General features: G+C 34.3%; 11 protein-coding genes across 30 annotated transcripts; 6 read left to right on the top strand and 5 right to left on the bottom strand.

Annotated features, from left to right (window-relative positions):
• Positions 1-22324: 22324 nt before the first annotated feature.
• On the bottom strand, positions 22325-24744 carry LOC112277549 (glyceraldehyde-3-phosphate dehydrogenase A, chloroplastic). The gene is made up of 4 exons (XM_024510019.3): positions 24647-24744; positions 23959-24072; positions 23561-23862; positions 22325-23372 (listed from the first exon to the last, which is right to left on the bottom strand). Exons 1-4 carry the CDS (start codon positions 24698-24700, stop codon positions 22622-22624), a joined length of 1221 nt encoding a protein of 406 aa, XP_024365787.1. The 5' UTR covers positions 24701-24744; the 3' UTR covers positions 22325-22621.
• An 8982-nt stretch (positions 24745-33726) lies between these two features.
• On the top strand, positions 33727-41052 carry LOC112295418 (NF-X1-type zinc finger protein NFXL2). The gene is made up of 16 exons (XM_024546985.3): positions 33727-34414; positions 34860-35130; positions 35352-35555; positions 35987-36497; positions 36707-36820; positions 37074-37129; positions 37443-37509; positions 37864-37956; positions 38129-38214; positions 38363-38525; positions 38819-39154; positions 39361-39551; positions 39696-39780; positions 40114-40320; positions 40478-40558; positions 40710-41052. Exons 1-16 carry the CDS (start codon positions 34102-34104, stop codon positions 40869-40871), a joined length of 2940 nt encoding a protein of 979 aa, XP_024402753.1. The 5' UTR covers positions 33727-34101; the 3' UTR covers positions 40872-41052.
• A 180-nt stretch (positions 41053-41232) lies between these two features.
• Positions 41233-44837, bottom strand: LOC112295424 (phosphoribosylaminoimidazole carboxylase, chloroplastic). The gene is made up of 2 exons (XM_024546999.3): positions 43606-44837; positions 41233-43196 (listed from the first exon to the last, which is right to left on the bottom strand). Exons 1-2 carry the CDS (start codon positions 44269-44271, stop codon positions 41748-41750), a joined length of 2115 nt encoding a protein of 704 aa, XP_024402767.1. The 5' UTR covers positions 44272-44837; the 3' UTR covers positions 41233-41747.
• A 22261-nt stretch (positions 44838-67098) lies between these two features.
• On the top strand, positions 67099-69706 carry LOC112293680 (uncharacterized). Of its 5 annotated transcripts, none has more exons than XM_024543406.3 (7): positions 67099-67224; positions 67508-67654; positions 67948-68097; positions 68525-68597; positions 68785-68955; positions 69109-69207; positions 69321-69706. In XM_024543406.3, the coding sequence occupies exons 2-7, from the start codon at positions 67611-67613 to the stop codon at positions 69426-69428; spliced, it is 645 nt and encodes a 214-aa protein (XP_024399174.1). In that variant the 5' UTR covers positions 67099-67224; positions 67508-67610; the 3' UTR covers positions 69429-69706. The 5 variants fall into 5 exon arrangements, with proteins under 5 accessions (XP_024399174.1, XP_090104137.1, XP_024399183.1 ...); XM_024543395.3 differs by having other exon boundaries at positions 67114-67323; XM_090248027.1 differs by having other exon boundaries at positions 67125-67323; positions 69095-69207.
• Positions 69707-73079: 3373 nt separating this feature from the next.
• LOC112278729 (glyceraldehyde-3-phosphate dehydrogenase A, chloroplastic) lies at positions 73080-75486 on the top strand. Its single transcript, XM_024512410.2, has 4 exons — positions 73080-73205; positions 73666-73770; positions 73886-74187; positions 74376-75486. Exons 1-4 carry the CDS (start codon positions 73164-73166, stop codon positions 75124-75126), a joined length of 1200 nt encoding a protein of 399 aa, XP_024368178.1. The 5' UTR covers positions 73080-73163; the 3' UTR covers positions 75127-75486.
• Positions 75487-84946: 9460 nt separating this feature from the next.
• On the bottom strand, positions 84947-89745 carry LOC112279005 (uncharacterized). Of its 2 annotated transcripts, none has more exons than XM_024513035.3 (12): positions 89024-89745; positions 88668-88787; positions 88188-88266; positions 87851-87954; positions 87550-87612; positions 87270-87402; positions 86874-86996; positions 86458-86618; positions 86207-86284; positions 85960-86016; positions 85766-85846; positions 84947-85501 (listed from the first exon to the last, which is right to left on the bottom strand). In XM_024513035.3, the coding sequence occupies exons 1-12, from the start codon at positions 89318-89320 to the stop codon at positions 85379-85381; spliced, it is 1419 nt and encodes a 472-aa protein (XP_024368803.1). In that variant the 5' UTR covers positions 89321-89745; the 3' UTR covers positions 84947-85378. The 2 variants fall into 2 exon arrangements, with proteins under 2 accessions (XP_024368803.1, XP_024368802.1); XM_024513034.3 differs by having other exon boundaries at positions 86874-86999; positions 89024-89743.
• A 201-nt stretch (positions 89746-89946) lies between these two features.
• On the top strand, positions 89947-98359 carry LOC112279003 (zinc finger CCCH domain-containing protein 8). 14 transcript variants are annotated; one of them, XM_073528939.2, is made up of 13 exons: positions 90091-90228; positions 90945-91008; positions 91222-91282; positions 91457-91539; positions 92414-92556; positions 92941-93009; positions 93454-93621; positions 94138-94175; positions 94339-94391; positions 95132-95223; positions 95484-96440; positions 96751-96894; positions 97210-98359. In XM_073528939.2, exons 5-13 carry the CDS (start codon positions 92467-92469, stop codon positions 97453-97455), a joined length of 1857 nt encoding a protein of 618 aa, XP_073385040.1. In that variant the 5' UTR covers positions 90091-90228; positions 90945-91008; positions 91222-91282; positions 91457-91539; positions 92414-92466; the 3' UTR covers positions 97456-98359. The 14 variants fall into 14 exon arrangements, with proteins under 14 accessions (XP_024368801.1, XP_024368800.1, XP_073385035.1 ...); XM_090247985.1 differs by having other exon boundaries at positions 90945-91282; XM_024513033.3 differs by lacking the exons at positions 90945-91008; positions 91222-91282; positions 91457-91539 and having other exon boundaries at positions 89947-90228; positions 92354-92556; positions 95484-95724; positions 96133-96440.
• Positions 98360-106324: 7965 nt separating this feature from the next.
• LOC112294273 (small ribosomal subunit protein uS12) lies at positions 106325-107629 on the bottom strand. Its single transcript, XM_024544569.3, has 4 exons — positions 107581-107629; positions 107242-107397; positions 106834-106960; positions 106325-106669 (listed from the first exon to the last, which is right to left on the bottom strand). Exons 1-4 carry the CDS (start codon positions 107583-107585, stop codon positions 106529-106531), a joined length of 429 nt encoding a protein of 142 aa, XP_024400337.1. The 5' UTR covers positions 107586-107629; the 3' UTR covers positions 106325-106528.
• A 1461-nt stretch (positions 107630-109090) lies between these two features.
• On the top strand, positions 109091-115332 carry LOC112279039 (coatomer subunit alpha-1). The gene is made up of 8 exons (XM_024513093.3): positions 109091-109677; positions 110326-110820; positions 111017-112152; positions 112378-112599; positions 112908-113466; positions 113632-114088; positions 114244-114586; positions 114870-115332. Exons 1-8 carry the CDS (start codon positions 109470-109472, stop codon positions 115113-115115), a joined length of 3666 nt encoding a protein of 1221 aa, XP_024368861.1. The 5' UTR covers positions 109091-109469; the 3' UTR covers positions 115116-115332.
• Positions 115333-116353: 1021 nt separating this feature from the next.
• LOC112279040 (DEAD-box ATP-dependent RNA helicase 38) lies at positions 116354-119691 on the top strand. Its single transcript, XM_024513094.3, has 8 exons — positions 116354-116637; positions 116778-117071; positions 117354-117584; positions 117825-117890; positions 118017-118418; positions 118709-118832; positions 119107-119192; positions 119464-119691. Exons 1-8 carry the CDS (start codon positions 116434-116436, stop codon positions 119521-119523), a joined length of 1467 nt encoding a protein of 488 aa, XP_024368862.1. The 5' UTR covers positions 116354-116433; the 3' UTR covers positions 119524-119691.
• Positions 119692-121612: 1921 nt separating this feature from the next.
• On the bottom strand, positions 121613-132997 carry LOC112275538 (putative phosphoinositide phosphatase SAC9). Of its 2 annotated transcripts, none has more exons than XM_024505988.3 (17): positions 132784-132997; positions 131465-131562; positions 130501-131093; positions 130098-130230; positions 128771-129781; positions 128251-128456; positions 127847-127954; positions 127356-127526; positions 126936-127160; positions 126238-126693; positions 125801-125962; positions 125249-125586; positions 124628-124859; positions 124152-124349; positions 123509-123910; positions 122589-122828; positions 121613-122236 (listed from the first exon to the last, which is right to left on the bottom strand). In XM_024505988.3, exons 2-17 carry the CDS (start codon positions 131475-131477, stop codon positions 121952-121954), a joined length of 4773 nt encoding a protein of 1590 aa, XP_024361756.1. In that variant the 5' UTR covers positions 131478-131562; positions 132784-132997; the 3' UTR covers positions 121613-121951. The 2 variants fall into 2 exon arrangements, with proteins under 2 accessions (XP_024361756.1, XP_073385020.1); XM_073528919.2 differs by lacking the exon at positions 132784-132997 and adding an exon at positions 131668-131809.
• Positions 132998-143815: the final 10818 nt, after the last annotated feature.

Here is a 143815-nt window from a genome sequence, read left to right as displayed (position 1 = left end):
TCAAAAACGTCTTAAAATTTTTGATATTAGCTAGGAATACCACTTGATGTTTTTTTCACCATTAGAAATGGGCGTAGCATATATAGCAAAAGACAATCCTTCTTTTGCAGCATGCATGAGAGCTCTTGTACCTACTAGTAAAGGTTTGGATGTATTAGACTTTTGTGCTTCTACTTCATTAACTCAATCTTGGATTATACTACTAGAAAAGTTAAGATTACAAGAAATCCAATCTATTTGAGGATTATATTTTTTTAGCTACAATAATCTTAAAATAATTAGATTAGAGGCAAATCTTATTACATTAAATACTACTATGTTGTTATAATCTTTAATTGTTATGTCTAAAAGAATACTTTCATGGATAACATTTTTAAAAGATAAAAAATGATTATCTATGACTTCTATATGTATGGATTTAGTTTTCTTGACTAAAGATATTTTTTGATTTTTGACAAAATCTTTATCTATAAAATAGGCTGAGGCTCCTAAATCTAATAAGGTAAAGACTTTGTGATTTTTAGGTCCTAAACATACATCTATTATAAAACAATGTGAGGGGTTTGAGGCAAGAATAGGACCTTCACTGGGTGTTGCACATGATTCCAACTACACGATTCTTATTGTAGTTAGAGAAACTTATTTTCTAACACATTATCTTCTTTGGTAATTATACTCCTCATTTTGTAATTATATTACTTTTTTGGATAGTGTTGAGCAATGTCGTTGGCTTCTCTACAATGTAAATACAAATCTTCTTGGTGATGTCAAGTCTTTTTCTATTCTATGAGAGATTTAAAATGAACCATATCAATTTGCATTGGTTATGACCTTGATGAATACGTTTCAGAAAACTTGAAAGGTGCCACTATTACTTGACATATATATCTTGAGCCAAGTATTTGTTCTTGAGGCCTTTCAAATAATCGATTATCACATGCAATGGCTTGAGTAATAAATTATTCTAAAGATTTTGCTTTTGGTATTATTAATAACAAATCTTTGACACTGTCCTTCAATCCATATCAAAATTGATTGATAAGTGCTTTGTCATTCTACTCTACATTGCAAGTTAGATTTTAGAATTTAGCAACATATGTGGTGGTTGATCATGATCTTTGTCGTAAAGATAAGAATTTAATCTCCCCAATTTGTTCTCGATCACTTTTCTCAAATGTAGTTGTAAACACTTCTAAGAATGAATTCAAATCATAAAGGAGTCGCAAATCTTTTTCCTATAAAGGTACAAACCAAGAGAGAGCACTTCCTAATAAAAATGTGCCTATGAATCCAACTTGAGTAAATCCATGAGGATATTGAAAAGGGTGCAACCTTAGATAGAGCTTGACTTGTTGCAAAAATCCTTGAAATTTTGATCTTATTCCATCAAAATTCTCAAGTATACCAATCCTTATTCCCGTTATACTTGCAGAAGCAAAACTTCTTGGATTTGGTTGTGAAATCGATCTACTTGCTTCTTTAAATTGTACAACTTCTTCTTGCACACTCTAAACTTCTTCTATAGGCATAGATATAGTACTTTCATGATTCATGTTAGAAATATGTGAGATTTCCACTCTAAGAGTATTGACAAGCTTATGAAGATCTACAATAGTTGAAAATCTATTCTCACTTCTACTCGGAGTAGCATCTATAATCCTTCCTTCCATAAGCAATCCAAAAAAATCTAAAAAAATTAAATTAGAGGAGCATAATCTATAACCTCTAATAAAAATTTCCACAAAGAAAAATAATTCACTTTCTTTAAAGAATGATCAATGTTAGAAAACAAGATTTTTTTTATTTAAAAGGTGGGTAGTCTGCAACCTTTAAAATACAACAATAGAAGTGGAGTAATCTACTCACTTTTAAAATAAGATAGAAACAATATATTAGCATTCTTATCAAACTATCAAGGACATGAATTTGAAAGAAAGAAAATCCTTGATATACTCTTGTGTCACTGAAAAAAACTAAAAATCACTCAAAAGGTAATATAATATTAATTAAAATAGCTATTATTAAAAAAAAAAGACTAAAAAGTCTTGAAACAAGTTTGACGACTAGAACAACGTTGATAAGAATGAAGAAGGCTTCACTCTTACCTCCATATATATTCTTAACTAGGAGCTATGTGGGGATGTCCTATAGAACCTCCAAAATATTTTGACTTTGTTAGCCACATGTCTTAACTTGCAAGGTAGGTTATCTATATATGCGCCACATGTTTAACTTGTTCCACAAGCTACCAACAGGTGATTAACTTGTTGGCCAAGTTTTCAACCTATAAATACATCTAAAGTCAGAATCACATCTATGAAGCTTCTAAGAAGCTACATTAATAAAATTTATGAAATTAATCTATATTTACCTACTTCTATCTAATCATATAAGTAATTATTGAGGTAAATGTACATATCTGTGACATCTACTCCTTTGGTTGTCTTTTCTACCACTAATGCAAGATTTTGAGCCACCATATATGCTGGTTATTCATGTTGTATTTGCTTCTTCATAAAGATTGTCTCTACAAGTAAGTCTTTGATTGGAGATTGTCTTTCCTCTTCACTCGATGTCGAGGTGCAAAGAGTCATCTTGTGTCCTTCAACTTTAAAAAATAATTATCCTTACTATTCAATCAACTTGCTTATTTCTCATTTCAAGCCATAGCATATCAAGGATAACATCATACCTTAGCTTTGTTACCTTAGATCTCTCTCTTAAGACAAATGTGTTAGTCAATCTCAAGATTTCTTCTTCACACATTTCATGCAATATATTCTTTTGATCATTTGCAAGGTATATACTTAATTTTCTAATAGCCTTTATTTTAATTCCTTTTCTAATAGCCTTAATTTTAATTCTAGGCTTGTCAACAATTTTAGTTGAGATGTAATTTTCTATAGAGCCACAATCTATAAGCACTCAATATGATTGTTGCCTTAGTAGTCCCAATAGAAGCACTAATCAAATTTTTTTATAGTTGTCTAAGGCCATGCCATTTGTCTTTGAGAGACAATAGCTATTCTCAATACTAGCCCTTGGCGCCTTCATTGAAGAGGCCTATTTTTCTACTCTATTTTATTATCGACTTGGTGAGTTTTAAGATTGTGAACCTATCTTCTCTTGCTGATGCTTGAATTTTGATATTTTAAAAAACTTCCAATCTGATGGCTTGACTCCCAACATTTGAAATACAATCTTTTTTGTACCAATATTTGTCATCTTTGTGGTATCAATGATCCTTGTAGGGTATCAATTTCCATTGGTATTGGTTATTGTGCCACAATATTAAACAACGATATAGGACTTTGTACTATAGATCGTACTCCATGATTTCTAAAATCTATAATATCGACTCTCTCTGCAATCTAAATTACCTCTTCAAATGTTTGTAGATTCTTTAGCTTTATCTTTCACTCGATTCCAAGTTTTAATCCTTATAGGAATCGAAATATCATCTCTACCTCTGAAATATTATCAATTTAGAGATATAGGAACTTGAACTGGGAGACATAATTTTACACTAATCTAGCTTGTGTAAGATTTACCAACTGATTGCATGCTATCTTTTTTACATTGATAGGTAAAAATTGATTCCTAAATTCGGTTTCAAACTCTTCTTAGTCACAAAATTCACCTTGAATTCTATAGCTTTGAACTCGATGTTGCTATCAAATGGCTGCACATCTCTCAAATAATTGGTTGTATATATAATTCTTTTAGAGATATTTTCTCCAAATAATTAGAGGTATTGTCACATATTGAAGAGCTATTGACATACATCTTTCTATCTTGAAGTCTTAAAGTATGTATTAAGCTTATTCAATTTCAATCTAGCACATGTCGACTCTCTTGTTCTCGAGGCTTCTATTTGTTCTTGCAAAGTAGCTATCTAGTCTAAGATGTGTTGTGTTTGAGCCTCCATCTAAGATTGCTTCACCATATCTTTTATATTATAATTTATCCATTAGACTCCACTATTATAATGCCTTTTTATATCTCAATTGATTTTTTAAGAGTAGCTTATGGTAGCCTCAATACAGTATCTAGTGTGACCACAACAACTAACCTTCAATTAGATGATGATTATTGACATGCTACCAAAAATAAATAATCTAACACTCACTCTCAAACCAATGAAATAAGATTAGACTATCTCAAAAATCTAAGTTCTTTCTAATCAACAATAACATAAAGCTTCATCACAGAATAGGACAAAATAGACTAGAATAAAGTTGAATAGAACTAAATAAAATAGGACATGAAAAAAAAAATTGAGCAAACTGAAACTAAACAAAATAGAACTGAACAAAAAGATGCAAAACCAAATTTTACTAAGAGAAAGGGTCCAAAGCCATACCTAACCAAAGGCCCCAAAAGGCCTTGGCTAGTCTTATTTATACCTTCTCCTAACACCTCGGACTTTTTAGAATGTTCCCAACTAGTGGACCTCACCTAAATAACGACTTTAAATTTTTTTTTAAAAAATTTTATAGTAGGCTCAACCTAAATAATTACCTTAAGTCTTTTGTAGAAGATTCTATGGTGGGCTCTATCTGAATAACCACCTTAAATTCTTTCTAGAATGTTCTACAATGGATCCTACTTAGTCCACTAATCTAACCTCAATTCTAGAAACTTCCATGGTTTTAACTATCTATACAATTATCTTATTTACACCTTATTATATTTGAAGTGATAAAAAATCTTGTATTTCATACATGAGGAATTTTTAATACATTTCTTATGTAAAGGTACCAAATTTTATGAGGTCCAAATTTGATGCAAAAGATACAAAATGTATATTTATTGGATATTATAAAGGTACTAAGGCATATAAGTTAATGTATTCAGAAACTTAAGATAATTATTAAGAATCATGATATAGAGTTTTTGGAGCATAAGAGTACTTACAAGCACTTGGAGATGTCTTGAAGTAAAAATTATAGTGTGTTGGTCAACACATCTTCAATTCTAGCAAAAAAAGAATAAAAAGATGATAAAAATGAAGATAGATGAAATACAAATTAAGATAAAGAATCAAAAAAAGGTAAATCATAGTAAATCTATAATTGTTAGAAATAATAATAAAGACAGTCAAGATGTTAAAGATGATGATGATAATGTGAAGTATCAATCTTTGAATGTGAAGACACAAATTTTAAGAGAGAAGAAGCTTGCAAGAGGCCTTAAAATGAATGATGGTAAATCTTCATTAAATAAAAAGAGATATTCTTTAAGAAATAGAAAACAACTTAGTGCTAGTAGAAGAATCACATCTTTCTTCAAGTAAGTAAAGAACATATCAATATTACAATTCTTGCTGATCTATTAAGTTAATATGATGGAATGAAGTCTAAGGATATTATGAAATAAAAGAATACTATAGAAGAAGAATATAAATTATTTATGGATAATAAAATATGGAAATTGACTTAACTTCTATTGAATCAATCTTCAATTCGTTGTAAGTGGATTTTAAGAACCAAAAAGGATGTAATAGATATATTATAAGATATAAGATAAGATTAATTACCAAAAAATATTCAGAAGTTGTTAATATTGATTTCAATGAGACATTTTTTGTCATGACCAAATTCACCAATATTAAAATCATTGTGGTGATTGAGGTGGCAATAGATTTGGAGATGTATCAAATGAATGTAAAGACGGATTTTTTGAATGGAAATTTGAAAGAAGACATCTACATATATCAAGTTCAAGGATTTGTTGAAGAAGGCAAACAACATCTTATTTGTAAGTTAATAAAATTCTTGTATAGGCTCAAGCAATCATCAAGGACATAGTATTAATGTATTGACACATTCTTTGTAAATAAAGGATTTGTAAAGAATAAAGTTTATCATTTTATATATGTAATATAAATAAATGAGTTTATATTGATTGTCATCTTCTATGTTGATGATTTGATCATCTTAATCAATACCTTAAAGATGATAGATTAGTTGAAGGCAAAGTGTCACGGACATACATATAATTACCTATATGAATAGATAAAAGTATGTAAAAGTAGGTTAATTGTGTAATATCTTTTAGAGAAGCTTCTTAGAAGCTTCATAGACGCTGCTTTGACTTTATAGGAGTCTATAGTTGACTTTTAGGTTAGAAACTTGGTCAACAAGTTAGCCATGTGCCACGCATGTTGGAAGCTTAAAGAACAAGCTAACTACGTGGTCCATCCATAGAAAACTTGCCTTGCAAGCAAAGGCATGTGGCCTAGAAAGTCAACATATATTGGAGGTCTTATAGAACATCGCCACGTGGTTTCTAGTTAGATAGTATATATAGAGGCAAGAGTGAAGCCCTCTTCACTCTTGTCAACTCCTTTCTTGCTTCTAGTCTAGTTTCAAGGGTCTCTAGTTTTCTTGTATTTTGGCAATAGCCATTCCAGTTTCTTTCTTAATATACATATTTCTATTTTGTCCTATTTCTTTTTGAGAAAAGTCTCACTTACTCTTTAGCTTTCATCGAGTTCTTATCCTTGACACAAAGTTAAAAAAAAAAAATATGAGATGAGTGATTTGAAAGAGCTTTACTATTATTTAGGAGTGGAATTTATAAGAGATTGTGTTAAGAAGACCATTACAATAAGCCAAAAAAATTCTATTAAAGAGGTATTGAAAAAATTCAACATAGAAAAATGTAAGCCTATTGGAACATCTTTGGAAGCCAATTTGAAATTGATAACGCTTATGGATGAGGATTTTACTAAAATTGAAGATTAAATATAAGGTATTTTATACAAAGATATAGTAAGCTCACTTAGGTATGTAATGATTTGTACAAGAATGGATCTTGCATCTATCATGAATATTATGAATCAACATATATCAAAAGCTAGACTAATTTATTGGACAACCATCAAAAAGAACATGAGGTACTTAAAAGGTACTTTGTACTTCAAATTATATTTTAGAGGTGATAATATTACTTTGCATGGTTATTGTAATATAGATAGAATTAGAGATGCAAATCATAAAAGATCAATAATAGGATATGTATTTTTTGTTACAATAGGAGCTATTTCATGGAATTACAAGAAACAACCACTAATTACAAGGTCAACAATGGAGGCAGAGTATATGGCAACAAGTCGTAGTACAATAGAAGGAATATTGCTAAGACAATTTTTAGAGAACATTGAAGTAGTACAAATAGAAGCAACTTGAATAAAATGTGAAAATCAAAGATGTCTTATATTTGCAAAGAATCCAAAATATCATTCAAAGACAAAGTACATTGATATTTAACACTACTTCATATGAGAGAAGATTAAAATGAGAATGATTAATATGAAATATTGTGTAACAATATCATGAAGTAACATGGCCATCAAATAAAAAAATGAAAAAAGAAAATATTATAAAATAGTCTATTTAAAAAGATATAATAAGAAATATGAATAAAAAATAGATAAGTATTAAAATCTTATAATATTAGAATTATTTTTTATAAAAATAGATTCTATTTATTTTATATAATTATAAATAAAGTAAAACAAGATAGATTAAAAAATTAAAGAAAGTAAATGCATATAAGAGGAAGTTAGGAGTTGATTTTAGCAAATCTTATCTCAAAAAATAAGCATTGAAATCCAAAGAGGACTGATTGCCAATTATCATCAAAATCATATCCTAAGATACAAAACCGAGCACATGTATTGTTTCTACAATTCTTTCATTAATTGAAGAGTGGGATTTGAGAAAAGACTTAAAAATATATTTTTTTGAATTAAATTATAATTATTTAGATTAATATTGAGGTTTTGAAGGATTTCTAAAATTAGTGATATACTTGGAGGATTTTGTCACAAACAAATAATTGAAGAAGGTTCTAAAAGGTTCTAAAAGGTTCCAAAAAGATCTAAAAGATTCTAAAAAGTACTAATAGCTTCTAAGAAGGCTCATGAAGATTCTAGGAGGTTCTAGAAGGTTTCGAAAGGTTCCAATAGATTCTAAGAAATTTCTAGAAGATCACATGAGATTTTAGAAGGTTCTAAGAGACTTTAGATAATTTAGGAAGTTATTGAAGAAGGATCTTAGGCTTACTTTGTTCTCAAGCCTTATAAAAACTTCTTAAGAAGCTTCTTAGGACCTAGTATATATAGGAGTCGAGGCTGAGAAGATTCTTAGTCTTGACAACTCACTTCTTGTAGTTTAGCTAAGACCTTTTGCCTTGTATCTATTTGTTATTTTAATGTTGAATTAATTCCATTATTTGTTCTTGAATCCTTATCTTGTGTATGGTCCCTGACAATTTGTTGAGACTATCATAAAATAATATTAAGAGCTTGGTCTTTTTTGACAGAGAATGGATTATTCCTTTTCTTAAAATTATTATAGCATTTTAGAGGTTATGAATTACCCTCCTCTACACTAATATTGTTTTTTTTTTTAATATTCTTTTGGTTTTTTTTTTTTTATATCATAGATCAAGTTTTTTTCTTTTAAAGGCGTATATTTCTTTGATTTTCTATGACAGAAGGTAAAAAAGTCAATACAATAGACTCAAAAGACATCAAGTTAGATTCTATTATTAATGCTCTTGAAGCATTGAAGATTAGGATAGAGACTTTATCAAAGTACAATGAAAAATTATATATGACCATACATAATGGTCAAAGAGCCAAAGTACTTCAACCACCACATCAAATTGTAAAAGAGATTCCAAATTCTCAAATGACTATGCCTGTTTAAAACATGGAAGGTACATCCACTCAAGGCAATGATTTGACAACAATAACAACAAAAGAACCAAAGATCAATCTTCTAAAAAAGTTTGATGGCACTTGCTCAAAATTTCATGGCTTTGTAAACTAAGTACAATTAATCATTTTGCTTCAACTTCAACAATATTCCATTGAAGCCTCTCATGTTGCTTTGCTTTGAACCTTGCTCTAAGATCAAGCTTTATTATAGTTTGCTCCATTATTTGAAAAGAATTCTCTTATATTATATAACTTTGAAGTATTTTTGGTAGTATTTACAGAAGCATTTAGTGAACATGATAAGATTCCTTGTTCAACATCTAAAATTTGAAGCCTTCAACAAAGAATCCACTTTGCATCAACATATGCCTCAAATTTTTGACAATTAAAATGTCATATAAATTGAAGAAAAGATGCATTGATGAGCAAATTTCATTAGAGATTAAGAGACAATGTCAAAAACTTATTGTTGTCTAGGTCAAATCCTCTAACACTCAATGAAGCCATTACTCAAGCTCTGAAGTGTGATAACCGTTTATTTCAATGACAATAAGATAAATGTTCTTCAATTATACCAAATGTATACACCAATTATTTTGCAGCTTCTTCACTATCCAATTTTAATGAGTAGTTGAAAGCAAAAGATATGTAGATTGATGTAGTTCACTTCAAATCTCTTTCTGAGCAAGAAAAAAAGCCTCAAAGAAAACTTGGCCTATGCTTATATTATAGAATATTTGGTCATAAGGTTAATAATTGTTTAGAGAAATACTAGCATATATATATCAAATGACAAGTGCGGATATATCATCAAAAGTATTTTAAGAAAACAAAGGCATCCAGCTATAGAAGGGACTTTGCAATTGCATTCTTCACTATCACAAATCAAAAGAGATCCTATACTCTCTGCTAGCCCTTCTCATTATTTTACTATTCCTATATGGTTAAGAGTCACAAAACTAGATTGTCATGTATTACTTTACTCGAGAGTCTCTGCATGTTTTATTAATGAAGAATTTTTTAAATCACACAAAATTTGTACGGTCAAAAAATCCAAAGCTGTACATATAGAAGTAATAGATGGTCGATCTTTATCCTTTTGAGATGTCACTCATGAAACAATTCCATTAGAAATAACCTTTGACAACCATAGTAGTCAAGTGGTATTCAATGTCATTAGATCACCATCAAGTCTAGTTATTTTAGGACTCTCATGGTTTAAAAAATACAATCCATGGATAGATTAAATATCACAAAAGTTAGAATTTTTTCTAGTAGATCATGAAACCCCTAGATTTATGAAAAAGCTTCTAACACCCGATAAGCCAAAATTTATACAACATTTATTTGTTAAAGCTAGAGCATTTGTGACGGTGGCCAAACAAAGTACTACGTTTGTTGTCTATACAAATCTATAATTAGAACTTATGGTTGCTACAACAATAATTTCACAAGTATATAAGGATTTTATAGATGTATTTGAAAAAAAAAATGTAGATATCCTGTCGAAGCATCGTCCTTACAATTGAACGATTGACCTTGAAGAAGGTGCTCAATTACTGTTTGGATCCATCTACAATTTATCCTAGAATGAGCTTATGACTTTAAAAGAGTATATTGAAGAAAATATGGCTAAGAATCTTATTTGACATTCCAAGTCACCATCTGGTGCTCCGATATTATTTGTAAAGAAAAAAGATGGAACTTTATGAATGTATGTCAATTATTACGTTCTTAATAAAATTATGGTAAAAAATCGTTATTCATTGACATTGATATCTAGACTTCTTGATGAACTTAGCCAAGCAAAGATCTTTACAAAGATTGATCTATGAGGTACGTATAATTTGATATGCATTAAAGAGAGAGATAAATAGAATACAGTATTTTGTATCAGGTATGAACATTTTGAATATAATATCATGACTTTTGGACTTACCATTGCTTCAGCCATATTTCCTAAATCAAACTCTTATCCTAAATCAAATCCTAACCAAACTCTAAATCCTAAATCAAATCCTAATCCTAAATTAAATCTTAACCAAATCCTAAATCTTAAATCAAATCTTAAATAAATCCTAAACCTTGATCCTAAATCAAATCCTAATCAAACCCTAATCTTAATCCCTAAACCAAACCCTAAGAAAATCCAAGTAATTTCTACAATAGAATTAAACCTCAATAACTAATAAATGAACTGTTGATCTTAACCCAAATTTTGCATAATTCTTAAAAATTAATTTAAAAAAAACCATTTTTTAAAAAAGATCGGAATTAATAATTAGACGATAACCTCAAAGACTTTATAAAGCTCTTATAAAGTCATAACAACTCTAAATCATCCAAAATTAATGCTTATAGAAACCTTATCCAATCTGCTATCAAATTCTAGTCTTTGATTTACAAAAGAACCCTGGAGTTATCGTCAAGACTCGGTTTTGTGCCTCAAGGTCTGATTTCGACCCTGATTCATAACTAGCCCTCTCTAGATATCAATATCTAGTTTTCTAAGTAAATTTTGCTAAAATTTACTCTTAACTTCCTTGTAAAGATGCCTATATCATTTATTTTTCTTATCTACTTTGTTTTGCCTTATTTATGGTCCTACAAAGTAAGTAGAAGTCATCTTTCTAAAAAGGCAACATTTATACCTTTTGGTTTTACTACCCTTTTGACTATTAATTATATTTCTAAAATAATTAGCTCTAATACTTTGAACTAAGATATCTTACATTATAATAATTTCTACATTCTTTCACCTATTAGTCATGTTACATCATAACACCATTGCCTTAGACTTTGTATTAGGAGCAGTTTGTCATAATATGGTGAAGATGGCAAACTTCATCCAATTGCATTCTATTCTAGAAAATTTCCAATAGCACAAATTAATTATAAAATCTACAATAAAGAGTTTCTTACTATAGTAAGTTTTTTCCAAGAATGGCGCCACAATCTTAAAGGCACCTCTCATCACGTGACTGTATATATAAATGACCAAGAATCTTGAATATTTCATATCAATCTAAGTATTGAACCGTCCTCAAGCATGCTAGAATATATCTTTCTCACAATTTGACTTTTGCATCACATATCAACTTCAGAGCAACTAAAGGTTATCGGTGTCATGATATAACACAGATAACAAGTGAAAGGGTGAAAAAAATATCATATTTTGAGGATCTCACTTCAAAAATATTGTAGCAAATTATCTTGAAAAAATAGATATTAGTCAAAGGGTAGAAAAATTAAAGGTGCTAATGCTGCCTATTTGCAAATTATGCTTCTATTTACTTTGTAAGGCCATAAATAAGGCAAAACAAGATAGACTAGAAAAACAAAGGATATAGGCATATGTAACAAGGAGTTAGGAGTGCAAATTAGTAAAAATTACCTCAAGAAGACGAAAGTTGGTACCCGAAGAGGACCAGTTATGAACCTGGGTCGAAATCAGACCTTGACGTACAAAACTGTGCTCGGACGGCGAATCAAGGACTCTTTGGCAGATCGGAGAATGGAGTTTGATAGCAGATTGAATAAGGTTTCTATATGTGTTGATTTTGGGTGATTTGGAGTTGTTATGACTTTGTAAGAGCTTTGCAAAGTTAAGGTTTGTTTCAGAGGATTTGGGTTTTATTAAATAAAATAGGATTTATGTTTTGAGTGATTTCAAGAGTTTTGTAATAGATCTATAGGTGAAATTTTTGGATTTATGTTTATAGTTGTTTTTAATATGTGTCATGGAATTGAGCTCGATCTAACAGTTGAATTGAGGAATATTGAGGTTTAAGTGGATCAAGGTCTCAGAAAGTAGAATTTTAGGTCTAGTGGGAATTTTTAAGATTTCTTGCAATCTACTAGTTGGTTTGGAGTGAAACTTGCATGAGTGGATATAAGACTTGTTTTTCTATGTGTGTGAGAATTTTGAGATCAATCGAATAGTGCAAAGAAGAGATATTGGCTCTAGAAGATTGACATCAAGATTGGAGAAGGAGGCCGACCAATACCCGAGCACATTTTTGAGGTTATCGTCAATTTGGTAATTCCGATCCTTTTCAATTTTTTTGTGCTTGTTTTAAACTTAGTTGTTAAGAAGTGTGAAAATTTTGAATTAAGATCAACGGTTTATTGATTAGTTATTGAGGTTTAAATCTATTATAGGAATTACTAAGATTTGGTTTAGGGTTTGGTTAGGGTTTGGTTAGGGTTTGGTTAGGGTTTGGTTAAGGTTTGATTTAGAATTTAGGATTTGGTTAGGATTTGGTTAGGATTTGGTTTAGGATTTGGTTTAAAGTTTGATTTAGGATTTAGGGTTTAGGATTTGGATTAGGATTTGGTTTGGGATTTAGGATTTGGATTAGGATTTGATTTAGGATTTAGGATTTGGTTAGGATTTGATTTAAGGGTTAGGATTTGGATTAGGGTTTGATTTAGGATTTAAGATTTTATTAGGGTTTAATTTAGGATTTAAGATTTGATTAGGATTTTATTTAGGATTTAGGATTTAGGATTTTGTTAGGATTTGATTTAGGGTTTAGGATTTAATTAGGGTTTGATTTAGGGTTTGGGGTTTGGTTTAGAGTTTAGGGTTTAGGATTTAGGATTTGGAGTTTGGATTTAGATTTTGATTATTGTTTGGTTTAGGATTTTATTAGGATTTATTTTGGGTTTAAGATTTAATTAATTTGGGCCTAAAGTTTGAATGAAGTTCAATATGATTTTAACTAGAATTAAATTAATATTGAATTGAGATGTATTTGAATGACATTTGTGTTCTTTCTAATGTTTCTTTAAAAATTCCTATTATTTGTTTGAAATTTCTTTGAGTTTTTTTTGAATTTGATTAAGCTTTCTTAACATTATTATAGTCTAATTAGAGTATTTTTAGTATTCTATTAGAATTAGGATTTTGTTATTGCAATTTCCATTCTTCCTTCCACAACTAGGTGCTCAGAGCATCTCAAAGAAGACTTCACATACTACGACATCTGATGCATTATCAAGATGTTCCTACTTTAAATCAAAGAAAAAAGAGGTAGCATATGATCAACAACTATATTCTATTGTGACACAATTATATGGCAAAAATATGACTAAAAATAATTTTTTAATTAATACTCTATTATATTAATTCAAAAAGAATTCAAAATATTTTAATAAGGCTTTTATGAAAGCCTCTTAGCCTATTTTCTTTTCTTAATAGCAAGTAAATAAAAATTAGTTAATATTTTTACCTTCTAAGATATAAAAACTTTTTTACTATCTTAGAAAGACCATAAATTATTCAAATCATAGTAGAAGAGGTAAATGGTTGGTATGGTTGATACTAGGGTCAAATTGAAGGTAGGATTGGGCTGAAATATCCATAGGATAAATTAGATTGATACCTAGGGATCAACCATTTGTGAGGCATGGTCAAAATCAAACCTCTCATTATTAAAACAACCACATATGACAAATTATGGTTTGATTCAAAGATTGGAGATTAGAATTTGAGAGCTAGAATAAAGCTCTTTTCAAAGGCATAAAGATTTTTTTTGTAGGATTTTTGAAGACTTGAAAATTATTATTTAAAGTCACGGTTTATATTGGTGATTTGGATTTTATATAATATGACTAAGGCCAATAATTTCGGCTAGTTCGTGGAATTGGTGTAACATCTATAATTCAAAATTTGACACTATTTGGATTATTAGGTGTACTAAGTGTATATAAAATGATGTGATAATCTAACAATGTCGTTTAGAGATATTTAGTTTTTAGCACAAGAAGGTTTTAGAAGTTGGCAGTTTGGAGTTGTGTAGGATTTCTATAATATCTAAAGATCTACTAGACAGATCAAGGTAAAATTTGGCTTGTTATTGAAGGACTTGAAGATCAAGTTGCACACCAATTTTGAGTCAAAGTTAATGGTTGGAGAAAGAAAAAACACTACTAGGAATTTTGCTTCACTTTTCAAGTTGGCAGCCAAGTACAATTTTTGGAGGTTTTTTCACAATTTTTAAGTTGAATTGGGCTGAAAATTCTTGAGCTTATAGAAGACTAACATTGACAATTGCATGCAAAATTTTACATCAAGTGGATAGTCAAATTAGAAATTACAGCTTATTAAAGCTCACTGATTAGGATTGAGACTTGTAAGAAAAATCTAAATTGCTTAAATATGAAAGTAATAAGATAATTGAAGTTTAGGTGTGATTGAAGCTATTAAGAAGAGTGTTTTTTAGCACTTTTGAATTAGAATTTAAATTATATTCTTCTCATATGCGTGAAACCTATTAGGATTATTTGGATGTTTGTGAAACACAACTTCACCTTCCACAGCTAGGTGCCTAGTACATTCTCAAGTAAGATAACATGCAATACAATAATGTGCAAGCTTGTTAAAATCTAAGCAATTTTATCTTTGAGCAACTAATGTATCAATGCATGTGGATTTATTATTTCTTGATTAGGTTTGTAAAACCTCAAATACAGAACCTCTTGTTCTTAATATCAAGTATCTTGCTATCAACCTTCTTAAAGATTCTTCTAAATTTAAGTATGAAGACAACCTCTTATTTTTTGAAGAACGTTTGTTCATTTTTGAAGGACCATCTTCTCTACATGTTCTTTAAATACGCTATGATTTTCTTATAATCAGATATTTTGGATTCAATAAGACCTTGGAACTATTGTCTAAAGACTCTTAGTGGTTTAAAATATAGAAGGACATTAAAGAATTTGTACTATCATGTGATAATCTTTTAAGGTCAAAGAACATCGACAATGACCATATGGACTTCTTCAACCCCTTCCTATTCCAAAACAACCATGGTCATTTATCTCTATAGATTTTATTACAGATCTCCCACCATCAAAATCATTTGATACTATCTTCATAGTTGTTGATTGATTGACCAAGTTGACACATTTTATATCTTGTAAGAAATCAATTACTAGTGAAGAGATGGCAAGACTCTACATTGACAATGTCTATTGTTATCACAGATTGCTAGACAACATTATATCAGATTGTGAGCCATAATTTGTATCAAGATTTTGAAAGGTACTTTTTAAGATTCTTAAGATTGACATTAATCTTTTTTCTGCCTTCTACCTTCAACTTGATAGCCAAACGGAGTGGATCAACCAAATTCTTGAGTAATATTTGAGGTGAACCATCAACTATCAACAAAATAATTGGACTTCTTACTTGTTATTGACAGAGTTTACATATAATAATATAATCTATCCATCTACATAGGAAATACCATTCTACTCAAACTACGGTCATCGTCTAAAGTTAGATATAATAGGACCTTCATAGTCGATAAATCTAGCAGCAGAGGAGTTCGCTACAAACATGGTAGAACTTCAAGTAACCATAAAGACTCACCTAGAAAGGGCTCAACAACGTTATAAGCCATTGGTAGATGAATTGAGTAAAGAACATCCTCCATTCTAAGTTGGTAACAAAGTATGGCTTCTTTGGCATAATATATAAACCAATAGGCCATGTGATAAATTAAACTACCAAAGGCTTGAACCATTTGTGATTCAAAAATAAATTAATTACGTAACTTATTGCTTTGAATTACCTTCATCTATAAAGATTCATCCAGTCTTTCATGTTTCACTTTTGAAAAGATATAAAGAATCAAACATACCAGGTCAAAGACAACTACTACCTCATATAGTTGAAATCAATGATCATGTTGAATTTGAGGTAGAAGAGGTATTAGATTCAAAGATAAGACATGGAAGGCTTGAATATTTGATCCATTGGTGTGAATATGATATCAAAAATGGTACATGGGAACCAGCTAGCAACCTTTTAAATGCACAAATGAAGGTTCAAAGGTTCCATCAATGACATCCATCTAGACCAAAAGTGGTAAAATAAAAAATAGTAGCTTAGTAAGATGGCTTCACCATGAAGATTCTTATTTCTTTGCCTCATAAAAAAAGAGAAGAGGCAACCTTTGAAGAGGCAATTATTGTCAAATATTTAGAATAGTATAAGTCAGTAGTTTGAATTCACAACCATAGCCTGTTTATATTCTTTTGGTCTTGTCTACTTTAAATGATATGGATAGTTATGAGATAGATGCCTTGCTGATTATACCATCTCAACCAAGTAGCTCGTGGAGACAACCCTAAGATGAAGAACTACTTGAACCACAAAGACATCAAAAGATACCAAGTAATAGGTCATTGGTAATTGAGTTTGAGGTAGAACCTGCTTATGAAGGACGTCTAGAAGGAGTGTTTGCAGGACAATTCTATAATGAAGATATCAAAGTTCATGCTTGGGACACTATCGATGGCTACAAGGACCTATGAACTATTTACCTTGCAAAAAAAAATTAGAATATATAACAGATACCATGCAACGAATCTTCAACTTCTTGTACATACATTAGCTTATTACAACATTGCTTCACGAAGACCTCGAAGCTAGAAGAAGAGATGATGTCACAAACATACAACTGAAGAAGATTTTATAAGGTTCTAGAAGATTTCCAAAGGTTCTAAAAGAATCTAAAAGATTCTAAAAGGTTCTAAAAGGTACCAATAGGTTCTAAGAAGGCTCATGAAGATTCTAGGAGGTTCCAGAAGGTTTTGAAAGGTTTCAGTAGATTCTAAGAAAGTTCTAGAAGGTCATAGGAGATCCTAAAAGGTTCTAGGAGGCTTTAGATGATTTAAGAAGTTGCTAAAGAAGGATCTTAGGCTTACTTTGTTTTCAAACCTCATAAAAACTTCTCAAGAAACTTCTTAGGACCTAATGTATATATAGGAGTCAAGGCTCAAGGGATCTTCAATCTTGACAACTCACTTCTTGTGGTCTAGCCATGACCTTCTGGCCTTCTATCTAGTTTTTGTTTTAATATCAAATTAACTCCATTCCTTGGTCTTGAATCCTTATCTTAAATATGGTCCCTAATAGATTTAGATTTTAAAAAATAAAAATATGTCTATTGATTTGAAGATTTTTTTGAATTTTATAATATGTATATAAGTAAAAATTTGATAATTTGTTGTAGTGCTTATTATAAATATATGTTAGAAATTTGAAATCAATTGAGCACTAAGATTGAAGAATACAAGAGTTTTTGTAGATTATGGTCTAAAATAATTGAGATTTAGGATCAATAAGAGATTTTGTAATGTAGCAATATTTGTAAGTTTGTTTGAAGCAAAAATTGGTAAGATCAATTTAGACTTGAATATCTATATACAATCCAAATTTTGGATTAATTAAATAATTCAATAAGAAATTTTTTTGTTGAAAGATTAATATTCAAATCGAAGAAGGAGGGCAACCAACAAGTGAGAAGTTTTGAGAGCTTTTCTTACAAATGGTATGTATGATCTTTTTCAAATATTTTTTTAATAATATAGTTAATAAATACTTTGAAATTTTTGACTTATAATTAATGATTCAAGTATTAGTTATTGAATTTTTAATCTACCATAGTGTTTGTTCAGAACTTGTTTAAGATTTAAGATTGACTAAAATTGATTTAATATTTAATATTTAATATTTAATTAGGATTTGTTTAGAATTTAATTTAAGATTTGATTAAATATTAGGATTTATGATTTTATTAGAGTTTGTTTAGGATTTATTTAAGATTTAGAGTTTTTCTTGGATTTAATTTGGATTGATTTAAAATTTAGGATTTTATTAGAATTTATGATTTTACTAGGTCTAGGATTTAGGATTTAATTTTTAGGATTGAACTAAGATTTTATTAAGATTTGTCCAAGATTTAATTAGGATTTTACTAGGATTTCATTAAGATTTAATCTAAGTTTTGATTAAGGTTCATTAAGATTTTAATTAAGATTTTAATTAAGATTTGATCTAAAATTTGGTTAAGGTTCATTAGAATTTTAAATAGAATCAAATTAGAGCTTGATTAAGATATGTTTAAGATTTATTTAATATTTTTAATTTTAATATTTTTTAAAGATTTTTTATTATTTTTTAAAAGTTTCTATTTTAGTATTTTTTTTAAAGATTTTTTTTACATTTCTTTAAGATTTTTTTTTTTTTTTTTTGAAATTAATTTATAACTTCTTTGTATTTCTTTTGTAACTTCTTTTCAATTTATTTATGATTGATTAAAGGTTGACTAGGAATATTAAAGATTCTTTAAATTTTATTTAAGACTCTATGAGATTTGGTAGGATTGTTGTTGCATTTCTACTTATCTTTTGTAATTAGGTGCCTAGTACATTCTTAAATAAGAATATATGTAATATGACAACAAAAGACATGCTTACTAATTTGTTGACAATGGCACTAGTAAAGAATAGACATTACACGTTGATAAAATCATTAAGATTGAAAGATTTTGACCAATAACAAAGTAAGAGTGTTAGAATATATAGTATCAACTTCTAATGTAGCATTGAAAATAAATAATAAAACCAAGATATGTATCAATGTTAAATTTGATTTCAAAACCTTAAATTTTTTTTCATAACCTTAAAATTAATACATTTTGATGTAAATTTTTCTATAAAGATAACATCTTAAAGATCAATATGATATTTTGTTACAATAATTAATGACTTTTTGAGGAGAACTTTTGTATATTTTATTAAAAAAAAAGTTAGAAGTCTTGGATTAATTTAAGATTTTTAAGGCTCTAGTTTAAAAACAAATGGACTTAGAGATTCAAAAATTATACAATAACAATGATAATGAATATATATTCAATATCTTCTAGCAGTTTTATAAGTAACGTGACATTAAAAGGTAATTTTTGATGCCTAATATGCTTCAATTAGATAAAATTGTAAAATGAAAGAATTAAAAATTAATAAAATTGTGAGGTGCATGTTAAAATATAAATAACTTTTCAAATGCATAGTAGACCAAAGTCGTCAACATCTTAGACATATAAATTATAAGAAATTATATATATATATATATATATATATATATATATACATACACACACTTGAAGAAGATATTTGAAGATTACAAATCATTGATTACATCTTTGAATTCAAACAACAAATTATTAAAAGATATATGTAGTTATATTTAGAAAGAGATTAAAGAAATAAAGAATATATCTTATTAAAGTAAATTGTACAATCTAATATATGCATTGATATGTATTTGACTTGATATTGCATATAAATAAGAAGTTCTTATTTTATACATGACAAATCATAGGCCAAAATATTAGATAGTTATTAAGAATTTTTTTTGATAATTCAAAGGCATATAAAATAGATGTCGTATAATATGGTAAAAGTTCTTTGAAAGTGCAAGTGATTAGATATTGCAATGCACATTATGCGAGAGAAATTGATACTTGACATTATACAATTATATATATATATATATATATATATATATATATATATATACGCACATACATACATATATATGAATTGGCTAGTCATACAATCAATTGAAATAGCAAGAAATAACAAACAATTGCATTTTCTACCATCGTAGCACAATATATAGCAACTATTTATACAACTATATATGCAATATGGCTTTACAAATTATTCAAATATATTATTTTTTTTCAAGAAAATATTATAATTTTTTTAATGATAATCATTGGTTAAATTTTTCTTTCTAAAAATCTTAAATTTTATGCCTATATTGAGCATATTAAAATTCAACATCACTTTGTTCATAAAAAAATAGAAGATCACAACGTTGACGTAGTATTTTGCAAAACTTAAGACATAGTTGTGCATATTCCAATCAAAGATCTAACTAATAAGACACATTGAAAATTCAAGGAGACAATCAAAAGCATAAACTTTAATTTGTTTAATAAGTTATTAAGTAGGAGTATTAAAAGAATATTTATTTATATAATTAATTTGTATTAGAAATGTTGTTAATGATTTATGGCTAATTGAATGATATCAATGGTTGATAATTAAATTTACATTGTCAACTATAGTCAATACATGGTTGAATAGCTACCATAGCATCTACAGCCACTACAATCTATTAAGTTGTTATGTGGCCTAAAAAGTCAAATATCCATATGACAATAGTTGAACTAATTTTTAGTGTATTTGCACCAAAAAGCTAATATAATTAGACCATAGACTTCTAATATATAAAAGCTTAGATGGGAGATTTATTTTGAATAATTAGTTCTCTAAAATCCTCTATAACTAGCCAACAACCTCATTTGTATTTGTTTCATTAAATTTCTACCATAGCAATATACTTCTTCATATTTTCTTATAAAAGTGTTGCTTTATATATAAAAAATTATTTGTAATATTGTTTAAAAATTGAGTAATAGAAATCTTATATATATATATATATATATATATATATAGATTTTTTTTTGAAATGAAGCTTAATATAATAAAATTGGCTTAAAAATGATTTTTAAAGTTAAATTAAAAAGACGAAATTACAATAATATTAGTTCTATTTTTCAAGTATATTTTAACTTATATTGATTTTATTTACAAATATATTATCAAAATTTATTATTTAAAAACAAAAAATTCAAACATAAAATAAAATAAAAACTAATATTTGTAATATAATATTAAAAATAAATGGTATAAATAGAATGTATGAAATATGTTTATTTTGCAAAGACCAGTTGTATATTGATTTTTAAATTTTGCTACTTTTAAATTAGTTGTAAAAAAAGAAAAGAAAGAATGAATCAATAGAAGACATTATGAATAAAAACATTGAGTTCTTAAAATCAATAAATGCTTCAATAAACATGATTTCCTCAAAAAAAAAATATTCAAATACAAAAGGCTAGAAGAATTTTTATGTAAAATTCGAAACCATTTATATATATATATATATATATATATATAGTTTCTTTTCCGAAGTAAACCAGCACAAAGTTTCAAAATTTTGATTTTTGATTCCTCTTATGAGTGCAAACTCAAGTTGCACTTCAGTGTTTCCACAATTAAGTAACAATTTTACAATCATAAATTTGTTGTCCCTTCATTTTCCAAGATTTTATGACTCAAAACTACGTAGTAAAAATAGATTCAGAGGTGTACAAACCTCAAAGGAGCTCTATCTTTTCTTCAATAAAAATTATCAACAATTGATTGACTGAAATGAGTTTTGTGTAGAGGCAATGGAAATTAAGCCGTAGATCCTCTCGACAGAGCTGTGTCACAATTCCAGAAGAAGAGTTATTCGCTCCCAGCTTCGCAACTGTGTCAAAAAACTCATATTATTTATCGACTGATTATTCATTTCTTTGCTGTTTTCAACAGACAAGGAGCAGTTCATGCCATTCACCCACAACACCATATTACAACACTGCTGGACTCTAATGCTACTTAGTTTCTAGCAAAGACTTCGTTTCAAATCATGTGAGGTTTGGTGTGTGTAGTCACTCACAATCAACGACGAAAGCTGAGAACTCAATCCTACCAATTATGGTATTCGCACACAGTGGCAGAGGTTAAAATATGCACAATTCTGCAAAATAGTGCATTAGTTAAAGATGAGATTGAAATAGCGCTTTGGTCTCAGCGCGGAAGCATCCTCATACAATCGTGATCCTACAGCAACAACACACTAAGACATATAGAGAAAAAATCCCGGAAACCATTCGGAATCTCTTTGTAGACAAATTGCAGGATAGATTACTTCGACGAATGATTACATGATAGGCATAATTCAATGAATTAACGCAATGCTCTACCCTTGAGGAAGAGTCTGTAGTCATGCGAAAGCGAAAAACGCATCTACGCACACACATCCCCCCCTCCCTCTCTCTACACCCAACCTACTCTACAGACGCTTTGCATGATACAACGCTATGCATGTGAAAGAGTCGCAGACTTGATTTCAGAATCTGCGGGATACTCCAGCAGCTACACAAGGAAACCACAACCTTTATAAGTGTCAACGAAAACCTATTGCCACTTCTCGGCGACAATGTGGGCGAGGTCCACGACCCTCTGCGAGTATCCCCACTCGTTGTCATACCACGCCACCACCTTCACCATGTCGTCGCCCATCACCATCGTCAGCGACGAGTCCACCGTCGACGACACGTCCGTGCACCTGAAGTCCACCGACACCAATGGCTCGTCGCACACCGCCAACACTCCCTTCAGCTCCTCCGTCGCGCACGCATCCCTGAATGCCTGGTTCACCTCCTCCGCAAACGTCTTCTTCTCCACCTGCACCACCAAGTCCACCACCGACACGTTCGGCGTCGGCACACGCAGCGCGATTCCGTTGATCTTGCCCTTCAAGTTGGGCAGCACCAGCGCCACCGCCTTCGCGGCTCCCGTCGATGTCGGCACGATGTTCAGAGCTGCGGCCCGCGCTCTTCTCAGGTCACGGTGCGATGCATCCAACAGCCTCTGATCACCGGTGTACGAGTGGGTCGTCGTCATGGTGCCCTTGATGATCCCAAACTTCTCGTCCAATACCTTCACGAACGGTGCCAGGCAGTTCGTCGTGCACGATGCGTTGCTGATGATGCTGTCAGAGTGCTTGTAGTCCTTCTCGTTCACTCCCACCACGTAAGTTGGGATGGCTCCCTTGCCGGGCGCGGTGATCAACACCTTCTTGGCTCCGGCCTGGATGTGTTTTCCGGCACCGGCCTCGTCCACAAACACTCCGGTTCCCTCAATCACGAGGTCAATGTCCATGTCCCTGCCAATTATCATCAATGTCAGTTCCATCACGCCACTAACTCATGTGACCCTCCCAGCCATGGACTAGGAACCACAAATGCCTCCCTGCTCGATGGACACTAATAGCTTCTTGCATTTCCTTTCATCATCTGCGGCATGTGCAAAGTCAGAATCAATGACACCCAGAGAATCCACATGGGCACTTACCCCCAGGGCAGGTTGAGTGGGTTCCTGTCGGACACCACCTTGATAACCTTGCCGTCGACGCTGATGGCGTCGTTGCCCTCAACCTTGACGTCGGCGTCGAAGGTTCCGAGCATGGAGTCGTACTTGAGCAAGTGAGAGGCCTGCTTCACACCTCCGGTGTCGTTGATGACGACGACATCGAGGGGCGAATCCTTCCTGCCGTGCCAGCAGCGGACGAAGTTGCGTCCGATACGTCCGAATCCATTGATGGCGACCTTGATCTTGGCCTCGGTGACGGCCCTCTTAGCTCCAGAGCTAGCGGACTGCAATTCACGGTACGGCAATGTCAGCGATTATGGCTTTGGAGCAAGTGGCTGTATTAGTACAATGAAACATTATCTTAAAAGATAGGTACATACCACAGCAGACTGAGCCGAGACAATGGAGGCGAGGTCCTCGGAGCGCTTGCCGAAGGTAACAGCGCTGGTGCTCTTGATACCGGAGAAGTCCGAGAACCCATTGGATCCCGCGACCTGCAGGAGCCACCCGTGCAGTCAATGTCAACTCAAGTCTTCAATTACTCGCTCTATTACAAGCCTAACTTAGCGACAACCTTCTCCTGTTGAAATGCACTTTTTTCTTTCAAACTACACCGGAATTGCCCCGGGATTGTCAACTAATTCGCTAGCAAAGTACAAAAAGAGATAACTAAAACAATATCGAGTTGAGACAAACACAAAGACGTCGCTGGTGTTCACGAACAATCGAGACGCAGGCATTGATCGACGATATCCATCTGATACAGCAACGCAGAGACCAACAACTTCACAGACCCACATCCCCGTTCCGATTCCCGGTAACATAAACGTTGCTTCACGCATTGTGCAATTTCACGGTGCGCTCGTCCTGAATGATTCTAAGACCAACTACAATCTCCACATTCACAAGCCAAGTGTTCTCAAGTGATTTGATTCGTCGCGAACCGCAACGCTGTCGACTTGCCCACAATCACATTATTCACTAACCTCTGTGATGGATTTTCAACCTACACCATGCCAGTGAGCACCTACATCAGCTAATTCGCCGAAATGGGATACCAAATCGAACCTTGAGGGAGGCGGAGCTGGGTACAGTGGCCGCGGTGAACGCGGTACCAGCCATGGTGGCGAAGGGGTGGATTCGTGGACGAGGTGAGGTAGAGCGATTCAGAAAAGCTACGGGAGGTAGCGATGCAGAGTGCCTGATATGTATGCTGGCGAGAGTCTTCCAAGCCACAAGCGAGGCCCAGTACGAGATAAGATTGGCTATGTCTCCTCCATTCACAGCGTGGCTCAGCGGAGCCTCTAACTGGCAATTGGCACGCTCGCCGTGGATACTTGAGCTGCAGATATCTTTGGTTGATGGATGAGTGCAGCACACATTGTTTGCTTTACTTGAATCCCTTTTTTTCCATTTAATGATTCCAAGTCAGAGCCTCCCCCCACCTCGTCATGGTGAATTCATTCTTTCCGTCGAACAGCGAAGCCGCCTGTGGTGGACTTGCGGAGACATTTCTTGGCCTGGATGCTCAATTTTATTGGAGCAGTTTGTGCCTGAACTTGGTTCAGAGGTGTCAGATTCTCATGACTGAAAATTGTGAACAGTGGTTTTAGAGTTGTGAGGATATTGTTCAAATATAACTGTGGAAGTAGGTTACTTCAAGCACCGTTTTCTGTTTTGATTTGATCAATCAGCCTGACAACCTTTTTTTGAGAGAAAACAAATACATACATACATACATACATACATACATACATAGCATCCACTTCCAAATCATTGTTTCGTTGTTTTTCACACCGGTTGTTGCATCTGACTTAAAGGGAATGGCGAGTAAATTTAGTCCATTTACATGCAGATAAACATGTATTTTGTAAGGATTCTCTAAGCTCTCTATCTGACCAGGGAAACACAGAATGAAAGACTGTCACATTCTGCGAAAAAGAGTTCAGGCAAGTCATTCATTCATCGTTTCATTTCATTCTGTTTTACTTTTAGGGGCTTTGGAGCACTAACGAGCCATGTACTGATGAAGGACACTCATGTAAGAAGTAAAAAAGAAGCCTGAGTTGGGACAGGGTTGTACATAGAATGAATGAGAAGGTAGCACGAGGGCATCGAAGATAAAAGCAGCAGGAAAGATGAAAAACTGCGGCCGAGAAGAACGTTCTACCCAACTCTGCTCTTGTGGACCACAATTCAGCTAACAACCATAAGGCAAACAAACCTCGGAGGATGATGCGTGGCAACAGCTCCAGTGCAGGTGATCCCCACTCCGAGCTCACAGATCCACAACCACACTCCTTAAAAAATTTGGCAGCCAAATCATGAAACTTTTCATTCGCACCAACGCTGGCCAATGCTTGGCGAGTAGTAGGAAAACTATCTTCGAAAAAGGTCAGTCCTCTGGAGGAGCGCAGATACCTTCTTTTTTTTTCTTTTTTTTTTTTTTTTATCTCCACTCAACTGTCTTTGACCACAAAACCCAAAAGTTGAGGGAGCCAATTGCGAGTTGCGTCCTAGGAAATAAAGGCCACACTAACCGTAATGTATGAGCATGGAAGCGCCCAGTTCGTGTAGCGATAGACGAGAGATGCACGACTATGCATGACAACGGAGCCTACGAATTCTACAACTCGAGGACAGAAAGTATGTAACATGGTGTTGGCTTGGAGAGAAGGTTGTGAAGAAGCGCAGATTTGTAGCTCACGCAGCAATAACGGGTCGAGGAGGTCATGATTAATCCTGTGTAGCACACAAAAATTCCACAAGTCGCAATTCGATATTGCTGCATCCACCGTTTGTGAAGGGAAACTGAAGCCTGACTTACCGACCAACACGTTTTACGTTTAAAGTTTGAGGGTCATTTCTAGACAGGGGTGCTATGACCCAGTACTTAGCAGATACTTACTCCTTCTTCGATTGGCCTGAGAATACTACTTCCTTCTTCTGTTTCCCGTTTGTTACCAGATAGCCATTTCATACTGTAGAGTGGGGTTCTTCTCTGGAAGCCTTATTGACTCTCCGTCTCGATGGAATGCCCTCACTGTCCATTGCGCTGACAAGAGCAAGCCCATTTGCAGCGTCCGTTCGTTTCATATCTACTAGAGAAATATCACACTGGTTTATGCAGTTGAGAAACTTTCTAGGCGTTGCCAACAGACTTCAAATGCTGGATCCATTCTTGAAGCGGTTTGTACCGTGTCGAGCAAAATGCTAAGATTCGGAATGAAGCCAGTCCCAGTTTTTTTGTTTTGTCAAAAACCTTCATTTCCTTCGCTTGCACCATGAACTTGTCGAATTCGGTTCTACTGTCAATACTGAGTCACCACAATGGACGGTTCGTGTGAACATTAATGAATTATCATCAATAAGTTCCATGGCAATGTGCCACGAGAGCATTGAGTTTGAATGTACACCTTCCTCCGATGCTCTTGTCGACGTTTCCAGATCTGCAACGCGACAGAAGCGGCGTCCTTGGGCAACTCGGAGCATCGCGCTTCGACTCATGTATATTAGCTCTTAGAAAACTAATGTGCACTGGATGTTTGTTGATGGGCTGGGTTTTAGAGTGTAAGCATTGGATGGGTTTAACCAGGCTGGCCCCAGAAGGTATCAGAAAGTGTTAAGATGAAATCAATCAAATGAAGATTAGTCTAAGCATCGCCCTTGGAATCATGAAATTGACCTAAGTTTTTATTAAATTGATCCACCCATCTTAACAATAATGGAAAAAAATAATGATTTTTAGATTCATTTTTCAATTGGTGGATCTGCAACTAATAAAAACCAACCACATTCATCATGATTATCATATTCTTTATCAAAGATGGATCTATTTAATATTTCCTTATATATATATATATATATATATAAACTTCAAACTTATTCACCATATAGTAACAAGGTAGCTCAAAACTTATTCACATATAAACTTATTCAAACTAGATTGAATTTCGATTGTTACAAGGTCTAATAGGAACTCATGGAGAACATAAGAGGGCAAGCAGATGATTTCAACAAAAATTAGCAACGCAGACAAGGAAGCAAGGAAGAAAGTGTAAAGAGAATAAAGAAGAGAATGTTGTCATGTTGTGGTTTGGCTACCATGTAAAATTAATGCATTTATATGTATATATATATATATATATATATATATATAATTTACTATACAATGTAGTGAGAGCTATGTTATTAGATTTTAATTGGTTATAAAATATGATTAGATTGATACTTTGAAGTAATTAGTTTAAAAGAGATATTATTGAAGTTGGTTTTATATTGATAATAGTTTTTATATATTTTGAGCTACCTTTTTTAGGCATTGGTGATTCTTAAAATCTTATTTTGTTTTTTTTATTTGGTGTTTAGGACACATACTATATAAAACTTATTAGAAAAATGATTAGAGAAGGGTTCATGTATAAAAAAGAGTAGTTAGGCCAACCATATGGATGAATGGAGATGGATGATAAAGATTTCCATTCCTATTGGCCAAAAGTCATGTCCAATGGACTTCAAGGAGACTGCCTAAGACCTTATTAGTATTGATTTTGTACCTACTATCTTTCTTTGGAGCATAGAACACATGTATAAAGGCTTTTTGAAAATTAGATTATGTAATTAGAAAGTTGGTTTGAAAGCATATAAAATGCAAAAAATAAAAGGTTTGAAGTTGATTTAGAGGAGCAACGTCCACTTGAAGACAGTGCTTCCAAATTGACGTTTGTCAATGAATCATTTTTATGAGGGATTTGTTTCTAGCCATATCTCAAGCATTTAGATGAATCTTTAGCTAAAATTTTCTATAAATGTATATTACTATGTTATAAAGCTATATGTGAAATTTTGTAGTATTTTATTTTTAAATTTTTGAGATATGAAGAAAATAGCACTTAAATAATTGTAAATTGGACTTTAGAATTTTGTTAGGATTTTTAAGCCACAAGACGATCTATAATAAATTTATAGTTTTCTTTTTTTCTTTTTTTCTTTTTTTGTGATAAAGCCTAAGGATAAATGCTGCATTATCTAGAAATTTGAAAAAAATTGAATGATTAAAGTAAGAGATATAAAATTCTAAAGTTTGGAGAGAAAAATCTTTTGCTAGAAAAAAATGTTTTAAAAGGGTTTTGGTACAATTTGATCATTTTATGCAAAGTAAAGGAGCTTTCAAGAATCAAGAATATATATATATATATATATATATATAGATATATATATTAAAGATGGAAATATGTGAGAATGATAAAATTATGATATGAAAATAGATTTTTGAAAAGAAATTATGGCTTTTCTTCGAGATTATTAAAAAACTTAACTTATTGGCAAATGACTAGTTATGATTTAGTATACCAAAGGATTTTAGGATATTTCTAGATGCTCTAGAAATCCTTATGTACAAATCTTCTTAAATATAAAAGATTTTTATTAATAAATTATCTTTTGATATTATTACTTTTATCTGTCCTCTATATTAAAAATAAATCACTTATTAGAGCTTGGCCAATAAGATATAAATAAGCTCTCTATAGATAGGTACTTATTGTATTCATCAATAAAAAATCACACTATATATCAATGTGGCAGAGTAGTCATTTTTTACAAAATAAATTGTATCTTGGAATTTTCTTAGTAAAGTAAGATAAGAAGGATTACCAAATCCTATATATAATTCTATGAATGGAGTAGTGTCCCCTCATAGAGAATGGTAGTGGCAATCACAACAAAGAAAAAGGAAAGAAAAAAAAAATAGCAAAGAAAAAAGAAGAAAAAATGTATAGTAATTTTCACTACCAAGATATGGTTTTATGTGAAAAAGATGGAAGTAATAAAAAAATGGACATGAATGGTGATTACTTTTTACCACCAAGGAGAATTTGATGGTGAATAATGAATAGAACAAATCATAAATGAATATAGATGGTGACTATTTTTTACCTCTAAAGAGAAATTAGTGGATAGAAAATAATTAAGAAATATTTACTATTTGATCAACTTTGTAGTGGAACCCACCATTACTTATTTGTAATTTAAAATATTGGCAATGGCTAATGTGAGAATTTAGTGGAGAAATTGCTACTAATAAACTAAATATTATTTTAAAGTAATAACTTCATGTAATACTAACTATATTGTATGTGATTTGTATAGGTGAAGTAGATATCTTATTTTAGAGCTTGGAAGATAGGAACATGATAGAAAACATAAACAAAGTCTTTAAGGTCCTTGACAATATCTCTTAAAATGATGAAATTGACTTCAACTTCCCTCAGCTTTTAGATAATAAAAGAAAAGAAGATGAATATAAGATGGAAGTGGTTCAAGCTCCACAATTGGATCCTCTAGCATTTATCCCTAATAGATATTATTACTTTAAACGTAAATTGAGAAAATACTTATTCAATGGTTGAAGGGAGATATAACAACAACCATATCTAAGACTATTATTAAATTAAATGTTAATTTTATTCATCAAGAAGAAACTACAATTGAAATGTTTTATATAATTATTTTGAAAAAATAGAGAACTCTTAGAAATGGTTTTGGAATACTTAAGTTTCTTAATACTAAAGATCAATTATTTAATAAAAAATATTTATATTTTATTATTTTATGTATTAATAAATGCGCATCAATAGTTTAAAATTGACATTGTGGAGGAAGGTCTCATCTTATAAATGCAAAAACTCTTTTCAAGATTATATGATTTGAAATAGATGGTAAAAAAGAATAAATATAGAATTCCAAAAACTTACATGATTAAAGTAATTAAGACTTATATTGGGTGTAAATTTAGAAAACTTAGATTTGAAAGAGTGATTTGTCTATAAGGTCAAGAACTTTGATAATACACACAATATTATATAATTCCTTCTGCCCAAGAAGAAGAATTTATGAACAATTTAAAGATTGAATATATATTGATATTGAAGCTAATTCATCAATCTCAAAGAAAGATACTTCATGCTTCAAAGATAGCAGTCTTTGTGTGCCATCAAGGACAAAAGTTTCATAGCAAAGATATTGATTCAATCAATAATAATGATAATTTTAAATAGCAATTGTCTAAAAGACATGTGGGATGTAAGTTTTTTGTAAAAATTATATATCTAGAAGATGAAAGGCAAGATATTCAAATTTATACAAATTTAAGTCATAATAGCTACAATCATAGATTAAAGAAGGATTCTTATTTTTTGTGTGTTCATCAAAGTGTAATTAATAATTGTGCTAAGATGTTAGATAACCTTAATAGCATCAAATTTATCTAAAAATATTCTAGAAGATATAAAGATATTTTAAGATAAAAAGCTCCATTATATGAATAACAAACTTTTTTTTTTTAGATTCAAAAGAAGCATTAATTCTATCATATCAACTTCAAATAAAAGAAAGATGCAATGAAAAAAAATATGAAGTGGTAAGAAAAATAGTCCCTAAGTGAGTGGAAATGAAAAAATAATTTTCTACTAAGAATATGATCTAGAGAATCTAATAGCAAAGAAACGACCATTTGTATTAGTGATACAAAGAAAAGACATGTTCGAAAGAGCAAAAGATACTATGCAAAACTTAGTATAGATTGTAGACTCAACATTTAAGATCAATTAATGGAATATGTCATTGTATGTTGAAATCTACCCAATATAATGGAATTATGAATATCAATTTTTTTAATACTTTGTAGTATTGAAAAGGATAGTGGTCAAGAACAAATCACATTATATCTTACAATGTGTGTCATATTTCAAAATATGGATACAATTTGACCAAATACAATAGTAATTGACAAAATTAATACAAAATATAAGGCTTTAATGAGAATCATAAATAAAGACTATTTGTATTGGAAAAATGAAAAAATTGGTGGAATTCAAATAAATTATCATATACTTTTTTTATTAATTCTATATAAAAAAAACATGGATCAAATATTTGATACTTAAATTGCCTAAAATTCAACATTCCAATTTATACAAGATAATGTGCTTTATGTTAGAAGTCAATACTAAGAAAAAATTTGACATTAAGTATAGAAGATTCAAGATTACATATGCTGAAAAAAAAAAAGAGTATTTAAATATGTAGATAACAATTGGACATAATACAATTGCCAATGGAAGCTGATGTGGCCAAAATGGACCAGGTTGTATTATCATAGACATGCCAATGCAACTAATCTTGTAGAACGCATGTGAAAATATGTAAAATATATCCTTTTAAATAGAAAAGTGAATCAATGACTTGATGAACTTATCATTCCATTGATAGACAAGCCAAATTCATGATATTATTTTGGATAAATTACTTTGGTGCAAGACTACAATAATGTTTGTATATTAAGTGAATTAAAGAAGTATTCTTTAAGAGGTGGAGACAAACAAAAATATCAAGGTTGCAAAGAACTAAGTGGTTGGTTGAACATTACAAATAAGATCCATTGTCGAATTTGGAAGTTTTTGATGCATAATGTATGGAGTTTGCCTTTTGAAGTAAGATATTCTAATAAAATGATATATTGTTAGTTTATCTTACAAATGGTGTAAATGCAACAATTATAATTCCATATATAAATACATGTGGGCTATGAGATGGATTGTTAATGAAGAATATTTTCATCTATTGGATTTATTATCAAGTACATCCAAAAGAATTGACTTCTTCTATTAAAAAAGAAATATTTTTGATCATGGTCTAAGTAATGGATCATATAATGGTTCAAATAATGGACCAAATGATGGTCTAAGCAATCTAGGAGATAGTGGAGTTCAAATTCTTAGGCATGATGTTCAAGTTTATAGATTATTTGAAATAACTAGTTTGATGATACTAAATAAGATGAAGGCTTTAACCATGGAATAATATGATGCATTCAATAAAACAACAAAATTAGTCTTGGTAATTTTAGGAGATACAATGAACTTATTATCAAGACCCTTACAAATTCCCATGCTAAGAAAAGGTGGTAGTATTATCCCTTTATAATCTCATGTTGCAAGTACTAAACTTGGATTTGGAAGCTAACAGAAGAAGAGAAAATTGGATAATGAAGAAGAATATGGCGGAAAGAATCTAATAGTGCCAAAACTTGGTGGACTCAAAGTTTTACAACAAAGAAAAAAAGTTCAAAAAAATTGTATATAAGTGAGACTATCTAAGTTGTATAAAGAAACATGTCCAAATTGTAGGAATTTGAATATATTTTTTCTTAGATTCACTAAAATTAAGTGCAAAAAATAATACTACATGATTGTAAAAGAAGATAACAGTGTTGTATCAGATAGGAAAGGATGAATTATTGACCAAGATATAAAAATTTTCTTGAAAGTTTTAGATTTTTATTAAGAGTGTGGATGCAAAATTTGATGCTTTGTATAAGGATTTGATTTAATTTGATGATAGTTTATATGTGGTATTTGCCATTATATACAATAAAGACTTATTTTAGTGGTGGTTTTTATGACCATACTATTATGATTATTGCATTTTTTTTAGTTGTAAAACTACTTAGATACATAATGCTTGTAGAAAATGTTTTATGATTTGTAAACTATTTTGAAGAAAAAATTTACGAAATTTTTAATAAATAAATTTTAATTTAAATATTTAATAAAAAATAAAATAATCTAAAATGTAGCCAATCTATATTTAATTTCTTGTAAAAAGAAATAATCAATAATGAATCCTTGTTTATAAAATATCTATGTTTGACAAAAATATTGAGTGAATTTTTTAAATTGCAAAAAAAACTTCCTGGAAACAAAAATATCATGTCCATGTATGAGTGCCGTTGTGTATGGCAACAAAAAAACAATTTTGAAGCAAGAGTGATGGTTGAAAATTGGGATTGAGAGGCAGCCTCTGAACAAACTTCCGCACCCATGTGAATTTGGATCAGTGTGGGCCCAATGAGGGGTAGAATATGGATCCGTGCGGGCCCAATCAGGAATGGGTTCTGAGTTCCCAACTAGCCACCCTCCAAACCACCCGCCCCCTGGTTCCCTTACGTTCCCTCCCTGCGTTCCCAATAAATCCTGTAACGGCCAGGATTCAATCTGGAATCTGACGGCCCAGATGTCTCGAGACAGTAGATTGAGCAAGGAGGTTTCTGCAACACGATTCTACGATGCTTGCGGGATTGTGGGTTTTTCACGGGGGGTTGGGTTATTAGTTTATGGTGTAAATTCTCGTGTGTGTTTGTGTGTTTTTTTTTGGCGAAATAGTCTCAAATCCTCTAGATCTCATGTTTATGTGGCATTGTGTGTGATCCTTCTTCATGCTCGAGTGTTCGCAGTTGTCCGTTTCCGTCAGTTGATGATCTTCTCAATGGCTTATGGATTTTAGTGTGTATCGATGCAGCCCCTCGCTGAGAGCTGGGAATAGCTGGAGGTGATCTTTTAGGTGATCTGTTCGCCGAATAGGTTTGAGTCGGTAGTGTCCAGCAATCTTCTTATCTTTTGTAGCGGGCACAGGTCCGAAGACGAAGCGGTGGTTTTTGGGCATTGGGTGGAAGTCTCATTTGAATGATTCATGCTAGAGCGATGGACAAAGGGAGCGTGAGTCACGCCGCAGGCACTTCATCTCAAGGACGAAATGCCTGGAATACTCCTCTCCGCAACCAACCTCAGAGCCAAGCTAGTGCCGCAATCAAAATGCCAGTGAAAAACCCTCCGTTGTCTTTCACTAACCAACCGGCTTTGGCAGATCCGATTTACAGCTCCAGTGACGAGGATTCAGAGAGCGGAGGAGAGGGCGGTGCTCGTGGTCGCGATGTGGATGCTCTGGAGTCTGCCATCATGGCTGACTATCCAACCACAGAAGACATTGATGACACAGGTGTCGCTTTTCTCTTAAGAACTCAGTGTGAGGAGCTGCGCTTTCGCGTTGTTATTCTCTTCCGTGGACTAGAAGATGTTTACACAGATTAAGGGCAACACCTGCTTGTCGGATCCCATCAATGTAAAAATGTATCGACATGCGAATTTCTGGATACATCTAGGGTAGGGTAGGCTTTGATTTGATTCGATGCATTTGGAAGCTACACTTCTTTCTTCTGGGAGAAATTGAGGGTGTGCTAATTACAGGCATGCGCAATTCATTGGTACAATCTAGTGGGTTTAGGGTTTATGAGACACATGCGTCTCAGTTGAATAGCTTATTCATTTGTTTTTGTAAGGCGGAATCGGATGTGTGCTTTATATTGAAAGCATTCATAGATATGACCCTGTTTTCATTAGTCTGCAATCAGTGACGAACTCGTCGTTGTTTATCATTAATCCAGGATTAACGAAGATTCGATCGTTGTTATTGGCACGACGCAGTGGTGCAACGTCCTGCTTGATCTGCTTAGAGCGAGTAAGAGCCACAGATCCAGTGTGGGACTGCAAGGCCGGTTGTCATGTGATTTTTCATCTCATCTGCATACAATCATGGGCTCGTCAAGCTCTCGGAGCAGCTGCAATTCGCTCCCTTGGCCAATTGTCTGGCCAACATTTTCCTGCAGCCCAAGCGGAAGCAGAGGACAAAGCCTGTTGGCACTGCCCAAAATGCAGGTCTGCTTTATTGGCCCTAGTGATGCATCATGGGTGCTTCTAAAGTTGCCATAATAGATGAGAACAAATTCAGAGCTTGGGTTAGAGTTTGGTGTACGTTGTGTCAATGATGAATTTAAGGTTTTCCTAGGAGTTTTATTCATAGGAGAAGGTCACCCCTTTTGAGATTCTCACTCTTCCACAGATTTTAAAGGCGTTTGTTTTGGCAATTTTTTTTGTAGGACCGATTACTCAAAGTCAGAGCTTCCACGGGAATACAGATGCTTTTGTGGGAAACAAGAGCACCCAGTACATGATCCTTGGCTGGCTCCTCATACTTGTGGAGAGAGATGCGGTCGAGCTTTGCCGAGTAAATGTGGCCACGAGTGCGTGTTGTTGTGCCACCCTGGACCGTGTCCGACATGTCCCCAGCTACTCAAGTTCAGGTATTTTAGATCTCAAGGTGAATAAATTAAGTTAAGTCGCGCAATGCAATGCTGTTACTGAAACATTGCACTCGTATACTCCCATTTTTCTTGTAAAAGAATAGACTAATTGGATGAGCGTATTAAAATGGTTAGGTATGTCACCTAGACTTGGGCGTGGTTGTTTGACGATCGCTCTGCTAGCATGGAGATGGCTATTGTAAACCATTTTCATCGTCTTTTCCTTCGAGATTAACATTCCATGTTGTCAGACGAGAATAACTCTCTTTTTGTACACCCTTCTACTATTAGAACTTGTAGTAATTGTCATTCGTACTTCACTTCTCTTCTATGCAAGGGTGCGATAGTTCGCTCTTGAGTAGCTTCTGCAGAAAACCAGTAATGAGATGAGTTGCTCACTTTATGTGATTGGCTTCTTCGACAACTTGCAGTTGCTTTTGTGGAGCCGAATCCAAAATGCGGCGATGTGGGCACAGCAAATTCTCATGTGGAAGAGAATGCAAGAAGGTTCTTAGCTGTGGTAAACACAAGTGTGAAAATGCCTGCCATGACGGAGATTGTCCCCCTTGTAGCAAAACTGCCGTGCATAAATGTCAATGTGGGAAGACGAGTGCAATTCGAGCTTGTGCAGAGTCAAATTTTAGGTGTGAGAATCCTTGTGGTCGACAGTTATCTTGCCAGAAACACTGTTGTCAAAGAGGCTGTCATTCAGGACCGTGTGGGGATTGCTATTTAACGGGAAAGAGGAGCTGCCCCTGTGGAAAAGTAGAGCACAAGGGAGTCCCTTGTGATGTGGTTATACCCACATGCGGTTCAACGTGCGAAAAAGTTTTACCTTGTCAAATCCATCGCTGTTCAGAGCGCTGCCATTATGGCTCATGCAAAGAAGTGTGTCGTGTTGTTCTTGTGAAATCTTGTCGTTGTGGAAGTCTCAAGAAAGAGGTGAGTAACCACTCTGAAGCTGTGCGTTATTTGATGGTTGAGGAAGTTTGCACACTGTTCTGGTGCTGGGGCGGAGCATACGTTAGACCTGTATTTGCATTTTGTTGCAGGTTTATTCTTTTATTGGGATCATTGTGAGAGATCCGCAGTTTAGGGCAACGATTTATGATAAGCATGGACCTTCTTTGACGAATGCCTGCAATTCATAGGTCCCTTGCCATCAAGAACTGTTATGTGAAAGGAAGTGTCAACGAATGAAAGACTGTGGTCGGCATGCATGTAAACGTCGCTGCTGTGACGGGGATTGCCCACTATGCTCAGAGGTTTGATTTTAATCGGGTTTCGCAATGAAATATTTTTCCTTTGATTACTTTTTTCTTCTAAAAAATAGAAGAATGCAAGTATAAACATGAATAGTTTTTTTCTCCTTCTTTGTTGTAGGAGTTGGTGTCGTCTCATAACAGTTTGAAAATGGGGCCATCTCTTTTCTCGAACATGTTTGTTGAGTGAGAAGTCTAACTCCATGTTTATATTCACAATACTTGAATTAAAATGGGACATGGTAAGGACTTGTAGGTGTGCGGCCGGAGGCTGAAGTGCGGGAATCATAAGTGCCCAGCTCCCTGTCACAGGTTTGCAAATTTTGGACGTCCACATTATTATAAATTATATTCTATCAATTCTTGCCGCCCTTTGAGTTCAAGTTGTAGGTTCGGATCGCTGGTAGAGAGGTAAAACAGGTTTGGAATCCCGTTGAGTATCCACTTTTGTAAGTTCGTCACATGTTACTAGAATATCACCTTGTATATAATATCCGCCACTTCACTTTATTTCATCAAAGCAACTACTACGAGATAGCATGTGTACGATCTACTACTTAGACAATTTGGCTATTGTGTACTTCATTCGAAAGATCTTGACTTGAAGGAATGTCGTGGCTGGCAGAGGACTGTGTGCACCTTGTCCTATCAACGTGCAAATCTCATGCGCTTGTGGAGCAACTTGCATCCAGGTTCGCTCATGAACTCAAGTATTAATTTCTATTTGTGCAGCTTATATGAAGACGTTGTGTTCACGATAAGAGTTGTTCATATGGCATGCGGAGGTCATACTTGTTCTTTTTGTTGATATATCTTTGCTGTAGATCTGGGCATTGTAGTAATGAATCCGATTGTTGTCTAGAACTCTACTTTTCTAGGGTTTTTACATCCCAGCAATTTTATTATTTGCGGTCTCCTGTTTTTTAACTCTAAATTGTAATTTGGATTTGGGGTCAAATATAAAGTAGGGCTTTATGTCTTGATTTCAGCACCTACGAGTTAGAGGATCATATGCGCTTTTCTTTGCTGATATGTGTAGTTGTCAGGTACCTTGTGGAACAGAAAGAACACAACGGCCTCCACGTTGCGTAAAGCTCTGTTCGATATCCCCCAAGTGCAATCATGGCTCAAATTGCAAGGTATTAACCTGACATTCCTAAGCGCGAGTACTATTTTGTGACATGACCTGAGTGGTTCTGGTTTTGGAGGCTGTACTCTTATCAATACTTTTTGGATTTTCATTTTTTTGTTCTGGGTTTTCCATATTCACCGATCTGATATCAGTTTTATTTTTGCGTTAATTATTTGCAGCCACACAGGTGTCATTATGGTGCTTGTCCAGAATGTCAGCTGCCCTGTATGACCCTATTACCGTGTGGCCACAATTGCAAAGAGAGGTATGTGATACGTGTTGCGCCATTTAAGGTTTTGAATGGTTTTTATATAATAACAATATTATGAACAAAATTCTTTTATCTTTAGTTTTGTGTTCTGAAAGGGGTCCGTCCATACGTGTTTTCGAACTGCGTCTTTTCTTAATTTCAGGTGTCATGGGGCTAAACCTGTTCCAAATCCTGATTACACTTATAAGACCAAAAAGAAGAAACCTATTCACGACGGATCAGCTAGTATTGGTGAACCTTGTCCGGCTTGCTCTGAACGAATTGTAAAGAAATGTCTTGGTCAGCATCAAGGCAGTGAGCGCACGGTATGTACCAGTGTCTCAGGTCTTGCATCTAGTCCGTTAATATTCCAGCCATTTACAGTTCGGAATGCAGACACTTTCAGATAGTTTCTGAGGAATCGAGGAGGGTCACATTTGTCTTCTCATTTTCATAATGCAGATTACCATGTGCTCGTACCTGTAAGTTAGGATATTATTTCTGGTATTGCGTTTAACTTGGTCACTTATCGTTTTAAATACTTAGGTCTGTATTCAGAAACATTTTTCTCAGAATCCCAATCTTTGGTTTAACTAATGTCAAGTTGATCGTTATGCAGATGGTATGCTCACAGAGTGCTGAATTTCGGTGTAGCAAACTCTGCGGCAACCCGCTGGCTTGTGGAAATCATATTTGCAGAAATTCATGCCATTTTGTCACCATTCCACGCATTGTGGCAGGGGAAGAAGTTTATGTTAAGCAGGTTGTAGTCATGCCCTCTGGGATAGACTTGGCAGAGCCAACGGATGAGCCTGAGAGAGTGTGGGGTAAATATGGATCCTCGCCACTTAATGAAAAGGGTAACAGTAACAATTTGGTACAGGAGACCTCAACACAACCTGACAACGTTAAGGTTGTTGATAGCTGTGAACAGTGTCGGTTACCTTGTCAAAAGGTCTGTTGCGTTCTGCTATTCTCGCATTACCATCTTAATTCTGTGCCAATCCGTTGAAGTATCTTCTCTACTTGCATTATTTTAGCTCCAAATTGTTATGGTTGCACCAGGTATATAGGATCCATTTTAGCGATTTAATGGTTGTTTGATCAGAAATAGTGTCGGGAATTTATTTTTAATGTATTCCATGTGATTTCTGCTGGCAGAAGCGGTTCCTTCGGTGCCCACATCCATGTACTCAAATTTGTCACATTGGGGATTGCAAACCTTGTAAAGCTGTCCTGAAGCGTGCTTGCCACTGTGAGGCTTTAGTTCAGTCGTTTGAATGCACTGCCTTCAATTCGGTCTCCGACAAAGAACGAGCCAAGTTACTGAGTTGCGGTGGGCCTTGCCACAAGTACATACAATGCTCTTGCTCTTCAGTTCAATTCAGATTCGAGGCAATTCTTGATAGACCTTGGTAGGTTTCATTTTGATTACTACGTGGCTATTTTCATCTTATAAACAACAAATGAACCGAGACAATGTGGGTTCTCTTCAGAAAACTCCCAAATTGCTCGCATCTATGTCCGGATATTTGTCATCCAGGAATTTGTCCAACGGCCGCTGACAGCTGTCGCAAGAAGGTACTTTCTGGAGCTAACCTGCAACTAGTTTCTCTGTTTCATGAAATGCATCCTGTATTTTCATTCCGCCTTCAGCTGGTTGAACGGTGTTCGTGTCTAGAGTTTGTAACCATCTCGAAATTTGAAGGTTGCACTGGATTCGTATATGTAATTTGTGTAGGAATTGTTGAAGAGTGACCTGTTTACGATTTTAACCCGCTGACCGTCGTTGAAGGTCAGTACTGGTCCTAGTTAAGCTGTACTAGGCAAGGATCAGAGCCACTTTCGTTATGCTTCTTCGTTGACCAGTGTATATTGATCCAAGTTTTCTCGAAATTGTTATGTTCATGCCAGGTGACTGTACGATGTGCCTGCCAACGCCTCAAGAAAGAGTGGCTTTGTTGTGATGCACAAGCTGCCCTACCAAAAGGCTCACAAAAGAGTGCAGTTTTTGGAGTGGGGCTCTTACCTTGTGATCAAGAGTGCTCACGTTTGGCTGCTGAAAGGAGGGAAAAAGAGGAAACCGAACTGCTGCGACATCGCAAATCGAAAGAACCTGAGGTGTGCAAATTTGTTTGTCCAGTGTTATGTTTCTCGTAATATTTGATATAATTTCCACAAGAGTCTTAGTTTTATGCAGATGTTTTCTGCGTAAGACTGAAAAGATTTTGTTATATGTTGGTTTGAGTGATGTCTTTGTGGTTATCTTGTTATATAGATGAATACAGCACCAGTTAAGGTCCCAAAAAAACGGAGAGGTCGTAACCTGGACGATACAACTAAGCCTTCAGCCTTCAAGGTGAATTTTCTTCTTATTCATCCATGTTTAGGATTTAGAGTGTGTACAGAATGCATGTCTCTACTAAGTATTGGCATTTAAGACATGTGTCCTGACTTTCAAGACGTTCAGAATTTTATCCTAAAGACTACTTCTGACTCTGTACATGCAGGAGAATATTGTCAAGGCAGGTCGCTGGATAATGATAGGTTTTTTGGTAGTTGGTGCTTTTCTTGTTCTTGTTTACGGTTACAAAGGCTTGTTGGCACTGTCTCGGTGGATGGACGCTCGTGATGCTGTTAAACCTCGTAGACGCATGTCTGGAGGCTTTTAAATCTGCATCTCTGTTTCACAAGCTGGATCATATATTATGTATTGTTATCTTATCCTGTAGATGTTTTGAGGGACAAGAAGCGTCACTCTTATCAAATTTAATTGGTTTCCGTTGCCAATGCCAAATGAAGCTGCGTGCACGTGGAAGGAACCAGTAATATCAATTACTTTGAACTGTACAATCTATGCCTATTTCATTCGTTGTCCTCCTTGGTGGATGCTGAGATTCTAGCAGCTGCAACGGAACCAAGTCGATAGAGAATCAGTCCACCTTTTAATCATGTCTTGCCAAAAATGTGCGCACCGCATTACTGGTGCAGTGGTGCCAATACAAACAAGCTGGAGACCTTCAGGCACATGCCTACATTGTAAAAAAGGAGTGTGCAACACAGTGAAAGTTTACTTCTCATTGGATTCTTAGCCGCTGATTAAAAAGCGCATCGCACACACCAGCCATATCAATAAGATCTGTTGTAAACAAAATACAGAACAAATAGTACTAAGTTTCTAGAGGATAATTAAAAATGTTGAGTTAGGTTAAGCAAGCTCGAGTGTGAAAGACGAAGGTAAAAAAGAACTCTATCAAAAAGGTGTCTGATGCAACTGCCAAAAGTTTCACTGTGCTAAGCCTCGTGAAGACTTGCTAAAGTAACACCAGTTTCAGCGGCCGCAACGGCCCCACTACATGGGAAGCGACCCATAAGCATTTAGACTGCAAAATATGATGGCAAGTGGATATGATGCGAATGCCTGCGTCTCTTCGAGAATTCCCTTCCACTCCTCTGAATAATGCCCATATCTTCACAAGATCATGTGCCAATCTCAACCCTGAAGCGTCGATTCCATCCATACTCCAATGAACTTTGAGATATGAAAATCACTTCAAATACTCTTTCCAGCCGATAGTCTCGAGCCTCTCTGCTTTCTCGAGCACCATATCCTTCAAGCTGTTCTGGTAGGCAGCCATCTTATCAACAATCTGATCACTCTCTACACCAAGCATCCGCACAGCCAGGAGACCTGCATTTGTTGCATTCTGAATCGCTACTGTAGCAACGGGAATTCCTCGTGGCATCTGGACGATAGACAGCAACGAGTCCAGCCCATCTGTATGGCTTCCTTTCACAGGCACTCCAATCACAGGAAGCGGAGTCAAAGAAGCAACCATCCCGGGGAGGTGAGCAGCTCCTCCTGCCCCAGCGATAATCACCTTTACACCACGTTTGTGTGCAGTCTGGGCGTATGAGACCATCCTCTCTGGAGTCCTGTGAGCAGACACCACCGTCAACTCATATGGAATACCGAATGAGTCCAAAATCTCTGCAGCAGCAGACATTACTGGCAAGTCTGAGTCCGATCCCATGATAATTCCAACAGGCGGGCCCGATGGTTTTGCATCTTCAGAAGAGCTTGCCAGCGCAGTGGCTACATTCGAAGGAAGAACACCAGAGACGAAGGATGGCTTTTTCTTGGGGTAATCTTGTATGCCTTTCGTGTTGATGATCCAATTCATACGAGCTCGCACAACCTCAGCCGTTGGGCCTACAACCGTGATGTGCCCCATTTTCCTCTGCTTCCGGATTTCTGGTTTCTCGTACCAGTGTACACTCGCCCCTGGCACAGACATGGCTCTACGCATAATGTTGTGCGCGATGGTGAACCCCTCCTCTCCATCTGCTTCACCTAAAATGTTGTACATCAAAGCGGCAGGGACCTTCATGGAGGGGTCGCCGAGAGGAAGCCCGAGGACACACCGCAGGTGCTGCTCATACTGGGAGACGAAGCATGATTCGATTGTGTAATGTCCACAGTTATGGGGTCTCGGTGCGACTTCGTTCAGCAATACGTTTCCATCCTTGAGAAGGAAAAGCTCAACACCGAACATGCCAGCTCCAGATAGAGATCCCACTGCTCGCTCTGCAACCTGCATGGCTAATTCAGCGACCTCTTTAGGGATACGGGCCGGAGCTTCAACTGTATGACAAATGTTGCTAACATGTGTGGTTTCGACGACTGGAAAGGAGCGAATGGAACCATCCCTCCCTCTAGCCACCATGATGGCCAACTCCTTTACAAATGGCGCCCACTTCTCAGCGTAAAGACACCGTTCAATGCCCCCTAAGGACGAAATCGCTAGGGGTAGAGCTTCCCTGGATTCAACCACCGCGTTACCGCGTCCATCATATGCGTCCCGCCGGCTCTTCAACATCAGCGGGTAGCCAAACAACTTCCCAGCCTCCTCCGCCTCCTCCGCAGAGTCAATCTTCATAAACTCGGGAAGGGCTACGTCGTGTTTCTTGAAGTGCATCTTCTGCATATACTTGTCCTGCACGATGCATGACCAAAAAATATTAAAAGTAGGGAGAAAGGGAAAATTAAAATAAATAAATAAATAAATAAACCTCTTACAAGGAGAGATGTTTACTAAACAAATTTGATATCACATGGACTACCAACAATAAATTTTGCCCAGGAATTGGTTTAAGGGTTTTCTGGAACCCCTCACCTCCGAACATAGACCTAGTCCAGTATCCAAACACCGACTAAAAATCGCTCACTGTTCGCAACACAGACTCAGCTGCTTTGCTAATACCTCTCTTAATAGCAAAGAGTCCCATCCATCTGTTTCCAAAAACAAACAAGCAAAAAAAAACTAGAAAGAAATCATAACCATAGCAATAAAACTACAGGTAAATAGCAATCAAGGTCGAATTTGAGATTCAGTAATGCCAGACCTGAATAATGCGAATTGTGAAAGGTTTGGGCTCAATGTCGACATTCTCGCGTGCAAGAGCCTCGAGCGTCTCAACATTCACATGCTCAATCTCCACAGTCAAAGCGCCACATCCTTTAGCGAATTCCCGAACAGCCTGCATATCTTTGAAACTCCCAACTTGATGATGGTACGCAATGTTCCCAGCTGGACAATCCTCAAGCGGGTCCAAAACAGATACTTTAATGCCCATGGGAGAGGCAGCTTGGCAGAGCATCCGTCCGAGCTGCCCGCCGCCGAGAACCCCGATTACCGTATCACACAGACCCCATGTCGTTGTGCACAACGTTTCGCACCCACTAGAGTTCATGACCGCGACGTCTCCCTGCTCCTGGTGATCCTCCACAGTTTCAGAGGACTCAGTTGTGGCCGAAATAGCAGTTTGTGTGAGGCGCAATTCTCTCTTTCTGCTAATTCCGGCGCAAGAGTTCCCTAAACCCTGGCTAAGCCCTCCTTTCAAAGCAATGGTCAGGCACTCCCTACTTGACCTCAAAGCCTTCGCAGTCCTCCCCGATGCAAAACCGGGAAGTGGGAGTGCAGACGAAGCCGCCGAGGCGGTGACCTTGGCAGGAGCGTCGACAAGACTTTTCAGAGCAGCTCCTTGCGATGAGGCACACAACACACCCATTGCCGCAATTTCAACTCCCTCAAATACTCGGAAAACAAAGCAGCTCAATGCCTACACTGAGCTGCCTACCACACAATAAATCACAAGTACACACTCCTCGGTCCTCGGTGCAACTCTAATCTCATTCCTCTCAAATTTCTGAACCGACTCAACCCTTCACCGAGAATAAACAGAACCAAAAAAGATTGAATGAAGCCCACCCCCCTTCCCCCCTCCCCCCCCCCCCCCCCCAAAAAAAAAAAAAAAAAAAAAAAAAAAAATCCTAAATCTAACCTTCGCTAAATAAACAAATAATACCCCACTTATCAAAATCTCTAAACCATCGCGTTATCTAACGTGGAGAAATTGTTCTTCACCGCAACACAAAGGGCGATCCCACTAATCAGCGGCTGCAAGCAACAAGCACCCACAAACATCCACACACAAAAACAATAGCTCTTCCTCGCTACACCACCAAAAGGCACGAAACAAAAACCACTCGAAAGAGCTCGTCCGTCGCTTCTCGGCAATCAGGCCGCGAAATTGCAACCAACATGGAGGACCTGCGAGCTGGCTGCGCCCATTTTGAGGCAGGATTTGGAAGGCGGAGGCGGAGAGCTGGTGAGGGAGTGCAGGAGACGCGACGGATGAATAATGTCGACGAGGGTTGTGCTTTGGTGGATGAATAAGAGTTACGTTCGTCGGATGGAACCTGGAAGAAGGAATCACAAAGACGTGGTTGAGCTTATCAACTTCGCTCATTCGGGAGGCATAAAAGGGGCAACATTCTTTCTTACTCATTTGTGCTGGGGGATTAATAGTATTAATGGGAATTTCCATACCAATCATGCATCTCTCTCTTATTGGGTTTATTCTTTTTGGATAGAAGAGAGAGGGCCGAATGAACTATGGTGGTGAGCTTCTCCTTTTCCATTTCTTTTAACCATTTCACATTTATCATGTGTGATTTCTTTTCTTTTTCCTATACATCATATATTTTGTTATAATTTTTTAAAATATTATTAATGTAGGAATTCTATACTATTCTTTTTGCAATATTATAGAATTAACATAGTATATGAATATATATATATATATATATATATGTGTGTGTGTATATATATATAGAAATGTTAAATAGACCTGATATTTTACTAAATGTTAACATCAAATTTATTTATTAATGAGTGAATGGTTTTGTTTTAGGAAAAATCCAAGATCTTACTAAAATATTGTCATGGCATATGTTTCAAACATATGTAATATTAAAGGACTTATATTATATATTCTAAAAAATTGTTATATTATAACATTTTATTTGATTTATTATTATTTTATGCCCATGCTATTGATTAGCAATTGATTTTTATTCTCTTGTATTTATTTAGTAATACTTTTACTAATTTAATAAATGTATATATTAGTACTACTTCTAATTGATTTTAATATCATGCATGCCGTGCAACTGTCAATATAGAAACACCAATCTAAATAATGTTAATTAGTTTTAATTGAATATTCTAAATCATTATATACATGCACAATTAATCACCTATATTACAACAATATAAAATTTTCATAAGTCAAATTTAATTTTTATTGCAAAAATGTATTTTGTTCATAATACCATGTTGTATAAAAATCATTCATTATCTCTAATAAATTAAATTTCATATCAAAAACCCCTTATAAAATTCTGTTAATTTTTAAGATTATATTTTTTTATGTATTTAAAGCATGATTTTTTTTTTTTTTTTTCTGTATTATCAACGTTTTCATATTTGTTAAATAATTTTATTCTTAACCATGAAAATGCAACTTGTGAAAGATCTTTAATTTTATATGTTATGAATTTAAAGCTTTTGCAACATATTTTAAATGAGTTTTTTTTTTTTTTTTTTTTTTTTTTTTTTCAGAAAATAGTCTCAACTATAAAATCGGATTAAATAAATAACTTTAAAATTTGAATCATCATTAAATTCATTCACCTTTACACATAACATTCAATTTTAAAAAAAATCAATGCATGTGCCTACTTTAGCACATATAATAGTTTCATGGCTGATAATAATAACATGGAATGCCAAATCTAGAATTGTGTTATTTGAAGCTAGAACAGTAAGGAAATACAAAATATATTGGTGTAATTTCTATATAGATTCTTATTTGGCATCTATACTTTTTAATATCTGAACTGTAATATTTACTCCAAAGCATTGTAAAATTTAGAACCATTAGGTGGTATGGAGACAATAAAATGTCAACTTGAATCACAAAAAAAGAATTTTTGGACAAATCCTAGAAGATAATCTTACAAGTGGTAGCTTGCTTGAAAGAAATTTTATGAATAAGTTTGAAGAAAAATGGTAAGAAGACCATTGCTTCTATATAATACTATTTTTTTTAAAAAAATAAAGAATAATTATTATTATTATATTTATTCAATTACTAAAAACTAATTATTTTTTATATTGAATATGACAAATTTTCTACTAAAAATTTACACTGTCTACTTTCTTACTATACATTAGAGATTATATGATACTAATAGCTATTCGAAAAAAAAATGGCATATTATAATATTTACAAGCACAAGGATATCATATTTACTATAAAATTCTACATCAAACCTATATATAAATAGAGAGGTATATGATGAATAAGTAATAATAAATATGAAAAGAAAGGTAGGTAAAGAATATATTATTAATTTTTATAAATGAATGCCACTAATTGTTCTCCTAAGTCTAGCTAAGATAGTATATGAGTTCCCAATAGAAATAGTATTTACCATCAATTAATAATTAATTCATTATTGGAGTACCTTGGATTTTTTTTAATCATTATTTTACATTAGTGAATTTGTTGAGGTAGGAGCTACTTAATGTTAGCTTATCAACAATCTAAGGATCATTGAAATAGGAGTTAAAGACAAATTTTTGGAAATGAATCAAGTGGCAACTAGTCTAATGCTTGGGCACTTTGGATCACATAACTTTGGAGGATTACTCTAAGCAATTCTCAAAGCTCAATTATTGAATGTTTTGTGTTACTCAAACAATGGTTTCGACAAGTTAAAGGTTATTGAGTTCAAAATATTGAAATAGGTTGGAATAGCTATTGGAGTGAAGAGAGGACCTCAAGCAAGCAAGGCTCTTGTGCCTACTTTAACAAAGTAGGGTACTAAGTATTTAGAGTATTTGGGCTATTGGTTGAAGCTAAGAAATGAAAAGAACAAAAAATGATTTTTAATTTTGTGTGTGTATATAGGTAAGATGATATAGCTCATAGATAGTAGTAAATTTTGTTTGTTTGTTTATTTAATTATTCATATTTTAATATAAATCTAATGTGTAATTATCAAAGTGTAGTGATATGGTGAAATTGTAATACTTGTAACCAAGTCAATGTGAAAAATATTTTAAAGTTGATAAAGAATTATTCATTCAATTCTTTCATCAACTCTATTGGCAAAATTTCTAGAATAAAAAGTATTAGTAGAGATATTTGAAGAAAGTATCAAGCCTATGTAATAACATTAAAGTCTCTATTGAAAAAAAAAGACATTAAATAAAACGAATGTGTAAATCTATGCAAAGATATAGAACTTGTAATCCAAATAGATGGCTACTTGATGACTTGCAACATTGATGGATTGAAATATTGTCCTTTTATAAGTGAGATATTTCTTACATTGGTCAAAATTTTATTATTTGTAAAATATTGTACAAAATAAATAGTATAAGATAAATATATATTAATTAAAAATAAATAATTCTTAAAAAAATTTGGACTAAAAGTGTTGTTATGATGCAATGAGTGTTGCAACAAGTGATGTTTTTGTAAAGCACTATTCTAAAATATATAAAAACAAGGCAACTATCTTTTAAATAGAAACCTATCATGAAGAGGAGGGTGATGAAAAATATTTTTATAAGATGTAGATTTTGGCATACAAAGAAAAATTTAAAAATTATAGATTATCAAATCATCTATAAGAAAAGTTAAAAGACTTGTATTTCATTAAAATAAATAAATAAATTAATTAATTAAATGATTTGAAGCTATCAACCAATATTAAGAGTCTTGAACTTTGAAACATCAAGGATATGAATCACAAAGAATCAAAGAATCAGTATATTTTTTTGTCATAAAAAAAGAATGAATAAGTACTATAAGATGATATAATATTAAGACTAAAATAATTATTGCCAAAGATTAAAGATGCTTGAAACAAGATTAAGAATAAAATAGATATCGATAAGAGTGAAGAAAGCCTAATTCTTGTGTCCATATACACTATTTAAGTAGGAGCCACATGACAACATTTTATAGGACGTCTAATATGTGTCTAACTTATAAAATAATTATCTAATTTATAAGATTTTTTATTTTTTATTTTTTATTTTTATTTTTAATGTATACTCTATATGGCTAATTTGTACCATAAGTTACCAATATGTGCAATATATGCCAAACTTATTAGCCAAATTTTCAAACCTAACAACCAACTACAAACATATATAAAGTCAAATCCACAAGATATTATGAAATTCATTTATTTCTATTTACTTCTATGTAATTCTTTGAATCTGTCACCGACACAAAATACAGACTTGAAATCTAATAAGAAGTTCAAGAAGAAGTGACAGAACTAGATTAAACAGATGAGTACAAGAACAACACCAGAAAGGTGAGCTAGAACTCCAAGAGATGTGTTGTCGAAACTGAAGAATTCTTCAGCCTCGACTCCTATATATACTACTGGCCTATGGTTCTAAGGAAGCGCATCAAGAAACTTCCCAAGAACTATGAAGCTTCTCGAGCAACTACCTAAGAGCTAGGAAGCTTCTCAAGTAACTTCCTAGAATCTACTAGAATATTCTAAGAATCTTCTAGAGCCTTCTAAGGGAATCTTTAGAGAATCTTCAAAGAATCTTTAGGGAATCTTTGAAGAATATTCTAAGAAAATATTCAAGGAATCTTCTGGAAGTTTCTAGAGACTTCTTTCTAGAAGGTTCTAGAAACTATTGAAACATAGAAAGCATACTCCATTCAAGTAAGTTAGGACCAGCAAGGTTGCACTATAACAAATAGAGTGTGGTATGAGATAATTCTTCCCATGCCAACCCTTTCCTTATATACTAGTACCAAGGTACCAAGTGCTACAATCCATATGGGATATCTCCTAGGACCAGCCCTCCCCTTGTACTCTAATGTACTATAGACCAACACCCTACCTTATGGGATATCCTTAACAACACTTGTACTCTATTGACCATTAGCAACTACTTAAAGAGTTCTTTTCTCAACACTCCCACTTTGCTATTGGTCAATTAGCTATCAATCCTAATGCCTTACTCAACTTGTTGTGTCCTTCTCTAACTAAGGCTTTTGTCAACAAATCAGCCAACATGTCTTTGGTTTCACAATACATCATATCAATAACCTCCATCTCTATCTTCTCTCTTATGAAATGATGCTGAATATCAATGTACTTAGTTCTTGCATGATGCTTTTGATTCTTTGCAAAAGCAAGACATCCTTGATTGTCACACCTCAATGGAGTAGCCTCCAATTGCACAAGTCCAATAACTTCCAATAACAACCTCAACCAAAATGCCTCCATTGCTTCATGACTTGCTGCCAAATACTCCGCCCCTATTGTGGACCTTGCAATGTTTGGTTGTCTATTGCTATTCAAAGAATTGGCTCCCACTCAAACAAAGAATACATAGCCCATTGTTGACCTTCAATCGTTTGCATCTCTCTTAGTTCTAAGCACCCACTTACATCTAATTGTTGTGGAAAGATTTGGTTCTTTCACCATTCAGCTTGTGGTCTTCTCTCACGTGTTGGATATCTTCTTTCATGCAAAGAAGATGAGCCTTCTTGCACCTCTTGCTGCCTTGTATGACTCATGGAGTGCTTTCTCTTACTCATTTGTTGGTATTCTTCATCTTCATTCTCTTCATTGTCCTTGTTGTATCTTGCAAGAATTGAAGTCTTCATAGTATTGGGCTCTTCTTTCATGGCATCTTCCTCTTCTTCTTCACTTTGAGAATGCTCTTCTTCATCTTCTTGTTTGTTTGCTAGAATTGAAGATGTGTCCACAAACACACCACTATCCCCACTTGGACACATCTCCCACTTTTCACTACCACTCATAGATGGTGTCCTCATGGATCCACAAACATCCGAATGTACAAGTTCCAGCAATTGGTTTGCTCTTGTTGCAACTCCTCTAGGAAATGGTGTCCTATGTTGTTTGCCTTGAATGCATCCCTCACAAGCAAGATTCATGGTAGAATGGCCAAGGTCTATGCCATTTACCTTGGATTGAAGCCCCTTCATGCTTTTGGCATTCAAATGCCCAAGTCTTTGATGCCAAATGCCCATCTTCTCTTCATTTGATGGAAATTCAGCAAAGGCAGCAACCTCCACTCCATTGATCCTCTTGCAATTGATAATATAGAGATTGCCATTCCTAGTCCCTTTTGCTACTTCTTTGCCTTCCATGGTTCTCACAAAACATCCATTCATGTTAAATTGCACTTTGTATCCATGAGTTACAAGTTTACTCACCAAAAGGAGGTTCTTCTTCATCTTTGGCACATGCAACACTTCCATGAGTGTGATCCTCTGGCTTGTGCCCTTCACTACCACCTCTACTATAATAGTACCCATTCCAATGGCTTGTACCATACCATTATCACCTAACCAAACCTTGGTGGCTGAAATTGGTTGATAAGTGTTAAATGAACACTTGTATGGAGTCATGTGTTTGGTACATCCTGAATCCACAATCCATTTGCTCATATCAAGCATGGAGGGAGTTTCTTTTGCCATAAATGCAAAGTCTTCACCTCCATGGTCATGAAAAGCATTGTTGGCATTCTCTCTTTCTCCTCTCTTAGCCTTGAAACAATTTCTAGCAAAGTGGCCTGATATTCCACAAACGTAACAAGTTTTAGATGGATTACGTTGAGAAGGGACACTTGCCTTACTTGGTCTTGTAAATAGTGCTGATTGCTCCCCAATAGACTCTTTTTGCTTTCTTTTGGTCACTTCATGGGCTAGTCTAGTCGTGACATAGTCCAAAGTGAGGTCTTTCCTTGAAATGGACTCCAATGCCACAATGAGGGAGGAATAGGAGTCCGGAAGGCTTGAGAGCAATGTCATCACAACATCTTCTTCAAGTAAAGGCTTGTCAACAACAGCAAGTTGGTTTGCAAGTGCTTTTACCTTATTTACATGAGCGATGAGATCTTCACCTTCTTCCATCTTCACGGTGAAGAACTTTTGCCTTGACCATAGCACATTGGAAAGATTCCTACTCTCATAGACATTGCAAAGAGTCTTCCATGCATCTGCTGCTCCTTTGCAAGAAATGACATGAGCAAAGTTGGTTTCATCTAAGTTGGTGGCAATTATGCCAAAAGCCTTCTTCTCTCGTCTTTTGAAGTCCTTTTGCTCCTTGATGCTTGCCTCTAATCCAGGTGCCTCTTCCTCCTCACATACTATCTCCCAAAGATCCAATGACGCCAAAAGTAGCTCCATTTTGGCCTTCCAGTGGTGAAAGTTGTCACCTCTAAACTTTTCTACCATTCTTAAGCTATCACTCTCAAAAGATGCCATCTCAAGCTACAAGTAGGTCCAAAAATCTCTTGATTTGGAGTTGTAATGCAAAAGATATGACTACTCAAAGATTGCTGAACTACAAACTCAGAATTCGCTGTTTTGCAACTTTTTGCATACTTTGAGTCCAAATCACGTCTAAATGGTGGGAAATGCTATGTCATGTAATTCAATGGCTTTCAAACATCTCCCTCACATCACCTCACTCAAAATGACTCAATTTCTCATAAAACTCTCAAATACTAGTGTTACTTCAGCAAAGACACTATCAAGGTCTTGCACTAACCTCATACACTCACAAATCCAGGAGTAATGACTTCAACAAAACACTAGTAATACTATACCATAAGATCTCAACCACCAAACAAGCAACAAAGAAAATAAAATGCAAGAACAACTTACTTGGTAAGAGAATGTGGGCCCATAACCTATTGAAACATAGAAAGCATACTCCACTCAAGTAAGTTAGGACCAGCAAGGTTGCACTATAACAAATAGAGTGTGGTATGAGATAATTCTTCCCATGCCAACCCTTTCCTTATATACTAGTACCAAGGTACCAAGTGCTACAATCCATATGGGATATCTCCTAGGACCAGCCCTCCCCTTGTACTCTAATGTACTATAGACCAACACCCTACCTTATGGGATATCCTTAACAACACTTGTACTCTATTGACCATTAGCAACTACTTAAAGAGTTCTTTTCTCAACAAAAACTTGTCTCTAGAAAGGTCTAAGGACTATGTCTCTAACATCACCTCCTCCTTTAGCTTCGAGGTCTCCGAGAAGCAATGTTATCATCAGTCAATACCAATGCAAGAAAATGAAGATCTGTCGCATAACCTCTGCTATGAACTCCAATTGTTGTTCACGAGGCAAGTGATTCAATGGTCCTTGAAGCCAACGATAGTGGCCCACGCCTTCAACTTCTGACCAAGCATGAACCTCCGTGTCTTCATTGTGAAATTGTCCTACAAACACTCCTTCTGGCTGACCATTGTAGGCAGGCTCGACCTCAAATACAATCACCAGCGATCTGTTGCTCGGAATCCTTCGACGTCGTCATGGTGCACGCGGTTTTTCATCTCGCGGTCATCTTCGTGAGCTAGTTGCTTGAGATGACATGACAAGTGTAGTATCTTGGCTATCCATATTCAAAGGCTAAAACAATAAGAACAAACTTGGGCTACTAACAAAGCTCTACGCTATCTTGGAGAGAATGACTACATCAACTATGGATTTTGGTGGTGCTCTCTCCTCTTTTCTGTTTTCTGGATGAGCAAGCTTCAGTAAGAAGCTATCGTCGAACCGGCTTGGATTTCTCAGGATATCGTCTATGAAACTCCTGTACCTTTTGTGGCGCATTCGCGAGATTTTTGGCCGGCTCTCATGTTCGTTCATTAATATCGTAACCGCTCCAATGCACAAAGTATTCTAATTTATCCCGTCTTTGTCGTGAAACCAGGACCTTTTCTACCTCGTATTCTTCGTGGTTCTCTATTTCTATGCTAGGTGGTGGACATTGTACTCTTCCAGGAAAAGACGATTCTCGATAAGGCTCCAACAAAGAAACATGAAAGACAGGATGTACCTTCATAGTAGTTGGTAACTCCAGACGATACGCTACAAGATTGATCTGCTTCTGGATAACAAATGGTCCCAATCTTCGATAGTCCAATTTGTCACATGGCCGCTTGGTCTTAATATTTCGTCGAAGCAGCCAAACTTTGTCTTCAATCGTGAATTTAGGTGCCTGATTCTAAAATTTGTCCGCGGACGCCTTGTAAGATTCTTGGGCAGTTTGCAATTGAAGCTTCAATGTAGTTTGAAGCTGCGAAAGCTCCTTCACCAATCCTTCAGCTGCCGGATTGTTAATCGTTGACAAACTCCATAAGTCAAGCTTCGGATGGTATCCATAATTGGAAAAGAATGGCGTTTGTTGAGTTGACGCATGAAGGGTGTTGTTATATGCGAACTCGGCTAGCGGTAGATATGCGACCCAATCATCTTGTTGATAGTTGATGGTGCAACGTAAATATTGCTCTAAAACTTGATTCACTCGTTCTGTTTGGCCGTCCGTTTGAGGATGAAATGCTGAAGAAAGCTTGATATCCACCTTCAATATTTCAAAAAGAGATTTCCAAAACTTTGACACAAACTGGGTTCCTCGATCCGATACGATATCATTTGGTAGACCATGATATCGATACACATTATCAAGAAAGAGTCTTGCTGTGTCTTCGCATGACGATGTCTTCTTGCAAGGGACAAAATGCGCCATCTTTGTAAGCCGGTCTACGACAACAAAAATGTTGTCAAATGAATTCGATGGTAGTAGATCCGTAATAAAGTCCATGGAAACCAAAGACCATGGTCGGCGCGGAATAGGCAATGGCTGTAGAAGTCCATAAGGCCGATGTCGAGGGTTTTTGGATCTTAAACAAATGTCACAAGATACAACAAAATCTTTCACATCCCTCCACATTTGAGGCCACCAGAAATCGCTGGAAATAAGTTCCAAGGTCTTATTGAATCCAAAATGTCCTGCAGCTGGAAAGTCATGACGAGATTGAAGAACTCGGAGTCGTGTTGGTCCTTTTGGGATATACAACCGCTCTTCGAAATATACTAGATCTCCTTCCATCTTGAATTTATCATCACTAGCATGTTACTTGATATCAAGGGCTAGAGAATCTTCAATGGTTGCGGCCCGTATCTGGTCGAGGAAGTCAGCATCAATTGGTACAATAGCTGCGTTGAGCCGAAATTTCTCTCGCTTCAACAATGTCGTGCACTGTTGATCAAATGTTGCATCTCCAGCCTTTGGCGCGAGATATGATCTCCTTGATAATGCATCGGACAATCCTTGTTGCTTCCCAGGCCGATAAGTAATAACAAAGTCGAACCTGGATAGCGACATACTCCACCGAGCTTGACGCCGATTCAAAACCCGAGCCGACATAAAATACTCCAAATTCTTGTGATCTGTATATACGGTCACTGGATGTGCAGTTCCTTCGAGAAAGTGGCGCCACTCTTGGAAAGAATCTACTATAGCAAAGAGTTCCTTATCGTGGATCTTATAGTTGATCTCAGCAGTAGAGAATTTTTGAGAATAGAACGCAACTGGATGGAGCTTCTCATCTACGCCCATCTGTGAAAGTACAGCTCCCAAAGCAAAATCCGAAGCATCTGTCTCCAAATAAAAGGCCTTTGTAAAGTCTGGATGTATCAAGATTGGAGATGTAATAAATACCATCTTCAAATCTTGAAATGCTTTTTCTGCGATAGGTCCCCATTCGAGCTTGTCCTTGCACGTTAACCGAGTGAGGGGGGCAGCAACTTGAGAATAATTCTTGATGAAGATTCGATAGTAGTTAGCAAATCCAAGAAAACATTGTACGTCCCTAACCGTCTTCGAAACTTCCCAAGACATGATTGCTTCCACCTTCTTTGGATCCATCTTCAATTCTTCCGTAGTCGCGATGAATCCCAAAAACTCCATCTCAGTTTGGTGAAATAAGCACTTCTCCAATTTGGCATAGAGTCCTCGCTCCCGTAGTTTTTTGAGAACCAGACGAATGTGCTTCTCATGTTCTTCCTCGTTCTTAGAAAATATCAAAATATCATCTAGATAGATGACAACAAAATCGTCTAAATGCTCTCGAAAGATGTCATTCATCATGTGTTGAAAGACCGCTGGAGCATTAGTAAGACCAAATGGCATGACATTGTATTCAAAGTGGCCATACCTTGTTCGGAACGCTGTCTTCCATTCATCTCCTTCCTTAATTCGCACAAGGTTGTAAGCTCCCCTTAGGTCAATCTTTGTAAAGATCCTTGCACGCCCAAGTTATTCTAGAAGACCAGAGATCAAAGGCAGTGGGTAGCGATTCTTTTTTGTCACCTTGTTGAGACCTCGATAGTCCACGCACATCCATAGTGAGCCATCCTTCTTCTTCACAAATAAGATTGGTGCCCCAGCTGGCAACTTCGAATGACGGATGAAGTTCTTGGCTAGATTCTCGTCAATGTACTTCTGCAACTCAGTCAACTCCGTCTGCGACAAATTGTAGATTGGTCCAAAAGGTGGTTGTGCTCCTTCTTGCAATTCAATGGCACAGTCATAGGGTCGATGCTTTGGCAGCATATCAGCATTCTTCTTTTCAAAGACATCTTTGAATTCTTCATACTACTTTGGAATAACCAAAGTCGAAGTTGCATCTTCTCGAGTCGGAGTTGCGAAGATGACAAGAGGTGTATTTTGCTTGGCTTCCTTCATGAAAGCCCTTGCACCTATAAACAAGGATTTGTTTCTAGACATTGTCTTGGCAGATTCCACCTTCAAGGAGTTTGTTGGAAATGTCACTTTCCGCAACTTCCAATCTATCAATGGATTATATCTATCAAGCCAAGATAGTCCCAAAATGATAGGACATGAAGGGGTCTTGATAACATTAAACACAATATTACTCTCATGGTTTTTAAGACGTATCTTCAATGGTTTAGTTTCATGGATAACATTGCCCGAAGACAATGGTCGTCCATCTATGACTTCTACATGGACAGGCTTAAGTTTCTTTACAAGAGAAATATTGTGAAGCTTGGCAAACTCTTCATCTATAAAGCAAGCGGGTGCACCCGAGTCTAATAAAGCATCGACTTGTAGTTCTTGAATACCCAGATGTAAAGGTACCATAAAACAATCTGAAGGTTGAGTTGAGAGAAAGGGACCTTGATTAATTTTGGATGTTGAGATGTCCAGCCGCACGGTCCCTATTGTGGCTGGGCGTCCTTGTTTTCCTGCATGCTTGTACTCCTGAGTCTTGTTGTTTGAGGCTTCTGTTTCTTCCGACAATCTACAGCTTTATGGCCCGCTTCTCCGCAATATAAACACAAGTTTTGTTCAAACCGTCGCTTCCTTTCCTCAGCTGTGAGGGGTTTGAAACGTACCGCATCAATTTGCATGGATTCAGGATCTGTGGAGTGATTCTCTGGACCTTTTGAAAATGTAGCAAATGCTCCATCATTTCTCCAGCTTGATCGTCTTTCTTTGTCGTAATTCAAAGAGGTGGTTGTCACAAATAATTGCCTGAGATATAAGTTCTTCTAAAGTATCCGCCTTAGGCATGGTGATCAATAAGTTCTTGACATCATCTCTCAGTCCATATCGAAATCGTGTCATGAACGCCTTATCATTCCAATCAAGATCACATGTAAGCTGTTGAAATTCTGCAGCATAGATTGCAGCAGAACGTGATCCTTGTCGCAGATTTTGTATCTTTCTTTCAGCCACTCTTTCTCGATCGCTATCTCCAAACGCAGAAGTAAGTCTCTCTATGAAAGCCTCTAGGTCGTACAATATTGGAGAATCCTTCTCCAATAGTGGAGCAAGCCAAGAGCGAGCATTTTCTGATAGAAAAGTACTTATGAAAGCAACCTGGGTAAATCCATTCGGATAACGAGAAGGGTATAGGCGTAGGTAAAGCCATACTTGTTGCACAAAACCTCGGAAGTTGGCTCTTGTTCCGTCAAACTTGTCTGGCATACTCGCTTTTGGTTCTTTCGTACTAATCCTTGAAGTACCTATAGGGATCGTATGTGACACATGTCTTGCTTCTCTCAGTCGAATAATCTCTTGTTGTAGGCTATGAATTTTGCGTCTAGCTTCTTCGGACACTAGATCAATTTGAGGTTCTTTACTTGGATTGCGAAGAAATGCAATCTCCTTTCGTACACTATTCATAAGAGCTTGAAGATCTGCAAGAATTGCCACTCTATTGTCTACTTGTGGAGATGCACTGTCTATGACCTGGTCTACTTTCATATTTAGAGAATAGATGGATTAAAATTTTGAGAGAAGAAGAAATTGCTAAGTCTCTTGGAAAAAATTGTAGCACTACCTGTCACTAAAACCTACTCGGAGAAGAGAAAAGAAAAAAAAACACTAAACGATTTTAGTTTTAGAGGAGGGTAATCCGCAACCTCTAAAAATGCCTCAATGCTTTCGAGAAGAGTGGTAATCCGCACTCTATCAAGAAGGCAAAGCTCTGAAATCGATGTTAACAGTCTTTTCTACTAGCTATGCTAAACAAAAAGAAGGAATTAATATCAGTCCAAGAGAGGGTAATCCGCAACCCTTACAACGCTCAAGTATCTCCAAGAAAAGGGGTAGTCCACTCTCTGCCTCAAAGAACTAAGCTCTGATATTGTGATTGAGAAAATATCAGTTTAGAGGAGGGTAATCCGCAACCTCTAAAAAATGCTAGTATACCTTCAAGTAGAGGGGTAATCCACACTCTACTAAGAAAGAACTAGCTCTGATATCTCAAGTTAGTGTAGTCTCAACAAATTGTCACGGACACAAAATACAGACTTGAAATCTAATAAAAAGTTCAAGAAGAAGTGGAAGAACTAGATTAAACAGATGAGTACAAGAAGAACATCAGAAAGGTGAGCTAGAACTCCAAGAGATGTGTTGTCGAGACTGAAGAACTCTTCAGCCTCGACTCCTATATATACTACTGGCCTATGGTTCTAAGGAAGCGCATCAAGAAGCTTCCCAAGAACTATGAAGCTTCTCGAGCAACTACCTAAGAGCTAGGAAGCTTCTCAAGTAACTTCTTAGAATCTACTAGAATATTCTAAGAATCTTTTAGAGCCTTCTAAGAGAATCTTTAGGGAATCTTTAAAGAATCTTTAGGAAATCTTTAAAGAATATTCTAAGAGAATATTCAAGGAATCTTCTGGAAGTTTCTAGAGACTTCTTTCTAGAAGGTTCTAGAAACTTGTCTCTAGAAAGGTCTAAGGACTATGTCCCTAACAGAATCTAATAAATATGTATGCATGATATTACTTTCCTTTCTAAAAACAAGTTCTAAAAGGAGTGATGATCAAATATTGAGAAAGTCTAAGATTCAATAAATTATATTTGTGACATATTCTAATTTATATTCTCTTTGAAGGTAGTTAATATGTTCTCTCAACCATCAATACTATCTCATACTAAGGTAAAAGACCACCATATTATTTGATTACTGATGAGGCCATTATAAGTTCTTTCAAATAAAATAATTAAAATACTATTAAGTATATTTTCTACTTTCGATATCATCACCAAACATCAAGAGTCTCTTCTAAGATTGTGATACCAAACATATTGCATCTTACCATTTGTTTAAAGAAGAACATGTTATTTTTGAAGGTCTTTATCTTTAATACATTGTCTTGAAGGTTTTGACAATTTTAATGCTTCATCCAATTACTCAATAAATAATAGTTTCTGAATTAAATGTGCTAATTAATGATTTTCTATCTCTTTAATGCCATAAGTATACTAAAACTATAAACAAAGATGTATTATAAAATGTAATTTTTATAGATTCCTTTTTTTTTTTATGAAAAAACCTATATAATTCTTTATCTTAATTTTGGTAGATATTGTTAATAACAAGCATCAATCTTCTTTGTTGTATTTACAAGATTCTTTAACTATCTTTAATGAGCATTTACTAGTATCATATTTGTATCAATGTACAAGCTATTCTAATATTTTTTTGATGCCGTCTTTATTCTAAGACTTCTTTGACCTTAAATTCTTGTTTATTATCTATTTATACAGAAAGATATAGTATATATCTTTTTCTTAATATATTTGTAATTTTCTATGGCTTAATACATACACACACACACACATATATATATATATATATATATATATATAATATAGAATGGATTTTTATAGACTCCTATAAGTATAATCAATAATAAATTAGATTGATCTATTTATAAATATAAAATGATTTTAATCTGTAATAATTCAACTTGTTATAAGTGCAAATAGTCTTGATATTACAAGAATATAATTATACTCTTTGCCAACTTAGAATTAAGTTGCAATAGGCATTTTACGTTGATCTTTTGTTGTTGTGGAGCTTTTTTTAATTGTATCTTTTTTATTACATGTAGCTCTAATAAAAAAAAATCTAAATATAATGCCACATGATTATTAACTTTTAAAAAGTAAAAAATTTCAAATTTTAGATGATTTCAATAATTAGCATAAAAAGATGTTTGCTGAAAAGAAGAATGTTCTATATCATTATAAAAAAATTCTACCAATAACTAAAGAGTTGATTGATTATTTTGATGGTAGTTGATAATATATTTCAGATACTACTTCAAAATATCTATCAATTTTTAGAAGAAAAGCCAAAAATAATTATTTTTCTATCCTTAATATTTTAAAAATAATTCTTTAAAATGTTAATATGAATTAGATATTTTTATTAAATATGATATTTCTAGACAATCCATAATAGCAATAAATATTGTAAAAAAAATATTTAGCAAATTCTTCACTTGTGAAATTTTTTTACATATTAAAAAATATATGATCTTGGTGAACCAATCTACTAGTACAAATATAGAGTCAAAAAAGCTTGAAATTAAAAGATCTTTGATAAAATCCATAGAAAAAAAAAAAAAAAAAAAAAAAAAAAAACATAATTATTTTGGTATAAGTAGCAGTTGAAAAAGTCTATAAAGTTAATAATAAGGAATTTTTGATCTCGAAAAAATATCACATGATATTACAAAGTCTTTCATTGTCTTCTACATTTAAAGCCACCAAAAATCTCTTAATATTAGCTTTAAGATCTTATTGTATCCAAAATATCAGGTAGTTGGAAACTCATGATAAACTTGAAGAACTTGTAATTGTGTTTCATCTATTGGAATATATGAGTATTCCTAAAAATAAAATATATTATTTTAAAATTCAAATTTAAAAGTATCATGAGATTTAAAAGGATTATTTTTAATATTATAAATAAGAAGATCTAAGCATATACTTGATTGAACTTAACTAAAAAATATTGAATTCTTAGTCAATGTTGACTTTATTATTCAAAAATAAAATTTCTTTGGCTTTAATATTTTTAATTTTTAATTTTTAATTTTTTTAAATTAAAAGTTATATTTCTTTTTTTAGTACAAGTTAAAAATATTTAAAAAGAAGATGTGATGTATATGTATATATATATATATATATATATATATATAATCTTAAATTTAATATTTGATAAAGATATGCTCCAATGGTGTTGTGTTGTAGTTTGGCTAGCATGTGAAAATAATGTACATATATATTTGATATACAATCTATTGTACAATGTAATGTAAGCCATGTTATTAGATTTTAGTTGGTTACAAAAATGTGATTAGATTACTACTTTGAAGTGATTAATTTGAAAGGGCTATTATTGAGGTTGATTTTATATTGATAATAATTTATATATATATAGAGTGACCTTTATTAAACATTGGTGACTCTTAAAATCTTTTTTTATTTTTTTTATTTGGTATTTAAGACATATATTATGAAAATCTTGTAAGAAAAATGGTTGAAGAAGAATTTTGATAGCAAAAAGCGTAGTTAGGGCATCCATATGGATGAATGGAGATGGATGATGAAAATCTCTATTGCTATTGGCCAAAAGGCATGTCCAATGGACTTCAAAGAGGCTGCCTAAGGCCTTATTAGAGATTAGGATTATTCTTTCAAGGCCATTAGAACTTAGGAGGCTAAAGTGAGAAAGTTGAGGTTTTTGGCTATGGTTTTGGTACAAATTTTATGTAATTTGGAGATTTTATAAAAGAGATATAGACTTTCAAAGTTAAGGTGTTGGTTTTATATCTATTGTCATTCTTTTGGATATAATACACACAAAAAGCAATGAAGGATGAGTAATTGAAATTGTAGAGAGCACTTTTTTGGCTACACTTTATATGAGAGTTTAATGAATTCTAAGCTAGAATGAAGGAGATATATGAAATTGAAGTCAATGCTTATAATTTAAGGACAATAAGTAATCTGATTTACCAATGGTTGTGTTTTAAAATATATCTTGAGAAATTTAATGAGATTTTGTGTAAAAATTTCCAAAAATAAATATTATCATATAATTAAACTTTATACACAAATTTTATAGTATTTAAAATTTGGATTTTTGAGATATGGAAAAAATAGTATTTGGGTCCTTATAAATTAAGATTTAGAGCATTTTCTAGGATTTCTAAAATACCAAATGATTTTTATTAGATTTATAATTTTTTTTTTATAAAGCTTAAGGATAAATTCTACATTATTTAGAAATGTGAGAAAAAAAAACGATTGAATTAATAGATATAAATTTCTAAATTTTGAAGAAAAAAATCCTTTACAAGAAAAAAAATATTTTGAAAAGATTTTGCTACAATTTAGACTTTTTATACAAAGCAAAGGAATTTTTGGAAGCCAAGACTTTGTATACATGTTAAAAATGGAGATGTAGAGCTATGAAAAAATTATGATATAAAGAAATATTTTTTTAAAGAAATTATGATTTTTCTTTGAGCTTATTAGAAATCAAGCTTACTAGCAAATGATTTAGTTATGACTTGATATAGAAAGGGATATTAAGGCATTTCTAGATATTTTAGAAAGCGTTATGTATAAAGCTTCTTAAATATAAAAAGATTTTATCAATAAAATATCTTTTGATATTATTATATTTATTTTGCCTTTATAATAATAATACATTACTTATTAGAACTTATCCAATGAGTTAAAGCTGAACTCTCTATAGTTAGGTACTCAATGTATTCCTAAATAAAAATCATGCCATATAACAACAAGCTTGAAAATGATTCAAAAAACATGTTGATATAAACTCTTAAGATTCTTGTGATATACACAAGAATCATTGGACTCAAAGTGCCTTGTAGATAATAGCACCATTCTTGAAAGGAGTCTACAATTATAAGAAGTTTGTTGTTGTAGATATTATTATTAATCTTGATTTTTGAAATATTTTTTGAATGAAAAGCTACTAGATAAAGTTTGTTATTTGTCCTTATTTGTGATAATATTGCATCTAAAGCAAAGTATGTACATATATTACTACAAATCAATGTCTTAAAATAATCAATTTAATATAAAATTGAAGTTATTATAAAAGCTATCTTCAAAGTTTAAGATGATACTTTAGGTTTTTTATTCTACTTAGGTTTTTCTTTACAAGTCAAATGTGTAAGTAGAGTTGCAACTTGAAAACAAATCCTCATAACGATCCAATAATAATTGAAAAAATAAAAAATAAATAAAATAGATATCTCTTATTATCCTTAAAATCTTCTAATTTATGATAATTTAAACTTTTTAAAGATCCATCATAAGACCATTAATTTTAGAATAAACCTATTTTTAATAGTGATCTTACTAAATTTTTAATAATCCACATACATCTATAATGATCTATCTTTTTTCTTCACAAATAAGATAGGAGCTTCTATTAGAGAATTTAAATAGCTTATGAAGTTTTTGACAAGATTTTCATTTATATATTTATTGAATATATCCAATTTATTTTGTGTTAAGTTATAGATTGGTCTAAATTATGGTTGAGTTTCTTCTTAAATATTAATCAGGATTTAGATCTTCTAAAGCATTATTCTTATGCTTGTTTGATTTAATTGATTGAAAAGGATTTCAATGCAAAAGATTTATGAATTTTTTATTGAATAATTCAAATATAGATTATGCTATGGAAAAAATTGGGATTACAAAAAATTTAGATTATTTAAGGATTATTTTGCTCTAACTACAATAAACCTAAAATAATTGAATTGAAAGAAGATCTAAAAATTATTAAATATTATTAAGCTATTATGACTATTATTTTCTAGAATTAAAGGAATTTTTTCATGGATTTCATCTTCAAAAGACAGCAAACAACTATCTATGATTTTTTGATACAAGGACCTAATTTTCTTAAAAATGGATATTTCTTATTTTTTTCAACAAAGTCTTTGTCTGTAAAACAAATTGAGGCTATTGAATCTAATAAGTACATGTTTAATGAATTATTTGCAATAAAAAGATTTATAATTAGAATATATTAAAAATCTTCTATCATTATATTTTAAGAATTAGTATATATTGAAAGTACACTGACTTACAAAATTGATTCAATCAATAACACAAAAATTAGAAGCCATATTTAAAAGAATATTGATATTTTTTCGAAACCACAAATTGGATATAATGTACAATTAAACTAACTACAATATTTCTAAATTTTAGTTTGAAAACTAAAGAAAAAAGAAAAAAATTATATTTTGAATGAATTTAGGTCTATTGATTTAATTTTTGAACTATTTTCATCAATTACCTTAAATATCATGAATAAGTTCACTCTACCATTTAGGCTCTTTTTTTTCACTTTTATTTAGTAGTGTGGTCTTTTAAGTCATTTTTTTTTTTTTTTTTTTATAATTTTAAAATTTTTCTTTATCCATGAGAGCATTATCAAAGGATATGAGGTTGAGTGCTATAGCCCTTTTGTAGCACAAGAGTAAGATACATGAAGTATTAAAATTGTTGGATATCTCTAAATCTACATATTCTAAATTTTACAGAGATTATATTAATCATATAATGTCTTTAAGAAGAAGGCACTTAAAAAGTATTATTCTTATTCAAAGACGAGCATGTATTAGAGCCATTGCAATTGATGGATTAGATAATACTGAAGACATGAAGAATGCTTTGAGTGAGCACTTGAATGCGGTGGTGAGTGCCAACATAGTGAGGTATGTATTTCATGAATTAGGGCTTAGATCATTAAAGAAGAAAAAGAAGAAGATATTGCTCAAAGTCAAGAATATACATTATAGGTTGGAATTTGCTCAACTTCATCAAGATTAAATTGTCAATGATTCACATAAGGTGATTTTTAGTGATGAGACTAAGATCAATTGATTTTAGTCTTATAGTTATATTTGGTGGTGGATGAAGAATAGAGAATCTTTATTACAAGCTTGTCATTTAAATCAAAAAATTAAACATAGAAGTAGTGCAATTTTTGTATAGAATTATATGACTTCCAAAACATTAAATATATGTAAAAGATAGAAGAGAAGATGAAACAAGATTTGTATCTTAGCATTCTTCAAGTTGAGCTTGTGAAGACAATTGAATGATATTTTTTTATTTTTTATGTAATATTTTAGCATAGTAATGATTGTAAACATATTGCAAAATCAATCAAGTAGTAATTATTAATATAAGAAAATTATGCATATTCTTGGCATTTGCAATCACATGACTTGAATCTTTTTAAGCATATATAGGTATTTGTGAAATAGAAATTAAATGAATATCCAACATTAGCCAAAAGAATGCTTCAGTTGTGAGAACATGTGCAAACTTCTTTTAATTCCATCACCTCTAAGTAATATTAAAAGTTCTATTATAGCATCTTCAATTAAAAAAAGTTACTTTAGCTTCTAAAGGAGGGTAGACAAATTATTGATTTGCAAATAAATATAGGTTAAAAAACTGAGTTAATAGACCTAAATTCATTCAAAATATATATATATTTTTCTTTTTGCTATAGTTCTTAATCTAAATTTTAGAATAATAATAGTCAGCTTAGTTGCACATGTCATGCAATTTTAGATTTGAAAAATCAATATTCTTTTAGATATAGCTTCTTTAAATTTGTTGTTTGGTTGATTGATTTAGTTTTGAGAGTTAGTGTAATTTTATTCAAAATAAAGAATTGCAAAGTATATTATTATTTTTTTTTAAAAAAATTATCAATCCAAAAAAAAATACATCAAAAGAAAAAAAATATATTACCAAATTAAATCTTTGAATATTAAAATCTAAAGAGTATGTATTTTAGATCTATCTACCAAAATCATAATTTAATCCTAAAACATATGTATTGTAGGTCCACCATGCTTTTTTTGAGTTACTTTAATTTATATATTTAAATCATATAATATAATTTTTATACAAAATTAAATTTAATAATATTTTTTTCTTATATATTATAAACATGCAAATTTACTTTTCTATTGAAGTTACAAAGCTTTTGTTAATTCATTGTAAAAACCCTTATAAGAATTAAAATGTCAAAATTAAGTCATAGATTCTTATACCATCTTGAAGTTATGAGCAATTTATTTTAAATCACTAAATTTACAAATATTTTATATGTTATTTTTTATTATATATATATATATATATATATATATATATATATTTAGTAAAAGATCTTGTATTCATTTCACTACCAATTTATTTTAAATAACTTTTTTTAATTGAATATTTTATAAGTATTAAAATAAATATTATCAAATTTATATACAAGTTAAAGATTGATGACAATATTTATTTTTACCAAAAATATAGACAATAAACCTTCAAGACATGGAAATTAGATTTGGATCTATTTTAAGGTAGATATTCTAGAACACAAATTAGAATACAATGTTTAATATTTTTAAGCAACTTCATAATAACAATGTGATTATTGTTGTATTACTTTGGTATTATAAGCCAACAACCATTGGTAAAAAAAAACTCTTATTGCTATACATATTTTTTTATCTAATCAAGAAGCAAAAAGTCCAAATAAAAAAATAATACCATTACAATCTTTATATCAAAATACAATCAACATATCAACCACCTTACCAACATTGTTACTAAGTAGCGACAAGTTTGAACATGAAGACTTGTATAATAGAGATGCTCATCAAGATACCAATATTTACAATATAATATAGTTAGTATTAAATAATATGATGGAATATATTTTCCAAAAAGTGGCATGACCAAAAATTAGACTTTCAGCACACAATGTAGACCTTCTAACTAGAAAATCAAGCATTTAAAACCATAAATTACATTATAATAATTCTAGTTGTGTAAAAGTCAACTACATAGTGTAGCAGAAGAAACTAATTTTCTTTATATATGGTGGTGGTCCAAGGTCACATTCAATATGACATTAGTCTCAAACACCATTAAATGCTACCAAGTTCAATCCTAAAAGTGCCCTTTATATGAATTTATGACAATTCATGCATTATTGTGTAAGAAAATTGGCTGAAGAAAAGAAAAGAAAAGAAAAGAAAAAAAAACTTCACAAAAACCATGTAATAATATGAACTTGGTTCCGTTGTCTAATTTTTCCTCTACCAACACCTCATAGTCCCAAAGTTATTTTAGTTGCACAAAGCACAAAACGACACAACAAAGCCCCAACGAATGAACATAATTGGATGTATGAACTCTAGAATCGGATGTCGATCATCCATCCGCATCCAAGGATTGAACAGAATAATCCGCCTAGAGAAGGGAGACGCGGGACCAATGTGGCCTCCTCGGAGGAGGCACCCACAAATGGCGTGAGGCTCACAGATCTCGCAAACTGTGCACAATGCATCAATCTGGGTGCCTGTAGATGTTGTAATTAGAAATTTGAGGCGACGCAATTGGTGGGTTTTAGCGATTTTCTCAGGGGAAACGATCGTCTGTTGTTAGCAATGTTATTTGCTGAGATAGACTTGTGAGATTTTCGACGTAGGAGCTTGCAGGTGCTGCAGGGCTTTTGCTTGACGGATCTGTGGGAAATTTTTGTGTCCAATTAAAATAATTGAGTGATTTGAGTGACGGGGAGGTTTGGTATTTCTAAGTACACTGAAAAAAGTTGCGGAATTGACGCAAAGATGTGTGTATGTGTTTTGGTGTAATTCTGGAGCTCAATTCTGGCGTTTGTAGGGTGGAAGTTGGGGCAGTGTGTATCTGCACCCCATCGTAATTAGCTCTGGAGTGTTGATGATGAGAGTAGAGAACCTCTTGTAACCCTAACGGTACCGGGGCCATGCCTCCTCACAATGTTGAAATCGAGTGCACAGCATACTGCAGGTTTTTACCCATTCCGCGCCTCGTTGTTCTTTACTTGTGATGTGAGGGAGAAATACAATTTACCTGAATTTGTTATTTTTCCAGTTCTGCGCGCTTTTTTTTTGACGTAGATCGTTTCCCGGTGTGCCTTTCTCTTTAATTGAATTGACTAGCGAGTATATCCTTAACTTGTGATCGTCAAATCAGAAATAATACTCCTACTAGGGTTTAGCAGACATCTGGGATTGCGAAACAACCTTCTCTGATGCACCCACATTACGAGGAGAATTCTCAAGTGTATTGTGTTGCTGCAGATGTGGTTATTGCTGCAATTGGGAATGGGGTCTAAGGCTACCGGTTGCATTCCCATTTTATCTTGGCTTCTCTCTTTCATTGATGCCAGTACGGCTTCGTGCTCGCAAGAAGGGTAATAGGGAGCCTCAAAGACTGCCTTTCTTCTGCAAGTATGTGTGCTGCACTTTCTATACTGTCTCCCAGACAATTCTCATAAAAATCACCATTTGTGCAAATCGGATGCCGGATCTAGATGCTTTTCAATTGCAGTTGTGAATCCATTTATTTTGCGTCTTGTGCATGCAATTGGAGAATTTTCTATTCGTGAAACTAACATTACACAGAACCTGGAATGACTCAATAGTTGAGGTGTAATCTTGGTTCGTAGCTGATCAATAAGATCGATGCTTGGCAGCTTTGCGGAATGAATTCATCCCTGTGAGAAACAAATGCATTTGAAATGCAGCGCTAATTCCGAATAGGCTCCCCAGAAGCTCCATAGGATGAAAATTATCAACGTAGAGTCCATCCATCGCACACTTGTGAATTGTATCGCTTTTCCTGCTTGGGATGTGAACGGTGGTCTCCTATGATCAGGTTTTGGACTGCAACCACACAGAGTGGACAACCCTATTATGGACTCACGTCAAGTGGCAGCTATCCAGCTCAGGTCTGACTCAATTCTCTTTCACAGCTATAATCATTTAATCGATCATCACAGCGAAGGACGTGAGTATGATGACCATTTTCAGTTATTTTTATTTTTTCAAGAGATTTAGGGGCAGATCTCACTAATTTTGGAAGGCATTTTGTCTCTTGTAATTTTCTTTCACTGTCTAAGTTACCGTTCACAACAGGCCCGGCCACCTATCTTCTCCCAGCTGAGTCTGATGAACTACCGCAATCTTCCAGCTCGTCTGCTATTTTTCCCGTGGAGGCTCTTGCCACGCCATGGCACGATCGCCGCTGACACTGACTATTACCCGTTTGGCACCCGTATGTTTATTCCTGGCTATGGATGGGGCGAGGCAAGTCTCCAGTTATTACGTCTTTTTCATGTGTTTCATCTTGATTTTTCTCTATGCATTCAACCCTCGACCTTACCTTGTTTCACACGGCCCCTCAAATTGTACTCCTTTTTGCTGAAAGTATTGAGCTGGAGAATAGGCTTGGAAATGTAGGTTGAGGATCGAGGGGGCGCAATTAAGGGGCCGTATCGAATCGATCTGTACCACAGCTCGCATAAGGCTGCACTTCAATGGGGTCGTCGTAAAGTTCAGGTGATGGATCTTTCTAGAACCTGGAGCTAATATTAATCTTCAACTATAAGCTAGTATTACGCATTTGATTACGATACTAATAAACACTCTGTTGCTCTTATTGTGTGGCACAGGTACTGGTTATCAAGCCAGGCCAAAGTAGGTTGGATTCTATGAACGTCCCCAGACCCATCAAGTCAGCCCTCAAGGGCTTGAATTGGATACGTTCACTCCTGTTTTAGGCTCACCACTTATTTTCCTGTAAATGTGTCTCACTGCAAGTTATAAGTGTTAGTGCTGCATCAAGCCCGTGTGTACAACTCCAGGTTTCAGTTGAGTTCCATTATGGCTGTTCATCGTGTATTCTCAATCGCACTATGTAACAAGACAATGGACAGTTGTGGGTACAAGTGTTTCTGAAGTTAATTAGTTTGTTTCTTCAACTGTGATTTTTCGGTTTGATTCGATTCATACCCGAAGGTACCACAAACATTAGTATCAGCGGAAGTTTTTATCGAAAGATTATTGTGTTGGTGAGTCACGAGCAAGAGGTTGTTTTTGCTGAGGTTCGCCCTAGATTGTACATTTTATCACATTTGAGAATGATGAAGTTTCTACTGCTGACACTTTTATCACTAGAAAAATAATACTGTAGCCAAACCTCAACTTCTTGGAACTTCTTGAATTAGGAAGTGTATCATTAATAAGATTTGAGTCTTGAAGTGGGAGATCAGAAACAGTCAATTAGAATATCAATGTTAAAACAGCAACAATATCCCTCATCCTGTATTAAATGAGAGAAGATATGAAACATATAGTTAGAGCTGCATGCTACATCAAGTACACATTGAACTTGTTGAAGTGCTACATTAGGGGGTTTCAACATTTGATATTTTTAGGATCACTCGAAATATCAAATCCGAAATACCATTGTTCAAACTTTATTGTTCAAACTTTATTAGCCATGATATTGTCACATTTATCTCCAGTTTGAACAACCATTTATTTGATCAGAGAAAGGAAATTCATCACTAGCGTGCTTAATTGTGAACAACGTGAGGAGATATAATGCGATGATGTGCTCTTTTGAAATGACATTCAAGCTTGAATGGATAAGCTTCCAAAGAACAAAAATAGTCTCTAAGGTTTATTAATTTACAAGGATTTGAGAACTTGATTGAGAGAGGAGAAGAAATAGAATACCATTAAATAATATTTTATAAATATTTATACATATCTCCACTTCTAAAAGATAGTTTAACCTGCTAAATTAATTAATCTTAAAAAATAATGAAGAATTAATGATTGAAGACAAGGATAATCAAGCCCTCTTATTGATCAAAACAATATATTTATGTGAAGTAAAGCTTTACCAAAATTGATCATGAAATTGCAAGCACTTCATATAGAATTTGCTCAGAAAGGTCATTTGAAGATAAAATAAAATAAAAATAAATAAATGAAGAACACATCTAGAAATATTAATACTATTTATAGTTTATCTATTATAAATTTAATATTTTATAAATTAAAAAATTAAAAAGTTTTGTTGTTGTTTACTTCATTTAAAGATCATTCTACAATCTTCTGTAACCCAATTGGATCTTAACATACAATACCTTACTTTTTGTATGATTTTTTTATATTTTGATATTTCTATTAATTAACAAAAAAAAAAAAAAAAAAAACGGTTAAATGTTGAGAATGTTTTGCACTTAATCCACTTCTGTTATTTTTAACAAATCAATGCATAGAGAGAGAATAATAATAAAAAAATAATAATAAAGTATGGGTTTTTTTGTTTGTTACTTGTACATGCCTTTAAACTTCCCTACAATAGGGGGGAAAAAAAATGTTTGTAACAATAAGTACTTCATGTATAAATATCGAATTTTTTGACACTGATAATTATCAAGAGCCATCAAATTTTCATGATATCTTAATTTTATTTCAACATTTGAAAACAAAAATCAACTTTTATTTGTAACCCATTGACATGATTGAAGAATTGTGAGTTTATTTTAAGTTAGGGATCAAAGGTTGTAGAATGTTGGATTCAAATATTAAAGTTGCAAGTGCATATTATGTCTATTTTCTATTTAATTATTTATTTCTTTTAAAGTTTGTACATAGTATTATATCTAAGTTAGGCTATCAATGTTGCTTAAATCTTAGCACTTCTATATTCAAATTAAAAATCTTGTGCATAAATTTTTGGTTAGTAAATCTTTTACATATTTTTTTGGTAAGATATCTAAATTATTTATAAGGTTTTTCCAATTAGAAGCCTTTATTTTAAAATCAATTTGAATTTATATGTAATTCTATCCAAACACCATTCTAAATATTTTTATATTCCAATTAGATGTTCTATTGGAATTTATATAGATTTCAAAATGTGATAAAGAAATAATAAGATTAGTGCACACCAATTGTCTAAACAACAATAAATATTGGAAAAATTAAGCATGAAGATTTGTTGATTTTAAATAAAGTCATATTGTGTTGCAAAAGTGTTAAAACTATTCCAATTGAATTAAAGTTCTTCTAATTAATCAATCCTAGCAAAAAATTGAGTTGTAGATTTAGAAAGATTGTTTAATATGATAATTCAATTTCAATTATTCTACAACTACTTAGTAGAGGACATACAACATATTTAAACTTTTATCAAATGTGAAAGACATATATATATATATATATATATATATATATATATTTTTTATTTTATTTAAAATCATTTACATGCAATTTTTTATATAATATTGCTTTTATTATTTGGAATGAAATACAAAAACATTGTCCAAAAGTTCCAAAAGTTCCAAAAGTTATTGATAGGCCACTTTAAGAACTATATTCAAAGACTAAATGTTGAAAATGGATTAACATATAAAATCCACAACCTTGATAATAGAACACTTCAACACTTTTTATTAATATCACTATTACATCAATTAGTAAAACCAATACATTGATTGCCAAAGTCATTGTAAGTACACTAGGGGGTTTCAAAAATGGTACTTTCACAAAACCAAATAATTGGGATTCAACACTTGATATTTCAAGGATAACTTGAAGTATCAAATCCAAATTATCACCATTCAAATTTTAATACTCCCAGATATTATCCTTTGATTCAAACTTAATTACCACCTAGTGTGGAATCAAAGAGGGAAGAGAGTTGAGGCAAGGGACACAATTTTTGATATTTGACCCACCCTTCTTTTGATATTTCGATTTCAAAATCACCCACTTTGTGAAGTGGGTGATTTGGTGTAATATCAAGTGATATTTCAAAATATCGTGGGATACTTCAAACTTGCATCATGAGTGAAATATCACCCAAAAAGGCCTTGTTTGAAACCCTCTATTGTTCGGTGATTAAGATGAGAACTGTTTTCAAAAACCGTCTGTGAACTTCAAAGGCACCTCAGATGCCGGTGTGCTGACATGGCGCTGACATGGCGCTGACATGGTGAGGTGGAGGGAGAGAGTGCCACAAGCTTGGCGTGGTGGAACTGGAGGGAGCCCACTCACTCACTCACTTACTCACATCCACTGGCTCCTCATCAATCCACTCCATTCCAATCCATTCCATTCTATTCATTCTCTCTGCCAAAAGTGTAGAGGTCTTCTTCTTCCACCCCAATATTGTTTTTCCGCTTCAGAGCCTGGTGAATGCTTTCCAGCGCTCTCCACCGAGATCTTCAGATTACGATGTGAGTGCACGGCAGATGATGTTGATGACGATGATGGTTCCCCCACAAAAGGCACCGCCACACGGCGCAAGGCTGCAGTCGCAGCGGATCTGCCAGCCAATAAATACGTTTTCTTATCTGCACGCTGCTTTCATATGGTTCTGGCAGCTCCACTGTCCAAGTGAATTCCGTCGACGGGTCGGTTTTTGGGGTCGAGGTACATGCGAATTAAGCGTTGGGGGTTGAGTGGATCAACAGTGCTGCGTGTAGTTTGTAGCCATGTCCGCTACCGCCTTCCCCGCGGCGTCTTGTGCTGTCAAGGTAACCGTGGATTCTAGTGTTGGGCTGAGTTTAATGAATTGTGCCATGCTCCTGGTGCTTCGACTTCGCCTGTTTGAAAGTTGTGTCTGGCAATGTGCCTGATGGTGTCAAGGATAAATTGATGCAAATCTCGGGGGGATTGAAAGTGTCGTTGATACATGAGATTGATGGATGATGTAATTATTTGTCAAGGGTAGCGAGCAAAAATGTGGAGCTCTTATTTGGCTACAATATAGCAATGTTGTACAATTGTCGCAGGTCTCTTTCGCTCAGCCTCTCCGGGCCCTTCAGGATCGGTTGAACCAGATGCCGTTGTTAGGATTGCAGTCTCGAATTGTAGTTGTTTCGATCCCTCCGTAATGACATGCTCATCAGACTTGATAAATGGGAATACGCTCCGGTTAACCATCTGATTCTCAACAATGCTGGACAGCTGACGTCGTTGTTTCACAAATTGTAGGCTTCGGGATTCTCAGAATTCTCCGGAATCAAGAGCACTAACTCTGTCACCTTCGGCAAGCGCCATGACGACCTAACTACTATTGTTACTGCCCAGTCTGCCGTGGTACGTTTCGTCGCTCCAGTATTTCGTGTCTACCGGTTCAAGCTCACCTTTTATGCTTTTTACTTCATGCCGTTCATTAAGCGCGGAATTCTAATGTGGCCACATTCTGATGCAGGCTGCTAGCTCTGGAGCTAAGAGGGCCGTCACCGAGGCCAAGATCAAGGTTGCCATCAATGGATTCGGACGTATCGGACGCAACTTCGTCCGCTGCTGGCACGGCAGGAAGGATTCGCCCCTCGATGTCGTCGTCATCAACGACACCGGAGGTGTGAAGCAGGCCTCTCACTTGCTCAAGTACGACTCCATGCTCGGAACCTTCGACGCCGACGTCAAGGTTGAGGGCAACGACGCCATCAGCGTCGACGGCAAGGTTATCAAGGTGGTGTCCGACAGGAACCCACTCAACCTGCCCTGGGGGTAAGTGCCCATGTGGATTCTCTGGGTGTCATTGATTCTGACTTTGCACATGCCGCAGATGATGAAAGGAAATGCAAGAAGCTATTAGTGTCCATCGAGCAGGGAGGCATTTGTGGTTCCTAGTCCATGGCTGGGAGGGTCACATGAGTTAGTGGCGTGATGGAACTGACATTGATGATAATTGGCAGGGACATGGACATTGACCTCGTGATTGAGGGAACCGGAGTGTTTGTGGACGAGGCCGGTGCCGGAAAACACATCCAGGCCGGAGCCAAGAAGGTGTTGATCACCGCGCCCGGCAAGGGAGCCATCCCAACTTACGTGGTGGGAGTGAACGAGAAGGACTACAAGCACTCTGACAGCATCATCAGCAACGCATCGTGCACGACGAACTGCCTGGCACCGTTCGTGAAGGTATTGGACGAGAAGTTTGGGATCATCAAGGGCACCATGACGACGACCCACTCGTACACCGGTGATCAGAGGCTGTTGGATGCATCGCACCGTGACCTGAGAAGAGCGCGGGCCGCAGCTCTGAACATCGTGCCGACATCGACGGGAGCCGCGAAGGCGGTGGCGCTGGTGCTGCCCAACTTGAAGGGCAAGATCAACGGAATCGCGCTGCGTGTGCCGACGCCGAACGTGTCGGTGGTGGACTTGGTGGTGCAGGTGGAGAAGAAGACGTTTGCGGAGGAGGTGAACCAGGCATTCAGGGATGCGTGCGCGACGGAGGAGCTGAAGGGAGTGTTGGCGGTGTGCGACGAGCCATTGGTGTCGGTGGACTTCAGGTGCACGGACGTGTCGTCGACGGTGGACTCGTCGCTGACGATGGTGATGGGCGACGACATGGTGAAGGTGGTGGCGTGGTATGACAACGAGTGGGGATACTCGCAGAGGGTCGTGGACCTCGCCCACATTGTCGCCGAGAAGTGGCAATAAAATGCTGACAGTAGACCTGATAGTTTGATGTGGTTGTAAGCTACTTGTGGTGATCAGTCCGGCGCTCATGGGTAGACTGGTATCATTCGGGGTATATAGCATGGTCTTCTCTACTATCTCACAATTTTGTGGGTTGTTCGGTTTTTTCTTGTGTAGTGCAGCTGTCGAACCTAAGGAAAGCAGAGCATTTTGATTCGTTCGCTTTTGTTACCTCTGATAACTACCCGGTTGTCAGTGGTTCCTAAATAGATTATGTAGAACACCTCTTCTCTGCCGGAATAACTGATATGGGCATATCTTCATGTGTCATTTTAGCCAAATTATATTAGAGCCTTCATTTTTGAGGCCAATTTGAGTGCACATCTCTATTTACTCATGATTGTCAAATCTTTGATTGTTTTTGTGTATGCCATGAGCAAAGTGAATGAATTAAGGATAAACAAGTTGGCAAAATTATTATTCCAACATTCACACTAGATATTACTATGGAGAAAATGTCCCTCCATTATCTATATTCACAACATATGTTGTTTAATAAACTATCCACCATAAACTTGTGACATTGAGCATAAAAAACTTGTAAAACTCCAATTTGTCAATGTCATGTCTAAAAGCAAGACATGGCAATCAAGCAAAAAAGACACTATAAATTGTGCACATAACAATAGCACCATTTATGTTTTTTTTTCCTTAAGATATTGGCAAATAAGTTTTTATTTACAACTTAAATCACCAGCTTAAAAATTTTTCAAGATAGAATATATTTATGGTGGTGTTTTTTATATTATTAGCTTTAAAATATAAGATCTTGATCATATTCAAGCAATATATCGAGAAAAGACAACATACAATTGTCCATGTACAAATACAAGGGTTCTAAGATCTATTCCTATGTTCTTTTGTGATTGTCTTTTCGATTTATTAATGATTATTGCACATGCCACCTTTACCAAAAATTGTCTTCATTGTAACTTAAATAGAATCTATACAAATAATGGTCATAAAATAACCCTTGGATGAAAAGTCAATTGTTCTTTGTAGTCTCTAGATAATACTCTTACTTTTATATGTCAATTAGTCTATTGTGTAGTAATCAAGCATGATCCATTACAAAGTCCTTATTCCAAAAGAATGTTTTGCAATAACATAATTGAACATCCGACCTTCATCTCTAAGTTAAATAGTAGCAATCTAGGAGGACTTAAGCTATTGAAGTACTTGATTGGATAATAATTGCCATTGTTAGAATTATCTTCTATATTTGCTATAAGACAAATAAACAAAAACAATTGCCATTGTTAGCATTATCTTCTATCATTATTAATAATTGCCATTGTTAGCATTATCTTCTATATACTACGCTAAGATAATATCAAGGACAAGAACTTGATAAAGAGAAATAAACAAAAAAAGACTTTTCTCAAAGGAAGATGACAAAATAGAAATAACTTAATATGTATATTAAAAAAGAAACTAGAATGGCTATTGCCAAAAGAGAAGAAAATTAGAGGCCTTTGAAACTAGACTAGAAGCAAGAAAGGAGTTGACAAGAGTGAAGAAGGCTTCACTCTTGTCTCTATATATACTATCTAACTAGGAGCTACGTGGCAATATTCTATAGGACCTCCAATATGTATTGACTTTGTAGGATACATGCCTTGACTTATAAGGTAAGTTTTTCTATGTGTAGGCCACATAGTTAGCTTGGTCTTCAAGCTAACAACATGTGTGGCACATGGCCAAGTTGTTGATCACGTTTCTAATCCCAAAAGTCAATTAAAGACACCTATAAAGTCAAAGCAGCGTCTATAAAGCTTCTAAGAAGCTTCCATAGCAAATATTATAGAATTAACTTACTTTTATCTATTTTACTTCTACCTATTTATACATGTAATTACTAGCTTACATGTGTATGTCAGTGACAGATAAACATGTGAAGTTTTAAGAAATCTCTCCATGGCATACGTATTTAGATTATCGACATTATAATTTTGTGTATATAAAATTGACTTGTTAGTATCTCATTCTCATCCGATCCTAAATAGATAGCTTTAATCAAACCATTTGATATTAGATCTAGTTTCATATGTTTTAGAAGGATCATTGTATTTTTAAATGGATCAAGAATTGTTAATTCATTACTAATCTGAAAATGGGAGCCATTCTTAAATATATCAAATATAAATATTGAATTATGAAAAAAAACTCTTGAAAGTAATATATATGTATAATGCATATCATTAAGAGTTTTTTAGTAAATAATTTATTTTCATCAAATTCACCTTCCAAACACATATCTTTTGTCAACTTGAATACGTTGGTAGTTGCAAAGAAGCATCAATAGTCTCCTCTCTTGAGCCTTCAATAACAATAAGAAGAATTTGTCAAAAATCTCTACTTGTTAAGGACATAAGTAATACTAATAATTATTTAAATAAGAGGACTTATATAGATTATTTAAGTAATAATTAATATTTAAGTAATTAATTATTTTCTTTTAATACAATAAAGAAAAGTGGACAATAATAATAAGGACATGTACATTGCCAAAAGTGACCATCTTTATAATCCTCAATAAAGCAATCACCTTTAAGGAGATTAGAAGCACAAAGTTGGATAGTGCAACGATACAACTAACAACAACAACACAAATGGCCCACCCTTCCTTCAATGAAGAGATACATGAAGCACTTCTCAATCTTCTTGTGAGAAGATAGAAAGACAAAAAATAATTTTTAACATAGTAATATAATTCATTTTGTAATTGCACCAGCAAATCTTCAAGCATACAAGACAAATATCAACAAATCATACAATGTTCTTTATAAGTTGATGTTCAGTACTTTCTTGCACATCTTTCTTTTTAACAATGATATAATATAAAATCATAATCAAATAATGTAATTTAGAATTTGAAGAAATTTAACTAATATATTATATTCCTTTAACTAGAATTATAATTAGATCAAGATACTATGTGCACATACAGAAATAAATCAACATTAAATTCTCAAAAGCTCTACTATGAGAACAATTCTAAATATTCTAAAAAATTACATATTGGCCTCCTATCAATGCATTTACTTATGTCAAAATTGTGAAACACAACAATCATAGTTTTCAAGAGTCTATGGAAATTTTTTGCTCTTGGTTCCAAAGTTGAGATTTTAGAAAGGCCTTGAGAACTTAAAAGAGGAGGTATATGAGGAACATTAATGGTGTAAGCACATGAGATTGCACCAAAGGCAAAAGTTGTAATAATGAGTGTAAAAGAAAAGCAAGTAGTGATCTCTGAAAATTAGCAAAAGAATAGTTGGGACAAAGTATAGAATCTAAATTTTCTTTTAGAGACTCTACCCTTATAAGCCCTTCCAAGAATGTTGCCCCTTGGCCTTGCTCATTGATTAGTTAGTGGGACTACTAGAGATAGGGCTATCACTTCTTCTAAATCTCTTGTAGTTGTGTCAAGTAGCAAGGTTCACTCAACAACACTAACCCAATTAAAAGTCTTCAGTTTTTTTTGATGTGTACATAACAATATGAGGCATGCATGTAGCAACTCAGGATGTACTTGTAGCCTAAGCCTTTGACCTAATACATATTTGTAGATGATTGGTAGATTAAAAATTTGTCCATTAAATAGGCCATATTTTTGTATTATAAAAAAATTAATCTAAGAATGCACTAGGCATCTAGTTGTCAAAGATAAATTATATTTGCAACAAAAAAAGAACCTAACAATCCTATTAAAATTCTAAACAAACCTTAATTGAACATTAGCAATTATAATAAAATTTTAATCAAATCTTAAAGAAATTTTAAAATATCATTAGGAAATTTATAAAAAATATCAAAGAATTCAAAAAAAAATCTAAATTAATATAGAAAGAATTCTTAAAAATAAATTCTAAAGAAGTTTTTTAAATTCTAAAAATAATTTAAAAAAACCAAATTTTAAAGAAGTTTTGAAGAAATTCTAATGAATTCTTAAATATATCCTAAAATTGTCCTAATAAAATTTTAAGAAAACCTTGTTAAAATCCTAAATAAATCCTAATAATTCTAAAATAATTGTAAATAAATTATAATAAATCTTAAATAAATTCTAATAAAATCTTTAGAAAATCCTAATAAAATCCTTATACAATTCAAATCAATTCTAATCAGTCCTAGGGTAATCTTAAAACTTCAATAACTATTGATTAAATTGTCAATCTTATTTTAAATTTTGTACATATTACAATCTATTAATAAAAAATAAATACAATAATATAAAGACTATTCCAACTTATTGATTGGGAAAAAGCTCTTTAATTTCTTAGACAACAACCACCTTCTTCTTCAACCTTGATGTTGAGCTTTCCCTAATTATAACTCCTTATAGAGCAATTTATTTGCAAAAAATTTTAATAAATTTGTTGAAAATTTATTAAGTATTTTCTAACAATTGATTTTTTAATCCAATTGGAAGATAACTTCATATCAAAGAAACCATTTTGGATCCTTAAAATCCAAATTTCAAGATTTTAAGTTAATTGGATTTCAACAACCTTAGAACCTACTATTAGATTGAATTTAATTTTATAAAATAATTAAATTTAAGTAAATTTATAAGTTTATAAAATTATTAAATATATTTTTTTAATTTTTAAAAAATCAAACCATTTAAAATACCTCTTACTTTGTAAAGCTTTCAAGTATATTTACAAGTTTAAGATTTAAAGTTTAGAATTTTATAGATTTGTGAATATGACTTAATTAAGATTCAAGATTTTCAAACACATATATATATATATATATATATATATATATATATATTCTTTTGGTTCTCAAAAACTCAAACCATTTAAAACACCTCTTATTTTTTAAAGCTTTTGAATATTCAATATTAATCTAAATCACTCAAAATCAATGCTTAACCAAACTTTAGCAAGTCTACTATCTTTTCTTGCTCTTCAATCAACAAAAATTCTAAATTTGCTATAAAGATGTGGTTTTGTGTCCTGAGGTATAATTTCAATTCAAGTTTATAATTGGTCATCTTTGTATATATGTATATATATATATATATATATATATATATTATTATCTCTCTTTGACATTCATCTTACTTATTTATTTGCATTTTTTAAGTTCTTAGCAATGACACCACCAAAGATTATAGTAATCTTATCAAATAACTTATTAGTTCTATTTATGTCTTAGAGAGTTCTATTAATTGCTTCAATACAATAACAATGTTGTATTGGTACTTCATCCTAAATTATAAGAATTATCTTTTTTAATACATGTATATATGATGTATTCTTTGCAATATTACAAAATAAATTTTTATTGATATAGAATAATGTTTTTAACATAGAGTGTGTGTAGTCTGTCTACTACTTAAAAAATATATTGCAATTTGAAAGGAAGCAACATAAAAATATTAAATTGCAATAATTTCATTCTTGTTCCTTTTCTACTATAGTATTAATAAAAAATAAAAAATATTTTTCTTAATTCTTAAAGATTTTTATTAAGAAGAAATAATCTATAATTTAATAACTTTCTTACAATTGGCCTCTAAATTCTATGATCTTAAGCCAATTGATAATCTACATCATCAAAAAAGCTTTCTTTAAAATTATCTCATAGTTCTATTAAATGAACAAATAAACATTGAAGAAGAATAATAGCAAACAATATTCTAAGTTGCTTCTCTATTTTTATTGTAAAGGCTTCTTCTAAGCATTGATTCTATTCTTTGTCATCTTTTAACAAACCTATTTTTAAGCATGGATTTTAAAATTTTGGTGACAATACTTTATTTATAGTTTGTAAATCTTTGAATAAACATTGCCTACATATTATTATTGAAAGAAGCTAAAGATAAAATATTTTTTTTGCAATAGAATCAAAAAAATATAACCTTCTTATTGCAAATCTGCATTGTCTTATTATCAATTTCTTTGAGGTCTTCTTCCACACAAAATGTTGTAAAAAATCCCAATACTTGTATTGTTAAGCATTCTCTATAGATTTGTACATTTCAAAAAATATTGTTAAAGTTTTTTCTTTTTTGCCACTCTCTATAGGATAAGACTTCAATTGCATCATTATTTGGATTAAAAATTACTTCATACATTCCAAAAAGATGCAATATCAATTAAATTGCATTTGGAATTTCCTCATGTATTTTAATTCCAAACAAATGCTATGCTACTTTTGAAGTTCTAATATACTATATATCAATATATTACTTTATCTCATCTTTCTCATTTCTAATTTTCATAGTTGTAAAATTATACCCTTTATAAATGTATTTGTGAATATATTTTCTACCACAAATTGAAGTATGATCTTCAATAATATGATAATTTTATTTTCTATTAAGAGTAGAATTGTATAAAACAACATCTCAATTGCCTATAATATGATTGTCAATATTAAAAGTTCTTCTATGGTATTTTGTATGATATTAAAAATAGCCATCACCATCCATTGATGTTACATTTCAATATTCTTTTAAATATTTGTTTTGATAATTTCTATCCATTATATATAGAGCTTATATATTTCAAGATTTATATAGACCATGAACCATGTAAGTGATAATTTTTTCAAATAATAAAAAATATTTCTCTTTAATATAAAACTTTGTAAAAATAATCCTATTAATATTAGCTGGATCTTTTATTTTATTATATTTTATGTTGTAGAAACAATAAATAAGAATAAAAAATCTATTTAATTAATAAGAAAATATATATATATTTTACACCTATCTTTATTAGCATTCATGTCTCTATGTCTCATTTGGTCATATTATCTACTTTCTTTGTGTGAAAAAGGAATAATATGGTTGAAGAATAAGTATATAAGATGTCCCTCATAAATTTATTGCAATGCACTTTTTCTTTAATAGACAAATATATCTCTTATTCTTTTTTCTTTTGTTCAATTATTAGGTACAATAATAATAACTTCATTAGAAGTTGAAAAAATATGACATTGTCATGTTGTAACATAGCCATTAGGTGAAAGAAGAAAAGAAAGATTATATTATAGAGGAGCTTAAATGAAAATATTTTAGCAATTTATCTTAGAAATATAAATAATAGACAACGAGGTAGTAAAAATTAATAAATGTTAATACTACTTTGTTAAAAAATAGGCTTCTATTTATTTTGTAAGGCCATAAATAAGGAAAAAAAATAGATTAAGAAAATAAATCATATAGATATCTTTAAGATAGAATTAAGAATATGTTTTAGCACAACAAATCTCAAAATATCAAGAATTAATATCTGGAGAAGACCAATTGTGAATCTAAGTCGAAATTAAACCTTTAGGCACAAAACCATGCATCTATAATGATTTTAGGGCTCTTTGGTCGATCAAAGAATGGAATTTGGAAGCAAAAAAGTGAAAGATTTTTTTTGTGAGTTGATTTCATATGATTTGGAGTTATATTGGATTTTTGAGGGCTTTTCAAAGTAAGAGATATACTCAATGGTTTCAGATTTTGAGAAATAAAAAGAGGTTTAAAATTTTAATTATTGTGTGAGTGTCATAGTACATTTATAAGTGGAATTCTGTAATTTTTTTTTATTGAGCTCATTTGCAATGTGTTTGAGAAGTTTTATATCAATCAAATGGTTAGATTGAAGGATATGAGAGTTTTATTGGATTAGGATCTTCGATTTTTGAAATTTAGGATCAGTGAGGGTTTTTATGATTCTGAAAAATCTGCTAGTTTAATTGAAGCAAAAAATAGTGAAAGAAACTTTGACTTAGAAATATATATAAAAACCTATTTTTGAAGCAATTAAACACTTCAACAAGGAGAAATTGATATTGAAAGAACAACATCTAGGTTGGAGAACGATGGCAGTCAACATCCAAGAGCTTTAGAAATTTTTTATTTTTATTATTAGTAAGTTTGATTTTTTTTCAAATTTTGCATGGTTATTAATTGCTTATGGATAGAAACATTGATGAAATTTGAGTTGAGATCAATGGTTTGATTAGTATTTATTGAGGTTTTAAAGCAATCATAGAAATTGGCTAGAATTTACTTTGAGTTTTTTTGGATTTGTTTAAAGTTTGTTTAGGATCTATTAAGGATTTAATTAGGATTTAATTAAGATTCAGGATCTCTTTAGGATTTAACTAGGATTTGATTTGAATTTAGAATCTCTTTAGGATTTAATGAAGATTTGATTAAGATTAGATTAAAATTGGTTAAGATTTGATTAGGATTTAGGATTTATTTAAAGTTGATTTAGAATTATATTAGGATTTGATTAGAATTGGTTTAAGATTTGATTAGGGTCTCTTTAAAATTTAATGAAGATTTGATTAGGATCTAGTTATGATTTTATTAGGATTTGATTAGGTTTTAGGATTTATTTAGGATTTCATTAGAATTTCATTAGGATTGGTTTAGGATTTTATTAGGGTTTTTTTAGGATTCATTTAAAGTTTTTATTTTTAATATTTAAAAAAAACTCTTTGATATTTCTTTAAGATTTATTTATTAAATATTTCTTTAAGATTTATTTATTAAATATATTTTTAAAGTTTAATTTATAATTTCTTTATATTTTTTTTGTAATTTCTTTAAAATTTCTTTAAAATTTGATTAAAGATGGATTAGGATTATTAAGATTTAATTAGAGTTTGTTTAAGATTATATTAGAATTGTTAGGACCTTCTTGTTGTAAATTCTATTTTACCTTCTATTGCCAAGTGCCCAATGCATTCTCAAGTATTCTTCATAATACATAATATTTTTTTTGGCATCTTTACTAAAATAAAGATATATATATATATATATATATCTTCATTGCTTTTTCTATTTTCTTTTGTTTCATACAATATTTCATGAACTTGTCAACAAAATAGAAAAAATACATGATATTCTCATAGATGTTCTTCAAGCTTCTACATTGCCTAGGTTGAGAAATTGGCATAATAATCTTTGAATAGTGTTTTCCAAATTCCTTGCATTCTCTTCTTTACAACCAATCAAAAGGCTTTGTGTTCTATCCAAGTTGTCTTATATAATAGATTTGTTTTATACTTCAAGGTAAGTTTGTAAACTAAGTACTTTGATAGTGTGTTATCAAAAAATTATAAAATATATCTTTCTACCATACTTTGTTGACAAATTCATATTAATATTTAATATGTGCATACTATATTTTTCCTCTAGTAAATACTAATCTTTAAACAGAATGTTCTAATAGATCATAGTGAAAGATGTGTTCTCAATTATTTCTTATCTAAATGAGACATATCATATATAACAACAATAATTGCCTATTAGAATTCCTTGATTTGAAATTTAATTTGTCTTTTGTCTAAACAATTACAAATAAATTGACAATTATATTTTTAATTACTTGTATAACATATTTTGTAATTTTCATTTACAAACATCTTTCAATCTCTAATTATTAACAATATACATGTAAATGAATGATTATTAGTAATATACATGTAAATGAATACCTTAGAAATAGCTTTCTTTCTCAAATTAAAGAATTAATATATTTGATTTTCAAGCATTCAAATTTAATGTAAAATTATGTACTTAAAATTTTCATGTTGAGTATGTAACTTTCAACAGTTGTGAATGTTGGGAATAGTGCAAAAAATGTTGGTGCTTATTTTAATATCTTTATGAAGAAACTGAAGATAAAATGAGTGATAAGAAGTAAATATTACTTAAAGTTTGCATTGGTTGTTCTGGATAAAGTTATTCTTATCCCACGTATCTTTCCCATAATCCAATGCAGACTCACGAAGAATTACAACGAACTGCAAAAACTACTTTTTGTACTTAGCAAGTGGTGCAAATTAATTCTTCCACTTGTACTTTATTGCTAGGGTTAGGAAAAACACTTCAGAGCAAGTGCAACCTGAAGGTGACTAATTCCAAGGCTTACAACTGGCTTGTCGGCAGATACACTACAGTTGAAGGTTCAATCTCAGTCCTCCGCGTTGTATAACTCAATCCATATCTTGACAAAACGCTTCAATGTTCACTAGTTACTAACGACTGGTTACTGATGTAGATCAATTTTAATTAGTTAATCATCCGGCATACCCTTCATGCAGAATATAACTATATAAATGCTGCTGGCCTCAGGCCAGTATGAATAATATTTACCAATGAGCAATGGGAGGTCAAGATGCATCAAACCCCATGAAAATGCTGGGAGGGAATGACAACATGAGCTGCTTGGATCCTTTGCCTCACAACTCATGCTCTCGCAAAGAGTAAGGTTGCCTGAAGCATGGGCTGCAAGAATTGAGTGCCTACTAAGCACCCAATCGCTGTACCCACAGTGTATCCTAGTGTTCCCACCAACACAGCAGGCCTCACCTTCACAAACGCAAATAACCTATGTAAGTCGTCGTCTAATCTTGGAACGTTCGAATATCAAGCTGAAGTTAAAAAATTTAACTTACCTTCAACTAATGTGAAATTGCCTGAATAAGATCATGAAGTTGACAAAAATAAGTAATGCGAACTGGGTAATTCTGCACCAGACATCTTTGAGATGATTGAACAGGTATCATTTCCAACATATGGTTTAGCTGGTCTCTTGTTTCAAACAAAGCAACATGATGAAGTGGGAAGACTCACAAGACTTGGCCACCGCCTCGCACTAGCCATGGCTGCCGATGTTGCAGGGCCTCCGACGTTAGCGTTTGATGCAATCAACAACTGCGGAACCAAAAGTTCGTTAGAAATCTCCTTAAGTTAGCGACCATTGCAGAACCAGGGTATAAAATCTAAACGAGAAAGTCTATGCATGATGAGAAGAATGAAGAAATTACCGTGCGCATGGGGATCTGAGACCATCTGCCTAAACTCAAAATAACTGCCAGATGCACCTGCACACCACAAAAAAAATGCACATATAGATGCATCTATGAATGTAGAGGACGAATGCCTGGGCTATGTTAAACTGTGAGACAGATTACTACAATCTAGAAAAACGCCTTGGTCAAAAAGCGGAAATACGATACTTAAGTCTAAAATTCTAATCACTGAATTCTGAAAGGCGCAGAATGATTTGATTACCGCGATAAGGATAATAATAAGTGCAAAGAGAGGCCAGCCCCCTGACAAGGCTTCATGTATCTGTGTCGATGCGCCGACCTAGACAAAAATTTAGAGTTTTCAGGGATCCAATTCTATCAGCAAAGTAGCGAGTTTGGCTACCACATACTGTTCCCTAAGATGTTCACTGTCCATCTATGAATGAGCAGAAAACAAGTGGCAAGAAGACATTGAAAAATTGAGTAGGAACCGTGTCGAATAACTAAGATTACCACTGAAAAAAAAAGTAGCATAAGTGCACCGCCAAATGACTGTGCCCCTGCAAAGATAGACGTGGGTGTACTACTCGTCTTTCCTCCCCATTTGCTAGTAACCAGTGCTCCTATAGCAGAAAAAGCGGAGGCAACGACGGCCAGCATTGCCAATCCTGAACCTGGAAGTTCAAACAATCAGACCAAATATCTTGTCTGTCAGCACTTATGATATGCCAAGATGATTCACAATCTTAATTCTGTTATAAGGAACATGACAACTTCACAAATTTGACACTAGTCTCATCAGGACCCCTAACAGCTGATATTACTTATCTCTTGTTTTTTTTAAAATGATTAATATTTAAGGACAAGATTGTTATGATGAAGAACTTAGTTTGGACCAATAAGAGCGATTTGAGCAATGGAGAATTGACCTGAAAACTGGGGAGGCAGTGCTGAAGCAATCCAATTTCCAATCATGCATGCACTTGTTGCAGCAGCCATTGAAAGCGCTAAAGATTCCACAGTTGGATTTCCTTCTGGTTCGGCCTGTATCTCTTCTGCACGATACCGACTAAAAAAATTATGATGAAAAATACAACAGATATGCAGTAGGTAACATGTGTGACCAGTTAGCACTGCACGATCATTGATTGGGATTCTGACAGAGCTCAGACTTTTCTATCTCAGGCATGTTATTGCTTGAAATGGCTAAAACCTAACAAATTAACATTCAAGCGAAGGATACTCGATATTGTGACAAGGACTTCGAATTTCGAGCAAAGGGTTTCTTTTTTTCTTTTTCTTTTTTTTTCTTCCCCCTTACGCACCAGTGAATGTCTCAGTTGTGGCCTCTTTTCCCTCCGTAGGAATAGACATAATGACACCAAAATACACAGCCATAGCAAGATTATCGGCTGCCATGCCTGCTGCTAATAGACTAGGTGCTGTCAGTCCTAATGCCTGCATACAAAGGTACAAAGCAAACACGGTTATTACCACTTTTACAAACAAGAACAAACAATTATACAAACCTTGCATGTTTCACTAATGATTCCGTTGATTTTGTCATGAAATTGAACTCTACCAAAATTGAAGACAAGATCGCACCTGAGCAGTAGCGGCGTAATTGATACTTCCACCTATGTAACTTGCACACAGTGATGATGCAATCTGATGATGAAAAAAAAACAGCTTGATCAGCGAATGTACAAATGAATGCAAAACGCACAAGCACATCTTACAGGTCCAACCATAAGTTTCATATGATATTCCTTTTTAAAGATTACGCTTAAGAACATTTTAGCCTGGGACAAAGAACCAAATCTTTTCAAGTATTGTATCAACTAAATTGAAACTTTCAACACTCCAGAAGTGCTTGAGGTTAAAACAAAGTCTCCAGAATTTCTACCTTCCAGCCATCTGGGCCGAGAAAGCCACCCACCGCCTTGAAAGCAACTAAGGTACCAATAATTGTTCCAAGGGCGCCAAACCAAAAGGCTTTCAGTGTAGACCCTGCCATGTATTCCAGCAGTCTATTGTTTAGGACCATTTACCAAAACTTACCATGTTAGTGAACCTTCTAACATGTCAAAACCATGGTAGTCAACAGCTTCCGACCAAACCTCGGCATACACAGAGCATAATAGCTTCATACATGTATAGATTGGAGACTTGTCATTACAGAAATCGCAATTAGAGGTTACCGATGTTTTTAACACACTTAAACTATTACAATGTTAGTTTACCTGCATCTGTGAATGCTCGCGTCACGTCGGTTTCAAGTAAGCACATTGCAACTGCCATCGGCATTCCCAGTGATAACACCTGCCTGTGTAATTCCTTGTCAGTCATTGTACCTCGAGCCCCAGGTTGGCTCCATACGAAACCTCAATAACATGGATGCGTAGAGAAACTGCTTTATAAACGCGATACATTCTAGCATAACTGGACAACCTTCGACGCTTCAATTAACCACTCGATGCACGAGTGGACTGAGTGTGATATTGCAATAACCCCATCTTTATAAATAAATCAAAAGGGCTAGCAAATTCACGCAGCTAAAAAAAGAACTCAAAAATAAAACAAAGTAAATGCAAACCCCACATAGAATTGGATTATGAAAGCAAAATTCCTCAGAAAAATCGATAATTCAGTAGTCAATCGTAATTCACTCCGTTATGAGAGATCTTCTACTTCTTCATTTGGTCAATGAGGCTCAGAGGTACCAAATCATAAACAGCAGCTGAAGGAGGTATAACGCCGCAAGCAGAGAGGAGCACTCCACCACCCATGGCTAGCAAAGGCGCAGAAATCTGGCATCCCAACGCTGTCCTCGACTCCAGAACCTGCAAAACCGAAGAACGTAACACGTCCGACGATTCTACAACTCAAATTCAAAATCCCTTGAAAAGCAAAATGTACCACTCACAGCTACCACCACCCACACTTATCATTGGTTGAATGTCTAGGAAATTTAAGGAACTAAGTTGCAGAATAACGAATCTCATCTTCTACGCAGGGGAAAGCATTTTTGTTGTTTCTTGTATTGACCCAAAAAATTGTGAGAAATTTAGCAGCTTACCTGACCCGTCGCAGCACAGGCTGTCAACGCACAAAACAGCATTCGTCCGGACTCCGGCGAAATCACCGTCATTGTAGTCTTTGCTCTCCATTCTTTGGACGCACCCACTCTGGTGAAAACATCCAAGATCGGAAGATGAACTCCAGGGTGAACAAATTGATTGCCCAACAGTGGTGTCCGCAAACCTTGTGGTCGCCGTGAATGCGCCTTCAACGTCGGCTTCAAGTGTTGAGAATTCAGGACTGGCGCCATAGCCCAAATTTGGGACGCTGGGTACTGCCCTACGGTGCTCACCATCTTGCCTTGATGAGCTACCGAATTCCAAGCCCTCACGCCTTTGCGAAAACAAAGCACTCTGCGCCGGATTGAATTTGGAAATGAACTTCAAATGTAGACATTACAAACAAAACCCATTCAGGGCATGAAGCTCTTTTGTTCACTCCTTGCAAGTGAAGAATGCACAAGAACCACAGACACTTCAGCCTAACTCGAGTGTCCGGAAGGCTTTTGGAGCTCAGATCTTTTTCTTATCCGAACATGCTTGCACCTCACACACCAGACACAATCCAGCAATACTGTAAGCTGAAAGAAACTCAAAAACAGAAATCAGCTTTTTCCTTTTGGCCCGTACTGGCAAAGCATGAGCAGTGTCTACAGCGTCAACGAGACGCGTGGATGGAGCTCTAATCTTAACACAAAAGGCAGCCAACGACAAATTAGCTTACCTAAATGAGAAATTTATACGTGACCCTCAAACTGGCAGGGTGGTTGCGCAGTGGAGACTGAAAAACGGCGACCCACGGTCGTTGTTGGAGAGGACTGCGGTGTTCTCCTGCAGAAAAAAAGGCGACCAGAGGACGGGGTTCACCGCTCGGTGCCCAACACGGCGAGGCATGTCACCAAGAAGGCCCTTCCCCGAGCAAAGTGTTGTTCCGTTTTGGTTTGTGCTCTAGTTTCGCTTCTCCATAGCTGCAGCTGCAACTGTTTGGAAATGACGGCAGCGAGTCATCAAGTAGTGTACGCCATCTCGACTCCACCACACGGGGTTGTGCACTACGAATATTACACGCAGCAAGTGCCGCAGACTACAACAGCAACGCCATTTGCAGCTTTTGCGCAATACTCGAGTTCTGCTCCGCCTCCGTCCGGCGCAATTGCGATGGATCAGTCTGCTGATGGTGCTGCAAAACGCTTGTCCGATGGAGGTACACAATTTTGTTTACTTCTCCGATTGATCCTGTACTCACAGTTTGAATTCTTTCATGTCTATTAAGTGTTGAGCGTTCGTGTCTATGACTTGCTGCATCGATCTATTGGCAATGAATTCTCGTCATATATAAGATCTCTTTGAACCCTTGCATTGTTCTCTCTCTGATGATAATGCATCGGTTTTGACGGTGAAGTAACGGAGTGATACTTGAAATTGCTGGATTGAGAGCATGTGTGCATTGTGTGTGGTGGTGAATTACTTTGTTTCTACTGATTATCGTTGCAATCTGTACCAGTTGTACCTCGCTGATGTCTGGTCAAGGGTATTACCAATTTTCAGTTAGGAGACGTTTCTGTTGAGATTTGGAGATAATGTGGAACAATGTACCGAGTAACTTGCTTATTGAAGACAGTTTTGATTTTTTCTATTAATTGGATCTTTCGAGGTCGTCTTAGCATGTCAGCTTCATCATGTCTTTTTCTTTTTTATTTTTTCTTCAAGCAGTGAGTTTGATTTGGTGTTGAATAATTGTTGCTGTCCTAACCTGGTAATATCCGCTACTACTGAGAGCACTAAGTGAATTCCGCAATCCTGTTATTTGTGTAGAGCAATATGCTTATTGCTAAGTATTAACTACTTCATTTTCTCCAAGTTATGTTACGCATCTTATTTATTCTCATGGACCTTGTAAATAATATGTGAATATTGTAGGTACGTTAGTATTGCAAAGCGGTGAATTCCCTCAGATGGAATACTCTTGATTTGTTCGATCAAGGTATTCGTCTGTCTGCATTAAAGCTACAATGTACCCGATTTCTTGTTCGGTGAAATTTATCTGACTTATGGCCATAGTAGCCAGAAAACTTTCAAATTCTGCGCATGTGTATCGTCATCGGTAAATAAACATAGATTGTCTACTTAATTCTACATAGATGTACTTAAGTTTTCAGGTGTGGAATTCATAGCTTTCTTTTCTTTGAAATTATAGAGGCGTCGCGAGAACAAGCATTTTATTTGCAAATGTGACTGTCCTCTCCGCTTCCAGCCTAGTAAGTTTTACATACCGAAAATTGAGTAACTAAACATTACAAGTTCTTCCTGACCCAACTAATCTTCAGCAGAGTTGCTACTTGACGCTTACTTAGAACTACCTACATATCTCTACACAGGCTTTCAACTTCGTTGACAATGCAAGTATCTTACACACCATATGAAATTTTCAGGACATTTGAGTCTTGAAGAGAGGCTTGAGAAATCAAATGTCTGGAATGTTCTTGGGGCTTATCTACAACGTCTTCCATATGCTGTAAGACTAGTGTCTTTAAAAAGGAAATCTAGGCGCAATGTACGTAATATTAGTGTAAAGGCGAGCACGTCTGAGGGTTCTCTTTGAACCCAATCACCAGGACATTTCTTGGTGCTTTTAAACAATTTTGTGATTACCTTGATTTTACCCGTTGTACGATGTGAGAAGTTCATTTGATACTTTTTGTGGTTCTCTGATTTAACTAAACTACATCTTGGTGGGATTCATGTATTTTTTTCTTGAATTTGAGGTAGTACAACTTGCTGAGAAATCTTGAGGTTGTGATAATCGACGTGGGGTTGCGGCAACAAACTGACATGAAAGTTTTCCTCTGGGAACCACGGTGGACTCGGTGGCATGTCCATGTGTTTACTGTGCAAAAATGCTAGCTGGCACAGTTCTCTAGATTTTCAAAAATGTCGCTGTGTAGTATCTGAATTTCTGCTTTCTTTCTTTCTTTCTTTCTTTCTTTCTTTCTTCGTTCTTTTGAAAAGCTTAACTCATTTTAATTACAATCATGACCGTATTGAGTTAGATCAGCCATTCCTTTTTTAAACTTGTTTGGTATCAAATCTAACCTTGATCGCTGTTGTGCGTGCAAATGTGATTGTTCGGGATGGCTTCTACGTGTGTACCTACGATACTATCTCCCTACTATCGGTGTTCTCCACGTCCTACTACAATCTGTATGACATAACCTTCATCTTGTTCCCTCTTTTTGTATCTGCTTCGTTTTATTCATAAACCTTTTTCCTCTTTTGGATTCATTTCCTGCTACATCCTTTAAACATCACATGGATTATTATTGTTTTAGTCACTGATGATATGACTGGACCTAATAAGAAGCCCCGGTCGAACAGTTCGGGGGTTTCAGGAGAAAATGGCCTGTATCCTCAAAGACCTGGGCAGAAAGTGTGTGCATATTACATGGCCACCCGCACATGCAGTTTTGGTGTTACATGCCGGTATGACCATCCAGCATGGTTGCCTCCCGGTGGCATACCCAGCTGGAAGGAGGTAGAATACTTGCCCTTGGTGTAGAGTTGGGCGAGCAGATTTCTCACCCAGTTCAATGATTGTGTACGTCTTTCATGAATGGCGATGCATTATCCACGAGTTCACCACAGTTCTAAGTCGTGAAAAAGTTTATTCAATGTAGGAAGCTACAAATAGAAAACTAGTTTATACACCATTCCCTTCTCATCTGTAGTTATGCTCTAGTGTCATTATACAGCTCTTGAATTTTGGTTTATATGACTAAAGTAGATTATTGGATTAAATTTCAAATGGTCGAGGGTTGGCTACTGAAGAACCAAACTAATGTTTCATTCTGCATTTGGTGTGTACCATACGGTCGTGAAGAAGCGAACCTAATAAAAGGGAAGTGGTACGGGTGGCCAGGTAACAGCTGTTGGGACACCAGTAGATCCATGTTTGCTACCTCAAAGACCTGCAGAGCCGGACTGTGCTGTGAGCTCCGAACACAGATTTTAATTATTAATTTTTTAAAGTTTGAATCCAAGTTTTTCTCTATTTTTTGGGCTGTTACTCTATGCACTTCTATGATGATTTTCTAAGTAATGTTTTTATTTTATTTTATTTTATTTTATTTATTTTTATCAGGGCTAGAAAGATGTTACCTAAACCAGAGTTCATCACTTAAAACAGTTGAATTTCTTTTGTATGTTAATAATTTCTGTCGCACAATTTAGATACAACTTGATATGGCCACAGTTCGTTTTGGAAATTACGAGTCTGATGATTTCCTTCACAGCTATTAAGTTTACCACTGCAGTCTCAAGGTAGCACCTTCAGTTTGCGCAGAGAGCAAATAGTGGTGTGAGAATCACACCTTGGACTACTAATGCTACATATTTTCGGTGTGATATGAATGAATAATGTGCAATTGTGCAGTATTTTATGAAAACAGGAGAGTGCAGGTATGGTCCTCAGTGTAGATTCAATCATCCGAAAGAGAAGCTTGAACCAAGCAACACGGATGATCAATACTCCGCTGCGAGTTCAGCTGCTTTTGGTAATCCAGCAACCGCATATAATACCAATGGGTTACCCTTGAGACCTGTGAGTGACTCCTATCATGTCTTCAATATAATTTTAATATACCCTGTTCCTATTTTTGTTGACTACAGGAATTTAATCACTTCGAACTTTTTTATAAAATCAAAATATATTCTTCATGGATTACAATACATCCATCTCCGGGTTTTCGTCGTTGAAAGTTGCGTATTTTTCTAGAGCTCATTTCGGAAATTGTCATTCTGGAAGCTGTACATTGATGTACTTACTAAACTGTACAAAATAGCTTCATACCCGACTAAATGTTTTTTTTTTGGTTTAGGAGTAACTTGCCCGAGGTTTACCATGAAGGGTAGTATTCATCTTCGGTTTAACGTTTATTAGTTTCCAGTTTCCATTAATCCTTTAAGCAGTAGCATCACCGTTAATAAGTTCTGAGTAAGTACGCTTACTGTTAGTAAAATCTGTATTTACAGAGCTCACTATCGAAGATGGAATAGGAGCTCGCAATATAAATTATAGTGAGATTAAAACATCCAAGCTTGTGCTCGTGATGTGCAGGGAGAAGGCAATTGTGTGTTCTATGGTAAAACAGGGAGGTGCGTTGTTAATGATATTTCCTTTTTTTTTTCCATACCATATGTTTATTTATTTGGTAGATGTTACTAATCTGGTATTTCTAACGTTACATTTTATTCGTATCGTAAAAATATAAAGAGAATATTCTCTAACATGGAAGAAGTGGCTCTTGGGGTGAACCAGTTGTAAACATGGTCCTGCGTGCCGTTATAATCATCCAGAAATTGTCTTTCCCGGTAATACTTGCTCTCCTGAGACCATTACTTGCAGAATCCTAGGTTGTGCGAATTCGTCTAAAATGCTTAGAAGTAAAAAGCACAGTTGCGATCTATGCTTTTAGCACGAGTGATCAAACTTTCGCTATAGTTATTGCAGCACTTGAGAACTGCTAAAAAATATGTATGTAGTATAGAACTCTCTGTGTATTTGACAAGTCATAACTGGCTCTAACACAGGTTGAATGACATAGAATGAAAGGTCTGACAATTTTATGTGCTTTCTGATACATGATAGATACGATAAGTTGATGAATTACCTTCTCCTTATCCGATTGTTTTGTCCCCTTTTCTATTTGCTGTGGCCTTTCATTGATTATGGTTTTAACCCTCTCTTTGCCTTATGTATGTTAACCTCTGCATACATGACCTAAACTCATGTACGTACTCATTGCGCTTATGTCGCATTCACAAATCCGAGTAGTATGGCAAAAATTGCCAATACATTGATTGGTTTGGTTAGCAACCATTCCTCCTAAGCTCGATACAATAGCGTGGTGAGGTATGAGAGCTGCTTGTAGATTTACAGTATTATGGGCTGCATTATTTCTCTTTTATGTGTCTGTTACAATCAGTATTGAATTTTTCTCATGAGAAAAGTATTTAAACTTGAAAGTATCACATTTAATCTTCTAAGTTAAGTCAGGTTCTTTACAAGCTGGACTTGACGTTAAATGTTTATACTATTTTGTTTGACCTAGCTGGAGGCAGGACTGGGCAAACTCTTCAGCCACAACAAGCTGTTTATGTGCAACCTCCGCAGCAGCCTAATTCACAATATCAAATGGTTCAGGTAATTGTGTCCAGTCATCTTCTCATAGAGTTCGACGGCTTAGGAAATTGACGACTGTTAGCACGTAGTTATAAGTACTACAAATTCATATATATATATATATATATATATATATATATATCAGGAAACTTGGTTCTCTTTGAATATGCAATTCACAAAAAAACTTGGTTCTTATAATGAAATTTTAATAAGAAGTGAACATACTTTGTGTGCCAAGAATGCATTAGCAGTGTTAACAACTACTAAATTTCACTCTGAAGGAGGCAAAGTTGTATATGCAGGCCACACCGGATTATTCATATCCTGCAACAACATATCAAAGCACAACACCAACATACACCACAGCTCCGACTGCGTATCCAGTGGCTACTACGTACTCCACCGCGGCACCAGCTTATGCTTCCCCAGCAGCTCCATATACAGGTCAACAAGTTATTACAGAATATGTTTATCCTGGAGGAGCGATGATGCAAGTGTATCCCGCAGGATCAACTACACAAGGTTATCCACCTGAAACACCCACTCAAAGTTATTCTCAAGGTACCCCCGCCCAATCTTTTCCTCCGGGAACACCCACCCAGGGCTACTCCCAAACTCGAACCTTCTCCCTAGGGACAATCATGCAGCAATATACCCAGGGTACTACTGCACTAGGTTTATGTCAGGTCCAGTCCTATCCTTCGGGAACAACCTCTCAAACTTATCCCCCTGGAACTAAGTCTCATCCCCAGCAGCTAACCTACCCTCCAGGTACTACTTATGCATCAACGCACCTTCTAGGAACTCCTCAGTCATGCCCTCCTGCAACTCAAACTTTTCTTCCAGGCACACCTGACCAAAGTCAAGGGCAAACTGCCCAAACGTATCCTCCAGGAACAACTGATCAAGCTGTTGAGTATGCGTATGCAGCTGGACAACAACCTCAGTGTCAAGAAGATTATACCTATGCAACTCAGCAGGTCTCTCGAAACGGGACAGAGTACATGTACTCAACAGAGCAACCAGGACAAGGTGCATCAGACCAATATGCCACCACTGTTTATACCTCAGAGGCTTCAGGACAACCTTCTACTGGAGACTATGCTTGCACGGCTGCCCATAACTCCCAAGAGTACATGTATGCTGCGGCGCAAGCTTATCATCAAAATGTGACATCAGTGTATGCGACACCCATGAGCTTACCACATCCACAACGACCTGGCGAACCGGACTGCACTGTATGTTCCTCACCATGAGATTTCTTGAAATTTTTTAAAGTTTCTTCATTATGTCCATTGCAATTAATTCCATGTTCCAGTAAGTAGTAATGGTTGCAGTTGGTCGAGGATTGATATCCTCAAGGGGATAAAAAACAAGAAATGCCGAAGTTTTGTTATTTAGTTTAGGTATGACATGTAGAAGTCACCATTCAAAATGTGTGTTGAACATCAGATACAATCCTTTAACTACATCATGATAATTCTATCCTCTTTAAAGAAAGTAGAATTTGGTTGTGACGATTTTCAATCTACGTGTGCTGCGATATAGTTTTATATAAAGACAGGAGAATGCAGTTTTGGAGCTACCTGTAAATTCCATCATCCCCCTGACCGTATACCCACGGGCATTCCCAAACCAGCCAAGAACCAAGGGTTGGTGAAGCTTAGTCTTGCTGGTCTCCCCAGAAGAGAGGTACGTAGGTCCGACATTTAAAAGTAATTTGATTTTTTGTTTTTTTGTTGTTTTCTTCTCTTCCTTCTTCTTCTTCTTCTGCTTTTAATTTTTGCATAAGCTTCAAAGATAGAGATTGGTGCAGTTGTGAGTGTTAAATGCTCTCACTCTTCTTCTTTTATTAAAGTAGATTTTATTCATGTTCTCCAATTGAAAGACATTATCATGTGTACCAAACGCCTCAGTTTATTCAACTTACTGGGAATCAAGTCAATTCCAAGCCTCTTTTTCGATAGTGCTTGCAGAGCCTTAGCGGCAGTGTCGTTGTTTTGTCAGACTGAGGCGCCTTGTGCATACTACATGAAGACAGGTGCATGCAAGTTCGGGCAGACATGTAAGTATGACCACCCGCCTCCACAAGAAATTATTGCAAAGGCCGTTGAACAAGCTCGAGGAGAGATTCCCGTTTCTTGCGATGTAAGTATGCCGGGAAGCAATGAATCGGACAGCCAAGATGCCACCCCATTACCCCCAGGCACCGATGCACCTGCTGTCACGGCGGCATGTGCGTCGTCAACGTAAACCTAGACAAAACTTGACTACCCAATCAAAATATCTGGAACTCCAGCTCTCGAACAGTTGATACATGCTACATATCCGAAACAATGTGAGACTCGTTAGTCTCCAGTTACGACACTCCATAGCGTTTTTATGTGGTGCAGTCGGTTGAGTACATTCAGGTCATCACAGCATTGAAATTTTTTTTGAGGGAAATTTTTCTCCAGAGACAACCTTCTCTGATTCATACACATCAAATTCAAACACGGAGCGGGTGTTCGATTAAAAGGTCGTTGTGGACATCACTCACAACTTAATGCATTGGGGGTTGTTCTAAGCTTCATACTCCCCACCAAAGCAAGGTTCGAAGACAAGCACGTCAATTTTTCCGAATCCCTCAACTTTGGCTTCTTAAAACAATGGTTTTACTGATCAGTGACCATACATCCCAGCTTCTATCTAATCAATTGCCGGGCATTACTGGGACAAGCTGAATGGTGAGAAGTCTAGCTGCAAGCATGCTCATAATATGGAGCTAGAAAACAGTTGATTTCTGGAGCATTGAGGAAGTTATGGAAATTCAGTTAACTATCACAGTGTCCATTTCCTGACGTCGTATGCACGTTTGAAACGTGCATCAGCCAACATCATCAGTCTCCGCAAACAACACGTTTTTATCAAGACATGGTTTTGGAATTGATCTTCCAATTACTTTTTACTCGAATTATACTAAAAACATAACCCTAAACTTTTGTTTGCAATATTGTAATCCCTCTAATCACTTTCAATCAATACTGATTAGTTGATCAGTTATGTTAATCAATCATAATGCTTCATTTCAAACTCGTTCAAACAATACTTTTCTTTTACACAAACTCATATTATCTTTGTCCGGTCAGTAATAAAATTGGGTGGAATTTACTGGCAATTGTGTTTTGTTATAATAGACTATTGTTAAAACTTGATTTATTTTTGTTGTATAGGCCTGATTTCTTAATATCATTGTTGTTGTAGAGCAAGTAGAATGTCAAATCATATTATCTTCAATTGAAAAAAATAAAAATAAAAATAAAAATAAAATATTTCAATTTATTTTGTATTCAAATAATTACAATAAAGTTTAACAGAAGCACAATCCAACTCAAAAAACAAGATAATCACTTTAAACTTTAAAAAAATGATTGTAGAAATAGGCTAGTCAAGCCTCATATTCATTTGTAGTAGGATTCTACAAAAAATGAAAGCATTTATTACATAGGATAGCTTAGATATAATACAAAGAGACAAAGAAGTCTTTTGATTGGCCATAAAGAAAGGAATTTGGAAAACTCAGAAACCAAAGAACATAGAAATATGGAAATAGAAGAACTAAGAAGCATGGATGCAAGACAAAATTGATGGATGTGCCAAAGATTTATCTAATAAAGATTTTTGACATAATTAAATATTTATAATATTTCTACTAAATTTAGTAGCCTATAATACAAAGGTGATAAAAATTATCTAGCTTAAAGTAGCCTATAATACAAAGATGATAAAAATTATCTAATTTAAAGTAGCATAAAAATTAAAATAATTCAAGAGAAGGTGTAATATCTTAAAACATTGTAAATTAGACTAACAAACATAAAGAAGAAGTAATCTAAAATCATCACAACTACCTAAGCTTGTTCTAGGAATGTTGGTAATATAGATGACAACCACTACTATAAAGAGTATCTCCAAAATATATCCAATCAGACAAACAAAGTATTGATTGTTAAAAGAATAGATTTGTCTTCTATTTATTAAGTACCCATTGCCCACAATCTTAGAAATAATAGACAAACAATAAATAAGGATTAGATCCATCTATTGCCTAGGACATGAATTATAAAGAATCAAAGATTCGGTATATTCTTATGTCACAAGACAAGTATACATAATCACTCAAAGATTACACAATACTAAGATTAAAATATCTATTACCAAAGACAAGAAGATTAGAGACTCTTGAAACAAGTCTAAAAATAAGACATTGAAAAGAGTGGAAAGTTCTTATTCTTGTCTTCATATATATTATTTGACTGTAAGCTATGTGGTGACATTCTGTAAGTCATTTAATATGCATTCAACTTACAAGATAAGTTTTCTACATGTGAACCACATGGCCAATTGATACCACAAATTACTAACATGTGTGCCATGTGGTCAACTTGTTAATAAAGTTTTTAATGTATCAATCAGCTACAAATACATATGAAGTCAAATTTCCTTACAAATAAAAAAATGGTCTAAGTTTATGATGTTTCAACTTATAACAAATGCAACTAGTCTTGATATTACAACAAATTAATTATATCTTTTCACCAATGTGAAATTACAATTGTTTTTTACAATAGGCATCTACAATAATCTTACATAGTTCTTAAGTTTCTTTTAATTGTACCTTTAGTATACTTAATAATTTATTTGTTAAATCTAATCCTAATATCACATGATTCTTTAAAATCTTTATGTGCTTTCTACATTTAAGGCCACCAAAAACCTCTTGATATCAATTTCAATGTCTTATTGAGTATAAAATATTATGTAATTAAAAAATTATAACAAGCTTAAAAATCATATAATTATGCTTCATCTTTTAGAATATATAAGTATCTTTTGAAATAAAATAGATTGTTTTTAAACTCAAATATAAAAGTATTATGAGATTTTAAAGAATTGATTTTAATATCAAGAATAATAAGATTATAGGATATATTTAATTTTATTTAATTTTTAAAAATAAAATTAATAATTAATGTGGAATTTATTTTTTAAAGATAAATTACTTTGACTTCAAAAGAATAATTATTTATTAATTAAAAGTTATATTTTTTTCTTTTTATATAAGATAAAAATATTTAAAAATATTTTTTGAAAAATATTATTATTTTTCTAGTCAGTAAGTGATGTTGAACTCAAATCTTGACAAAAACATGCTCCAACACACTTGACAACAATTTAAAATATGTATTGACATAAAATACTTAAGGTTCTTGTAATTTTTAAAAATAGTCACTAGACTAAAAGCACCTTCTAGATAATAGAGCCATTTTTAAAACAAATCTGTAATTATAAGAAGCTCTTTGTTATAGATCTTGTAGTCGATCTTGTCTACTAAAACTTTTTTGAATGAAAAGCTATTGTGTGAAGTTTTTCATATGTTCCTATTTATAACAATATTACAATCAAAGAATAATCTGATGTACTTGTTTCTATAAAAAATATTTTAGAAAAATCAATGCAATATAATATTAAGATTGTTATAAAAGTTATCTTCAAAGCTTGAAATGATACTTTAATTTCTTTATTTCACTCAAGTTTTTCTTTATAAGTGAAATATATAAGTGGAATTGTGACTTAAAAATAATTCTTAATTAAGATCAAATAATAATTAATAAATCTAAAAAATATTAGATATTCTTTATTATTTTTTATCCTTTAAATCCATGATAATTTGAAATTTTTTAGAATCTATCATAATATCATTATATGAAATAATGTATGTTAAAAAGACAACTCAAGTTATATAAAATACACACTTTTCTATCTTGACATACAATCTTGTATCTTTAAGTCCTTGTAATATTCAACAAATATGAAGTTCACTCTTTTATGTTCTTAGAATATATGAAAATGTAGTTTGAATGAAACATAATAATATTTTTTATAAATTCTTGAAAAATATCATTCATTACATGGTAAAAAATAGTTGATGCATTTATGAGTTTAAAAGGCATGACTTTACATTTATATTTTTTATATCCAAATCAAAACGCATTCTTTCATTCATCTCCTTCTTTAATGTATATCAAGTTTTATGATCCTTATAGATCTATTTTATAAAGATCTTTGCTTGATTCAATTGATTGAAAAATTCTAATATATAAGTTAGAAGAGACTTATTTTTTATGGTGATCTTTTTTTGCTTTAGATAGTCCACATATTTTTGCAATGATTCATTATTTTTCTTTACAAAGAAGATAAAATGTCTTATTGGAGATTTTGAATGGTGTATAAAGTTTTTGATAAGATTTTTGATAATATATTTTTTAAGTGCAGCCAAATTATTGTGCAATATGTCATAGGTAAGTCCAAATGGTAGTTGAGTTCTTTTTTGAAGATCAATTAAAGAATCGTAATAATAATGGTCTAGAAGAATACTTGCATTTTTTTCTCAAAAAAATCTGAATAATCTTAATATTCGCTTAAAATATTATTCAAAATCTATCTACTATCAAAAATAGATGTGGCATAAATAACAAAAGATTATCATTCTTTTATAACATATATAAAAGTTCTTGTACCTACAAATAAGGGTTTGGATGTACTAAACTTATGGCTTTCTACTTGAATAACAAAAATCTAGATTATATTATGAAAAAATCAAGATTATAAAAAATCTTATTTATTTAAAGATTATATTATTTTAAATAGAATAAATCTAAAATTATTAGATTTGAAGAAGATCTAATAATATTAAATATTAATAGGCTATCATGACTATTAGTTGATAAATCTATAGAAATAATTTAATGTGTAACATTTCAAAAACAAAACAAATAATTATCTATAATTTCTATATGTACAAAATTAGTTTGCTTTATTAATGATATTTTTTATTTATTAACAAAGTATTTGTCTATAAAACAAGTTGAAGCTCTTAAATGTAATAAAGTAGAGACTTTTTAATTTTTTGGTTCTAAACAAACATCTATTTTAAAATTAGGTAGATGACCTAAAAACAAAATATGACCTTTGGTACATGTTGCAAAAGATTCCAGCTATTTAGTCCCTATTGTAGTTGAATAAACTTATTTTCAGATATAATTTCATCTTTAAAAACCATACTTCTCATTTCATGATTATTTTTTATTTTTTTAAAAAAAAATTAAGTAATATGTTTAGGTTCTTTTTAATCTAAATATAATCTTTTTTTTTTATAGTTTAATAAGCGATTTAAAACATATTGTGTCAATTTGCAAAAGTTACAACTTTAATAAATAAGTTTATAAAAACTTAGAATTTTTTGTCATGACTTGATTTATTCTTCTTTAGCTAAATCTTTGTTCTAAGCATCATTTAAAAAGTTGATTGTTGCATGTAATGGCTTATGCAATAAATTATTCTAATGAGTCTACTTTGGTATTGTCAATATTATATCTTTGAAATTAATTTTTAATCCATATTGAAATTGATTAATAAAGGCTTTGTCATTTCAATCCACATTATAAGCAAGGTTTTTAAATTTAATACTATATTTAGTAAATAATTATGATTCTTATTATAAAGATAGAAATTTGATCTTTTCTACATTCTTTAATCACTTTATTTAAATGAAGCTATAAATACTTTTAAGGATACATTTAGATTATATAAGACTTATGAATCATTTTCCATTAATGATGCAAATAAAATAAAATAAAATAAAATAAAATAAATTTAGATAAAAGTGTAGCTATGAATTTAATATGAATAAATCCATCAAAATATTAGAAAGAATGTAACCTTAAATAGAACTTGATTTGTTGTAGAAATCCTTGAATTTTTTATCTTGTTCCAATAAAAAATTTTGGCATATTGATTCTTATCTCTTTCATACTTATAATAGGAAAACTTCTCAAATTCAATTCTAAGGTTGATCTACTTGCTTCCCTTAACTATACAACTTCTTAGCATAGACATTGAACTTCATTCTTGACTTTTTTCACAGGAGTAGAAATAATATCTCTATAATTGAAATTGTTTATATGTAAAATTTATATCTTTAAAATACTGAGAAATTTATAAAGATCTACAATAGTTGTAAATCTATTTCTATTTTTGTAAAGTATAGCATCTATAATTTTTCCTATTATTCCTATAATAAATAATTTTAACAAATCTATAAGTTAAATTAAAAGAGAATAATCCACAACTTCTAATATTAAATGAAAATTCCCACAAAAAAGATAGTTAACTTTCATCAAAGAAAGAATCAATATTAGAAATCATCAAAAATGATAGTTTAAAGGTAGATAATATGCAACCTTTAAAATCAATAATATAAAATAAAAATAGTGTTTTAGCATTTCCATCAAATTAGTAAGGGCATGAATTATAAAAAACCAAAAGATCAATATACTCTTATATTATGAGACAAGTATAGATAATCACTCAAAAATTATATAATATAAAGATCAAAATTGCTATTGCCAAAGATAAGAAGACTAAAGACTTTTGAAGTAAAACTAAGAATAAAAAAGGTATTGATAAGAATGAAGAAGGCTTCACACTTGCATTTATATAGGTTATTTGATTAGGAGCTACATGGTCATATTTTAGAGGACCTTTAACACATGTCCAATTTGTAAGATATATATCTAACTTGCAAAACAAGTTTTCTACATATGCAATACATGGCCAACTTATTGGCAAAGTTTTCAACCTACCAATCACCTACAAACACATATGAGGTCAAATCCATGCCTATCAAGCTTCTAAGAAGCTTCTCTATAAGATATTATCAACTTAACTTACTTCTACTTACTTCTATATAATTCATTTTATCTAAATAAATATATATGTCTATAACATCTACCTTAAAACTAGACCTCTATAGGTAAAATGATTTATGATTGTTATTATTTTTTTGCTTAGAAGCCATACTGCACTACTTTTTTTCTTCATCTAAAAGCTTATATATATATATATATATATATATATATATAGTAGAGAATCTTCAAAGTAATCTTAAGAATCAAAATTTGAGTGTTTTTTTTTATTAAAAGTATTAATCTATAACATATTTTTTAACTTTTTATTTTATGTAGTTGAATTCAAAATTAATCAAACCAGATAACAAAATATTTAAACTATTCAAATCTTAGTATAAATTTGAAGTATTGAATCTAATAAGTTATAAGTCGTTTTTTAAAATATTTTGATACATTGAATTCAAGTTATGTTATAAAAACTAATTTATTAATTAATAGAAGTTGCAACCTAATTAATGGTTATATGGATCTAACTATCTATTAAGAAAGAACTTAATAACAACTTACATAGCACAATTTTTTTAATAAATCTCAATGTTTTTATATTTAAAAAATAACCAATTTTCATTACAAATCTCATTTCTAAAAGAAAAAGTGAAATTATAAATATAGAAGAATATTAATTTATGCCTATTTAAGATCTTCTAAATTTATTTGTAAAACTTTTTATTACCTTCCAAAAAAATTATGTAGCTTTTCTAAAGCTTCTAAAGTTTTTTAAAAGTTTTTAAGAAGAATCTTCAAATATAGCCCATTAAAACTTCTGTAGATTTTAAATATTAGAATATTATAGTATAAATATATTTATAATAAAAAAAGAATAATAAATCAACTCATCTAAATCTAAAATAATCCAAAACCTTTTGCCGCGCTTCTACTTCTTCAAAATGAGAGCATAGATCAAGTCTAATATAATGCATAGTATGAAACATTTGTAGAATAATCTCTAAAGTCTTTGATAATAATAATTATTATAATTATTATTATTATAATAAAATAATAATAAAATAATCAATAATCTCATGAATGAATATTTTTGGTAATTTTTGTGAGCACAAGAATTGTCTAGGTTGAAATTGAAGATTAAAATTGCTAGATTTACAACTAGACATGTGGGACCTATGTAAGCAATCAATTTTTAGTCTCTTTCATTGCAAAATTTCTAACTTGAAGAGGTGATTCATAATTCAACCTTTTTGAATTATACACTCATTTTGAAGAAGGGAAAACTTGGTAAAAAGTTTGGATTAATTTAATGTGGAGTTGTTAAAACCACACCCCAATGTTATTAAAGCCACACCTCACATTGCCATATCATAATCAATTCCATCCATCCCCATGTCTGTTCCTTGTTCCATGTCTCCCAACCCTTATTCTATGTCTCACATACCTTGTTTCTAATTCTCGTGCCTTGTTCCATGTCCCTGTTTCTCATTCCTTCTCTCCCAAAATTAATTATTACATGGTTTGGAGGTATGAGGTGTGACTTTAACAACTGTCCTAAAAATAATTTGATACATGTAGTAATTATATCACATACAATTAATAGTGGATTATAATAAAAAGAGTCTTGATTAAAATAATTTGATACATGTAATTATATCACATACAATTAATAGTGAATTTTAATAAAAAGAGTCTTGATTAAAGTATTGCTTAAAGTATTGCTCAAAGTCTTGTTTAGAGTCTTTATTGAACGGGACCAATATTATAATATCCTTGGTCCTTATATCACCCCATCACAACCATTTCCCGGATAAAAGAAAGAAACAGCTGAATCATTTCGACACTTCTTTTGCATCTTTGATATTTCATAATTCCATATTTCTAAATTCGAATCTACTCAACACTCGGCACCCATACACGGGAACGAATGCATAGATAATCCAAACGAGATGAAATACTTTCCATCACTCCGTCCGCAGATTGCTTGTCTACATAGGTTGTTGCCTCAAATTTATTCAACTTGTTCGTTCCTGCTCAAAAACTCATTTTTGCATCACAGTTTCGAACATTCAGCTCAGCTGGTTTTTCACAAACTGCCTGTTGACAGAGACAGCGACATTTAGGACTTCTAAATGACGAATTCCTTAGAATAGAGACAATTCAAAATGTCGGATCATCGACTACGATGATTACACATAGAATATGAAGTCGAGTAAAACACGTGAACTGCCCTGTCTCGATTCAGACCCGAGAGGCTCGTTCTTCGCTCACACACCAACGTGCAAGTAACTTTTACCGCAGCATCAGCAAAGACTGGGAACTAGATTGAAGCCTTCATCAAGAAGAGATACATTCACAAAAAAATTAGAGACAACTTGGACCTACAATTGACAGATTACTTCAGCTCATGTTTACTTCATCGGCGAATTCCAAAATTCATGAATTCATGAAACTGCGGGCATCCAAGCAGGATCAACTGCTTGCTCATTCCATTGACAGGTTGGATCAGCGTGGTAACAAGACGACTATACTACAGGTGACTTTGACCGCCTGCAGATCAAGAATAGATAACTAACTCGCTTGTGCATCCTCTATGATCGTGGCTTTTCTTTCTTCTCCTTGAAGAGAGCAAGGAGTGATACACCAGACACCTTCACCACCTTGAACCGGACTCCAGGGATATCTCCAACGGCGTGCCCCTTACGACCGAATCCAGCAATAAGAACTTCATCCTGAGACATGAAATGCGTGGGCAAGTTAGATGCATAGCGGAAAAATAGGAAGTAGGGGTGGGGATTGGCACTCAAAAATCATTCCAAAATGCGAATAGAGAATGACTTAACACAACCAATCACGTCATGGTCACACAACTACATCAATGAAATCAAAAACTTACATTCTCTTCGATGTAGTTCAAACAACCATCGTTAGGTACAAAAGCAGCAATTTTCTTTCCATTCTTAATCAGCTGCACCCTAGCACATTTACGGATAGCAGAGTTGGGCTGCTTGGCCTCAATACCACTGCCATATGAAAAAAAAAAAAAAAAAAAAAAAAAAAAAAAAAAAAATTAGAAAGAACCCCAGATGTGCTCGAGGATCAACATTAAAGATGAATATTTTCAGCCACCAAAAACCCTACAAGACCATGATTGGAGCTTAAGAGAGGATTTCACAACACAGTCCTGTCGAATTCGAGGACACCTCAAAGAAATAGCTGATTCCTTAAAGATGACCCACACCGTGTGAAGTACGTAGCTCTTGACCAAACCCAAAAACTGAAAGAGGTTCCACAAAAGGCTTACATTTTCTCAAGAACAATGCCCTTGGCGTGAGAAGACCCTGCGAATGGCTTCTTCCACTCATTACCCAAGTGAGACTTCTTGTACGACTTGTCAGCCCACAACTGAGCCCTACGGTGGTTCTTGAGCTTACGCCCAGCTCCCATTCCCCGCGTCTTCCTGCAAAAACCAGAAAAAAAACCCAATGAAAGCCATCGTTAGCCTCAGCTCCAATTCCCTCATCTGCCCAGATCAACAAACCTCGGTCGACAATCCGAAGCACTGCAGACACCGCTCAAACAAGCACACTAAATGTTTGTCCTACCAAAGCTACGTAACAAAATGCTGGAAGGGGTCACGTACCCCATGGTGACAGAGCTGAGATGACGCTGCCGAAGGCGGCGATGGAAAGAGGAGGTGAGAGAAGAGGCAGGGCATGAGTGTGCCTGCAATGTTATGCAGGTGGCCACGCTCGTCGACCGAAAAAAATAAATTTAGGGCTTGGGGCCTCATTTAGGGCAAACCAACCATCCCCCAAGCAGACAGACACACGGATACTGTTTAATCCGGTCATTTACCATCTGTTCCGGTCATACACCGTTTGGTCCGATCGCATATGAAAGGGTATATTTTTCATCGCTTTCAACAGATCAGCTTGTGTTTTTTAGGACATAGAATTTGATTGTGTTTTTTAGGCTAATGTCAGAAAAAGGAATATTTATTATGGTGATGCCATTGGTTAACCATGAAATACGTGTGAATATTTTCAAGTAAATGTGTGGTGAGAAAATAATCAAAAGTATATTTATTTGTCCTTCTAAATTTAAAATATGTGTATTTGGAAATGTTAACTCTATTTTTAAGATTTGTTCATAGTTCTACATTTTGTACCGATTTAAATTATTTTTAACACTTTAATTATTTTAAATAAATACTTAATCTCTGCAATTAAAAAAATCGAGATTTATTTCTATCTATCTCCAAAGTTTTTAATTTAATTAATATTAGAGGTTCATACACAAATTTATAAATAAGAAAGCCTAACTTGTGTCCAAACAAGTAGACAATTTGAATCAACACACTATTTGGAAGTATCAGTGAAATGTTATAAGTCACAAAAGTGATGATCAATTGAGACTACAATATGACATGACTTAAAATCATTATTATTGTTATTTTTAATATGTATTGTAACAATTTGAATAAATTAATATGGTTAATAGTCTGTAGAAATTTATGTAATATGCTAAGAGGATAAAAAGATTAAAATAGCAACGTCAATTGTCAAATGGTATCAAGTAAGATAATAAGCCTTTTATAAAGCAAAAAGTCTTTTATTAAGACGTATCTGTGTAATTATCTTACTTGATACTTTTAAAAGTCTTTTACAATTATGTGTCTCTGCTCCCATTAGAAGTAGACACTTCCCAACGATGTGATTGTCTCTTAGAGAAGTGATTTCATCTGGGTGATACCACACCACATTTCATCCACGATCAGAGACGTTCATCAGCCATTTCCTAATGAAGCCAGCAACAAGGCCTTAGAAATTCACCACCTCCAATGCCCAGTCAACTTTTCTGGCAATCAGTCAGAAGTTCTCCAGCGTTCCCAAGTGCATCAATCAACCAGGGACTTCAAGCGGTAGAGGGGAACTCAGTTCCCCACGGATCGAACCGGGAAGCAGACAGGAAGCCAAGGATGCGATCGACGGGGGGGAACGCGGTGACGTGGAAAAGTAAGAACACGATGGAAAAGTAATACGAGTAAAGATACGAATACGATACTAATATGGATTCATACGGGTGGGTGGATACGTAGGTGGCATCATGCAAACAAGCAAGCAACCCTGGCCATGGCAGGAGATCAAGCTCAGTCTCGGGCTTGGCTTCGTCTTGCACCCCCGACCCCTCCCCCTCTTCTTCCTCCCGATTGACGTACCAGGGCCTTCCGCGGAGGAGTTCTTACAAGGTTGCGATCGGGGTGTGCGACGGACGAACAGTTAGTGTGTGTGTGAGCTAGGTTTCAGTGGTGGATTTGGTGGAGCGGCGGAGAAACTTGAGCCGGGGAGGAGTGTGCGCGTGAGTTTTTTTTTTTTTTTTTTTTTTGCTTCCCCCTTTTGGACGGGGAAATGGTTGTTTGAGGATGTGTAGTTGGGGTGTGTAGGAGAAGCTTGTTCGTTTTCCTTGTGTTGGATCTTTCCCTTTGTGTGAGAGAGGTGAGACGTGTGAGCGTTGGGTGGATCCGGCACAATGTTGACCAAGTTCGAGACGAAGAGTAACAGGGTGAAGGGGCTGAGCTTTCACCCGCGGCGGCCATGGATTCTTGCCAGTCTGCACAGCGGTATTATTCAGCTGTGGGACTACCGAATGGGGACGCTCATTGACCGATTCGATGAGCATGATGGGCCAGTCAGGGGCGTCCATTTCCACAAGTCGCAGCCCCTGTTTGTATCTGGAGGTGAGATTTTCTTTCCTTTCTAGTGGGTTGAATCGTCCGACGAAGCTGTGTCGTCGCTATCGATGGATAGGATCTGCTGTATACCAGTGTTTAGGAGCTCACTGGGATTTTGGTCGGTTGATCTAGCTACTGGAGTCTCTCCGCATTGTTTGTTTAAGTAGATTCCACATCGGTCTTAAGTTTATTGAGGACAGTTCCATTTGAAGCAAGATATCCATGGCGATTGCGCGCTACAGGTGTATTGAAATTGATTATGACATGTCGGTTTGTGGTCTTTGGGAGAAGCTGTGTTAGGGTTCGTATTGAGCACGTGCTGCAGCTAGTTAATGTGGTTGAATGAGGAATCTGTTACAGGCTTCTCGTCTGCAATGGTGTTTCGATAGTTAGAGAGTTTGAGCGCTAATATTCTGTGGAATGAATCATTTGTCCTGGAGGAATGAGAAGTTTGCATGGAGGTTGGGATTCATGTGCTATTTTGGTCTCCTTTAAATCTTCCTCTGCGCTGGAGATCAGGATTCCGTCTCCATCTACATATATATTACTTTTCTTTATTATGCCTGGTTTTACTTGGTGGGATTCCCTAGGTTCGTGTGATCTTTTCATCGTACCTATATAAAGTTTAATAACTGTAGGAATTGCAAAATGCAGGGGATGATTACAAGATAAAGGTATGGAACTACAAGATGCGGCGATGTCTGTTCACTTTGTTGGGTCACCTCGATTACATCCGGACGGTACAATTCCATCATGAAAGTCCGTGGATTGTGAGTGCTAGCGATGATCAGACCATCCGCATCTGGAACTGGCAATCTCGCACATGTATTTCTGTACTCACCGGGCACAATCATTACGTGATGTGCGCATCCTTTCACATTAAGGAGGATTTAGTGGTATCTGCATCATTAGATCAGACTGTGCGGGTTTGGGATATAGGAGCATTGAAGAAGAAATCCGTGTCTCCAGCGGATGATATGATGCGACTCACCCAGATGAACACGGATCTTTTCGGAGGAGGTGATTCCGTGGTGAAGTATGTTCTAGAAGGTCACGACAGGGGTGTCAACTGGGCATCATTCCATCCCTCTTTGCCGCTAATTGTTTCTGGAGCAGATGATCGTCAAGTGAAGCTTTGGAGAATGAACGGTACTCATCTAATCCACAGCATTATTCTTTATACTATTCGATCGACTGAGCACTTTTTAAACGACGAATTTCATGATTGTCAAACAGATCTGTTTGTAATTATTTGTATGAATTGCTTGTGTGGTGCAGGACGTATTGTTTCCAATTGTACGAAAATGAACTCTTGTAAATTGATTCAATCTCTAATATTGTGCAGATACAAAGGCATGGGAGGTGGATACTCTGCGGGGGCACGTAAACAACGTTTCTTGCGTCATGTTTCACGCGCGCCAAGACATCATTGTGTCAAACTCCGAAGACAAGAGCATTCGTGTGTGGGACATGTCGAAGCGCACTGGTGTTCAGACCTTCCGAAGAGAGCATGATCGGTTCTGGATTCTGTCTGCCCATCCAGAGGTGAACCTTCTTGCTGCTGGTCATGATAGTGGAATGATCGTCTTCAAGCTGGAGAGAGAGAGACCTGCTTGTGCGGTTCAAGGGGGCACTTTATACTACGTGAAGGAGCGCTATTTGCGCACTTACGATTTTGCTGCTGGAAAGGACAACCCTCTTATTTCCATTCGGCGAGCAGGGTCCATGGGTCTCAATCTGGGCCCGCGATCCCTTTCATACAACCCAGCTGAGAATGCAGTTTTATTATGTTCAGATGTTGATGGTGGTTCTTATGAGCTCTATATCATCCCTAAGGAGAGCTCTGGCAGGAGTGAGGCAGCTCAGGAGGCAAAACGTGGTTTAGGTTCGTCAGCTGTCTTTGTGGCAAGAAACAGATTTGCTGTCCTGGATAAGAACCAAAACCAGGTTCTTATCAAGAATCTGAGAAATGAAGTGACCAAGAAAGTAACTCTTCCTTCTCCAAGCACAGATGTGATCTTTTATGCGGGAACTGGCAACCTTCTTTGTAGGTCAGAGGACAAAGTCGTGCTCTTTGATCTTCAGCAACGTGCCACACTGGGAGAGGTCAGCTCTCCTTTTGTGAAGTATGTGGTCTGGTCTAGCGACATGGAGAACGTTGCATTGCTTAGCAAGCATGCCATAGTTGTGGCCACCAAGAAGCTTGTGCATAAATACACTGTTCATGAGACTATTCGTGTGAAGAGTGGCGCATGGGATGAGTCTGGTGTGTTCATATACACCACCCTCAACCACATCAAATATTGCTTGCCAAATGGAGATAGCGGAATAATTCGGACACTAGACGTCCCAGTGTACATCACGAAAGTCAGCGGAAACTCAATCTACTGCTTGGATCGGGATGGCAAGAACCGAGTGATGCAGATTGACGCTACTGAGTATACATTTAAGCTAGCACTCATCCAGCGCAAGTTTGATCAGGCAAGCTACTGGCGTTACCTTTGTCAATAGCATGGTTCACATACAGGTCCTATCACAAATGTAGCATAGATACTCTCTCAAGTACAGGATTTATGTACCCACATACAAATTTAGCAAATCATTATCTAAATGTACACTTGTCTTGAGTGCTCGAAGCTAGACATGTGGGCTCCAGTTTGTAATTCTTAGTTGTTCGTGATTATGCATCTAATGCTTTCTGTGCAGGTGTTGAACATGATCCAAAGCTTGCAACTATGTGGACAGTCCATAATTGCATATCTGCAGCAGAAAGGATTTCCGGAGGTTGCCTTGCACTTTGTAAAAGATGAACAGACTCGCTTCAACTTAGCTGTTGAGTGCGGCAACACCGAAGTTGCTGTGGCATCAGCCAAGGAAATTGATCAGAAGGATTGCTGGCACCGCCTTGGTGTAGAGGCCCTACGCCAGGTAAATGTTCAAGTTGGAATTTTCTTTCTTGATGTATGAGCATACCGTCAGCTCCAGTCTTTAGAAGCTGGTAGACTTTCTTGTCTGGGATTTCCAGTGTGCCTCTCACCTGTTATCCAGTTTCCGTACACTTTTTCCGGGTTTCTCGTATGAAAAATCCTTCTGTTTTATAGCTTCCCTTCTTTTCTCGATTTATTTGGTAATTTTTGTGTTTCTTAAGAGTGGAGGAATGGCTTTCTTTATAATGGCTAATAATCATACTCATCCCCTAACTTATGTTACTTTTTACTCATTTTATGCTTTTTCAGGGGAACCACGAGATTGTTGAGTATGCATACCAGAAGACAAAGAACTTTGAGAGACTTTCTTTCTTGTATCTTATAACTGGTAATGTGGAGAAGCTCGGAAAGATGCTGAAGATTGCAGAAATGCGTAATGATGTCATGGGGCGCTTCCACAATGCACTTTACCTTGGGGATGTTCAAGAAAGAGTGAGGATTTTGGAGGAAACTAACCACTTACCTTTAGCGTATGCTACGGCCAAAGTTCATGGGTTGACAGAAATAGCCGAAGAGTTGGAAAGACAGCTTGGTGACAATGTTCCTTCTCTCTCTGAGGTAGACAAGTCCGTTTTGTTAATGCCTCCAAGACCCATTCTTCAGGAAAACAACTGGCCGTTGTTGGTGGTCAACAAGGGTCTCTTTGAGGGTGCTTTTCCAGGAGCTGTTGCAACAGCTGACATAGAAGATGAGGATGTAGCTGCAGGGGCTTGGGGACCAGAAATAGATATTGTTGAGCCAGAGGAGGGTTTCAATGGAGAGGCAGTGATTGTTGACGAAGAAGTGATTGGGGATGAAGAAGAGAGGGGTGAGTGTCATTTGAAGCCGACGTTCTGTTTACCGTGTGTGGGTATGACAGAACCTAGATATCTGAGAAGCTATATAATTACTTTTTTTAGAATTAAAAGAGCAAGAATATGATTTTGTCTTCTTGGTATGGTTATTTTTTTCTTATATTCTGTTTGTTGTCCAGGTGATGATGAGGAAGGAGGCTGGGACAATTTGGATCTAGATATTCCAGCTGATGCGGCCGTACCTGAAGTTTCACATGAGGCTGCCTATTTTGTTACTCCTTCCGCAGGAATTCCAAAAAGTCAAAACTGGATTCAGAACTCGTCTCTCGCAGGAGAACATGCTGCTGCTGGCTCTTTCGATTCAGCTATGAGGCTGCTAAGTCGTCAGCTTGGAATCCAGAACTTCACACCTTTGAGGAATGTTTTCTTGGAACTTCATTTGGCAAGTCAGGCCCTGCTACCGACTTTAGTATCTGTACCAGGACTATCCCTGTTTTTGGAGCGAGGATGGACTGATAGTTCACCCATCAATGCCAAGGGATCACCTGCTATTTTGACGAAGCTTTCCTCTCTTGAAGAGAAGCTGAACGTTGCATACAAGGCAACTACGGATGGGAAGTTCACTGATGCTCTTCGGTATGAGTTTAGTCCTTTTTATTTTTATTTTTTTCCTTATCTTTTCTTCTCTTCAGTTCTAGCATATTTTGTTTGGTTCCCCTACTGAAGAGCAGCTCTTGTGATAGTTGGTTTCATTTCACTAACCTTGATTAATGATATTTGTGAATCTTCAGGTTCTTCCTGGATATTTTGCACACAATCCCTGTTGTTGTTGTGGATTCTCGCAAGGAAGTGGATGAGGTGAAAGAGCTTCTTGGGATTGCTAAGGAGTACACTCTTGCGCTTAAAATTGAACTGAAGAGGAAAGATCCGGCATTGAAAGATGATTTGAAGCGCCAATGTGAACTTTCTGCTTATTTCACGCACTGTCAGATGCAACCCACTCATTTGAAGCTAAGTTTGATGTCAGCTATGACAATATGTTTCAAGTCCAAGAACTACAGCACCGCTGCCTCCATCGCACGAAGACTCCTAGAATTGAACTTGTCCCCGGCTATGGCAAGCAAGGCTCGCCAGGTAAATCTTATCATATTTTCCTTTAAGAGGTGGTTAGCATACTTGTTGCACATTCAACGTCCTTTATCATTGTCTAGTGGCACTAATCACGGCAACATGAAGATAACCTTGGTGTTCGTGAATTCCATGGCTGTATGGTCAGTTGAGTTTCTATTGTGAAGTGGTTTCAGCAATCCAAATTTTCCAGTTTTCAATTCTAGGTATATAAATGAAACTTCAAGTCAATGATCCTCAAGTGCCCTGCACGTTTTAGTTCCATATTAATGATCATCTTCTGTTGCAGGTCTTGCAAGTGAGTGAAAGAAACCCTAAGAATGAGATTGAGCTAAACTATGATCCTCGAAACCCCTTCGTCGTCTGTGGAGCTACGTTCACTCCAATTTACCGTGGCACCAAGGATGTTTCATGCCCATACTGCAAAGCACGTTTTGTTCCAGACACTGCAAACAAGCTGTGCCCTGTTTGCGATCTTGCTCTGGTTGGGGCTGATGCCTCAGGCCTACTGTGCTCTACTTCCCAGATGCGTTAACTTCTGAGTGTTAATGAGGGGTGGTAAAAATAGATAGAGAATCTGGAGGTTTTGCACCTTATTGGGTTCCTTAGAAGTGCTGCTGTGCCAGCAGTTTTGAAGAAGCCGAAGGATGGTTAGGTCTTATTGAATGCTCTATGAGGGAGTGTAGTAGGTTTCGCTTAGACATTTCGATTCATTGTACTTTATTTACACAGTATAAGTCCTTTATTTTCGACATCTTCTCTGAATTCTTTTATTTGCGTGATTGCATTTGCCGAAGAACTAAAAAGAAACCTCAATGTCAGTTTTAGTCGGGTGTTTCCGCAGCTGATTGTTTCTCAAGTAATAATTTCTTTCAACTTGGCTCTCCTGTGAATTAATCAAATATCACAAATCGAGTGCGGGGTTTGAGAAACACGTCCTCATCCTTCAATTCTTGTTACACATTTTCTGAATTGCTTTTCGCTTCACACCCCAATTGCTCTTCATGGAATTACATTGAAACCCTAATCAAAATTTCATCGAAGAAGGACGTGAGAACTGACTGTTTCTACGATAATAACACCTGTGGCCCCACCGCACCGTGCCAATTCTTAAATTTAAGGTGAACCCATGAATCACTACTGTAGCATCGTTGGTTTTGGTGCTGAAATTCAGATTATCAAAATCTGAACTCCGACAATCGTTTCAATCAAGAGAAGAATTAAAGTTTCAGCTCCAGCTTTCGCACTGATTGCACTTAATGCATTCACAATTTGTCTGGAATCCTTATTTACATTCCTCTTGTTAAAAACATTTTTGAATTATTCTAATAGAAAATTGCAAGAAAGACGTGTAAACAATCAAGTTATTTGCATTTCCTAATAAGTTAGTGTTGTGTGAGGTTAATACGACGAATTCACGGAAAGGGTAGCTGTTTCTCTCAAGCTACAACTTGTGATACCAATTTCATTCGGGAGTGATTCTTACAAAATAGATTGTTACTGTACATCAAGTTACTGAAACTGTTTTCAAAATAAGAATTAAAGGTCTGTAATTGAGGTTTCATTCAAAATTGACGAGTTCAAAGCTCTCCTGGGGAACAGCTTACTGTTCAAAAAAACTCATGCGTGAGCTGAAAGAGTAGTTGTAATCGTCAGGGCTCCGACTGCGTTCCAATCCGCCTAAATCCGCCTGGGACACGTGTGAACTCTGACGGCATCCGAAAGTAGAAACTAACACACGAAGACCAAATAGCCCAAGCTGATTCTCTTCACTGAGAGCGTCTTCTCAACAACGCTTGCTTTTTCCAACTGATCCGAGAAGCAATAGATAGGAAGCTAGGGTTTCGATTGTGATGGCGGATCAGAACTCTGCGTCCGAGACTAAACCTGAGACCAAGGAGGCTGCACCAGCAAAGAAGCTATGGAGTGACGAGGATTTTGGGGAAGTCGATATCAGCGGCCTCAAAGTCGTAGAACCTGAGAGCGCGGAGGATATCGTCGACCAGCCGGAGCGCATCAAGAGTGAGTCAATTGTGGAGCCAGAGGAGATCAAGAAGGTGTGGTAAATTGATAGGCTAATTTTTTCTGACTTTGTGGAAGAACGTTTTGAGTAGTGGTATTGTTTATTGGCATCAATCCTTTTTCCAACTAATGCTTAGATTATATAATCTGGGTCACTCGCGCGATACTCGTGCAGGTTGTTGCAGATGACACTCCGTATACATCTGCGAAGAGTTTCGAAGACTTAAATCTGTCGCCAGAGCTCCTACAGGGGTTGTATTCGGAAATGAAATTCGAAAAACCTAGCAAGATTCAGGCTGCAACGCTGCCCATGATCGTTTCGCCCCCTTACCAGAACCTGATTGCACAAGCTCACAATGGTTCAGGAAAGACAACTTGTTTCGTTCTCGGTATGCTGAGTCGGGTTGATCCCAAGCTGAAATCTCCTCAAGCTCTGTGTGTGTGCCCCACTCGAGAGCTTGTTATTCAGGTATCGAATTTTTGTTTCGAGCCTTTCAGTGAAAACGTGCCATTTTCGTAATATATTTCGGTATCTTGATTTTTATGCAGTTTTAGTGGCTAAATCTCTAGTATTCCAGTTTTTCGTAGTTTGTAAATCCTGTTGCGTTCTTCATTGTAGGAAGATCGTATTTAGGGTCACCTTACAATCTTGGATCCTGCAATTCAAAATGCAGCATGCGAGGAAGATTGCATAAGGTCATTCGCGCCAGTAAATTTGGAAGACTCAGGGTTTATTTGTATGTGAGGACAGAATGAGGTGGTGGTAGCTCGTATGGGGAAGTTCACAGGAATAACAACGGCATGTACAGCGACTGCTGAAACAAACAGCCACTTACATTCGACAAGGCGTGAAAAAATCGTTGATCAGATTGTCATCGGCACTCCAGGTACTTTGAAGCGCTGGATGACGAAGGATAAAGCTCTTGACACAAGACATGTCAAAGTTCTGGTTTTTGATGAAGCCGATCAAATGCTCGATCAGGTGAGCACTGACCTTTTGTACATCACTTCTAGGTCTCCTGGTTTAGGGCTCGGGAGTAGCTACATTTTCTTCCATCAATTGCTACTATTATTTATTTATTTATTTATTTATCGTTTTGTTCCGATGCGAAGCAACCGGATTGTGTTCTCGAATTTGTAGGTTTCAGACTTTCGCTGTATTGCTAATTTTTCAGCGCCATGTTATTTTGGGCAAGAGTTTTGAGTAAGGTTTTGTGTGCAGGATGGATTTCAAGATGATTCACTTAGACTATGGAGAGACATCAATAGAAGTGGAGGAAATTGTCAAGTAAGATTATGATACCCTTTCAATGGCAAATTCTGTCTTAATTTCAGCGAATGCAGGTGCCGCTTTCCGTAACCATTCGTGGTCACTTGGAACTGTTTGCGATCATTAGTGTGTTCATTTTTGCAGGTACTCTTGTTCTCTGCAACTTTCAGTGATAAAGTAAAGTCCTTCGCAATGAAGACGATTCCGAAGGCCAATTATATTTTTGTAGAGAAGGAGCAGCTTTCACTCGATGTAATCCGGCAGTACCAAATCGTATGTCCAACTACTGCCTCAAAGATCGATGTACTCAAGGATCGCATCTTTCCAGCTGCAGAGAAACTAGGCCAATCAATTATATTCGTCCGTACACGTGGAGCCGCTAGTGAACTTCACAAAAGCTTGGAAGAAGATGGTTTCAAGTGCACAAGTATACAGGGTGGACTCACCCACGAAGAGCGTGATCGTGTGATCAAGGAATTTCGAGCAGGAGAAACAAAGATCCTCATTGCCACGGATGTTCTTGCACGTGGCTTCGATCAGGCCCAGGTATGTTACGTTCTGTAAGTTTATATCGTTGGAATTGTTGTATGCTGGTGGACTTTGTGTTCTGTTATGTTTACGCGTGTTGTGCTAGGAGTTTCTGTAAACATCTGCTGCGTTGCTGTGTAACTTGATTTTTCCTTGTATTACACCTCTTTCTCAATTTATCTTTTTGCGTCACTAGATTTGTAGACTCATACTATCACTTAAAAAGTCCTCTTCGTCATTCAGGCGATCATTTGTTGCACTTGATATTTTTTTCTGTATTAAATGCTAACTCCACTATTTTTTTTCAGGTCACTTTGGTTGTTAATTATGATTTTCCTGTAAAAAATACTACGAGCAGACACGCTTATGCTGAACCTGACTATGAAACATATCTGCACCGGATTGGTCGAAGTGGAAGGTTTGGACGCAAAGGTAAAACATTTGCATTTTTGGCTTGCTAGGCAGCAGTATAATGGACGCAGACTCCCTGCCCTGGGACATTTTGAGTGGTTTCGGGTTGGAAGGTTACACAGCGTGCATTGTGAAGTGACTGAGATTTGCATGTAGCATTTTTTTCTTTTTCTTTGCAGTCTTCTTTCAAGAGATGCTTTTAATCCTCTCTTATATTATTGGTGCATGAACCGGTAAAAGTTGAGCATCTTCGTTTATAATTATCTGACGATAAGATATATCTGTATCTTAATAGGCGCTGCTTTTAATCTGCTAGTGACTGAAGAGGACAAGAGAAACTTGCGAAAGATTGAGCAACACTTCAATAGGATCATCCCTGAGGTAGTAGGCGTGATCATGTGGATTGTAATGCCGTCTTTATAACTGTATGTGCAGTTTTCTTGTTTAAGCTTGAGATACGTGTGACAGACGCACATATCTTGCCAACTGTATCTTAGTTAGTATAATTTACAGTACTGTATTGTTTGTGATAATAACTTAATCTGTTGCTGGTGCTTATTAGGCGAAGATCCCGTAGTTTGCAGCCGTAAGGTACAGAAATGTAATAACTGCAGATGTTTTTAACTCGTTGTTTTAATGTCCTTGGTTTCAGGTGGCTTGGAATAATATCGACGATATCGAGAAGGTCTTACAGGATGCAGGCCTTGCATGATTTTTGCTTCTTTTCAGTGGCTTATAATATTTTGCGTTTCTATAATGTTTTTGTGAGGATCCTTTGTACAAGATAACAATCATGTTCGATTTCAGGAATCGTCTATAAATAGAGGTTACTGTTGTGCAGTTGAGTTCAATCAAAGAAACCATGAAACTTCTACCATCAGATTTGGTATCTCCGATATTCCCCACATGCATGGTAAGGGCTATTGGTGGACTTCTTTTTGTTCTTTTAAACATAAAAAGAAGAAATAGAACTACATTTGAAAAACTAATATACCGAAAGTTGATTTTCTATGAAATAATACATATATAATCGTATTTTTATTTTGTATTGTAACAAATGCATATGTCTCATTAAGGAAGTGTTTTGATGCCAAGCTACAGGATGGATACTTGAAAGTGATAATTAAGGTTTGGAATGCTTAGTAGGTAAAGAGAGAAAAATTAAATAGCTTGAATTATTTTAATCCTGAAATGCCAAAGATTTCTTTATTTTAAAAGCATATGTTTAAAGTTGAGTGTCCTAAAAGTAGTGGAGGACATGGAAGCATAATGAAGGCAAAGAATCCCAAAACTTTACAATTTCATATTTTTCTTGTCAAATTACTGAAATGAAGCTAAAAATGAAAATGGCAAATCCACAAGTTTCATAAATTATATTTATATAAAAACAGGATTAGATTTAATCTAAGATATAGGTGATTGGTCTTAATCTTCAAGAAAAATGGAACAAAATTAAAATTAAAGAATAACACTTAAATACTTTAATTCAATAAGAAATCTTTAAATAATTTTTAAATTTATTTCAAATGTTTTATTTAATAAATCTAGAAATATTTAAAAATCAAGGAACAATATATAAAATAATTATTTAAAAACAACACATCTATACATATTATAAAATGAGTAAGATTCAATGCTAAAGGCATGTTAAACATGTGGTATGGTATTTTGTTTAATTTTATGCATATATCAATGATTTAAAAATACAAATCTAAGATTTAAAAGTTATAAATTAAATACAATAATTTAGGATAGAGTAAATATAATAAAAAAAATACTTAAAAGCAGACTTGATAAAGTAAAATGAAGGCATTATTATAACTTTATAAAATGTGCAAACAAGATTTAATATTACTCTTGAAAAATTAAAGTCATTGCTAAATTGATGATAGCTATTTAATACGTGCTACTAAACATTACTAATATAATTAGTAATTAGATTAAAAATATATTAACTTGTATTGCTAAGAAGATATAATTTAGAATATAAAATAAATAGTTTAGATTCTAACAGATTAAGAAGTTTCATCTTTGAATAAAAAATATATTATTAGTGAACATTGTTATGGAATTAAAATAGTAATAAAAAATTATTTCATATTAAAATGAACACGAATAAGAAAAGATTCCAAAAAAATTCTATATCATTACTTTTATGTTATAGAGGTAAGCATTGCACACTACTTCATTTGAAACTTCTTTATCATTAGGTCATAAAACAAATACATAGATGTAAGAAATATTACTTGAAGTGTTTTAATAATAAACAGTGAAGAACAAATATCTAATAAGTTAGCGAATGGTAAAAAAAATCAAGTTAAAATTGTAAAGGTTCAAGATTACTTTACAATATGCAGTTTTAATAAATATTTGTGATATTGAATAACTTTTTTTTTTCATACTTAGGTGATGCAGGCAAGGGTTTGTGTCAATATCTTGGCTTTGAACTCAACAAAAGTCTTTGGCATCAGACACCATCATACATGTGGTGTCTGCAGCATATGCCAAGAAACAATTACAAGATTCTGTAGAATTACTAGATTATTATTGAGTTAGGATTGAAGTTTTTGAGTGTACCTACTAAATGACAGGGAAGCCACGTGTGGACTTTTCTCACGAAGGTGAGAAAAGTTTATGCTAATTAAGTTTTCTTTGCATAAGCTGCAGACACCACACTTATATGACGACGAGAAAATGTAACGGCTGCAATACTGTTTGGGATGGGAATCAGCAGCATCTGGCTGGGCACTGCGCAGATGACATGCACAATATGCAACTTAGCCCTTATTAACAGAGCCCAATGAGGAGGAAATATTAAGGTAACCTTACGCCTTATAAAAGAGCTTACTGTAAAATAAGTTCAATCGAGCACTTCTATTCTACCGCCTACGCTACTAGCAAAGCTTCCATTTCATTTAACTTTGTTCAAATCTCCTCCATGAAGGTTAATATTTGGAAGTATCCTACACCAATATTCTATAATGAAGCATCCACCTTTCCAAATGATCAATTTGGCATACATAGACTATAAATCAATAAAATCACATAAAGTACCCCCCCCCCCCCCCTCCTATCGTTTCTATTAGATCTCTTCAAAATAATGAATAACTAAAACATTCAACGCCCTGCAGAGATATGGTTTATACCGCGTTCAACACAGGCCACGTGCCAAGTTCTACAGTTGGCACGTAGCGATAAATGCGAACTCGGTTAACAAGGGACAAGCTGCTAGCTAATGCAGAATCTCTCGAATCTGAATCAGTATATTCGAACCCTTCATCATGGAACGCAGATATATCACCAATAAGCTCAAAGGTGAGAGCTCGGACTGCTACTGGAACTTGAAAGTCGAAATAGAGAGGAGTTCCAGGTTTAGCAATTGGTAACATATATTCTCCAACAGGCATTGGTTGCGTATTCATATCCTGAGCAAGCACAAAACAAAAAGAGAATGTAAGTTGATTCAATACGGATTGTCTTCTCATTAGCGAAACCACTCTTGACGGATGGCTTGATTTCAAAAAAATAGATGTGAATCTACACATGAATCACCCCTAAATATGCACAGGTAGCAGTACTGTTATCCGAACGTAGGTTGAGAAGTAAAAGCTACAGATCCATACGAGTTAAGTACTAGATATCTATGATTCTTATATAATATGTTTGCCACCTGAATACAGATTGTCCACACGAAAGACCGCCCAGTGCAAAAGAAGCAATAGAATGTCATATACAATCGTACGCATACAAAAGCAGATGGTATAAGGACGGGCTTACTTGCAAAGCACTGACGCGTATGCGGAGTGTGGCAGGACTAATATGCGACTCGTCTAAATAGCAGGGGAGAGCATCATCTGTAGAGTGCGCGTCATTGAGGGCAGACACAGTGTACTTCGCTGCATATCGAATAGCCGAAGGAGAATCAAAACGGAACCCAGCAACACTTGGTGTCAGGGGAGTGACTACTTGCTCTACAATCCTTCCTCCAGCAAGAGAACGCTCCATCTCAGTTTGCACCTGCAAATCAAGGAAAACAGCTTTATTCCACTATTTAATTTTCAAAATTGGGCAGTCATCATTGCAGTATTTATGCGAAATGTTTAACGTAAAGCTTGTTGAAAACCAGTCGAAAATGCACCTCTAACAAGATATAACCTGTTTTTTTCCTCAGTCATCAGTTCATAAGCTGGTTTCATAGCTTCATATTAAAACGTAAAAACATATTGTACACCTTAGCTTGTTGGAAAGCTCAACCATGCGGTTCTTCCAATAAGCCATTATCCGACATGTGATTCGCAGAATTATATTAGAAGCAAAGGTTTGTACACGTAGGCTACGATTTCACTTTTCACAATGGTCACATCTTAATTCTAAAGGGGGATTTGAATATCCAGCGTTCCACTTTAACAGTGTTTTTCGCAAAAGGTAACTTTTATTTTCTTTCAATACAGATTTGCAACTGCTGTCGAATTCCAGTGTAACTTCCTGCCAAACAGCGTTTACAGGAAGCGCAAAAGCCCAAAATTGAAGAATTCAAATGTTCACTCTAAAACAATAATTTCTCATGGCTAATCAAACGAATGCCAACCCCAAATATTAAGGACGCAAGCAAAACTTGAGTTCACATTACGAGATGACCTTTCCCTTCTGGCAAAAATGTCAAACCAGCAAACTGTAAGAGGGTGAATATAACTCACTCTCAATCGGCTCATTCGTGCTGGAGCATCTAGCATGGTCTTCAGTGACATCCTGTCCATGGATGCATCCAAGCTAAAACTTTCTTCAAGAAATTGCTTTCCTAAGACCAGAATCCTTTTGGCGTGGAGGACAGGAAGCCCACCATGAGAAATATTTGGTCTCTCATCAAAACTGAAAAGGTCTGGCACTGTTTGTGATGAGGGCTTCAGGCTGAACTTCAGCCATATTAAACGACACTTCACAGGAGAAGCTAATTGATAACGAATCTGACAAGGAGTGGTAGAATCGTTAGGACCGTATATATGTTTTGCACCCTCCTTCTCAGCTGCTTGGGCGATATCCCAACGACCCAAATACTTCCGTTCGCTCTCGACCATCATGTTCCCATACCAGATGTCCACCTGAAGTTTTGAATGATTAGTCACCTTACTTGTAACAGCCTATAAATGAATATTGCATAAGAGAATCGCAAATATCAACCTTCAACTTGAAGTTTCAAAATATTAACTCCAACGGATACATTAAACCTGTATTATCCTAGTCAAAAAAAAATAAAAAATAAAAATAAAAATAAAAATGAAGCAGCAAAAGAGGAAGAAGAAGCTTAAAAGTAGTCATCAGTAAGATGGTCAGCATACGTACAAGTGGAACATCCTGGCTAGTATAGCCACACGAACTGACTAGTATCACAATGGTGTTAACAACTGAAGGAGCAGCCAGTAGTACACAGAACTCCACAGTAGGTGCTCCTATTGGTGCTCGCCAGAACGACTTGGAAGTTCCACTGTTCCATGGGGCTAATAGAGACTGTGCAGGTTCTGAACCTTCAGCTGTACTCACCTGCACAACGTCAGTACCAACCTAATCATACGTCCATCTAGGAAGATATTTGGTGAAGAAGACTACAGCTTAGAAAAATCATATTTCTGCAGACATTTAAATGCAGTAAAAATATGACCCTTGGCCAATGAGAGTAGAAAAAGATATGACAAATTGAAAACGCAAAAGAGCGAAAAAATGTGCTTCTAATCTGAGGTAGCCAAAATAGCATCTTCTCCACAAAGGCCCGCGAATTCGCTCAGAGTTCATCCCTTGTACCAACATGATTGGGCACTTACAGAGGTAACCAAGGTTGCGTAGGGATATTCTGCAAGAGACATCTGCCCCCGTAATACTGAACTAATATCCTTCTGTATTTTAGAGGTTGCAGCCGTAACACCAAAGCCCAAGTTCGCAAGGTCTTTCAAAGTTTCACGAGCTGCGGACTGAACCCTTGCTTTTCTCCTCCGAGAAGTCAGGATCTTGACTCTGTCCAATAATGTTGCATTGGCAGCAAGTGAAGGTTCACACCTGTTCAACAGAAATTCTCTTTATCAACAAACAACGCAATGTTTCTGTCCTAATTACTATGGGATCAACATTGCAACTAACAGCAGAAAACATGCACAAATAATAGGCAAATAAGGATCATGACTGTGGAGTACATCCTAAAGCTAAAATGAAATACCTTACTTGACGTTGACAGACCCTTACAAGCAAATTATACAGTGACGATCAAAGAACAATGGAAAAGGGAGTTTCTAGACATGTATTCAATCTTATGATTATGTAAATAAATAACTTTCTAGAAAGTGTGAGATATTCATCGGATTTAACAGGTCATTGTATTAGTACTTATGGGATATACTATGATGTCATATGCTAGGGAACCAAGCATGTGTCATGAGGTACGGGCGTACCTTTTACACAATACGATTGCCTCCTTTTTGGGAATGCCAGAGTTACTCCTAACACTTTGGCGTGTAATACATGCAACGCAGGCTGGTTGATTACAAGCAGAACATTGATATAACTCTGTATTCTTATCAGGTAATGTTCTTGCTTTTTGCACGCTACTCTTAGTTAGAGGAATGTAACGGACACCACAGGCAGGATTAGTGCAATCGAGTTGTACAACATCGTCGTCAGATCTATTAATAATGCCAGAATCTGCTAAATCTTGACCAACTGCTGCATTCTCTTCGTCCTCGGCCACTGCTTGAGAGACTAAAGCTAACTGAAACGCCGCATGCCTAACCTGTAGCAGTTCAGAACGAATGAACATGTCAAACAAATTGGCGTTGACAAAAACAGCACTTGGGTGTACTAAAATTGCTTCCAAGTACTTCACAAAAGTGATGATCCTAATTCTATAAAATCTGGTGAGACATATGACGCCAGAAATTTCACATTGAAAATTCAGATAATCGAACCGCTAAAAGAGTTATGTAGAAGATAGCACATGGAAGCACCTGGAAAAGATAATTGGGATTCAACAACTTATTAGGATCGATCGATGCTGGATCACGGCCTATTAATTTGATAAGAGTATGATCTCTCTGAGCCGCAGATAGCCCCAATTTGAGCCGTTCAATTTCAAGCTCCATGGCTTCATCGTACGTTAAGGTTTTTGACTGTATCACACAGGTAAAAGTCAACATTCCAGAAAGGCATGTTATTAAGAACTATTACTTGCGTCATCAAACACGAAAATAAATCAAGAATTAGAGCTGTCGATTATTGATATGGGTGCTTCAAGTTACGATCCTAGGTTAATGGTATGAATTGACAGACATGAAATTTAAATGTTCGCATGTACTTGTAAGGTGACCTGGCAATCCAATCAAATTGTCCATACACTGAAATGAAAATAGCGAATGTCTAGAAAGGAAGTTTCAGAATGACATACAGGATCCGACTTGAAGAAGCTTTTTACGATTTCAATATACTCCGCTGCAGCAGAATCATATTTGGCCTTCGACTGAGGTACATTTATTTGGCTGTTCTCATTGTGAGACTCTCCATCGAGGGCATTAATTGTACTCTCGCTTGTTGAAGGAGCAAATGGGTCCCATGACAGAAAGGGGTTGGTTGCTGTTTGAACCAAGTCATCGTCATCAAGAAAAGGATTAGAGTGTTTAGAAGCAGTCGGCAAAACTTCTGGTTCCTCCCAGCCACTCAAAAGATCAAAACTCTGACTTGTAGTTGCTGGTGTGGTCTGGCTAGCCACCATTTGTTGACCGTGAGATGAGGTTGCAAGGTTCAGATGTTGGACCACTGTGTCAGGTAGAGAGTCCGATTTCGGTTCAAATTCAATTTTCTTGCGTATATTATCCCAAAACAGCGAACGACCAAGTACTTCCAGCTGCAAACCAAAAAACATCAACGACATGGGCATGTCCACAATATTAAACCCCAACCTACCATGCATTTTAAGTAGTTTAAATACGCACAAACTTTATGAGGGCAACTTCTAAACCATAAGCGTCTCCAGTGAAACACACTAGAATCAAATTCCTTGTGGAAGATAAATATCAGAACCTCATAAAAAGTTGACTCCGCTAGAATGAAGGTTACCAAAAAAACACGCACAGCGCAGAAAAGTACCTCGCCGATGGTGATGGGTACTCCTGAGGAGCCAGCATAGAAAGTAAACACCACCACTCTAGTTAGGAAATCAATTTCTCCTTCTTGCTCCTCGAAATCATACAACCAACTCACAGCTTTCTCACTTCCTCCTGCTCCTGTCACTGCTATATCCTCATGATGTATGGCCCCAGGCACTGGATATACCAATTGCGTCTTATGCTGGCACCGAGGAATGTTAGCCCCCTACAATTCACCGAAAGCGCTTCCATTACTCTTTCATAAAAAAATAGTTTTATGAAATTAATGACATCTAAAAATGAGAACTTTAAAGCAAAGTAAACCAGAAGGCCATCCCAAATGTAAATGTCTAACCAAGCATACGATGTCTAGCCAAAATAATCCTTCCAAAGCACAATGTCGAAATGTGAGGAAGAGGACCTCGATCACCAGATGAAGATTATCAAGTGTTCGGCCTACGCGCAAGTCAAAGGACACTGGGGATGTAATATCCTCTGTGCCATGAGCAATTGTCAGGAGGACTTGGCAAACATGGCTTGGCTCTGCCAATACGCACATGACCTCCACGACACTCACTGATGTAGGACAAGCCTGCTCTCAAGATCCACCAGAGAAGCATAAGAACTCATATGAATTTATGTATAAATTAATGACATCTAAAAATGAGAACTTTAAAGCAAGGTCATCTTCGCAGATTGCAGACCACTAATGTAAACCAACGAAAAGAGACAGTGACCACTGACTTTACTACTACTTTTCCACCCAGCGACCTCCCTATGAAACATGCGCATCGTAACGTGCTCTTCAATAGTTCTCAGATAAACCTCCCTCAAGTAGAACATTATACCGCTTCCAAAAGTAGCTGCAAGTTCCCATGGTCGATTTGGTTAAAAGAAAAAGAACATAATTACCCATATTGTGTCCTTGTGTTTTCTGTTGATCAGGGCATTTGCGGAGTAGTAAGGTGGAAACATGGTTGGTACAGGCTTCAGAAGACAAGCGAATGAGCGCGTCAAAACCTGCAATTAACGATACATGCGAGCTCTGCTAAGAAATCCCAAGCACTCTAAGTCAAATATTACGTTGTACACAAAACTTAACATCTCTGGACCTTGGTAACTCCAGTGAGACAGCATGGACTTCTTAATAAAATGAGATCTCGTTGAAATCCAAAACATAATCGAAAGCAATTGATAGGGAAGAATCACAAATAACAAATAACTCGAACTCAAACCTTTCAGAAAAGGTCAGCTACTCAATCATCCCAAAGCACCATCAGACAAGGGTACTCGACAAGGAGATAGAAATGTAGAACCTGCAGGGGCAGATCTGGAAGTGTAGGAAAATATTTATGGTGTCTAAGGCCAAGGAACATTTCAAGCTGTTTCTGACGGGTGCTGTCCACTAGCATATTTCGATACCTTCGCTGAAGTGTAATAGCAAGATTCTGTGCAGTTGATTTCTTGCTCTTTGCTTCATCGCTAAAAATCTCAATGATGTGGCTATGCATTGCTTTAGAGCCTGCGCAGATATTATCAAAATATATTTTCAAAAGTCAGCAACAAAGGATTTTAAGATTCTCCCAAACAACTAAAAGATGAGTCTTACAATGACTTGACTTCAGAGTACTGTGAGCACTTAATAGGAGCATGTACTTTAATTCAGTAAGCGACTAAGAGGAACTGAGTTAGGGATGATTAGAGTAGATGAAAATAAAAAATAAAAATCATGGTTAATAATACGACAAACTTAGATTACATACACCAAAAACCAAAAATTGGTCTTGATAAAAAGTCACAACAAGTAATGTAATATTTGATGAATGGAAATTCTACCTGTGTAGAGCATAGCATGTATATCTCCAGCGATTAAAAACAAATCAGCCATTTGAGCAATCGGCAGTGAGATAGTTGAATCACGGAATTCCTCAACAGTCATGTCAAATCTCTTCCATGGCTCATCCGGGCAGGGATGATTCCACGTGGTGGTCCTTGTGTTGTGGTCAATGTAGAACACCTGGCCAGTAACAATGTCGGAGCGCTTCTCCCAGCCACGCGGAAGTGGCCCAAGAGACACTCTTGACGGTCTTCGGTCAAGTCCACTCCTCGAAGATGAAATACTCTTCCCAGTATCCAAAGATAAGCCTAACCAACGGCATTGCTCAGGAAGAACTTGCACTGCACCAAAAAAGCTGGCAGCATTTGTTCTGTCCAAAGAATCTGCACAATTAAATCGAATCACACCCTCCTGTCTTGCAGATATTCGGAAACCACCACCCCGACCCCCTTTGTTAACAAATTCCACGCCTGGAGCATTAGGTTTGGGGTCATACTCTCCATGCCCAAAGCCAATGGCAATCGTAGGATCCTTGAGAAGTTGCCACAACCCATACACAGTCCGAGGCTCTCCAAGTAATTTGGTATTTGCATGCCAATCGTAATTGAGAATAGTGAGGCTAGCATCTGGCAGCTCGTTCCTAGACTTTATGTGCTTGATAGAATTTTCAAAGTGATCTGCAAGAACAACTTCTGGCTTTCCAAACCCAGTTCGTAGTAAATTAACACATACCAAGGGAGGTTTATCCCTGTTTCCATTAGCGCCACCGTCTCCATGTTTGACTTCAGGATTCCGATACCTTGTTAACAATCTATTGTAGTAGAAAGCGGACCCAACGTACGTGTCTTTTTCTGCGACAAATATCTCAGCTTCAGCTACTTGAGACCTGATCTCTGCCCCCCACCATATGGGCACAGTTCCTCTACGCCACAGGTAAACACTGAAAGGAACAGGACGATCTCGTGATGGATTGAGGGGCCACACCAACTGCTCACATTCCACTTCATTTCCTGTAAAAAGAAAAGGGAAATCAAGAGTGGGCACAATCATACTCCAGACAAAAAATATCTCATTCTTCAATCACAAAAAAATTGTAATGAACTTATGCAAGAGACCTCAACAGTAATTCATAATTCAACGCCTGTGGTTACCAGCAGCTCACAAGCTACTCACACCGTCTGAATGAAGACACGAATCCAATATTTATTGAATGTAATTTCGTCAAATCATGAAAAGCAAGTACACATGCTCCATTGCGTAACGTATCATCAAAAAAGACATCATATTCTAATCAAACAGCGGAGAGACAACAAAAAGGCAACCCACCAGTACTGTACGCCCCATTCAGACCACGAGCTAAGTAGCGCGTCCCAGGATGCAGCCTACTCCGCCGTGCCGTAATTGCAACACACACTTTCACACCATTGCCATCATGAAATTCTCTTGATTCTGCAAAACCCTGCCCAAACAATCAAACCGAATACTTACTTCATAGACTATATGCAAAAATCCCAGAGTTAGGAGGTTACAACCTCGCTTCCAACCCCACCCATCCATCCTAGACCCTGTAGCTAATTTAAACTATTATAGTGTTCAATCTTTTCACACCTACAAACATAAAAGACCTAGTTCGTAAGGCACAAATGAACCTCAAAGAAGGATTTCCACGAAGTAAGCACTTATTCTTGAAAATAAACTGCAACCATGTAGAAGTAAACTGGAGGCAGACCTGCAAAAGAGTGACACAATGATTCGGTAGGCCGACGGTCTTAAATGGAAAAGAAAGCCATTCATTCCATACGAACTCTCTGTCAGGAGTCCCGATGGAATACTTGCTTGGAAACGGGCGTGTAATATCTCGAGTTTCGCAAAAGTAGTGGAGGTTATCGAGCTGAATCTCAGCCAAATCATTTGCATTCTTGGACTCACTCTTAGATTGGTATTGAGGATTTCTTAGAGGAATCCTTATGCACTGAGACTCCGTAACAGTAAAAACAGTATCTCCGCATGGAAGTGCTGGCACAGATTGTTTGAGTCTTGTAGCAATGAGCAGTAAACCAACACCTCCTAAAGCCGCATACCCTATAATTGCTCTAGCAGGAAAACTCTTGATCACGGTACCCGTAGTAGTTATATATTGAATTGCATCTCGCTCAGATGAAAACAGATCCAAGCCATATCGACCTTGATATTGTAAAACGCCAGTAGTGGGATCTATCCTCACTATTTGTGTGTCATTCCTTGTTGACAAGCTTGAAACTATGACATAGTCACCAGATTCGAATTGATAAACTTGCACCGTTGTGTCCCTACTTGCTACCACTGGAAGGAAAATGGACAAACACAAAGCGTGAGGGACTTCATATGCAATTTGACAAACCAATATTTTACGTATTGTAAGGGCTAAACCCCTACAGGTTATTTAACCTTAACGAGCGTGGATATCGATCACTAACTGACCATCTTCAATGCAATAAAATCAAGATTTCCACGTTGGAGCATTAACGCAGTCAGATCCTGCTCAGCTCGTAGAATAATAAAGTTCTCAAACCACTACCGGACATAAGTGACCATTTGCTCTAATTGGGAAGGTGATATCAAGAAGGCCAAGGATATTAGACCTGAAATCGTCTGCCGATGCAAACACATTACAAATTCAGGTATGAGGTGTACAACAAACAGAAATTACGTACTTGGTCCTTCCATTGTCTACAAATGAAACACGCCCTTCCTGCTTTCAATCACACGATCGCCAAGTTTTCCATTCCAACCTGAACTTGAATGAGATTGGCTGTGCACAAAATTACATAGTGGTCAAGATTGTTGTTCCGATGTCCTTACACAGCATTCCATGAATTCCAAAACAATTTGACCACAGATCCGGGAAGTCCATTACCGAAGGTATTAGGTAGGTGCGATCCACAATAACATACATTATTCTTGGAGCTACTGAATTTCATAGCGTGTTGGTAGCTACAAATCCAAATTTAAGGTCCTCCCAGTCATGGGCGTTACTAAAATTAACGCCATAACAAAATAAAGGAATCCTTGAAGCCATCAGAGCATCGTGCAACATTGTCTGAGAGCTAAATTTTCAAAATCCGCTGCAAATTTCGACAAAGAATCAATGGAATCAGGAAGCCTTCCGTAAGACTAAGGTTGTAAACCTGGTAACTTACAAACTGAAGATTTAGACTGAATGTCAATGATCAAGATCCACCGATCTAAATGCAAAATACTTGTCACAAACTGAAGATTAGGTCATGATTGTATATCAGCAACCAATTGTGCCAAGTCTTGCTATACAGCTCTCGAGATTAATACAGCTTACGGAGTTTGATTGCTTAGTGAATAAGCAAAATACACTTTCGCAAACAAAACCTGAGATTGCAAATATGACAGCTGAAGCTTTTACGCCAGCACTGGAACAATGACTACGGACAACCCATGAGATAACTAGTTAGGAAATAACATATATATATATATATATATATATATATATATATATATATATATGTGTGTGTGTGTGTGTGTGTAAATCCACATCCTCGCACAAACACGATAATTTGGTCAAACTCTGCACGACAGACACACAGTCCTCATTCCAATGTCTCATTCCAATGCCAACAGACAAACCGCAGAATCCAGAAACTCAGTTCTCAAATTAGATACATTCGCAATTCACGGCAACAATAAAAAAAACAAGAGCGAAACAAACCAAACCAAGCCGCCGATCTCATAACCCTCTACCATCCAAACCAGTTCAAATTCGATCAACCTCGACATTCGAACACCCGCGTCATCGCGAACGCCCGGAATCCAACCTCAACACGCAGGTTTAGGGTTCCCACAAACACCAAGAAGATCCTTAAACCACGCCACCATCCCAATCCACACCATAGCTCCACGCACCAGGACATCAATACATCTCCATCGAGCAATACAACACATCCTAATCACACCTCAGTGACACACCACCACCACCACCACTACCCATGATCGAAGAACAAACCTGGGACCTCGCAGGAGCCTGAGAATCGATGGAAAGGGGCAGCGATGCCAGGGATCGGATCACGCAACGAGGGATCAGGAAGCCGGAAAGGAGCAAGACCCGTGTCCGTAAATCAACGTCGACTCCACGCGGGAGGAACGCAGGCTGGACTTCCCGTGTTGGAGCTCGGCTATGGCGATGGAACAGGTCTTGAGCGTAGCAATAAGGATGCTTCGCATTCTGCACATGGAAACAGGGTCTGGCACGCCGGGGGCTCCTTAACCCGTGATTTGCCCCGCCGGGCTTCTGGATGAATAACTCGATGAAGCTATGAATGGATGAATGATTTATTGCTTCCTATTGCTGCGACTTTTCATTCGCTTGCTTTAGCTTTATCTGTATGATGGTATTCGTGTAAATATACGATTTCCTGTACGCCCTGCCTGGTCTGATTTCACGGTTTGGAGTTAAACATTTCTAATGAAGAACTCCACTAGTTTGATTGTATTATTATTATATTTAATTTTTCTTTTACAAAAACTTATGCATTTTAAGTTGGATATCTTCACTCTTTGTAATTTCATGAAGTAATTTCATACAAGCTTATAACTATACAAATAATTACTAAATTATGTATCTAAAAATATTTCTTAGGATTTAAATATTATAATATAATTTATATTTTATATTTTAAATAATTTATATTTTAATAAAACATCAAAATCCTCATAAATTTAGATCTTATGTATATATATATATATATATATATATATAATATATTAAAATAATCCACTTATTTATTAAATTGATCCTTCATATTATGGAGAATAATGAGGGTTCAAGATGAGAGCTAGGAATAGAGGGAGGAGAACGAAGATTGAGATTAAAAAAAAACTAGGAATAGAGAGAATGTAGGCTAAAAATAAAGAGGATTGAAATAAAGGCTATAATTGTAATAATGGTTTCTAGAGATGAATCATTTTTTAATGATGGTTATAATAGGATGGATTGATTTAGTAATTGAATGATTCATTTTAATATTTTTTTTACTTTTATTTTATTCAATATATTACAAATTAAAGTTAAATTTTTTAACAAAATGTAATAAATATCTTATTTATTATTTTATTAAAAATATTTAATTTTTAATTTTTATAATATATAACATTAATTTAAGATTAAAAAACATGTATATATTTTTATGTAAAAATTTAAGTAAGTTATCTTGGAAATTTTAGTTGCAATTTGATATTAAAGACAAAGACTTGAAGAATATGATTAAACATGTAAGATGTATTTTAATGAAAGATGACATAAATGGAATGAAAAAATATGTATATTCAAAAAAAAATGAGATGGTTTTTATTAAATATAAAAGCTTTATTCTTAAAATTAGACTTAAAGCAAAAAAATACTTGACAAGAATGATGAAGGCTTTATTCTTCTCTATCTAACTAAAGAACTTTTTGTATAAACAAAGATTGTTATATATAATATATTGAGTCCTATAAATCAATGAAAAAGTATGAAATCTAAATCAAATAAAAATATACAATTAATACATTTTTAAGTGCCTCTTCTAATTAATTAAGAGCCTCTCTAGTCAGTTAGAATAACAAAATATATAGAATCAAAGATGAATGCTATAATGATATTGTTATAGAATTATACTAATTTAAGCCAATATTGTAGCAAATAGACCACCAAAATGTATGACAAATAAAGAAGAATAAACCTTCAATCTTTATTAATAAATGAAACATAGATAGAAGACTTCTTATAATAAGGACAAATTTAATTACTTAAAAGAAGAGTCAAAAGAGATAATATCAAGCATACCATATGCCACCCTTATTAGTATTGATCATACAAAAGCATAGTAGTTGCACCTTTCTTCTCACCATTTATAAAACAAGAAAGACCAATTTGTATAATTCTTAATTTAGAATATATAGAATCATCAATAGAAAGATGATAAAAAATACAATTCTTTGAATGCTCTTGGCACTCTTGTCCATCATTTCTTTTTAATAATAAAATACTATTAGATGATATATCTTTTATAAGTAGAATTATGAACCTTGATTTAACATCAAATATTATAAGCACTTCACATTATAAATACATATAATCTTCCTCAAAGAATCTCTAAAACTAAGTTGAATAAGTTCTACTACAAATACAAGTATATTATAAGATATCACAATGTTAAGAAATAGATATATTTTTTATGGTTATAAGAATGGTTTTTTTAAAGAACGCTACTTAATCATGTAGATATTGAGCCCAAATGTTAGGATTATCTAAGTTTATAACTAGATCTAGCTTTTGACATATTAAACTTAGTAGGATTAGCTTCCATCCATACAATAACTAAAAAAGATTATAAGATGCTAAAGATGCTTATCTATTAAAGCAATAATCTATCTCAATCCATGATAGCATTAAGTTTTGATTATAATAGTTTCTATAAAGTAAATCATACTTCCGTAAACTATGCTTGATAGTCTAAACAATCCATGTACTTTAAGGTAATTTTCTTGAGGTGGTACAATACTTTATTAATGCTTTTAGTTAATAAATCTTCAAACATTTCAAAGAACTTTCTTCTTTGATTTATTAAGACTTCAACCAATGCTTGAAAATATCCTAATACATAATCAAGAAAAGCCATAGCTATCAATTTTGAAGAGTTTTATAATAAAGCCACAAGTTCAATCTATTTACCAAAATATTCTATCATAACCTACACATATTTAACTCTACATGACATTACAATAAGTAGTCCAATAAAGTCCAAAGACTGACAATAATCTAAACCCATGATAAGTAAATGCTTTAATTGAGGTGATAAAGTATTAAAGCTTGATTTGACTTGATTAGACACTTCACATTGAGAAACATATATAACCACTTATATATATATATATATATATATATATATTCATTGCATAACATGGAATGTGACTTGCACACTTCAAAATATCTAAGCTCTTTATATACTTGTTGTACCAAGGAAGCTCTTTGATCTAGCCTTAGAATTATACATCTACTTGCATCATACCATAGACAAAATAACAAATTGTTCTCTTAATAGAACCATATTATTTGGTGATTAGTAATAACTCTTTCTATATTAGAGATAGCTAAAAAAATATGTATTATTGAAGCTTGTACAAGATTGTAAGATCCTTCTATATTTTAATAATCACTTTGTTTTTATCTAATTTTTTATCTAAATTTTGATCAAAAACCATGGTTATAGTACTTGATATTAAAATCAAGTATGTAGCTACATGCTAATCACGGATTACCTTTCTATTGCAATCTCTATGCCATCAAGCTCTAATTAGGTCATCTTTGAAAGGACTTGAATTTCAAGAAAGCTTTTTTGTATCCAGATTGATAATTCATGTTTAATACATAACCTCAAAGTCATATTTTTGAAGTAACAAAGTTCATCCAGTAAGCTTGCTAGTAAATTTGTTTGATTTCATAAGTCACTTCAAAGATTGATCGCTAGTTATCAATATAAATCATTGACCATACCAATAAGGTTGAAAATAAGCAATAGCTCAAATTATTGTTAAAGCTTCTCTTTCATAAGATGAATAATTAAACTTTACATTGTAGTTGCTTTTAGAAGCAAATAGAATGATATATTTCCATCTTATATCATCTTTTTGTATCAATATTATCTCAAATATTATTGCATTTCAATCTATATATAGTTCAAAAGATCTAATATCATCCGGATGTCAAAGCTTTAGAACTAAACTTAATTTTTATTTTGAAGTATCAAATACAAGTTATTGCTCATAATTCCAAGTCTATAGTTGATTTTTACTAATCCAAATAGTTAAACTATTGGTAATTAACCTAAAATTCTTAAGAGATCTTTGCTAGTAATTTGTCAATCTAAAAAAATCCTTAAATTGTGAAATATTGCTTGGTGCTGGAATTTTTTGCAAGGCATTTACCTTTGTTTGTTATATGCTAAGACCTCCTAGGATAATTATGTGATCTACATATACTAACTATTTGTAGAAGAATTGATACTTTTTATGATATAAGCATAACTTTTATTGCTTTAATTTTTCAAATATTATTTGTAAATGCCTCACATGATTTTGTAAGGTATTACTAAAAATGATAATATCATCAATGTAGCATCTAATAAATGACCAGCCAAATAGCACCTAGTCCATTACCTTTTGAAATTCAATTGGTGTATTTTTTATGCCAAATAGAAAAAAATTTAATATTAGAATTGATCCATGTCATCTTGATTAATTTTCTAAAATATTATCTTTACTCAATTTTCAATAAATAATGGTAATTAGTGATAATTAAATCTTAAATCTAAAGTGTTGAATACTTAGGAAAATCCTATTGCATCAAATAATTCTTCAAGTATTGGCATTAGATACCAATCAAACTTAGTCTTATATTTAACTAGATGGTAGTTTTTTATACATCCATTTTTTTATCCAATTACTTAAAACATCTTTTTTTTAAGGCATAACTGCATGACAACCATACTTGCCATTAAAAAGCTCAATCAAGCTTGCAACCAATAACTCTTAATAATAACATTAGATATCAATTTTTTTCAAGACACTAAACTTGTAAGATTGTTAAAAGATTGGATGATCATCTTTTAATTAGATATGAATAAGTTTGCATCTATAATCTTTAAGATCTTCAAAACTAAAGGCAAAACAATTGCAATATGAGTAAATAAAACTTTATATCTTTTATAATTTGGAAGTAGTAAAATATGGTCCTAATTCCAATAGCCAATCATCAAACTATATAGTCTTTTTTTTCACTAATTGAATACCATTGCATATAAAAGTGTCTAATATGGTGTATTGTTGCCTTGCTTGTATTTAAGCTCAATATCAAAGAGCTATAATTGATCTTTTCAATAATACTATTATAATTTTAAATTTTTTAAATGCAAATCATAGATCAAAGGCCAATAGTTAATCCAAACAGTCACTGGCTTTTTCAACAGGTAGTGTTGCCACACTTTTGTGGTATGTACAATTGCTAATTGCTCTCAATCACATACAAAGTAATTGCATTCTATTATTCTAAGATTGTGTGATCTATATGCCATAGATTGAAGGTCCCTACCAAAATCTTCTTGAAGGATCTCGCTGATAGCAAAGTTGAAAGCATCAATGTCAAGTATACAAAGAAGATTAGAATCATATAATTGGAATATTAGAATAGTAATGAATGTCTCCTTTAACTTATCAAAGGCTCTTTTTTGCTCCAATTTCCATTCAAATGGAGTACATTTTTTTAATAGATTTATAAATAAAGTAGAAATGGGTACAAATTGTCAAATAAAATAACAATAATATCCAATAATGCTTAAGAATAAGCGGACTTCAAAAGTATCTTTGGAGATTCGTCAATCTTTTACTGCTTTCACCTTATCTTGTTCCATGCAAATACCTTTGAAGAATATATCATCTCCAAAAAAGTGACTTTTAACTTCCAAAGTTCATACTTTGATTGCTTATAATAAAAGTGACTATCTTATAATCAACACAACACTTCTCATAGATGTTGCTTATGCTTCTCAAGTATTTTACTATAGATTAAGATATCATCAATGAAGATAACTATATACTTATTTAAAAGGTTTCAAAAAAAATTGTTCATATAATCCATAAAAGAAGTTGGAGTATTAGTAAAGCCAAAAGATAAAATAAGCCATTTAAAATGCTTATAGTACATACAAAAGACCATTTTTTTATATCTTCTTTTATAGTAGATATTTATTAATAGCCATTCTAAAAGTCTAATTTACTAAATATGATTATATCTTGAAGTTGATTAAGATAATTATCTATGAGTGAAAGTAGATATGTATTCTTGATAATTTATTTATTAAGACCTTGATAGTCAATGCAAAATCAAAACCCACCATCTTTTTTGGGTGCAAAAAATATAAGTACTCTCCATAGTGATCTGCTTTCTTAAATGACACCCTTCTTTAAGAGTTTGACTAATGTCTTTTGTAGCTCTTCAAGTTCATTTAGTACTAGGCAATAAATTAGTTGACTTACTAGTTTGGCCTAGATAATAATTCTATTTGGAAGGAGATACTTCAAACAAGTAACATGCCATTAAATAAGTCAATTGGAAAGACATTCTAATATTTAAATATGAGTTTCTTTGCATGTTCTACTCCTTTGGCTATCTTTTTGATTATTGAAGTAAGTTTTAAAACCACCATATATATATATATTGGTTGCTTATACTATATTTTTTTTTTTCATAAAGGTCATCTCTACAAATAAGTTGTTAGCCACAAATCATTTTTCTATCTCACTTGATGTAGAGGTACAAAGAATCATGTTGTGTCCACCATCTTTGAAAAAGATCATCTTTGCTAGCCAATCAATTTGCTTATTATCCACCTCTAGCCATGGCATACCAAAGATAATGTCATATCTGAGCTTTATTATTCTAAACTTTTCTCTTAAGATATAGGTATCACTCAATTTTAAGGTTTTTTTTTCACATGTTTCATTCAATATATTTTTTCGGTCTTCTACTAGATATGTACACATTTTAATTACCTTAGTTTTAATCTCAATCAATCAACAATTTCAATCAAGATGCAATTTTTTATAGAGCTCTAATCTACAAGTACTTGATATGGCTATCCTTTAAATCAACTCGTTAGACATACTAGTTGGACCTTTTCATAATTATTTAAGATCATGTTATTTGTGTTTGAAAGACAACAACTACTCCTAAAACTTGCCATCTATGCCTTGATTAAAAAGCCTCATTTTCTTATTCCATTTTATTATCGACTTGGTGAGTCTTAAGTTTATAAATCCGCCTTGATATATTGGTACCTAAATTTTGATATTTTGAATAACCTTTAATTTGGTAGCTTCACTCTCAATAATAGAAACATAATTCTTTCTATGCCAATATTTATTATCTCTATCGTATTAGTGATCTTTGCAAGGTATCAATTTCAATCAACATTGGTTGTTGTACCATAATATTAGATAGTGGCATAAGACTTTGTATTATAGGTTATACTCCACAGTTTTTAAAATTTATAGAATTGACTTTTTTTGTAATTCTAATTATCTCTTTAAAAATTTGTAGATCCCTTAGTTCCACCTCTTCTTAAACCATAAGTTTCTATCTTCATACAAATTGATTGATCATTTCTATCTTTGAAACATTGTCAATTTAGAAATATAGAAATTTAAATTGAGAGATATAATCTTGTACTAACTTGAATTATGTAAGGTTAGCCAATTAATTGCATGCTATTTTTTTATATTAATGGATCAAAATTGAAGCCTAAACTCAGTCTCAAACTCCTCTCAATCACAAAATCCACCTTGAACTCTATAGTTTTGAGCTTGATATTGCTACCAAATAGGTATCATACCTCTCAAATAGTTGGCTGCATATATAATTTCTTTGGTGGTATTTGTTCTAGATAGTTGGAGGTATTATTGTAAGCTAAAGAACTATTGGCATATATCTTCTTACCTTCAAGTCTTAAAATATGTATTGGCCTTATTCAATTTTAATCTAGCAAATATCGACTCCTTTATCCTATAAGCTTCTATTTGCCCTTACAGAGTAATTATCTTGCTTAAGAGGTATTGTATATGAGTTTCTATCTAAAATTTCTTTGCCATATCTTCCATGTTACAATTTCCTTAGTGAATTCTATTAATATAATGCCTTCTCTCCTTTGAGCTGATTTCTTAAAAGTAGCTCATAGTAACTCTAAAACAATACATGATGTAACGACAATAATTTACCTTCAACTAAACGGTGGCTATCAACATACTATCAAAGAATAAACTAATACTCGCTTTGATACTAATAAAATGGGATTAGATTATCTCTAAGATCTAAGATCTTTTCAATCCATATCAATATAAATACCAACTTAACATAGAACAAGATAGACCAAAATAAAACTAAATAGAATTCAACAAAATGGAACATAAAAAGCAAAACAAAGCAAAATAAAATAGACAAGAATTGAACAAAAAAGTACAAATCAAATTTTAGTAAGAGAAAGAAACTAAAGCCATACTTGATTAAATATTCAAATGGCCTTGGTTAGTCCTATTTATACATTATTCAATCATACTAGAATTTTTTAGAATTTTCTTGATAGTGGATCCTAATTAAATAACTGTCCTAAGCTCTTTTTAGAATGTTTCATGGTAGATTCCACATAGACCACCAACCTAGCCCCAATTCTAGAAACTTCTAAAACCTTCTTAAACATAGCTCCAAGTACCTATTTCTATATATTAACAATATAAATATCTTATTCATATCTCATTACAATTGGCTCTTGCTATATATTTTGTATTTAAAAAATATGAAATCATAACATCATTGTTAAATAGAACAATTATAGCTCTTTGATACTTAGCTTGAATACAAGCAAGGACAAAAATAGACCATGTTGGACATCTTATCATATAGACCATAATTAAAGCCATAATTAGAAGACAAGGCAAAAATCACTACCGTTAATAGTATTATTTTAAACCTAATCAAAAGAACAAAATAGAAAGAAGTTACATATTATGATGCTTATTTTAAGATAATTATTGATCATTTGAAGATGGATGATGTACAATATCAAGATTAATATCTTAGTCATGGCTTACTTTATTTCTAAAAGCAAATTTATGTACTTGATGATGTTATATTTTAGATACATATATTTTAAGAAGGACATGACATTCTAATATCTGGACATCTATGGCATGAAAAGACGTTAGAATAGATCTCAATGACCTGGTTTTGGACAAGTTTGGATTATAATGTATGAGCTTTTGTATACTCCTATAAATCATAATTACATAATAAAGCACACAACGTAACATCTCTGGGACTATTGCAGCTAATTCTACTATCTATGGTACATTAAAATTAGGTGATTATAGATCTCATTATGTATTTGCCTCAGACACCTCACAATCACATCACTATTGTTATCTTCGTGGATTAAGTCTTGAAGCAACTTTACTTGGTTGTGGTACACTCTAATATTAATGCTTTAGTATTTGCATAGATCTTCTTTAATAATGTCTTTTGTTTCTATGGATTACCTCGTATCATTGTTTCAAAGTAAGATCCATGCTTCACGAGAAGTTTTTGATAGATTTTATTCAAGCTATTAGATATATGATGTCATATTGCATGGTTTTCTATGTAGAAATATACTATGTATCTAATTGTAGAGAGTTTAGTTTTAAGTCATTGGCCAAGCTCCAATAAGTTATTTAACCTTTAAAATAGAAGATAAATAAATACTACAATATCAAAAAGATATTGTAATAGTAAAACCTTTTATATTTAAGAAGGTTTTTACAAAATACTTTCTAAAATATCTAGAAATTTCCTAACATTCTTGGCTATACCAAATCATAACTAATCATTTGCTAGTAAGTTAGATTTTTGATAATTCTAAAGAAAATCCATAATTTTCTTTCAAAAATTCATTTTTGTATCAAAATTAAATCATAACTGCATATATCCATCTTCAACATATATATATATATATATATATATATATATATATAAAGTCTTTAATTTCAAAAAAATCCCTTTACTTTATATAAAATGATCAAATTGTAATAAAAACCTTATAAACATATTTTTTTGCAAAGAATTTCTTCTTTTTAAACTTCAAAAATTCATATCTCTTGATCCAACAATTCAATTTTTGTCAAATTTATAAATATTATAGGATTTATCCTTAAGCTTTACTTCAAAAAAATTTAACTATAAATTCACTACCAATCGTTTAGTATCTTAAAATTCCTTGCGATTGTTCTAATATCCTAATTCACAAGCACTTGAGTACTATTTTCTTCATATCTCACAAAATCAAAATCCAAATACCACAAAACTTATATTTAAAGTTTATTAATATAAAATTATACATTCTTGGAAATTTTGAGCCAAAATCTTCTCAAATTATATAAGATATAATTCAAAACACAACCACTAGCAATTTGAATCACTTACTACTTCTTAGATTCTAAGGGATGACTTCAGCTTCTAATATCTCTTTTATCTCAGGTTATAATTCATCAAGCAATATGCATAAAGTATTTGCTAAAAAATTATGTAAAATATTTGTTGAAAAAGTACTCTCTTCAATCTTAGTTGCTGATCTTTAATTACTTTTTGTATGCATGTGTTATATCCAAAAGAGTGACAGTAGGTACAAAATCAACACCTTCACTTTGAGTTCTTATATTTCTTTCATAAAAACTCCAAATGACTCAAAATTTATACCAAAAACATAGTCAAAAACCTGAACTTGCCGACTTTAGCCTTCGATGTTTAAATTCCTCCAAAAGACTAAATTTAATCTCTAATATGGCCTTAGGCAGCCTCCTTGAAGCCCATTGGTCATGATTTTTGATCAATAGGAATGTAGATTCATATCATCTATCTCCATTCATTCATATGGGTATCTTAATTACTTTTTTTTTGCTACGAAAATCCCTCTTCAATCCCTTTTCATATAAGATTTATATATTATATGCCTTAAACATCAAATTAAAGAACCAAAATAATACTTTAAGGGTCACCAATGTCTAGCAAGGATGACTCTAAATGTATGAAGTTACTACCAATAAAACTAACTTCAAAATTCATTATCAAAAGAAAATAAAGTTATACAAATTTTTATAGTAATTCTTTTAAACAACCTCCTTTTAACATAGTAATTTAATCACATTCTACAATCAACTAATATCTAATAATATGGCTCTCACCATGTTGCTAAGTAAATTATATATTAAATATATAAACACCTTATTTTCTTATGGTAGCCAAACCATAACACAACATCCACTTCTTCCAAACTTATGCATCCTTTGATATGTATCAAGAAGAATCAAAGTTGTGATTGACGTCATACTATCTCTTCAACATTGTTTTTTTTTTTTTTTTTTTTTTTTTTTTTTTCTTGATCCATGTCTTCTTTTTTATTTTTAAAGAAATCAATGTC

The sequence above is a fragment of the Physcomitrium patens genome, chromosome 2 (assembly GCF_059467195.1).
Source record: "Physcomitrium patens ecotype Gransden chromosome 2, ASM5946719v1, whole genome shotgun sequence".
Lineage (NCBI taxonomy): Eukaryota > Viridiplantae > Streptophyta > Bryopsida > Funariales > Funariaceae > Physcomitrium > Physcomitrium patens.
Note: the sequence above shows the minus strand (reverse complement) of the source record. Positions and strands in the feature narration are given on the sequence as shown.

Excerpts from the sequence above, each read along its gene's own strand:
- LOC112279039 (XM_024513093.3), top strand. The coding sequence starts at position 109,470 with ATGTTGACCAAGTTCGAGACGAAGAGTAACAGGGTGAAGGGGCTGAGC. Across the intron at positions 109,678-110,325 it reads GCCCCTGTTTGTATCTGGAG|GGGATGATTACAAGATAAAG; the intron begins GTGAGATTTTCT and ends TGCAAAATGCAG. Across the intron at positions 110,821-111,016 it reads GAAGCTTTGGAGAATGAACG|ATACAAAGGCATGGGAGGTG; the intron begins GTACTCATCTAA and ends AATATTGTGCAG.
- LOC112277549 (XM_024510019.3), bottom strand. The coding sequence starts at position 24,700 with ATGGCTGGTACCGCGTTCACCGCGGCCACTGTACCCAGCTCCGCCTCC. Across the intron at positions 24,073-24,646 it reads CCAGCTCCGCCTCCCTCAAG|GTCGCGGGATCCAATGGGTT; the intron begins GTTCGATTTGGT and ends TGGCTCCTGCAG. Across the intron at positions 23,863-23,958 it reads TCTCGGCTCAGTCTGCTGTG|TCCGCTAGCTCTGGAGCTAA; the intron begins GTATGTACCTAT and ends CGTGAATTGCAG.
- LOC112295424 (XM_024546999.3), bottom strand. The coding sequence starts at position 44,271 with ATGGGTGTGTTGTGTGCCTCATCGCAAGGAGCTGCTCTGAAAAGTCTT. Across the intron at positions 43,197-43,605 it reads TCACAATTCGCATTATTCAG|GACAAGTATATGCAGAAGAT; the intron begins GTCTGGCATTAC and ends TGCATCGTGCAG.
- LOC112275538 (XM_024505988.3), bottom strand. Across the intron at positions 127,527-127,846 it reads AACACAAGGACACAATATGG|GCTTGTCCTACATCAGTGAG; the intron begins GTAATTATGTTC and ends TCTTGAGAGCAG. Across the intron at positions 125,587-125,800 it reads ATCCCAATTATCTTTTCCAG|GTTAGGCATGCGGCGTTTCA; the intron begins GTGCTTCCATGT and ends GAACTGCTACAG.
- LOC112279003 (XM_024513024.3), top strand. The coding sequence starts at position 90,015 with ATGACGGCAGCGAGTCATCAAGTAGTGTACGCCATCTCGACTCCACCA. Across the intron at positions 93,010-93,453 it reads CTGCAGAGCCGGACTGTGCT|TATTTTATGAAAACAGGAGA; the intron begins GTGAGCTCCGAA and ends GCAATTGTGCAG. Across the intron at positions 94,392-95,131 it reads TCCAGAAATTGTCTTTCCCG|CTGGAGGCAGGACTGGGCAA; the intron begins GTAATACTTGCT and ends TGTTTGACCTAG.
- LOC112278729 (XM_024512410.2), top strand. The coding sequence starts at position 73,164 with ATGTCCGCTACCGCCTTCCCCGCGGCGTCTTGTGCTGTCAAG. Across the intron at positions 73,206-73,665 it reads CGGCGTCTTGTGCTGTCAAG|GCTTCGGGATTCTCAGAATT; the intron begins GTAACCGTGGAT and ends CACAAATTGTAG. Across the intron at positions 73,771-73,885 it reads TTACTGCCCAGTCTGCCGTG|GCTGCTAGCTCTGGAGCTAA; the intron begins GTACGTTTCGTC and ends ATTCTGATGCAG.
- LOC112294273 (XM_024544569.3), bottom strand. Across the intron at positions 106,961-107,241 it reads GGCATTGTTCTTGAGAAAAT|TGGTATTGAGGCCAAGCAGC; the intron begins GTAAGCCTTTTG and ends TTCATATGGCAG. Across the intron at positions 106,670-106,833 it reads TGAACTACATCGAAGAGAAT|GATGAAGTTCTTATTGCTGG; the intron begins GTAAGTTTTTGA and ends TTCATGTCTCAG.
- LOC112279005 (XM_024513034.3), bottom strand. The coding sequence starts at position 89,320 with ATGGTGAGCACCGTAGGGCAGTACCCAGCGTCCCAAATTTGGGCTATG. Across the intron at positions 88,788-89,023 it reads CCTGTGCTGCGACGGGTCAG|GTTCTGGAGTCGAGGACAGC; the intron begins GTAAGCTGCTAA and ends TCGGTTTTGCAG. Across the intron at positions 87,613-87,850 it reads TCGGCCCAGATGGCTGGAAG|ATTGCATCATCACTGTGTGC; the intron begins GTAGAAATTCTG and ends TTTCATCATCAG.
- LOC112295418 (XM_024546985.3), top strand. The coding sequence starts at position 34,102 with ATGATTCATGCTAGAGCGATGGACAAAGGGAGCGTGAGTCACGCCGCA. Across the intron at positions 35,556-35,986 it reads CCCCAGCTACTCAAGTTCAG|TTGCTTTTGTGGAGCCGAAT; the intron begins GTATTTTAGATC and ends GACAACTTGCAG. Across the intron at positions 39,552-39,695 it reads TGCGGTGGGCCTTGCCACAA|AAAACTCCCAAATTGCTCGC; the intron begins GTACATACAATG and ends GGTTCTCTTCAG.
- LOC112293680 (XM_024543406.3), top strand. The coding sequence starts at position 67,611 with ATGCCTCCTCACAATGTTGAAATCGAGTGCACAGCATACTGCAG. Across the intron at positions 67,655-67,947 it reads GAGTGCACAGCATACTGCAG|ATGTGGTTATTGCTGCAATT; the intron begins GTTTTTACCCAT and ends GTGTTGCTGCAG. Across the intron at positions 68,098-68,524 it reads AGACTGCCTTTCTTCTGCAA|GTTTTGGACTGCAACCACAC; the intron begins GTATGTGTGCTG and ends TCCTATGATCAG.
- LOC112279040 (XM_024513094.3), top strand. The coding sequence starts at position 116,434 with ATGGCGGATCAGAACTCTGCGTCCGAGACTAAACCTGAGACCAAGGAG. Across the intron at positions 118,833-119,106 it reads TGGAAGGTTTGGACGCAAAG|GCGCTGCTTTTAATCTGCTA; the intron begins GTAAAACATTTG and ends GTATCTTAATAG. Across the intron at positions 119,193-119,463 it reads TCAATAGGATCATCCCTGAG|GTGGCTTGGAATAATATCGA; the intron begins GTAGTAGGCGTG and ends CCTTGGTTTCAG.